This window comes from Malus sylvestris, chromosome 10 (assembly GCF_916048215.2).
Source record: "Malus sylvestris chromosome 10, drMalSylv7.2, whole genome shotgun sequence".
NCBI lineage: Eukaryota > Viridiplantae > Streptophyta > Magnoliopsida > Rosales > Rosaceae > Malus > Malus sylvestris.
Window position 1 is genome coordinate 28,407,033 of NC_062269.1, and position 144,179 is coordinate 28,551,211.

General features: G+C 37.6%; 6 protein-coding genes, 3 long non-coding RNA genes and 2 pseudogenes across 14 annotated transcripts; 2 read left to right on the forward strand and 9 right to left on the reverse strand.

Annotated features, from left to right (window-relative positions):
* Positions 1 to 3,716: 3,716 nt before the first annotated feature.
* On the reverse strand, positions 3,717 to 71,339 carry LOC126584220 (uncharacterized). Its single transcript, XR_007610016.1, has 2 exons — positions 71,069 to 71,339; positions 3,717 to 6,498 (listed from the first exon to the last, which is right to left on the reverse strand). It is a non-coding gene; the product is annotated as an uncharacterized LOC126584220 (long non-coding RNA).
* LOC126584218 (uncharacterized) lies at positions 21,642 to 22,294 on the reverse strand. Its single transcript, XR_007610015.1, has 2 exons — positions 22,157 to 22,294; positions 21,642 to 22,077 (listed from the first exon to the last, which is right to left on the reverse strand). It is a non-coding gene; the product is annotated as an uncharacterized LOC126584218 (long non-coding RNA).
* Positions 27,598 to 28,877, forward strand: LOC126584214 (F-box protein At1g55000-like). Its single transcript, XM_050248674.1, has 2 exons — positions 27,598 to 28,231; positions 28,567 to 28,877. The coding sequence occupies exons 1-2, from the start codon at positions 27,935 to 27,937 to the stop codon at positions 28,621 to 28,623; spliced, it is 354 nt and encodes a 117-aa protein (XP_050104631.1). The 5' UTR covers positions 27,598 to 27,934; the 3' UTR covers positions 28,624 to 28,877.
* On the reverse strand, positions 31,634 to 40,365 carry LOC126584212 (3-ketoacyl CoA thiolase 1, peroxisomal-like). Of its 3 annotated transcripts, none has more exons than XR_007610010.1 (11): positions 40,048 to 40,365; positions 39,174 to 39,452; positions 38,518 to 39,006; positions 37,923 to 38,423; positions 37,667 to 37,763; positions 37,331 to 37,454; positions 37,132 to 37,237; positions 36,889 to 36,972; positions 36,644 to 36,781; positions 35,769 to 35,968; positions 31,634 to 35,442 (listed from the first exon to the last, which is right to left on the reverse strand). XR_007610010.1 is itself a non-coding variant. In XM_050248671.1 (9 exons), the coding sequence occupies exons 4-9, from the start codon at positions 37,978 to 37,980 to the stop codon at positions 36,705 to 36,707; spliced, it is 546 nt and encodes a 181-aa protein (XP_050104628.1). In that variant the 5' UTR covers positions 37,981 to 38,423; positions 38,518 to 39,006; positions 39,174 to 39,452; positions 40,048 to 40,364; the 3' UTR covers positions 36,598 to 36,704. The 3 variants fall into 3 exon arrangements, 1 of the variants encoding a protein (XP_050104628.1); XR_007610011.1 differs by having other exon boundaries at positions 35,769 to 35,974; XM_050248671.1 differs by lacking the exons at positions 31,634 to 35,442; positions 35,769 to 35,968 and having other exon boundaries at positions 36,598 to 36,781; positions 40,048 to 40,364.
* Positions 39,192 to 46,427, reverse strand: LOC126584215 (uncharacterized). The gene is made up of 3 exons (XM_050248675.1): positions 46,196 to 46,427; positions 45,909 to 46,013; positions 39,192 to 40,163 (listed from the first exon to the last, which is right to left on the reverse strand). Exons 1-3 carry the CDS (start codon positions 46,361 to 46,363, stop codon positions 40,125 to 40,127), a joined length of 312 nt encoding a protein of 103 aa, XP_050104632.1. The 5' UTR covers positions 46,364 to 46,427; the 3' UTR covers positions 39,192 to 40,124.
* Positions 47,603 to 47,993, forward strand: LOC126584216 (uncharacterized; annotated as a pseudogene).
* Positions 71,340 to 83,476: 12,137 nt separating the features above from the next.
* LOC126584217 (uncharacterized) lies at positions 83,477 to 84,577 on the reverse strand. Of its 2 annotated transcripts, XR_007610014.1 has the most exons (4): positions 84,430 to 84,577; positions 83,965 to 84,128; positions 83,734 to 83,881; positions 83,477 to 83,619 (listed from the first exon to the last, which is right to left on the reverse strand). It is a non-coding gene; the product is annotated as an uncharacterized LOC126584217 (long non-coding RNA). The 2 variants fall into 2 exon arrangements; XR_007610013.1 differs by having other exon boundaries at positions 83,477 to 83,881; positions 84,430 to 84,576.
* Positions 84,578 to 84,594: 17 nt separating this feature from the next.
* LOC126584213 (mitochondrial Rho GTPase 2-like) lies at positions 84,595 to 95,302 on the reverse strand. 2 transcript variants are annotated; one of them, XM_050248673.1, is made up of 6 exons: positions 94,986 to 95,302; positions 94,800 to 94,881; positions 89,823 to 89,941; positions 85,988 to 86,076; positions 85,792 to 85,873; positions 84,595 to 85,615 (listed from the first exon to the last, which is right to left on the reverse strand). In XM_050248673.1, exons 3-6 carry the CDS (start codon positions 89,868 to 89,870, stop codon positions 85,373 to 85,375), a joined length of 462 nt encoding a protein of 153 aa, XP_050104630.1. In that variant the 5' UTR covers positions 89,871 to 89,941; positions 94,800 to 94,881; positions 94,986 to 95,302; the 3' UTR covers positions 84,595 to 85,372. The 2 variants fall into 2 exon arrangements, 1 of the variants encoding a protein (XP_050104630.1); XR_007610012.1 differs by lacking the exons at positions 84,595 to 85,615; positions 85,792 to 85,873; positions 85,988 to 86,076 and adding an exon at positions 89,552 to 89,720 and having other exon boundaries at positions 94,986 to 95,262.
* A 15,709-nt stretch (positions 95,303 to 111,011) lies between these two features.
* Positions 111,012 to 115,632, reverse strand: LOC126584211 (3-ketoacyl-CoA thiolase 2, peroxisomal-like; annotated as a pseudogene).
* Positions 115,633 to 119,497: 3,865 nt separating this feature from the next.
* Positions 119,498 to 125,185, reverse strand: LOC126584210 (3-ketoacyl CoA thiolase 1, peroxisomal-like). The gene is made up of 15 exons (XM_050248670.1): positions 124,975 to 125,185; positions 123,118 to 123,292; positions 122,913 to 122,989; positions 122,693 to 122,777; positions 122,368 to 122,494; positions 122,171 to 122,269; positions 122,020 to 122,087; positions 121,823 to 121,930; positions 121,654 to 121,731; positions 121,425 to 121,557; positions 120,568 to 120,664; positions 120,231 to 120,355; positions 120,029 to 120,136; positions 119,788 to 119,871; positions 119,498 to 119,680 (listed from the first exon to the last, which is right to left on the reverse strand). The coding sequence occupies exons 2-15, from the start codon at positions 123,211 to 123,213 to the stop codon at positions 119,604 to 119,606; spliced, it is 1,362 nt and encodes a 453-aa protein (XP_050104627.1). The 5' UTR covers positions 123,214 to 123,292; positions 124,975 to 125,185; the 3' UTR covers positions 119,498 to 119,603.
* A 6,428-nt stretch (positions 125,186 to 131,613) lies between these two features.
* Positions 131,614 to 138,681, reverse strand: LOC126584208 (uncharacterized). 2 transcript variants are annotated; one of them, XM_050248669.1, is made up of 9 exons: positions 138,465 to 138,681; positions 134,923 to 137,969; positions 134,741 to 134,827; positions 133,852 to 134,004; positions 133,387 to 133,550; positions 133,157 to 133,304; positions 132,690 to 132,812; positions 132,486 to 132,573; positions 131,614 to 132,252 (listed from the first exon to the last, which is right to left on the reverse strand). In XM_050248669.1, the coding sequence occupies exons 2-9, from the start codon at positions 137,782 to 137,784 to the stop codon at positions 132,047 to 132,049; spliced, it is 3,831 nt and encodes a 1,276-aa protein (XP_050104626.1). In that variant the 5' UTR covers positions 137,785 to 137,969; positions 138,465 to 138,681; the 3' UTR covers positions 131,614 to 132,046. The 2 variants fall into 2 exon arrangements, with proteins under 2 accessions (XP_050104626.1, XP_050104625.1); XM_050248668.1 differs by having other exon boundaries at positions 134,923 to 138,229.
* Between the last annotated feature and the right edge of the window lie 5,498 nt (positions 138,682 to 144,179).

The following is a 144,179-nucleotide window of genomic DNA, read 5'->3' on the forward strand; positions in this document are numbered from 1 at the left end:
TCTTACAAATTTGTTTCATTTTGATCTTCAGGCCAAAATGATAAGCACTCGAAACTTCAGGCTCAAGATTTACATAATTAATGAGGAATGCGATTGTCCCGCACCACTCTCATTGAAACAATATAGCATAGGATGGGCGATTATACCACACCACTCAAGAGCAGGAAAATTAAATATACAGAGTAGGGTGGGCGATTATACCGCACCACTTGAAAATGCAGTTAAGATTAAATATGTAGTTCAAGATAGGGGATTGTTATATTGAGAACTAGGAATAGGTACAGTGCTAGCAGATATTGGAGAAGGTACATCAAGTAGGTGAGGCAGGGGAGGAAGAAGAACAATCAAATCCTTGGAGGAAGCTTTTTTTTTTTTTTAGGCAAAGGGAAATGAGAACTGGTTAGGGTTATAGAGTCGTGCTGATAATGTGTTATAAATAGGCAAAAGTTAGAGAGGTAACCTTTACTAGGGATAGGAGCGAAGCAGTGCAATTTATCATACTGTTTAGTTTCATAACTCTAACACAAAAAGATTGCAGATAAATAGAGGAAGAGAGGGATACTGATATTATTGTTTTCACTTCTTTTCTTTTGCTGTGTATTGTGATTACACATGGAGTGCTCTTTATATAGAGCCACATCTGTGAAGGTTTACAAAAATTGAAATGATTGTCTTTTGAAAAACCTCACATATCAACAACAACACAACTATTCTCAAGCCTTCTTGACTATTAGCTAAAGCATGTGGGCATACATTCCCACAATTTTTACAACAATTTGAAAACAATATGGGAAAAAAAGATTCGTAAATAGGGTTTTTGAACTTGAAGAATATTAAAATTTAATAAAAATTTAGATTATATATTGATTTTAATTATTTAATGCATACTTAATTCAAATTTATATTATATTTTGTTTTAATATTTAATAGATATCTTATTGAATGTCTCCATGTTAATTTTAAATTTATTATTATACACATTTTATTTCATTAATTTTATTTAACTTCCTCTAATTAGTGTACTTAAACTTCCATAACATAATATATTTTACTAAACTAATGTACCAAAATATCTATGCCTAAATATAGAGTAATAAATTAGTGGCACATAAGAAAATATATGCAAAAAAATAAGTGCACCAAAAAGTTTGTACCTAAACATATTATACTAAACTTGTGTATTGAAATGTCCGCATCTAAATATATTATACTAAACTAGTGTACCGAAATGTCTGTACCTGATCATATTACTAAACTAGTGTATCGAAATGTCTGCACGTAAATATATTGTAATGTATTAGTGGCACATAAGAAAATATGCAAAAACATAAGTGTATCGAAAAGCCTCTACCAAAATATTTTCTTATATAACATATTTACCATAAATTGGTGATGGAAAATGTTCACAAATAAAAGCTAATTCATTGGAATTTCAAACGAGTATTAAAAATTACAATCTTTTTCCTAAAATTTAATTCATGGACACTATAAAAATTTTAAATAAAAAAAACAACACATTGAATACGCATGGTGACATTAAATAGAGTCTACAGACTAAAATCAATTTTTAATCTTGTATAAGACATTTGTCTAAACTTCATTTTACGTAACAATTAAAATCTAGTTTTCTATTCGTGAAATTGCTACTAAGAAGATAGAAACACCTTTCGTTAGTAGAATTTTTTTTTATTTTCTAGTTTATAACAATTTTGTAGGTTTGATTTTATGGTGCTCTTCCAATTTTTTGTTTTCCACTCTTTATAAATGATTCAATGAGCATCCAATTATTATAGGGTTTTAGTGGTGAAAGCTAGAAGCTAGAATTCTAAATTTGTTATTTATTTAAATAGGTCCCACGTTGCCCAGGACTAAGGCTAGGGCTAATGGAAGGAGACGGCGCACAGAAATCACGCGATCTAGTAGAAGGTGTTGCATGGAGATGATGCGATTTGGTAGAAGGAGGCTTCGCAAAGAAGATGACTAAGATCTTGGTGAAAGGTCTTAAATGGGACTAAAGCCCAAAACTACATATAGCCCATCAAATCTACACCACTACCACGACCATGAGCATCCTTTCTTTTTGAAAGTTTTTTTTTTTTTTTTTTTTTTTTTTTTTTTTTTTACAACTTCTTTTGGAGAGTTTGAATTATATAAATTTAAATTTGGGTAATTAATTTTATATTGTTCTTTAAAAAATATATTTTAAATATGTATTTCATATAAATTTCCGTATTGTGTCTTTGTTTTTAGAAATTTGACGTATCCACGTATCGTGTCCTGTCGTATACATGTGTCCATGTTCGTTCGTTGTAGGTGGAAAATAATGAAACATGAAATGCATATGATTAATTGGAAAATGGATTGGATGCTCTTAAGAAAAATAAGGATTTTCACACTTCAAATTTTCTATGTTTGGAACTTACTAACAATTTTTTTTTTTATTCTCGTTTTATTTAGTTGATTGAAAAAGAGTGCAAATAACATTTTTTTTTTTTTTTTTGCTCTCACTATTTTGTTTCTAGTTAGATTTTCAAGTTTAGATTGAGGACGGTCCTAATTGGCTTTCTGAGATGTTTTTGTCTGAGGGTATTGACGCTTGAGTTTGTGATCATGACGTGCTAACGTACGGTACATTTTCCCTTGTACATATTTCATTCATGTTATTAGTTATTACTCGGATCCTTCATAATGCAGTATATACCCTTTCTAGTTTCTTATTGATGATTTTTTTTTTTTTTTTTTTGGTCAAACTATAAATTTTATCATATTAGATGTTAGATTAGTCGCAAGCAAAGTTTGAACTTACGATGTCATGCAATGACTCAACATCTTTCCACTACTATGGTAAAGGGTCACTTGCATTCTTATTGATGATTTTCATAAAGGAGTTTTGAAAGACTAGTTTCTTTTTCGATCGTGCCATTTTGTCTGGATTTGTGAATAAAAAGTTACATATGGTTATAAACCAAATGATATGGTAATTAATCGTTAGACTGCAGAGATGTAGACCGGAAAAAAGGTAAGGCTACAACAACAACAACAACAACAAAGCCTTTTCCCACTAAGTGGGGTCGGCTATATGAATCCTAGAACGCCATTGCGCTCGGTTTTGTGTCATGCCCTCCGTTAGATCCAAGTACTCTAAGTCTTTTCTTAGAGTCTCTTCCAAGGTTTTCCTAGGTTTTCCTCTACCCCTTCGGCCCTGAACCTCTGTCCCGTAGTCACATCTTCGAACCGGAGCGTCAGTCGGCCTTCTTTGCACATGTCCAAATCACCAGAGCCGATTTTCTCTCATCTTTCCTACAATTTCGGCTACTCCTACTTTACCTCGGATATCCTCATTCCCAATCTTATCCTTTCTCGTGTGCCCACACATCCCACGAAGCATCCTCATCTCCGCTACACCCATTTTGTGTACGTGTTGATGCTTCACCACCCAACATTCTCTGCCATACAACATCGCTGGCCTTATTGCCGTCCTATAAAATTTTCCCTTGAGCTTCAGTGGCCTACGACGGTCACACAACACGCCGGATGCACTCTTTCCATCCAGCTCGTATTCTATGGTTGAGATCTCCATCTAATTCTCCGTTCTCTTGCAAGATAGATCCTAGGTAACGAAAACGGTCGCTTTTTGTGATCTTCGCTAGATTGCTCCGGTCATTAGTGTGGATAAGTATATAAATGGATAGAGATAGGAAAGCAAACACAAGATGTACGTGGTTCACCCAGATTGGCTGCGTCCACGGAATAGAAGAGTTCTCATTAATTGTGAAGGGTTTACACAAGTACATAGGTTCAAGCTCTCCTTTAGTGAGTACGAGTGAATGATTTAGTACAAATGACATTAGGAAATATTATGGGAGAATGATCTCGTAATCACGAAACTTCTAAGTATCGGAGTGTGGTGTCGTCTTGACTTGCCTTATCTGTCTCATAGGTAGATGTGGCATCTTCTCTGGAAGTACTCTTCCTCCATCCAGGGGTGGTATCTTTAACTGGTGGAGATGCACAAGGTAATGTATCAATTTCACTTGAAGCTTACTTGTAGTTTCAGGCTTGGTCAAGCGCGATACAAACCATGTAGTAGGAGTCCCCCAAGTCGCCGAGCTAGGGGGTCTGCTGAAAGCGTTGACAGACAAGGTAAGCAATCAGAGCTCCGACTGATTGTTCACCTTCTCCCCATCTTGCAGCAGCATGAAGGATAAAGAGAAGAAAAATGAGAAGAGATGATATGAGATACTTTTGCTTTTGAAGAAGTAACTTTCCACAGGCTTATTCTTGAACTGAGCTGGAGGGTTTTCTGGTTTCCTCCAGAGTATAAGGCCGACTGAAGAATTTGAGGGTCAAAACAAGTCCATCAAATCTAGAGTACGTTCCACCCTGCTGATATGGGATACTTTTGCTTTTGACAGAGTAATGGATGTATCGGCACGTGTGCTGTTACGCTTGTCTCCACATGCTTCCTTGTATCCTTCGCACTTGCCCTATCTGTTCCTCAAGCAGATGCGGAATCTTCCCTGGAAACATAAGATGATGAAGATGAGTACTCGAGAGCAATGCCAGGTAAGTAATCAGGTAAGGGGTTCCAGGCAGTCAGTTCCTGGCTGGAAGCTTGATTCCAAGTGCTGACTGATTGCTCTCTTTCTCCTTGTCTTGCAGGTAAAAACAAGGCCAAAAGAAAAAACAGGGAAAAAGCATGATATGGGATACTCTTGCTTTTAACCCTGATGATATGAGATATTCTTGCTCTAGTATAGCTTGTTTGCAGAGGTATTATCGGGGGGAAAGAAAGCTGAATATTTCGAAAGGCTTTGTTGGGAGTGCCCTCTCAGATATGATGAAGGGTTGAGCATTTTTGCAGGTCTGCCTGTCCGTTGGGGATGGAGGTCGACATATATAGGCGTCTCCCTAACAACAAGTAGTAATGCTATTCCTTTACCCTGCTTGGTCATAGCACGGTAGTGGGAGCTGCCAGTTTCACATGTTTTAACTCTGTCAGAGCACTTTGAAAAAGTGGTCTGTGGTATCTGGCTCTCGAGATTCGGAGAACGATGCCCTCTTCGATTTTTGAGAAAGCAATCATGCTGGGGGTCTGACTCTCGAGATTCGGAGAGCAGTGTCTCTTCGATTTTTAAGGAAGTAATCATGTTGGGAGTCTGGCTCTCGAGATTCGGAATACGGTGCCTCTTCGATTTTGGAGCAAGCAATCTTGTTGGGAGTGTTGTCTCGAATGTGAGTAAAGGTTGGACATGTTTGCTAGTCTACCTTGCCACGAAGCACAAAGGTTGACACACAGGGACTTTCCAATTATCCAGCAATGGTACTGTTCCTTTACCCTCTCTTCGATTTTGAGAAAGTAGTCATGTTGGGAGTCTGGCTCTCGAGATTCGGAGGACGGTGCCTCTTCGATTTTGGAGCAAGCAATCTTGTTGGGACTGTTTTCTCGAATGTGAGTAAAGGTTGGGCATGTTTGCTAGTCTACCTTGCCACGAAGCACAGAGGTTGACACACAGGGACTTTCCAATTATCCAGCAGTGGTACTGTTCCTTTACCCTTGTGGGTAATAATATGGTAGCTAGACCTTCAAAATTTATGTGTCTAAACTTTGTTAGTGCTGTTTCTTTGCTATTCTTTTACCTTTCTTGGTCAGAGCGATGTAGTGGGAGCTGCAAGCTTCACGTGCTCAACTTTGGCAGAGAACTTTGGCAAAGTGATCTGTGGTACCCATGAGTTATTGTTGCGTGTGGGAAGTGGGTGATTGAACAGTAAGATTCATGTGCTTTCTACTTCACCAGAAGTCTTCGACAGAATGCCCATAATTTCTGCAAAGCTGAGTGTGCATGTGACAGGTGCTGACAAGGCTAGAAAAGTAGGTGCCTCTTCGATTTCTGAGATCGACCCTCGTGGTCTCTGAGCAGCCCAGCTTTTGAGAAAGCGAGCGCCTCTTCGATTGATTCGGAGAACGGTGCCTCACCGATTTTTGAGAAAGCAATCATGCTGGGGGTCTGGCTCTCGAGATTCGGGGAGCAGTGTCTCTTCGATTTTTGAGAAAGTAATCATGTTGGGAGAGTGGCTCTCGAGATTCGGAGGGCGGTGCCTCTTCGATTTTGGAGCAAGCAATCTTGTTGGGAGTGTTTTCTCGAATGTGAGTAAAGGTTGGGCATGTTTGCTAGTCTACCTTGCCACGAAGCACAGAGGTTGACACACAGGGACTTTCCAATTATCCAGCAATGGTACTGTTCCTTTACCCTCTCTTCGATTTTTAAGAAAGTAGTCATGTTGGGAGTCTGGCTCTTTAGATTCGGAGGACGGTGCCTCTTCGATTTTGGAGCAAGCAATCTTATTGGGAGTGTTTTCTCGAATGTGAGTAAAGGTTGGGCATGTTTGCTAGTCTACCTTGCCACGAAGCACAGAGGTTGACATACATGGACTTTCCAATTATCCAGCAGTGGTACTGTTCCTTTACCCTTGTGGGTAATAATATGGTAGCTAGACCTTCAAAATTTATGGGTCTAAACTTTGTTAGTGCTGTTTCTTTGCTATTCTTTTACCCTTCTTGGTCAGAGCGATGTAGTGGGAGCTGCAAGCTTCACGTGCTCAACTTTGGCAGAGAACTTTGGCAAAGTTATCTGTGGTACCCATGAGCTTATTGTTGCGTGTGGGAAGTGGGTGATTGAACAGTAAGATTCATGTGTTTTCTACTTCCCCAGAAGTCTTTGACAGAATGCCCATAATTTCCGCAAAGCTGAGTGTGCGTGTGACAGGTGCTGACAAGGCTGGAAAAGTAGGTGCCTCTTCGATTTCTGAGATCGGCCCTCGTGGTCTCTAGGGAGCCCAGCTTTTGAGAAAGCGAGCGCCTCTTCGATTTCTGAGATCGGCCTTCGTGGTCTTTGAGCAGCCCAACTTTTGAGAAAGCAAACGGCTCTTCGATTTCTGAGATCAACCCTCGTGATCTCTAAGCAGCCCAACTTTTGAGAAAGCAAACGCCTCTTCGATTTCTGAGCAGGCGCCTCTTTGATTTCTGAAGCTCCGTCGAGTGCAGATTTTTATAGAGGCTGGCATTAAGTTCCAAAGCACACTTGAATCTCCACCAGTAGAAGCTTCATTCTTGCACTTCTAAGATCTTGATTTGTCCGACCTCTTCTCTCTTCAACACCTTTGAAAATGTCTGGCCCCTCCGACCGTCGTTTTGACTTGAACCTTGTTGAAGAGGCAGCCCCGCCTTCTCCAGACAACATATGGCGCCCATCCTTTGTCTCCCCAACTGGTCCTCTTACCGTTGGGGATTCCGTGATGAAGAATGATATGACCGCTGCGGTGGTGGCCAGGAACCTTCTCACTCCCAAAGATAACAGACTACTTTCCAAACGGTCTGATGAGTTAGCTGTTAAGGATTCGCTGGCTCTCAGTGTTCAGTGTGCAGGTTCTGTGTCTAATATGGCCCAACGCCTATTTGCTCGAACCCGCCAAGTTGAATCATTGGCGGCTGAAGTGATGAGTCTCAAACAGGAGATTAGAGGGCTCAAGCATGAGAATAAACAGTTGCACCGGCTCGCACATGACTATGCTACAAACATGAAGAGGAAGCTTGACCAGATGAAGGAAACTGATGGTCAGGTTTTACTTGATCATCAGAGATTTGTGGGTTTGTTCCAAAGGCATTTATTGCCTTCGTCTTCTGGGGCTGTACCGCATAATGAAGCTCCAAATGATCAACCTCTGATGCCTCCTCCTTCTAGGGTTTTGTCCAGTACTGAGGCTCCAAATGATCCCCCTCCGGTGCCTTCTCTTTCTGGGGCTCTACCGACTGCTGAGACTTCTCCTAAGCAACCTTTGTGAAGGCTCCCTCTTGTGTGTTTATTTTGACTCATGTATATGTACATATTTGTAGCTTATCGGGGATATCAATAAATAAGCTTTCCTTCATTTCAACTAAATTTGTAAATCCAATTTTGTAAACCAAATGATATGGTAATTAATCGTTGGATTATTACTTAAGTGTTGATCAATTTGTTTAGTTCTTATTGGTGACACATCATTTCATTTACAAATTTAGTTTTTCTAATATTACTCAGTACTTAAATTGTGTACTTCAATTTATATATGCATAACCAACTAACAAAAGATAGTGATTTTGTGCAGATTTGGTGGTGCCGACCCTAGCTTTGGCTGAGGTTGGTTAGTCGTTCTCCCTTCCATCTCTATATCCCCTCTTCCTTCCTTTGGCTGCGTTTTCCCCTGCACTCCATATCGATTTGCCCTTTTCTTCTTATCCCACCGGCATCCCTCTTCCTTGTTCATCCATACTCCAATCTGCATCCATGGTTCACTGAGATGTTGTGTAGAGCTTCAATACTTGCACATGCTTAGGTGTTCCCAACACCACCTCTTTATCTTTGTCTGTCGTTGCTGGCAATGTTGCTCGTGAGTTTCCACAGGCTTCTTTATTCTGGTAGCTGGATTTCTTCAATTGTGGCTGCATAGCAAGTAGTGCTCGGGGTTGGATGCTACGATCGGCAAGTCGACGTGAGGTTGGAGGTGTGAAATTGGGCGGATTGAGATGTACAGTTGAATCTGCGGCTACAGTTGACTTCTTGGCTTTCTTTAGTTTTTTCTGTTTTGGGCCCAAGGTGTTGATTGGGCTTCGCTTTGTTTGTTTTGCTGGTCCATTTTTCTTGTTTATGTATTTTTTGTCGTTGGAGCTTTGGTTATAAAGTTTGTAAGTTTGCTTGTTACTAGTGGTAGTATTTTACCTTTTTACCAAAAAAATAAAAAATTGTTTGTGATTTTGTTTCTTTGCACTTCCCGTTTTACTTTATGATGTGCATATGGGGTGGGATCGATCCTGCACATTTTTTCAATGGAGAGAACAGAGAAAGTATGTTACGACAAATAATTACTTTATGCATGTGCATATGGGTAGGGACCCGGAACATTTTTTCTAGGTAGAGAACAGAGAAAGTATGTTATAACAACGTACGCGAGCACACGGTTTCGTTCATGGTCGCTGTCAATTGACTCCCCAATTATTATTATTTTTTTTTAAACAATATGAAGGAACAAGATTCATGAAATTGCTACTAAGAAGATGGAAACGCCTTAAATAGTAGAATTCTCTTTATTTTCTAGCTTGACATCTCTAAAAGTTTAATAGGTTAACTTTTTTCTGGCTTGTATACATTTGAACCATTCCAATTGTATGATGATGCTCTTCCAATTTTTAGTATTGTCTTCCACTCTTTACAAATGACTCAATAAGCATCCAATTACATAATTACTATAAAGTTTTAAATGGAGAAGAAATTTCATACAACAGAGATTTTATTTTGTATCCCGAATAATCACATATAAAAAGATCAAAAAGAGATCAATCACAGCATTATATGACTTGAAAGTCATTGAAATTATAACACACGTCACCAAGAACTCACGGGCAGAAATACAAAACATTTGCACTAATTGGGTCATTGGCTCATATGCTATATGGTGGGCTAGGGTAAACGTGGCTGCTGACGATCTTCTTGGCATTTGAGGTTTCAGAGGCTCCAACACCAGCACAAGTGTCTGCAACAGACCAAAAACATTGCACAATTTGATCAAGCATCATTCTTTTTACTAACCTTTTCTTCACAGGGAAAACGCTCCCGGCTTTCGGTTTGAACATCCACGGTCCGGCCTTGTTGAATTCCATCATTTCTTCTTGAGAAGGGTTATTCATTTCCATGTCTTTTTTTTTTTAGAAAACTTCATTTTAATCCCTAAATAAGATTGCTTTTTCAATAATACCGTATGTAAGATTAAAAACTAAAAATAGTCCTCCATGTCAGATTATAGTATTCCATGTCACATTTAATCATTTTTTAATAAATTTATTGCATTTTTATGAGGATTGAAGAATTGAAACCCTTTTCAAGTTTAAATAGGCAAAATGAACAGAAAAGGCCAAAGAGGGTTGATGGCCGAAACGTTTATTCATGGACCATGTGACATCACTCCGTGTCACTTTTTTCCTAAGGGTGACAATTTGTAAACTTCGTCAAATTCGGCACCATAATGTGTTCAATAATGTTGTTCATACCATATTATTATACCACATTATGTGATAGCTTAAGTGTACAACTTAGTTGTAATATTTTTCCTATTAAGCTTTATGTTCATTTTTTGCTTAAATCTCAATAATTTTAATCCTTCCCTGTCATCTACCTTTCATCCCGGCCTCCACAGTCCCACGAAAGATTGACAAAAGAGGCTGTCATCATCCATGATTGGTACTTGTATCCAATCTTCCTCCTTTTGTAATATTCCAGAAGCAGAAGAGAATAGAAGAGAAAATATCGTATCCAATCATTTTCCCTATCTTCAATGCCGATGTGATTAAAAACGCAGTGAAATCCAAAGTTTGGCTGAAAGGCGTAAAAACTTGGATTTAGAGACAAAATATAACAATCATAATCAATCGCCGGCAGAGGGGGAGGGCACAATCAGTCGCCAGAAAAGAAAGGTCACTGTGGAGGGAGGAGAGGGAAGAGGAGGCAAAGGCGAGGATAGAAAGCATGAACATTACGGTTTTATTCATTTCTTAAAAAACCTATCAAGAAAAATTAATTTTTTCTTAATTAATGTGATTATCTACTTTAGTTGCCACAAGATCTTTTTTAGACTGACATGTCTATCTATTTTAATTGTCTCATAAGATGGCATGAAATTATGAAATATTTAGATGAAAAGAATAGAATTACTCTATTGGGTTACTTATTTAAAAAAATTTAGTTCTTTTACGACATAAAAATAATTCAAGAAACTTTGGCCTTTTTTATGTAGCTCGTTATTCAAACTACTTGAAGGCAACATCAACAAGTGGATGCTTGGAGCTAGTTTCCAATAGTTTGATGCCATCAGGTTGAAGGGAAAGGGCATCAAAGTGTAATTAGGATCTATATAATTCTTATATTTTATTTGACTTTATCGTTTATTACTATATGATCCAAACTCTTCAAAAGAACCAATCTGCGTTTCCATTAATTTGGGACATGATAAATAAATAAACATGCGAGCCTTAGAAAAAGGTCTCCTACGTACGTCTAACAAGACGTGTGGGACAGGGCCACTGTATGCATCCTTTCTCTCCCTTGTGAGAGTGAGGGTTTTTCTCAAGTGTTTGTTTGAGAGCAATTCCACACCTAAAGATTTTGCGCCAATACTCAGCGTATTTATCCACTCAAATGAACAGTAATAGACCCAAGTGAACAGTAATAGGCCATAACATCTCCACCCCTAAAAAAATGCGCTGGCACCCAGTCTAAAAATGCATTGGCACAAACGATCTCCACCCCTACAAAATGTGCTGGCATCCAGCCCATTTAAAATTTTTTATAAAAGAATAAATAAATAAAATAGTTTTAATTTCGGATAAGATTTTTAACCAATCACATCATGCCACGTGTCATTATCCAAACGTACTATTTTGTGAATAGATTTCCGCTAAGATTTGCAACCAATCCCGATGTGCCACGTGTCACTATTTGTTTACAATAATTTAGCCAAAATTACGATAAGATTTTCAACCAATCCCAACGTGCCACGTGGCATTGTCCAGAACCTCATGCTTTCTTTTTTTTGTCCATATAAACCCTACATCTCTACATCCATCCTCACACCAAACTCAATCCTTCTTTTTAGCTCAGAATCCTTCTTCATCGTTTTCAAATCTTGAGTTTTTTTTTTTTACAATGTCTTCTTCAAGAATAGTGCGTAAACAATTTGTGGAACAACAGAAAAGATTGTTGGCACAATAAGAAGAATTGATCAATCTCGAGGAAGGTGGAGGTGGAGATGAGGCTTTCGCAATGGAGGAGGACTCAGATGATGACCATAGAAGGCAGAGGGCCTCATATTCCCGCCGTGTCATGGAAGTTGTGGGTCAGATAGCCAAACCCAGACGTGCCGTAAACTTCGATAGAAAAAGGGAAAGACAAGGTAAAGATCTCTTGGAAGATTATTTTATTCCCAACATCGTATTCCTTGATCATGTCTTTAGACGTCGTTTTAGAATGCAACGAAGTTTGTTCAATAAAATCATGAGTGCTATTTGCAACCATGATCCATATTTTGTGCAAAAAGAGGATGTTTTTCGTGTTCTAGGTCTTCTTCCAGAGCAAAAAATTATGGTTGCCTTGCGAATGCTTGCATATGGAGCATCTACAAATCAAGTGGATAAGATCGTGAGGATGGGAAAAACAACTGTTCTGGAGTCTCTAATGCGGTTTTGCTCTACAATTGAAGCCCTGTACACCAATCAGTACCTCCGGAAACCCACGCCAAGGGACATGCGAAGGCTTCTGAGGAAGGGTGAGATGCGAGGCTTCCCTGGCATGATTGGAAGCATCGACTGCATGCACTGGACTTGGAAAAATTGTCCAAGTGTGTGGCAATGAGCTTATGGTGACAAAAAATGAGCCAAAAATATCATTTTGGAAGCGGTGGCTTCATTTGATACATGGATTTGGCATGCTTTTTTTGGTGTTCCAGGAGCTCAGAATGACCTAAATGTCCTTGCTCAGTCTCCAGTGTTCGACGATCTACTGCAAGGAAAATCGCTGAAATGCACATATTAGGTTAATGGCACTAAATACGACGGACCATACTACCTTGCAGACCGCATTTACCCAAGGTAGGGTACGTTTGTCAAAACAGTGCCACATCCACAGACTGAAAAAGAAAAACACTTCGCAAAATGTCAAGAGAGGTGTACGAAGGATGTGGAACATTGTTTTGGCATCCTGCAAGCTCGTTCGGCGATTGTCAGGGCTGTAGCTAGAATGTTTGATGTCGAGGCTCTTCGATCCATCATGATGACGTGTATTATTCTCCACAATTGATGTGAAAGAGTCATACTGGCACGTAACCCGCCAGAATAACTTGATTGAGCACCAGCGAGGATTGCATGAAGGCAAAGATAATTAAAATGAGACTTGTGGTTGAAGAATAAAGTGTATTTTCTTTTTTAAGTAATCTTATTTAGTGTGTTTTTTTTTTTAAGTTTATATGGTGAGGTTATGTAATTTTATTTGGTGTTTTTTTTTTTTAAGTTTATTTGGTGAGTTTAATGTAATCTTATTTGGTGAGTTTGTGTAATCTTATTTGATGTGTTTAAATAAAGTACAAAAAATAAATTTGAAATTGCATAAAGTTCTAAAAATAAATAAGAAATTACATAAGAAATTAAATAAAGTTCTAAAAATAAATAAGAAATTAAATAAAGTACTACAAATAAATACGAAATTATACAAAGTCTGTGGAGTTATGATATGTGGTGCTAGGATCTTCGTTGCTAGGATTTCTGTAGCTAGAACCCCCTCGACTTGTTTCGGCATCTCTTGCACGCGTCCTTCACACAACCTCTTTTTTTTCCAATGTCCAAAAATATTTTGAATTCAGAGACAGTCCTACTAGAGGCTTGTTCATAATAATGTCATGATTTGCTTGAGCCATCATTTCTTCTCTAAGCATCTCATTTTCTCGATGAGTGCTTCTCTAATCATTTCATTCTCTCGATTAACTATTTCTCTTTGTCTCTCAGCCGCCGCATCATGGGCCTTAGTAGTTGCTATTATTGTTGCCATAGCAACAGCTTTTTCCTCATCTCTAGCCTTTTCTTGTGCTATGTTCAGTTCACCTTAGCAAGCAAGTTCTTCCATATATTTAGTGTAGTCATTTTTGGAAGAATTACCTTTTTTCTTTGATGCCTTTTTACCTTGAGGTCTGAGGGACTAACGAGTCAGTTGGGTCTCCAGCACTTACTCAGGCGTCCCTTCCGTGTCTTCAAATGTGTTGGCTTTTTGTTCGGCTGTGTCTGCTTCTGGCGAACTGTGTAGACCCATGCCGTGCATGACAACTTCTGGACCAGTTGCCACAATTTTGTATCTAGGGCAATCTTTGACAATTTGCCAACATTCCCATTTGTTGAATGATTTGTTTTGGTTCTTTGCATTGTAGAATGCTTGTGCTTGTAGTGTTTATAAAAATGTGGGACATCTTCAATGAGCTTCCACGAAGTCATTTTTTTCTCTCAAAGTGTACAAAATATTGAAATGAAGAAAGTGTAGAAAGTGTACAAAATATTGAAATGTGATGTAAGAAAGTAAAAGATGAAGGTTAGGTATTTATAGAAAAAAAAATTAAAATTTTTTAAATCTTTCTGTATTTTTATGTATTTTTTAAATAAATTTTAATGTTGTTAATTAATCTGGACCGTTGGATTTGAAAAATATTCCAATCCAACAGCCAACAAGCTGCCACGTGGCCAACAGTAATAATTATGACCGTTGGGCCTTTTTTTTGGGAAAAAACGTGGACCGTTGATCTATGATTGGACGGTCCAGTTTAAAAATGAAATTCAAATTTTTTTTACCGTTGGAAATCCAACGGTCTAGAAAAACTAGCCGTTGGAAATCCAACAGCAAAGAGAGGGCCACGTCGCCATGATCCAGATGATGGGTGAGTGCGCTGACAGCGGGCCCCACCGCTTTCATTCTTGTCTCCTACTCACGCCCACTCGCAAGTGAAAGCAACGCGCCAGCCAAATAGGTCGGTCCCGGGGTCATTTAAAAATGGGCTAGTCTATTGCCTGGCTTAGGCTGGGCACCATGCTAGTTTGTGGGCTGTAGTGGATTCATTGACCCCAGCTTGGTTTTTTTACTGGGTGCTGGCACATTGCACCTCCGGTGGAAGTGCTCTAAAGGTTTCAATTTTGTGCAGATCTGAGGGTGCCAACTCTAGCTTCGGCTGGGGTTGGTTAGCCGATCCTTCATTTCTTTGTCTCCTCTTCCCACCTTCGGCAACGTTTTCCCCTACTATCTTTTTCGTTTTGCCCTTTTCTTCTTCTCCTATTGGCGTCCCTCCTCCTTTTTCTTCCGTACTCCAATCTGCAGTCATGTTCTCCTGAGATGGTGTGTATTGCACATGCTCGGATATTCCCAACACCACCTTCTGTCTGCCTTTGATGGCAATGTTGCTCGTGGATTTTCACGGGCTTCTTTCTTCTGGTAGCCGAAATTCTTTTTCCAGTTGCTTGATTTCTTCGATGGTGGCTGTGTACCAGGTGGTACGAGTTGACATGTGAGTAGAGGTGTGGAATTAGGCGAATCTGGAAATACTGTTGCGGCGGTGGCTGCTGCTGAATTCTCGGCTTTCTTTTGTTTTTCTATTTTAGGCCAACGATGTTGGTTGGGCTCTGCTTTGGTGTGTTTGGTTGGTCCATTTTGCCAAAAAAAAAACTAGACGTGTGGGACACGCATGTTGTGAGTACCAAAAATGGGAATCTCCTCAACTTGTTTGCGACCAGCCTTCTATTTGAGAAAAAGGGTGTGCTATCCACACACTCCTTTTTACTTCTCTCATACCTTTTGTTAATTTATGTCCTTTAATCTTCTTCAATTCATTCGATCCGACAACCGAAAATTATAAGCGTGTGAAAGAAGTAAAAATGGGTGTGTGGATATCACACCTCTTGAGAAAATCTAGTGACTTAATATCAGGCCATTTATACATTTATTTTTACTTTTAACATATTTTTTGTTAATTTATATATATATATTTCAATTTAATTTAACGGTAAAAAAGTAAGAGAAATGTGTAAAAGATAAAAATTAAAAAAAAATTAAAAAAAAAACTGTGTAAATAACACCACTTATCATAAATTGATATAATTTTAATATTTTATATTGTAAGTTAAAAATTAAAACATCGTAACCCCTTTGAAAATCACCCTAGAGTGTGAAATATAGTTAACCTTGAATTAAATCAATTCTGTTCTTCTATTAAATCTCCTCTGCCCATGACATCTCTCCAATTTCAGCCATGGAATTTGTGTTCGTTAATAATGTGACAATCAGTCATCAATTTTGATGTTTGAAAACCCAGGTCTAAAATATTGATATTATCCTGATATTTTTATCGAAATTTCCGTGTTTTTGGACTACTGATATTTCCGATATCATCGATATTTTAGATCTTAATAGGAACTCTATATGGTACTAAGTCACTCATGTATCTTACCATGCAATGTATAAAGTGTAAAATATTGTACTAATTCATTATATATAAATGATTATGGTGTGTTTAAACTTATTTCATTAATTACTACATATTTTCTACACTCACAATGTTTGCCAGCTCGCTATATAATCAACTTAAATCAGTTAAATATCATACAATACATTTCCTTCCAATTTTTTGTGATAAACTAATAGATAATTGACTAAATAAACATCGTGCAAAGTTTCAATAAAAATTTCCAAGTTTTTCTTACAATTTTCGTGGTTTTTATTCAATTTTTATCGATATCGATAATATCCCGATATTTCTATCGAAATTTTCATGTTTTTAGACTGCTGATATTTCTGATATTATCGATATTTTATACTGAAAACTAATATGATTCTAACAGTGAGTATAATACAATATGCTGAATAAAGGACTTTATGAAAGTGACGACGGAAAGGACTAAATTAACCTGCAACATATAGTCAAGTTAAAGGACGTATATTTATGAGTCACATATAAGTCCAAAAACCATCGTTTCAAACTATCTTTCTACAAATTAAGACTTGCACAAGTTGGTAGTCCTATGATAAATTAGATTAATATGTTTAACAAAAGAAGTATTATCTGATTTTACCAATCTGAACGGATACTAATTAGGATCATAGTTTAAAATATTTATAATATCCTAATATTTTCATCGAAATTTCTTTTTTTTTGGACTACCGATATTTCCGATATCATCGATATTTTAGACCTTGTTAAGTCACTCATGTATCTTACCATGCAATGTATAAAGTGTAAAATATTGTACTAATTCATTATATATAAATGATTATGGTATGTTTAAACTTCTTTCATTAATTACTACATATTTTCTACACTCACAACGTTTGCCAGCTCGCTATATAATCAACTTAAATCAGTTATATCTATCATGCAATGCATTTCCTTCCAATTTTTTGTGATAAACTAATAGATAATTGACTAAATAAACATCATGCAAAGTTTCAATAAAAATTTCCAAGTTTTTCTTACAATTTCCGTGGGTTTTATTCAATTTTTATCGATATCGATAATATCCCAATATTTTCATCGAAATTTCCGTGTTTTTGGACTACCGATATTTCTGATATCATCGATATTTTATACCTTAATTAGGATGCAAATGCGATAGACAAAGAGAGAGGGAGGATGGGGGAGAAAAAAAAAAGGAAAACTAATGAAAATGGCTTGAAAACTTTAAGTTTTAATGATAAGGACAAAATAAAGGGTAAAGTGAATAGTACCATGATTGACTTTTTAGTGTAAAAATATGGTTTTTCGTTAAAGTAAACAGTACCAGATGCTTTTCATTAAAGTTCCCAATTAAAAAAGATAAGGGAAAAAAGAAAGATAACGGGGCTTTGAAAGAGTATGTGCATGTAACGTATAAAAAACTTCATGAGAGCAAAAGCCCAAAGTGTTCACACATAAATAGACCACGGTCAAGAGTCAAGAGTGCCATGTAAGCACATCACGCAACGTTCACAGTGTGAACATGAAACCATTAGATTAAAACAACAGTAAGTAAACCACACAAAATTAGAAGGGAACAAATTGACAAGGCCCTACAACTCAATTGCATACGCAAATGAAAGTGACTAAACAATTTCACGTTGCAATTTTTTTTTGATGGAAAAGATAATCAAAGATAATCCTTGAGTAAAAACAATTTGAGGCAATAACCATATCTAGTATAATGAAAATTTTGTACATGGTGACATGAGAAATTTTGAAAAGTAGTCAAATTGTGGGCACGCAGAAGGTTTTTAGACCAATGATCAAATTTTTAGAATTTAACCACGCGAAGGGGATTCGAAGTGAGTTCGAGCATATGTCCGAGGAGGCCTCCAGCGGTTATATTTCTAAATCTTGACAGTAATAGCAAATTAAACTATGTCTATATGTATGTTGAAGGGCCCGTGCATGAGTGTCAACTGTCGAGCGGCAACAAACAAGGCAGACTGTCTAATTTTAAGAAAGCTAGACATGTCACTCACCTTAGATAGCTGTAGTAATTGCAGACTTTGATCAACATCTAGCATAATAATCCAACTGATGAAGCAGGTCTTGCATTTGGCAATTCAGAATTCATATAAGATCGAACTCCTTATTTATTTGTTTTTTTTAAGTGTTTTTCTCGACCTAAACATGATAAATTTTACTAAATTCATGGTTTTTCCAAACTTGGGTTTCTGGGTTGTTTTAGTTCTAATATATCAGAACTTTTCTCTCATTTCCTCATATATTTTTTTTCTTTAAATTGTGTATATGGACCCTGTGAATCTCTTAGATTTTTGTTTTAAGGAAGAATCTCTCTTAAGATTTTTTATGCACATTTTATTAACCAAATCCGAATCAGCGACACAAAAGCCAAAGTGCGCACACTCATTCATTCTATGAAAAAACAGTAACATTGATACATTAAATTAAAACCAGATAAGCAAACCGCATGTATAATTTACAAAGGAAAAAAAGAAGCGAAATACACAGAATTAAGTACTTTTGGGAGGACTAGAAAAGCTGCTAAATCATACGCATTACAATGGTGTTTGATGTATAAGGTGATGAGAAGCGAGAATTAGAGAGCTATTAGGATTTTGGGGATTGGGATGCCAAAGCTGATGTGGAAGGAGGAGGATGAAAAAAGTGAACTTTAACAAAAACTCTCAGTATTATTTACTTTAACGAAAAATTATATTTTTACACTAAAAAGTTAATCATGTTACTATTCACTTTTCCTTTTATTCTGTTAAACTCAAAATTTTCAAACAATTTTCACGAGAACTTCCCAGTAGGTCACCCATCCTGGGATTGCTCTCGTGCGAACTCATTTAACTTCAGAGTTCCAATGAAACCCGAAGCCAATGAGCTCCCAAAAAAGCTGATGCTAGGTAGAGATGGGAATATACATATAAGGCTTACAGGATCCACTCCCTTCGGCAATGTGGGATGTTACAATCCACCCCCCTTAGGGACCCGACGTTCTCGTCGGCACACTATAGGCCAAAGATTGGCTCTTATACCAAATTGTCATATCCTAGCCCGGGCCCCCACCACATCCCATGCTCGACTCCACTGTAGCACGATATTGTCTGTTTTGGGCCCCGACCACGCCCTCACGGTTTTATTTTTGAGAACTCACACAAGAACTTCCCAGTGGGTCACCTATCCTAGGATTGCTCTCGCGCGAACTCACTTAACTTTAGAGTTCTGATGGAACCCGAAGCCAGTGAGCTCCCAAAAAGCCTCGTGCTAGGTAGAGATGGAATATACATATAAGGCTTACAGGATCCACTCCCCTGAGCGGTGTGGGATATTACAATCCACCCCCTTAAGGGCCTGACGTCCTCGTCAGCACACTCCTGACTAGGGATTGGCTCTCATACCAAATTGTCTCATCCTGGTTCGGGCCCTCACTGCATCCCGGGCTCGATTCTACCGTAGCACGATATTGTCCGCTTTGGGCCCTGACCACGCTCTCAGGTTTTGTGTCTGGGAACTCACAAGAGAACTTCCTAGTGGGTCACCTATCCTGGGATTGTTCTCTCGTGAACTCGCTTAACTTCAAAGTTCCGATGGAACCCGAAGCCAGTGAGCTCCCAAAAGGCCTCGTGCTAAGTAGAGATGAGAATATACATATAAAGCTTATAGGATCCACTCCCTTGGGCAATGTGGGATGTTACAATCCACCCCCTTAGGGGCCCAACATCATCGTCGGCACACTACCGGCCAGGGATTAGCTCTGATACCAAATTGTCACATCTCGGCCCAGGCCCCCACCACATCCCGGGCTCGACTCCACCGTAACACGATATTATTCGCTTTGGGCCCTGACCACACCCTCACGGTTTTGTTTCTAGGAACTCACACGAGAACTTCCCAGTGGGTCACCCATCCTAGGATTGCTCTCGCGCGAACTCGCTTAACTTTAGAGTTCTGATGGAACCCGAAGCCAGTGAACTCCCAAAAGGCCTCGTGTTAGGTAGAGATGTGAATATACATATAAGGCTTACAGGATCCACTCCCCTAGGCGATGTGGGATGTTACAATCCACCCCCCTTAGGGGTCCAACGTCCTCATCGACACACTACCGGTCAGGGATTGGCTCTGATACCAAATTGTCACCTCTCGGCCTAGACCCCCACCACATCCCGGGCTCGACTCCACTGTAGCACGATATTGTCTGCTTTGGGCCCTGACCACGCCCTCAAGGTTTTGTTTCTAAGAACTCACACGAGAACTTCTCAATGGGTCACCCATCCTGGGATTACTCTCGCACGAACTCGCTTAACTTCAGAGTTCTGATGGAATCCGAAGCCAGTGAGCTCCCAAAAGGCATCATGTTAGGTAGAGATGAGAATATACATATAAGACTTACATGATCCATTCCCCTGGGTGATGTGGGATGTTACAACTTACACTTTCTCTTGAGCCTCTGCAATATTTGCCCTCATTGCCATCTCTCTCTTTCTCTCTCTCTCTCTCGATGTGTTGTGGGTTTCTTGCTCTAAGAAGATGGGGTTTAAATAACGAAAAAGAACTATGAATGATGAGATGACTAGATGAAGGAAAACCCAAAAATCAATTCAAGAAAGAACAACATGCATGAGGAAGATACCAGACTTAGATCCTCTTTGGATCCGTACACTGGGGATCCCATGGATCAATTAATAACAACTGTTCATCAAATATCGTGCGACCACAATTGAATGCTTTTTATATTTTCAACAATAAAGTAGTCTCATTTTACGTGAAAAATATAAAATAAAAAAAATGGCCACACGATTTTTGATGCATGGTTGTTATTTATTTCCAGTGAGAAGATATGGAGAGGATCTAATTCCGGAAGGGACAACAAGATCACCTTCAAATGTATAATGAACCCTTCCAAATGTATAATGGTACTCTTCCAATTTTTTGTTTTGTCTTCCACTCTTTATAAATGACTCAATGAGCATCAATTATTATAGAGTTTTAGATGAAGAAGAATTTTCATGCAACAAAGATTTTATGTTGTATCCTGAATCATCGCATATCACTAACGTACGCCTCCAATGACTTCCCATAGGTTTTCGTTCTCCACCATGTAAGAGAGAAGGGAAAAGCGTACAAATTAAGGGGATATTTTTTTTTGGATTATAGCTAACAAATACGAATTCTCCCATCTCAAAGCATATATAATGTGTTGGGCAAGGGTTGGAAGGTAAGAGTATCTAGTTAGCCCTTCAAAACGAAGATATAGATTACCAATATGTTTTTTGGTTCACTTAGGATTCTAAATTTATTATTTATTTAAATAGGTCTCACGTTAAAGGCTTGCGTTGGGGTTAGTTTGGCCTTGAAAGGTGTCTAAGTTTCAATTTGACTTGGCAAATTTTGTTGGACTAGGAGTTGTTTTTCAATTTAAGGCACAATTATCAATTTACCCAGGCCATAAGACTCCCATTAATTAGTATCCCCTAAAACAGTTCCAACCACTCTAAATCGTTAGTATATATTATAACTTACAAATTAATCGCAAAAGAGTAGTAACATGTATGTAAAACTTCAGATTAATCATGAATTGCCAAACCCAAGTTATAGAATTTATAAAGTTGATTAAAAACAGATAGAAAGATCAAAAAGAGATCAATCACAGCATTATATGACTTGAATGTCATTGAAATTACAACACACGCATCACCAAGAACTCACTAGCAGAATACAAAACATTTGCACTAATTGGGTGGCTCATATGCTATATGGTGGCCATGGTAAACGTGGCTGCTGACGATCTTCTTGGCATTTGAGGTTTCAGAGGGTCCAACTCCAGCAGAAGTGTCTGCAAGAGATAAAAAAACATTGCACAATTTGATCAAGCATCATTCTTTTTACTAACCTTTTCTTCACAGGGAAAACGCTTCCGGTTTTCGGTTTGAACGTCCATGGCTCAGCCTTGTGGGATTCCATCATTTCTTGTTGAGACGGGTTATCCATGTCTTTTTTTTTCTGTGTTTTTTGAGTGTGTATTATGAATATTTATGAGAAACATTGCACAATTTGATCAAGCATCATTCTTTTTACTAACCTTTTCTTCACAGGGAAAACGCTTCCGGTTTTCGGTTTGAACGTCCATGGCTCAGCCTTGTGGGATACCATCATTTCTTCTTGAGACGGGTTATCCATGTCTTTTTTTTTTTTTTTCTGTGTTTTTTGAGTGTGTATTATTGAATATTTATGAGGATTGAAGAATAGAAGCCCTTTTCAAGTTTAAATAGGCAAAAAGAACAGAAAAGGCCAAAGCGGGTGGTGACCGGTACGTGGAGGGAAGCAGCATATTCCTGGACCATGTGACCATCACTCCCATGTCACTGTTTTCCTGAGAGTGACAATTCGTAAATTTCATCAAATTCAACACCAAAATGCGTTACTTATTTAGGAAAATTTAATCCCTTTTACACCGTAAAAATAATTCATGAGAGAAACTTCAGCGATTTTGATGTAGCTCGTTATTCAAATTACTTGAAGGCAAAAGAGATTGTGAATTAAATTTACACCAGCATAATAATTCATGAGAAAATAGCAGTTAACTCATTTAGCAAGTAATTTGAGAAAAAGGTTAATAATGGGTTGTGAGAAAGAACAAACAAAAGTCCAAGATTAACCCAGTTTGATGATCTTACGTCCATTTTCTGTATAGTTTTGGTGAGTGCGATCATCGCCTTACTAACAAACAGAAATTCCAAATGCATGCAATTCCTTCAACATCAACAAGTGGATGCTTGGAGTTGGAGTTAGTTTTCAATAGTTTGATGTCATCAGATTGAATGGAAAAGACATCAAAGGGTAATTGGGATCTATATAATTGTTTTTTGTTTTATTTTTACTTTATCGCTTATTCCTGGCTGTATGATACCAATCTTCAAATTAACCAACCAATCTACGTTTCCATTAACATGGGACATAATAATCATGCGAGCCTTAGAAAAAGGTCTCTCACGTACGTCAATAGACGTGTGGGACATGCATGCAGTGAGTGCAAAAAGAGGCAATCTCCTCAACTTGTTTCCAACCAGCTGCGCGCCTACCATTTGAGAAAATCTGGGGAATCGAATGACTGAAATTGATATGATTCTTAGTCTCTGACAGTGAATCCAAATTATCCTTTTATTTCGAAAATGTGAGGCGAGATCCTAACTTGAACCCAAGATTGAGTTATGAAAGTGACTTAAAGGACGAACATGCAACATATGATCAAGTTGAAGGACTTAAATATAAGTCACAAATAAATTTCAGAACCATCGCTCCAAATTACCCTTCTACAAATTAAGGCGCGTCTAAGTTGGTAGTCTTTGATAAATTTGATTAATATATGTTCAATAAAAAAATTTATTATCTGATTTTACCAACTTGAATGGGGGAGGAAAAGACAGATCTGGAGACCATGAAAGAGTGCGTGTGTGTAATGTGTCATGTATCAATAAAATCCCATGAACGCAAAAGCCCAAGTGTTCTCACACAGAAATAGACCACATTCCAAGAGTCAAGAGTGCATGCAATTAAGAAAATTACACCACATTCACAGTGTGAACATGAAACCACTTCCAAGAGTAACTATCAAACATCATGGTGGTGAACAAGAGTAAGTAAACCACACAAAATTAGAAGAGAAAAAGTTGACAAGGCCCTAGAACTCAATTGCGTGTGCAAATGAAACTGACTAAGTAATTTCACGATACAATTTTTTTTTTAATGGAAATGATAAAAATCCTCAAGTAAAAACAAATTCAGGCAATAACCATACCTAGTATAATGATAAATTTGTATATGGTGACATGGGAAGTTTTGAAAAATAGTCAAATTGTGGGCACACTAAAGGTTTTTAGACCAATTATTCAAACTTTCAGAATTTAACCATGCGAATGGGAGGAGGTGGTTATATTTCTAAATTTTAAAAATAATAGCTAATTATATGTATGTATGTATGTCTGTCTGTCTGTCTGTCTGCCTGCATGCTGAAGGGTCCATGCATGAGTGGCAGCTATCGAGCAGCAACAAACAAGGCAGACTGTCTAATTTTAAGAAATATAGACATGTCACTTTGTATAGCTGTAGTAATTGCAGACTTTGATCAACATCTATAGCACAACAAAAGCAGGTCATGCATTTGGCAATTCAGAATTCAGATAAGACCAAACTCTGCCTATTTATTTGTTTTCTTTAATGCTTTTGTCGACCTAAACAAGATAAATTTTACAAATTTCATAGTTTTTCAAAACTTGGATTTCTTGGTTGTTTTAGTTCTAATATATCAGAACTTTTCTCCCTTTTATTTCCTCTTATATTTTTTTTCTTTAAATTGCGTATGGACCCTGTGAATCTCTTTGATTTTTTTTAAGGAAGAATCTCTTAGATTTTTTTATGCACATTTTGTTAACCCAATCCGAATCAGCGACACAAAAGCCAAAAGTGTGCACACATGAATCATTCATTCTATGAAAAGGCAGAAACATTGAAACATTGAATTAAAGCCAGATAAGCAAACTACATATATAATAAAAAAAAAGTGAAATACACAGAATTAAGTACTTTTGGGAGGAGTAGAAAGGCTGCTGAATCATATGGATTACAATGGTATTTGATGTTTAAGGTGATGAGAAGTGAGAATTAGAGAGCTATTAGGATTTTGGGGATTGGGATGCCAAAGCTGATGTGGAAGGAGGATAAGAAAATGAGCCAAAGTAGAGAACTAAACTATCAAACATCATGCGTTTCACTGATTTTCTCTTGGCGGGAAACACACTTCCAACTTTTGGTTTGAAGCATGAGTAGTATTGCGTCTCCTGCAGAACCATCATCTTCATTTCCCGATCATCTGGGTTCTTCTGTTTCTTCATCCCTTTCTCTTCAGCCTCTGCAATATTTGCCCCCACTGCCATCTCTCTCTCTCGCGTGCTGTGTTGTGGGTTTCTTGCTCTAAGAAGATGGGGTTTAAATAATGAAAAAGAACAATGAATGATGAATGATGAGATGACTAGATGAAGGAAAACCCAAAAATCAACTCAAGAAAGAACAACATGCATGAGGAAGAGACAACAACATCACTTTCAAAAATAAAAGTGGGATGCCTGAACAAATGACACGTGGCCTTGGTGGCTCACTTCCCATATTTTCATAAGATTTTCTGGCACTGCCAACTTGCAGGAACGTTTTATTTTGGAAAGATTGATTAGTATTTTCAAGCCAACCAACAACTAGAAAAACATGTTATAAAGAATATACGGAAGAAAGTGATCGAGTTTGAGGAAAATGTACCATAATTAAAGATATTTATATATATATATATATATATATATATATATATATATATATATATATATATATATATATATATATATATTAGAGTGTTTATAAATCATTTTCACTAAAGGAGACTCAAAGATTTAATCCAAATTGTGCACGATAGAATTCCAAGTTTTTTTGCGTATCCAAGACATTTGACATTGATCAAGACAAATTATTGACATACAATTTCAAATACATATAAGCAAGCAAACATTTCAATAGACTGGCTAGCAAACTTAGGACATAGATACGATCAGCACACTTGTATTTGGTTCTATAATTTTTTTTTTTTTTTAAGAAATTATACCCAAGCTAGCTAAACTATAATATTAAGGTTTAAAGATCCGTAATCGATCCTCTCTGTAATCTCTTTTGTAAAGTTCATCATAATTGGAATCGATATAAAAGTACTTGAAGAATTTGAATTAAAAAAAAAAAAGAGGTAAAACACATAGACAAGATGAGATAATTAAAAATAGAGACCAACTGAAAGTTGGATAGTTTACAATGCATAACATGAAACGATACGCATTATAAACAAAAATACATGTACAGATAGTTTGTAGAGACTGGAATAAATACGTTTCATTATGAGGAATCCATATTCTACCATCAAGTTAGGAAAAAACATTGCTCAACATGAAATGGTATTATTAAAGGAAAATTAATGAAAATAGCTTGAAAACTTTGAGTTTTAACGATAATGACAAAATAAAGGGTAAAATGAATAGTACCAGGTTTGACTTTTTAGTGTAAAAATGTGATTTTTTGTTAAAATGAGCAATATCGTGAGTTTTTCGTTAAAACTTTCCATCATTTATTAGCATCATCAAACCCAATAAAGTCATTGAAGATATTCAAGTGTGAATAGCTTCACAAGCACAATATCTCAACATTAGGAAAATGGGATGCTCTAGTTATTTTTGTTTTCATTCCACTTCTTGACGACATCGGTTTATTAAACATAAGATATTGTGTGTGCGTGTGCGTGTGTAAATTAATATTATATAGAAACAACTTCCAAGAAGTTTGATTCATTAGCTTGCTATATTATTCCTTGCCGTACTTGTTGATAACAAGCATGCAAAATCTTTGGTAAAAGGATTCTACGCCATCAGACTCATGATCACCACACATCTCGGATATATATAAAAATCCAAATCTAATCAACTTGTTTCAACGTCACCTACCATGATGAGTCACTAACGGTCCACCAACCCACCACTTCACCAATCTTATTTGCTTTTGCTTGCAACGAGTAAACCACACTAAGGTATGGTTTGGCATTGAGGTACTTAAAAAAAAAAGTTGTTTATTTTCAAAATTTTTATGTTGAAGGTGTTTGGTAAATTAAAAAAAAAAAGGAATTATTTTGGAAGCTGTTGTGAGAATAAGTTGAAATCATCAGAAAAGCTGAAGCAGCTAAATGCTGCTTTGGAAAACTGGTTTTTTTTTTCTAAAGTCCAATAACACCCTCTATCTCATTGTAGCTCTGTTCCCTGGCATCAACTGTATGCCTAACCTGATTGTTTGACATCTCCAGACGGGTGATCTCAGTCGTCAAATCATCAATCTGCTTCTGCTTCTTCATCCTCGAACGCCTCACAGATTCGCGGTTGGACAACATCATCTTCCTCTTCTTCTCGTCCACCGTCGCGGACCCATCGGATCCTGAGCTTGATTGGTGCTGAACCGAAGACATTTCTTCCTTTCTTCGGGTAATTTACCCAAGAATTGCAAAAATTAGGAATTGATGTTTGTTACCTAAATTAGAATAGGGTTGAAAGAATTGGGGCGAAAATAAAATTAGGATTGGGATTCGAATTGATGTGATTAATTCACGAGAAAACGTAGAACCAGTAGAGGAAGACAATGGAGAACGAGTGGAGCAGACGGATACGAAACATAATGTCATAGAAAGACTAGACCCATTGATTTAGACTTTTACGAACTAGGGATGGGCAAAATACCCATGGGTATGGGTAACCGCGGTTACCCGCCCATTTAAAGTTGATGGTTATGGTTATGGGTAACCGTTTAAACAAATAAACGGTTATGGGTATAACCGTTTATCCATGAAATTTAAATGGGCGGTTATGGATATTATCCGCGGTTATAACGGGTATCCATCGGTTATGGTTAATATTCATGGTTATAACGGGTATCCATTTACCCATTTAATTTAATATATGTAAAATTAAAAAAAAATTAAAAACCATCAGAGTTACAACTCTGTCACTCTCTTTCTCCGCCTTTCAACTTCGTCACTCTCTCTCCGTCCGTCGCTCTATCTGTCGTTCTCTCTCTCCATCACTCTCTCTCTCCATCGCTCTCTCTTTGCACCTTTCTCTCCGTCGCTCTCTTTTTGTGAGCAGCCTGGTTCACTTGCTGTACGGGTTTTACATCTTCAGCACCGCCGTGGCCGACGATCTGTCATAGGAGTTGAGTCAACCTTCTTTACGCCGACGCCGCCGCCCCAACCCTCGGCGACTCCTCCGACTCCACCACCACGATATCCCCTATGAACTCTCACTTCTCGGCCTTGACTTGCCGCGACACCCTCCGCCTCATCTTCGAGAAGCTCCCGATTCCCGACCTCGCTCGCTCCAGCTGCGTCTGCCGAGTCTGGAGCTCCTTCGCCTCCGATCAAGAGATCTTCGCCAAAGCCTTCAAAGTTCCTTGGAATCTGAAGGAGGTGATCGGAAAGCCGGCGTCTTCAAGCTTCTGGAGGGACAATTCGATCGGAAAATTCGCCATCTCGCACCAGATTGTCCGCCAGGACACCGTCGCCAGCCTCGCCGTCAAGTATTCCGTTCAGGTACGCAAGCATTTTGGTTCTTAATTCTTATCATCTGTTTGGTTGCCTAGAAAAATGAAAATGGAAAACACTTTTAGGCCAGTCTGGGACTCCTTAGGTAGAAAACACTACATATAAATGCTTTTTTTTTGGGTCAATTACATAGAAGTGCTTTTATTAAAGAACAAAAGTCGATTGATCAGAAACTCAAAAAATAAAGAACAAAAGTCGAAATTTTTATTGAAAATGCTTCTTGGAAAAGAAGTTGGAAGTGCTTTGAAGCACATAAGTACTTCTATACAGATAAGCAATTTTAAGTTTCCGGCCAAACATGGTCTTAATTCAATTTCTTTCAGGTGATGGACATAAAACGATTGAACAACATGATGAGCGAGCACGGAATATACTCTTAGGAGAGATTAAGTGGGAGACCAACACCCACCTCGGCTTTGCTTAGGGCTGGTTCGGGACTGCTTGTGTCATAAGCGCTTCTGCCAGTAGCGCTTTCGCCAAGTGAATTTCAACTTGTAATGATTGTTCTATCAGGCAATGAATCAACTTCAAATGTGTATAAGTGCTGTGATTTGTAATTGTATCCACATTGTCAAAGTGTTGTTATTGATAGAAAGCTTCTTGATTTGAATAGAGAATAGTGTTCCGCTTTTCATTTTTTGATTAACTATCGTTAAAAAAATAATGTAGACGGGAGAAAAAAAAGGAAAATGGGTAAAAAAAGGATAAACGGGTGAAAAAATGGGTAAACGGGTAAATGGTTATGGTTATGGTTAAATGGGTAAATGGTTATGGGTAAATGGGTACACGGTTATGGTTATGGATAACCGTTTATAAACGGTTATGGTTATGGGTATAACTATTTATGTAATTACCCAACGGGTAAACAGTTATGCGGGTATGAACATAAACGGTTATGGGTAAAATAACCGCGGTTACCCGCCCGCATAACCATTGCCCATCCCTACTATGAACCCAGAATTTCCAGGCCCCCAAATCAAATCCGATCGTATTGGATTTTCAAGAACCTCAAAAAAAACACCAAATTAAGTTGAAGGAGGACTTATCTAAAAGAAAAACTAATGAAAATGGCTTGAAAACTTTGAGTTTTAATGATAAGGACAAAATAAAGGGTAAAGTGAATAGTACCAGGATTGACTTTTTAGTGTAAAAATGTGGTTTTTCGTTAAAGTGAACAGTACCGGGTACTTTTCATTAAAGTTCCCTTATCTAAAAGGCAAAGGCACAGTGGAGAAAGATAGGCGAATTGAGACAGAAGGAGAAAGAAGGTTAATAAAAGAGGAGACTTCTAGAGAGACTATTAATAAATAGAAGACATGGATTATTAATAAATTAAAATGGATAAAAGAAAGATAGGGCTCATTTATTATTTTACATTTAACATTATACTCATTTTATATCATTTTTTGTCATTTCACACAGTCACTGTTGTTTTACATAAAAGTTTACCAAACACTATCATACAGTTTTTTTTTTTTTTTTCCAAAAGCACTTTTACAAAAAAAAATTACTAAACACTCTGCTGCTTTATTTCGCAGCTGCTTATTCTCACAACACAGCATAAGAAGCTTTTTTTTCAAAGCACATCAATATCAAACTAGCGCTAAATTTCGATCATCAAATTTGTTCATCAAACAATGTGTTAGTATTGTAACCCGAATAAAATTGTACTTATTTTTATCAAGTAAACTATAATAAACACAGCAAGCACAAACGAAAACTGACCCCTTCAATCTCCTAGTTTTAATCTTCTGAAAATAAAATATTGAGGATGTGTAATTTGTAAATGCTGAATTGGACAAATGGTGGTTTTGACCAAGACGGTTGTGATCCTCCTCCTTCCCTAGTTTATAATCCCTCTTTAGATGTTATCGGCACTTCACTATTATAATACCATATCTAATAAGTAAATTTAATAATTCTAATTGACCAAGGACTTGCTTAGTTTGCTTAATTTGTAACTAATCTGTTGAATCTATGCTAGGAAAACGTATCAGTGCATATTCCAATTAGAAGGTTTAATACAAATTTATGAGTATAAGTAGGATAAAGAGAGTAGTAGCTTCGGGGAAAAGGTGGAGGTCTCTCCCATACCTAGAAAGCCTAGAATCCTTTTTTCTATTTGTTGGTGCCATCTCATTCGGATTGTGACTAATAACAGATTTGTTGTTTAGCCCACAAACGATAACAAGAGGATACAAATAATCAAATTAATTAATACGCAGGCCGCAAAGGGATTGGGACTTGGACATGTACTTCAATTTGAATAATAAGGCCACAAGGTATTGGTGAATTTTCGTCACATTTCGAGAGGTGGATTAGCCTGAAAAGTCACACCCCACCAGTAGAGAAAAAGGCACATGTTCTTGTTTGTAGGGTCAGTTTCTACGTATTTTAAAAGGAAAACTAATAAAATTGATTTAAAAACTTTGAGTTTTAACGATAATGACAAAATAAAAGGTAAAGTGATTTTTCGTTAAAGTGAACAGTACCTGAAACTTTTTGTTTCCTATTTTAAAAGGTAAAAGTAGGTATGAAAAACACATATAGAAAACATACATCAGGATCTAATTAACAAAGTGCACAACTTCTTTCCTAGGGACCTTGAGCTAGCTATCTTCTAAATCTTCTTAGCTAGAGTATTAGGTTGATCTTCGGTTGTGCAAAATATTGATTAACATACATCTTTAAAGTTTAGGCTGGGGTTTATTGTATTCAAATGGTTTTTTCATATTTTCTTTGAGCGTTATATGTGAAAGCGAATAAAATATGAAAGATTTCGTGAAGCAATATATCATTCTTTGTAATAATCCTGTATCACGTGGTACAAAATTTTTCCAACATCAATTTTACAATTAAATGGGGGAAGACCTTAAAACGCGCCTGCAATGTATCATTAAAATGCCTTTGAGAGCAAAATCACAAATGTTCACACATGAATTAGACCACAGTCAAAGAGTCCAAACTAACAAGCAAGATATATCACAAAACCACAGCCACACACGTGTTAACACGAAAGTAGTAATTAAATTGAAATTTACAGCGAGACGGACCACATATAAAGTTACAAACCTGGAAATTCCAGGATATCAAATTTGAGTCCATGTCATCCTTTCGTCATGCCATTCAAAAGCTTGGGCAACAAGTCTTCAATTGTACATATCAAAATGACTAGCCAATTTCATACAAGAGAAAAACAAATCTATAACAACGAGAAAATACTTGCATCCGAGAGGGAATTTCACCATTTGCAATAACGTATCTTAAACGTATAAATTTTATAATCAAAACCGTTTAATTGCTTAATCTTCATTTGAAACTCATTCTTACAAAAATCATTCAAAACGGAGATCGTTTAGACATCCATATGTATGGAACAAAACCACATAATAAATTAAGTGTTTATGCATTGAATTAAAATTAACCAGAGATCAACATATAACATTAAAAAGCCAAGTACACATCATAAATCAAGTGCTTCTGCAAAGAGTAAGGTGCTGAATGATAATTATACATGCGGGTTTGTTGGGGGTAATGGATATGGGGTGAATTCTATCTTCTGTCTTGGTGTTTAATTTGGTGGTGTTTCATGTGTTGTGATGAGAAGTGAGAGAGAAGATAGCTATACATTTTATTAGGGTTTGTGGAGATTAATTGGGAGGCCACACGCTCACAGCAGAGGAGCCAAAGTGCTTTAGTACAAAACGATCAAACATCATGCGTTTCACGGATTTTCTCCTGGCGGGAAACACACTTCCAGCTTTTGGCTTGAAGCATGAGCAGTTTGTCTCCCTCGGAACCATGATCTTCATCATCTCCTTTTCTGTTGAGTTCAGCTTCATCTTCATAGCTTTCTCTGCTTCTTTCCCGTCATTCACATCTGGATTCTTCTGCTGCTTCAGCCCCTTTTCTGCAGCTCCTCCAATATTTTGCCTCACTGCCATCTCTCTCTCTCGCTCTCTCTCCTGTGTGTGTGTGTGTGTGATGTTTTTGTGTTTGTTGGTCGCCTCGCTTTCTATATGTGGGGTATAAATAACGAAAAAGAACACGATGACCAGGATATGAAAGAACAGCAAACAATTCAAAGATGTTGAGACCGAAAAAAGGTTTTGGTGACCCACTTGCTTTAATCTTTTGACAGTTAGCGCGTTACCACTTGTGCCATTTTAGTTTTGGAAATATTCATTAGTATATATTCAAATCTAAATAAGAACAAAAGGAATTAGTGGTTGAAATGGTACCATAAATATGGTCTAACTTGTAGCATGTATATGTACTTTTTTCTCAAACTCAATCACTTGATTCCTTGTGTTCTTATTCACCATAGACATGCTCAGCTTTTTATAGAAACTTTGCCAAGACATATTGATACAGATTGGTCATGTCTAACTAACCTGTATTTTACTTAAAAAAAAACCTATACTTTGATTCTTAAAATCCTACTAGCAAAATATTTGTTAAACGAAGGTAAAATGGTAAACCAAGATGATAAAGTTGTAAACACAAAACATTAATGTTTTACTCGCTCAGAGTTCTAAGCAGCTGTCAATCTTAAATATAAATATATGTGCATGAACTTGAGGCAAGACACTAGGTGAAGTTTGAAAAACGTGAAAATAGGATTAAAAAAAAATAGAAAGTATGAAGTAAAAGTAGGAACAACTTGAAAGATGAATGGTCCCCGATCACTATTCTTATTACACATGATAATTTTGTAAGTTGGTTTTTAAGATTATTATAAACAGTCATCGAGTTAGATGAGAAATTTGGAAAAGTAACCATACTTTAGATCCCATATAGAATTATAGCCACCATTTTAGTTTTATGATAATTCTAACCAAAACTTAATGTAAAAATACTAATATACCCTAAATGACAAAATTCCCCATTGCTCTTAACCATGAAAAAACAACAATTAGTTGAGATCTTGAAACATAAAAGAGGTAGCCTCTTGAATACTACCCAGTACCCCTAATCTAGAACCCCTCCATTTCTTACACTTATTATTTTTTTCAATATATATATGTATATAGATATAGAGTAGATATAGATATTCAAATGTAATCAGATAACGTGAAAATTGAAGATAACCCAATAAACTAAACATAAAAATTAATCAGGAATTGAATCATTAAAGTTGTTGATTTGCTGAAGGATTCATAATATATTCACCTACATTGGAACATGAAAATCATTAAAGTTTTGACTAATGTCACATCCCTGCCCGAGTCCACCACATCCCAAGCTCGACTTCACCGTAGCACGATATTGTTCGTTTTAGGCCCTGACCGTGTCATCACGGTTTTGTTTTTGGGAACTCACGAGTAACTTCCTAGTAGGTCACACCCATCCTAGGAGTGCTCTGGCCCCATTTTCGCTTAACTTCAGAGTTCCTACGCAACCCGAAGCCAGTGAGCTCCCAAAAGGCCTCGTGCTAGGTAAAGATGTGAATATACATTTAAGGATCACTCCCCTAGGCAATGTTGGATGTTACAATCCACCCCCTTAGGGGCCCGACGTCCTCGTCGGCATACTTCCAGCCATCGATTGACTCTGATATTGTCACATCCCGGCCCGGGGCGGACCACTTCCCGGGCCCGCTCCATCACCGTAGCACGATATTGTCCGCTTTGGGCTTACCATTCCCTCATGATTTTATTTTTGGGAACTCACGAGCAACTTCCCAGTGGGTCACCCATTCTAAGAGTGCTATGGCCCCCTTCTCGCTTAACTTCGGAGTTCATACGAAACCCGAAGCTAGTGAGCTCCCAAAAGACCTCGTGCTAAGTAGGGATGTGAATATACATTTAAGAATCACTCATCTGAGCGATGTGGGATGTTACAAAAAAACCATGATATGAAATATCAAAAAGTTGATTTAGGAAATGGAAGCTACAATTGACCAATCATACCATTGTTTCTTGGACAATTTGAAAAGGCTGATGCATCCTGCTGCGTTTTATTTTTTTTGTCAGAACATCCCTACTGCTTAATTATGCAAAATCGGCAAAGAGTGCTCTTCTAGTTTAAGGTGAGAAACCAAAAGGTTGCGAGAGAGTTTGAAGGAGGTTTTGTTTTTGTTGTGAGAAACCCTAATATTAAGGGTATATTAGTATTTTACATAAAGTTTTGGTTAGAATTATCATAAAACTAAAATAGTGGCTATAATTCTATATAAGGTCTAAACAAGGTTCTAAAAAACGCTAGGCGCTAGTCGGGCGGTGGACAGGGGCCTAGCGTCTAGGCGGATTTATGTAAATTTATTATATATCTTGTAAATAAGTGTCTATTTACACCTAAAAACAAACCATACTTCTATGGATACTAACATAATCATAAAATGCAAAAATAAAAGTAAAAAAATACACAAAGTATATACATCCAAAATAACAGAACCCAAAAAGACCTTGTATATTTAGTTATTTACAAAGAAAACCCTAACCTAAAGATGATAAAAGATTTGACAAACTCCCAGATATTTTGTTTAATTTATTATATATTCTCAATCTATTATTTATTAAAAAGTAATTTCTTTCCAAAAAAAATAAAATAATAATTTCCTTTATTAATTGAATCATTTCTGATTCTGACACCCAAACCCATTAACACCCATTTACTTTTCTTTATGCGTCAATTCAAAAGTCCCATGCCTTCTCTTCACTTCTCCCTACCCAAATCCATTTACTCTCATCTCCTTTTTCTTTAAGCCGTCAATTCCAAAGTCTCCAATCTCCATCCCCTATCTTCGCTTCTCCCTAGTTTAAGCAAGCCTTGCCCAGTTACCCTCTCCCTGCAGTGTCGTCCTGTCATCGACCAAACAAGCCTTCATCTTCATCAAAACGCAAATCCCGACCAACCCAACTCAAAAATCAATTGAATTGTGTAGGTCAGTGTAGTGGTGATCCCCGACGTCGATGGTTTCAAGAAGTTCCAGACAACTCTCTCTCTTTTCTTTCAACAACAAAATTGCAGATCCCTCTCTCCTTCCTCAACAGATCACTCTATTGTCGTCAGTACAAAGAGTTTTTTTTTTTTTTAACAAAACAAAGAGGCCGCCTAGAACGCGTTGCCTGCCCAACGACCACGTTGCCCGCCCAGCGACTGCCTAGATACTGATTTATAGCCCTTCCGATTTGTTGAACGATTTCATAATAATTGCGGCGGAGGCCCGCCGTCCACTGCTTAGGTGGCCGCCTAGCCTGCGTTTTAGAACATTGGGTCTAAAATATGGCTACTTTAACAAATTTCCCAAGTTAGATTGAATATTGACATTCTATACCGTCACTTTATTTATAAAATATCTTTAATTGATATAAAATAATAGATTTGGAAACATCAACAATATATAATCAAAGGTTTAAGAATCTTATTGATGACTAGGTTGAATTGATTTAAAAACGTTCTTTTGACCAAAAGAGGGAACTGAAGAAGCTTCCTTGAAACTTCTTTACGAACATAAAGGAAATGATATTTCCATATGTAGATGAATAGCATTATCAAAATAAATTAAAAACTTCCAACTTACCTGAGCGCAGTGACACCCAACTTGGATGAGCAGTTGAGCAGTGAGCTTGAGAAATGACAAGGAAATTATCTCGCATTGTTCGGTTTGTGCCACTTTACAAGTCATCGCCTCATTGGATTTGGAGGTCGTCTTCTTCATCTTCTTCTCACTTACTTCTTGCGAACGGATAGTATTAAAATTTAAATGAAATTTGCATGTACCTGAAACTTCATCGAAGGTATGTCGATCGATATTTGCGTCAGGAGGGATATTCCCAAATGCTAATGAAAAATACTACAGATAGCATGCATGTAGAGGAAAGAGTGGATTTCAAGATGAACGAACCAGACCTAGCTAGATCAAAATAATAAAAAGCGAGAAAAAAAAAAAAACACTCAGGATTCTAGTTTGGAAGGTGAAGCATGTGTATTCTAGTTCGTTTTGAGTCCAGACTGCAAATATCTTGTTGGAAGGCTCCGGTAGTGTTGCAGTAGGCCACGACATCCCAGCCGTCTGCATAAGGATAAAGCACCAACAGAATGAATGCTTGAACGACATCCCAGTCGTCTCCATTGGCATTCAATTAGTCAAAACAAGTGTGGTTTTGATAGCTTGCGCTAACTTCTATCACCTATATGATCCCAGCACAATGAATGCTTGAACGACATCCCAGCCGTCTCCATTGGCATTCAATTAGTCAAAACAAGTGTGGTTTTGATGGCTTGCGCTAACTTCTATCACCTATATGATCCCAGCACAATGAATGCTTGAACGACGTTTTGTTTTGGAAAATTATCGGACAAGAAGTCCTTAAAAATCAAAGTAATTATAAAATGTGTGGCAAGGACAATTAACGAGACAAAGTCCATAATATAAAAAGCATAACAGGAAGAAACCTGCAAGATTGTTGCTTTAAACAAGTGTTTATTTAGCATCGTTTGACACAAGATTGTTGCTTTATACAGTTCTAGCGTTGCATAGCTCATCAACTGAATCCCCTCTTTCAAAAACTGCAGCAGCCTCCATACCTGAGCCTGCAACAAGGACACACGCTTAGTCGCGTTTCATATTCTCATATCAAGCTCTCAATATTCTGCCTTCCTTCATAAACAAATCAAGTGGAAGGGGTGCAAAACGATACCTATGCACATGGAGGTAACACCAAAGCTGTGATCCCTGCCACGACGCTTCATTTCATTCAGGAGAGTTGCTACACAACGAGCACCTAACACAAGAACAGATGCAGTATTCACGTTAAATCACACAGACCCTCACTTCCTCGTTGTTCAGTAAGACCAGGAAATAAACCAAATAATAGCACATTAGACACACGTGCACGCATGTTTATGTCATCACACATCAGCTTCAGCTTCACTTCATATACCAGTAGCGCCTAAATGGCCTAGAGCAATAGCGCCTCCATTAGCATTGACTTTTTCAGGATCAAGCTCCAATTTCTTGCAACAACAAACATATTGAGATGCAAATGCCTACAGAAAACAATTAAACTGCTCAGCCGAACATTCTTCCAAACTAAACTACATTTATCGTGAATGTTACACTTTTCGTTAGCAATGGACTACCTCATTTATCTCAAACAGATCAATATCATCAAGCTCAAGACCAGCAGATTTCACTGCTACAGGAATTGCAGCAGCTGGACCTACTCCCATGACAGCGGGATCCACACCAATGGCAGCAAAACTCCTGCACAGAGATCATAAAGTTGTATCGAAAGTATAAAGCAAGCTGTAGTTAGTTCTTGAACATATCCATCGCATGGAAATTAACAACAATTACCAACGAAAAGAGTTATTAAGAATTAAAATAACATAGCAGTATTACAGAGTCAACTCGAGAGCCCTCATATTTTTTCTACTTGAAGCAATTAGATTGAACAGAGTTAATCAACATCATACCCGAAAACACCAAGAATAGGAAGTCCCTTCTGCATAGTTAAACTTCTTTTCATGAGGAGGACTGCTCCAGCATCATCACTCACCTGGCTAGCATTTCCTGAAAGACAAAAGTAATGAACTGATTCACAATGATTCAAACAAGTTATACCAAAAAAAAAAAAAGACTTCTTACGTAAAGAAAGAGTTGTATAAAGTTAAACAAAGAAACTGTCGTGTAGCAGGCAGAATGCTTTATAAAAATCGAGTGATAAAATACCTGCAGTTGTAGAACCATCTCGTTTAAATGCAGGCTTTAGTTTTGCCAAATCGTTCATGTTTGTATTTGGTCGGATACCATTATCCACAGAAATTGTAACAGGCCTCTCCTCTCCGGTATTTGGGTACACAATCTGATGATACAAATAACCAATTACAAGAAAATAAATACAATTGTACTTATGCTAAGACTTTCCACAAACTAAACGGGGAACATTTTTATACTTATCTTAGTTGATACAGGGACAATTTCATCTTTGAATTTACCAGATGCGGAAGCTGCAGCAGCATGCCTATGTGATTCAACCTACTCACATAATTCATTAAATTACAGCTTCAGCATTACCGGTTTATCTAACAGTTAATAGATGTTATAACAGATAAAAAAACTCGCAGCAGCTCTGTCTTGCTCCTTCTGAGTCACACCATAACGTTGGGCAACATTTTCAGAAGTAATGGCCACAGCAAGAAGGCAGTTGTGGGCTTGTGCAAAGATATCCACCTAATGACAACATATACGATATATCAGTTCAAAAGAACATTCTTTTTCTTAATGTAAAACAAATATCTAGTAAACAAAGAGAGTTGGAATATACTTTAGGGTTAATTTTACGGAATCTGTCAAGTTTATCAACCGTCGTGGACTCCAATCCAGCAGCAATGCCCGTATTCAAAATAAAGATCAAGTCCACTGATGGAGAACACCTAGCAGCTAGAATAGATGGATAATCAAGAGTATTTTCTCACTGATATCATAATATCCTGCTTTTATAGAAGCAGCTACATCAGCAACTGCCTCAAGGCCTGATGAACATTGCCTGTTGACTGTTCTGATGGGAACCATAACACTATAAGCTAAAGTTAATACAAAAAAAGGCCTCCAAACATCAAACAAGACGATCCTCAACTGCCTCAAGAAATCCCTCACCGACAAAAAGGGAAAATGGCCAAATGAACTCCCCGGATGTTTATGGGCATATTGCACCACCAAAAGATGAGCGACCAATGAGACTCCTTTCTCTTTGGCATTTGGTTCGGAAGCAATCATTCCTCCCAACATCATCGTGCAAAGCATCAACACTCTACTGCCAAGCATTAAGCATAACAGTAAAGAGATGGCCACAAACTTGGAACTGGTAGAAGAGAGCCGAGTATAGGAAGATTACTCTACTTGCAATGATACATTCATAATTTGAAGAAACACATTCATTTCCCCTGGAATTGATATGGGAATTCAGGAATTGTATCAAACCTTTAAAACAGGTGCCAGTAAAGCATCAGGTAAAGTATCCTTAAAACCGCCTTGCTTTGCCTGGAAATGGCAGTTCGATACGCTCTATTTAACATGATTTTACAGCAAGATTTAATACAGAAAAGCTATAAAGTTATAAACTTTGCTATAAATTTTATACAAAGACACAAAAAGTAGCTAAAATTAAATAACTTTATCAGTCAGTTTGAATCACTCAAGCCACAATCACTACATCGTCTCCAAAAGCAGCTGTTCTATGGTAGGCAGCACTATCTCCAGCTGCACATATTGAAGCCCAACAAAACAATGAAGAAACAAATTAAGGGGTGTATTCAATTGGGAATTTGTGAGATTTTTATGGATTTATAAATTCATAGATTTTCATGGAGTTTAACTGATTTGTAGAGATTCTACGTAAAATTTTAATTCAATTCCATCGAAATCTCATGGAAAGATGTGAGATTTATGAATGCTTAAAATACACTACAAAATCTCTCTAATTCCCTCTAATTCCTCAACTTTTCCAAATTCTTTAAATTCTAATTCTAATTGAATACACCTAAAATGTTATAAATTTCTTTAAAATTCTAATTGAATACACCTAAAATGTTATAAATTTCTTTAAAATTCTAATTGAATATACCCGGATTTCTAAGGATTTTAATAAACTATCTTCAAATCTTGATTGAATACACGTTGAATTTCAGAGAATCATTTAAAATCCTAATTGAATACCCCTATATTCATTAAAAGAATTAAAATCTCTTAAAATCCCAATTGAATACACCCCCTAAAATAAAACTAAAAATAACATAAAACAAAAATATTACAAAAATGAAGAAGTCAACGGAAAAGAAAGTGGATATAAACTTACAGAAAGAGCAGCAGATTCATAACTGGAAGAAGAAACAGAAGAATTGGGTCTCAAATGCTGCAGAACCCTCTGTCTGTTCATTGCTTTATCCATCTCTCTCTCTCCTCTTTCTCTCTCTAGAAAATGGAATTTGCATAAAGCTCTTTGATCAATCACAAGTTGTGGAGAAGCAAAAACATATGCAATGGTATGTGGGATTTTATACGAATTATGGTTAATGAAGTCGACCTCTGAAATTTCCAGTAAAAATTTGACCAAGAGACCCAACCCACTTAAGTCAAGTTGTGAAATAAGGGCACTGATATTTGATATATTATACTCCACTGCAGAAGACCAGGAGAAGAACCAATCACAATAATATAAATATATCCATTTATTGTTGTTGGATCTCTTTTCGGAAAATAAGGAACCAACTCCCACGTTTTTTTATTTTGTTTGTTAAAAAATAGATTTTGTTAAATTATATGCTAGATTAGCCATTAACGAGTTTGAATCTACGTCGTCATGCAAAGCCTCAACTCTTTTCCATCACTGTGGTAAAAAGCCACTTGCAACTCCCACGTTTTTCACTGAAACCCATTATTGTTCTTTTCGGAAAGAGAAAATTGTAACAATGGTCCATCAACTAAAAATATATGATCATTAGTCATTTAACTCATCAAAACGTGTAGGTATAATCAATTTCCTCAACTCCATTAAAACTTCCGTCAAAATGAATCACATGCCATGCATGAGGGGCAAATATGGTCCTTCACCTTTAACCTAATTAGAGCAATAATCCTTGAAATTTAACCTAATTGTAGCAATAATTCTTCCAACACGACTCGTTTTGATGGAAGTTTTGACGGAGTTGACGAAAATGATCATAGCTGCATGTTTTGAGGAGTTAAGGGACCATTGGTCACAAATTTTTAGTTGATGGACAATTGCTCAAATTGGGTTAAAATTGATGGACCATTGATACAATTTCCTCTTTCGAAAATGATTTACACACATCTTTTTTTCTTTTTCCATACTTTTTAATTTTCAAAAAATAAAAACCTATGTAGAGAAATGTTAAGGAAACTCTCTCAAGGTGAGACTTTTCGTAGACTATTGCAAGTCAAGTAGCGCAAGCTTCCAAATAGACTTTCGAAAAATGTTGGATCTACGCTTTCTCCTTTGTCATGCTTGGTTCGTTTGACTCTGCACTCTACTGGCGTGCTTATGAGCTTGCAGTCGTCCATTTTGAACTTTTTCAGTATCTCTTTTGTGTAGCTTTCTTGGGAGATGAAAATGTCTTCTTCGTTCTGCTTGACTTCAATGCCTAGGTAGTATGCCATCAACCTGATGTCGGTCATCTCGAATATTTTGGTCATCACTCTCTTGAACTCTTCAAACATGTTTGGATTATTTCTTGTGAAGATTAGATCATCCACATATAAGCACATAATCAGAATATCTTCATCTTTGACTTTGATGTAGAGAGCATTTTCATGGGGGCACTTGATGAAGTTGTTCTCCTAAAAGTACTTGTCAATGTGACTATTCCATGCTCGTGGTGCTTGTTTTAACCCATAAAAGGCTTTTTTCAGCTTTAGAACTTTGTCTTCATGCCCTTTGATTTCATAGCCTGACGGGTTGAATGTAGACATCTTCTTCAAGGACTCCATTTAGGAAAGCGGACTTCACATCCATTTGTTGAATCTTCCATTTGTTTTGAGTTGCCAAAGGAATTAGTAATCATATAATTTCCAAGCGAGCAACGGGTGCAAATACCTCATCATAGTCGATTTCGGCTTTTTTACTATAGCCCTTCGCCACTAGTCTCGCCTTGTATCTTTCGACCTCTCTGTTGGCATTTTTCTTTGTCTTGTACACCCACTTGACTCTGATGGCTTTGTGGCATTTCAGAAGAATAGCGAGTTCCCATGTATCATTCTTCTGGATTGCTTCAATTTCTTCATCCATTGCTTTCCTCCGCTTAGTATCTTGTACTGCTTCTTGGAAGTCGACTGGTTCACAATAAGCAAAGAGACAGAAAAGTGTAGGATTATCAAGTCTTTCAACTACCTCATAGAGATCTCGTATACTTCTTGTGCGTGGTACTTCTCTTTCATTTAGACTCCTACTTGACGATGCTGATGTTGGTGAATTACCATGATTGGTTGATGTTGGTGAAGCAGGTGGAGTAGTGGATTCTTGTTGAACCTCTTTTACTTACTCCATCATCCCTTGTTCATTCTCTTCTTCAAACTGAGGAAAGAAGCTGAGATCACTTGCATGAGAGCCAAAATCCCATTCTCCTTCTTCGTCGAATGTCACGTCTCGACTGATCACCGTCTTCCCATTGTTCGGATTATACAAGTTATAGCCTTTTGAATTTGAGTCATAGTCGATGAAGATGAACTTCTCACTTTTATCGTCAATTTTGGTTCTCCTTTCGTCTGGTACATGTACGTGGGCTATGCTTCCAAAAACTCTTAGATGGGAAATACATGGTTTTCTTCCACTCTATGCTTCTTGCGGAGTCTTTCCCCACACACTTCTTGTTGGAAACCTATTGGATAGGTAGACAGCACATGCTACAGCTTCTGCCCACAACTCCTTAGGCAATCTCTTACTTTGAGCATGCTTCGAGCCATGTCGAGGATGGTTTGATTTTTTATTTCCGCCACACCATTTTGTTGAGGGGATCTTGGAACTATCAAAAGTTGACGAATTCCATTAGGTTCACAGAATTCTTGAAATTCCTTTAAAGTGAATTCTCCTCCTCGATCAGATCTCATGGCTTTGATCTTGCAACCACTTTCTTTTTCTACAGTGGCTTTGAACTTCTTGAATGCTCCAAATACCTTTGATTTCTACTTCAAGAAATAAACCCAGGTTTTCCTTGAAAAATCATCAATGAAGAGAAGGAAATAATTATTTTTACCCAAAGAGCTTGGTTTTATTGGAACGCACACATCGATGTGAATGAGCTCGAGTGGCTTCTGGGTTTTTAGGGTCGACTATTTTGGAAAGCTTTTTCTGAACTGTTTCCCAAGTAAACATCCTTTGCAAACTTGATCAGGGTGGCTGATGCACGGTAAGCCTCTCACCATCTCCTTCTTGGATAATAACTCCAGTCCCCCAAAGTTACGATGCCCAAAACGAAGATGCCAAAGCCAGGATGTGTCTTTGTAACATGTTTTGAGGCACTTTGCAACATCATTTTGAATATTCATAGGAAACATCCTATTCTTTGACATTTTCACCTTGGTAATTAATCTTCCTTTGTCATCTCTAAGAAAAAAGGCTATAATTTTTCATGTGAATATCATAACCTTTTTTTAAAAGTTGACCCAAACTCAAAATGTTGCTTTTCATATTGGGCACGTAGTAGACATTTGAAATTAATTGGTGACCGCCACTTTTCAGGAGAATTAGGATGTTACATTTTCCCTTGACGAGTATTTTGGATTCGTCTCCAAAAGAAACGTTGTCACTCACCGATTCATTGAGCTCTACGAACATGCTTCTTCTTCCGCACATGTGGTTGTTGGCGTCGTTGTCAAGGTACCATGTATAGTCTTGGTCTCCATCATTGTTCTTACATGCTAGTAGCACAACGCCATTATCTTCTCTCTCTTCTTTCACATAATTAACCTTTTCATCAGGTCTGTTACTTGAAGCTTTACATTCCCAAGCATAATGCCCAAACTTTTGACAATTGTAGCATTGAACTTGAGATTTTTCATACCTCAAGTTTGAGCTTCCTCTTCCACGACCTTTTGTTGAGCTTCCTCATCTTTCGTAGTTGCTATGGTTGTTGAAGTTCCAACCACGTCCACGTCCATGTCCATGTCCGCGACCTTGACCACGACTTCTTCCATACTGGCTTATCTCGTTGTCGAAGCTTTCTTCTTTCTTCTTTGGCTAGACATGCGTCTTGAGGAGCTGCTCATCATTCCCATGCCTCTTCTTATGTTTCTCTTCATATGCTTGTAGTGAACCCATTATTTGCTCTATACTAATTTCTTCCAAGTTTTTAGTTTCTTTAATCGTCACGACAATGTGCTCGAACTTGGGGTCCAACGAGCATAGTATCTTCTCCATAATTCTAACATCTTCTAACTTTTCTCCATTTCTTTTTAATTGATTGGAAACGGCTAAGACTTTTGAGAAATAATCAGAGATTGATTCAGACCCTTTCATTTGTAGAGATTCGAACTCACCTCTTAATACTTGAAGACGAACCTTTTTCACTTGTTCGGCTTCTTTGTAAGAGGTTTGAAGCTTCTCCCATGCTTGCTTGGCAGAGGTTGCACTCGAGACCTTCTCAAAGCCATTGTCATCTAATGCTTTGTAGATGAGGTAGCGAGCTTTCTTGTCTCTCTTTGTTGTCGAGCATTGGAACTTGGAAGGCTGCCATAACATTGCTAGCCATAGCTCTAGTACCGCTTTGTTGGGGCTTAAAAATACTTCACTACTTTGGAGTTGTTTATCTCACAAAGGAAAATGTAACGTAGCAGAATTGATAGGCAAGAGAAAGAAAGAATACTCAAAGTATTACACAAGATTTTTATTCACTCACAAGCTTAGTACAAGAGGAAACACTCAAACACTCTTAGAAGCTTTGTTGCTTCTTCTCACTTCTCACTTGGCATTCTCACTTCTCACTACTTGCTCTCTTGGATGTTACAAATGGTGTGGATGCCTTCTCCTTTTATAGGCATGGATGGAACCTTGGAGAAGCATGGAAGCATCTTGCTAAAGATATCTAGATAATTCCACTACCTTCCTAAGCTAGAATTATCTACACTAAACTTGTATGTTGATGGAATCCTCACCATTCTTCTAGACTCTTCCACCAACTTGAACTTTGCTAGAATTCTCTAAAATGTGCATGGATATTTCTTTGTGCGTGGGCTGGATCCATTATCTTTGGGTCAAGACAAAATTACAATTCAACACCATATGTACCAGATCCTAATTCCCGTAATTCTTCAAGATCAACATTTTTTATAATCTGGACCATAATTACAAGATCCAGTTGCATGAAGAAATTTAACTTTTATAATGCCACAAAAATGATCTATTCACGCTTAAAAAATCAGAGAGCATTTCAGTCATACTTGTATCTCAAGGAGCGACATAATACCTCCTAAAGCAATCAAAGACAATATGAAAAGTTTACACGCGCATGAGTGATTGTTGCCTCATATGTAAGCAAACTACACCGCACATCCCTTTGTTATCAGTGAATATAGTTCTCTCTAGACTACAGATCTACGCACATATATCAAGTCAGAATCTTGGAAAAAACTTTTATCATTGAAAAGTATTGAGCTTTGTATCCCTAATGAGAGTATACCAAGTGTCAAGTCTGTATACTCCAAATTAAGTGCTGAGAGGCAAGATGAGTATGAACCATCTCTTCTCATTGGGAAAAAATACAATCTTAGTGAATTAGGAGACATGAATTGAAATGGGAATCGTTGCATTTACCAAGAGACAATCCCATCATATGTAATCATCAAATGCTATACTTTTTTAAGAGAATTAAAAAAAAATAATAATAACTCTCCTCCATGTTCATCAACCCCAAGAACCCTCTTCAAGAAACTTTTTATATAGCATAAACTGGCAGCAACAAATGCTCTAGTCAACAGGTGTAAACTTGTGTACTATGACAACAAAAACATGTTCTAATCAAGAAGAAACTTAAGACATCAGCGGAATACTTGCAAGCCATAGATGCTGGTTTCCATTTCAGTGATCATTGCAATACTAAATGATTCATTTTTGTCTTGTTCATCGGCCTTATCATCCTACAAATATAGCTAACAGCAATCCCAAGTTCAAACCTCAAAGTATATGCATAACTTTATCAATTTTACCTCACATTTAGACTCTTGACTGATGCTCTCCACCTTTGTTGCAGTAGGAGATATGAGATCACCAATGGCTTCGTCCACAGCATATGGGGAAACTGGTGATGAAGACTGGATGCCAGAAGTAATACCGTTAGTACATCTTCCACAATTATCATCGACTCCAACTACTTTTTATCATTCCTCATTGTTGAGGGTTTTGTTTGTGCCAAGCTAACATCTTTGACATGTGAGCTCAACTTCTCAGCATTCTTATCAGGGCAATTTACAAAGTCATCATCAAGGAGAGAGACCTGTCTTTTAAACGTAGCGTCTTGGACTGGATTAAGCAACACCATGTGGTCACTCTTTTCCAGCACAGGATCATGAAGAACTGTCGTTGGGTGCATATTTGCAGATTTTATAGGCAGGGGTTCTTGGAAGCCCATATCCCTTATATGTCTGGCATAAAGAACTGCCATGATGAACTGTCAAGTGGCGATTATATCAAATAGGGCATTGGTGTTGATGAAGCTATAGAAAGTGTCTTCCTTAAAACTAAAAATATTTTATGTGTCTGGCATATTGAGAGAAATATTATTACAAATTCTAAGCCTCATTTTGAAGATGAGGATTGGATTACTTTTGATAGAGATATTATGTTTATGTCTGAGATTATGACACTTGGCAGAAGATTAGCTAGGTAGTTAGATTAGTTGCAATCTTGTGCTCTCTATAAATACTTGTATTGAGATGTCTTACTCACTAAGAAATAATATACCAAAGAAATATTTAGTCTCTCTTTCTCTTCTCTGTGAATCTCCTATTTCTCTCTCTATTCATATACGAAACATGTTTCTCTCTCTAGCTTAACATGGTATCAATAGTTCTTCAATCCTTCACAAGCTTCTGCTCTTCTCTCAGATTACTGCAAAGCTTTAAGTGCAATTGCTGGATTGTGATTTGTCTCTTCGATTTCTTCTTCTACAAGTTTCAAGATTCTAGGGACAATAAAAGCAATAAAGGGGTAGAATTGTAAATCACATTAAGAAAATTAAAATAGATAAATTAAAAATGTAGGAGTAAGAGGTTTTAAGTTCGAATCTCATAGATGGCGAATTCGATACCAAATTAGGCTATCCATTGTGTGGCTTAGCCGAACTCCCAATATTAGGAAAAAGTACTTGTGCGATAGAAATTTGCGCGGCAAAGCAAATTCCGTCGTGCATTGCTCCTTTGCGCAACGACAATCATATCTTCGTCGCGCAGTGGTGGTGAACTTTGCACGATAGAGATATTCGTTGTGCAAAAATGTTTGCATGACGACAAAAAGATGTTCGTCGGGCAAAGCCAATAAAAAACTCGGTTTTTTTTTTGTGGCGGGAAAAATAATGCGCGATAAAGATTTTCCCGCTGAACCTTTGCACGACAAAGGCTTCGTTGTGCAAATCTTGTTCAGTTTCTAGGTTAGAACATTCAACGCTTGGGAAACCGAGGAACACTTGCCCGACAATGGCTTTGTCACGTAAGTTACAGTCAGTTTCGGTCAGAGCATTCAGTGCATATGAATCAAGAGAATCTGCAATGTATTTAGTAAGGTCTTTGTGCGACAAAGCCTTCGTCGCACAAAGGCCCCAGCCTTCCTATAAATATGCGCTTCTGCTCTCATTTTTCTTCATAATTTTGTTCTCCTTATTCTTCACAATTTTGTTCGTGCTAAGATGGAGGATAAAAACAAGGACCAGAGCGTGACCGACGCCGACCTGAATGATTTGAGGTAGCATTTTCAGTTCGGGCATGCGATAGCTGTAGCCATGGCGAATAATTGTCCTACTGCTGAGTGGTGTTGGAAAGATGTGCCCAAGAATGCGAAGAAGGCGGTGATGGATGAATTATTAGTAAGTATCCTTTTGATGGATCAATAATTAATTTTGTGAAATTTTTTGTTATATGTTAGAATTAATTATTTGCATATATGTGTAACAGTGTAAGTATACTCTTGATGATGAGTCGAACAAACTGTTGATGAATTTGATCGAGGATGCATTGGAGGGAGGTTACAATAGGTGGCGTTATGATGTCTTGCAGAATGGACCAGGACTATCGAAATAGTATGTTTTGTATGACAATATTTAAATTTAAGGTTTTTTTTTATAAGTTATGAATTTGGACTTAATTATGTTTTAATTCATGTTTGGTTATTTAAATATTTGAATGGAATATAATATGAATTTATTTAAGGTATTAATTATTTAAAGTATTAATTGAATGGAATATAATATCAATTTATTTAAGGTAGTAATTATTTTTAGAATACATATTATAACTGAAAATTTGTTTATAATTATGAAGTTTACGTAAACATAGATATCTATGTTTACGTAAATTTCATAATTGTAATAGCTTCGTCGCTAAAGAGTTTGCGCAACGAAGGGCCGTTGTTCAAACCCTCGTGCAAGTGACGTTAAGTTCTAGTCAACGTATTTGGTGCAACTGAATCAAAGAAATAAATGCCGTATTTAGTACAGGGTTTGCGCGACAAAGCCTTCACCGCGCAAAGTCCCTAAGTTTCCTATAAATATGCGCTTCTGCCCCCCTCACACACTTTGTTTCGGAAAACGCCCTGAAACAACTTCTGACGATTATAATCAGTTCATTGTTTGAGTGTTGGTACAATGGCCGACAATGGTGCGCATTCATCAAAGACAATGGATGGCGAAGGTTCTAGAAAAGGTTTGCATTGAAATTTTTGCATTTTGTATAAAGTTTTTATTTATCTTTTTGTATTATGAAAATATTTTTTGTTGATAGACAAGAAGAAAAGAGTTGTGGTACGGGTCCGACAAACTTATGGTAGAAGCCATTACCGAATCACTAATGACGAAATAGTAAGGGTTGTGAAGTCAGAAAAGCGCGCTAGCTCTTTGGCTGACGTAGGAGCAATGGTGCGTACCAAATGTATGCGGATTGGGAGTCTTGGAGAGCCATCCCCGAGGAGTTGAAGATGCACATGATTGATGAGTTAGCTATATGTGTTAATTACATTATTTAAATAATAATTATGTTTGTTAAATATATTGGAATAGTGAGATTATAATTTATTAATTTTTACATGACAGCCGAATTGGAACATTGACAAAAGTGACCCAAATCTAATGAAGGCTATCGACAAGGTGTTCAAGTCGAGATTTCGGGAGTGGAAGTTTGATAATGAACATGCTGCAACACTACAGCAAGAACTAGAACTCCCTGCGGATGAATAGGGTTTATAATAGGGTTTCTTATTTTCATTTTATTACTTATTTAATAATTAGATATGAATTTTAAGTTTTTTTAGTATGAATTTTTTTTGATTAAATATGTACTTAATGTTTATTATGAATGAAATTAATGCATTTTAATAAATATGTATATTAATTAAATATGTACAAATCTTATTATTTATTAAATATGTTTGTGGGTTGAAAAAATTTGAAGAGCGAATGGAAAAATGTTGTAAATATGAAAATAAAACAAAATTGGGCGACAAACATTATTTTGTCGCGCAATGGGTTCAAAATAGCTCCCACAATGTGGAAGCACAAGCCAATGTCCAAAAAAACAATTTAAACACAAAAACAAAAAAAAAGCACGAGGATCTACTGTTCGTCGCGCAAGGGGTTTAAAAAATCCAGGAAAAGTACTCGTGTGGCTCCCAAAAAGTTGAAGGCCAAGGTTTTGCGCGACTCTTGACTTTAATGCACTTCACCAGATTGCAGGAAGGTAGAAGCTGCAAAGCAATTGCAGCAGGTGCCTTCCCTTGGTGCAATTTGCAACAGATTTGAGGTATAATTTTTCTTAACTAACTTGTTTAATTTCCATTCATTTAAATTGTATTATATGTAGTTTATAGGTGTTGTGAGTTTATGTTTTTGTATGCAATCATTTTTGTGTGGATGTACAAAAAATGGTTTGCAATGTTCATATGAGCTTAGTTTCTTGTTTGAGAATTAGTTGGATTTCGTGAATGGATACGAAAGCATGATTGTGGTCCAATTAGTTCTTGAATTGTCCTAAAATTTTGGACAGTTTGAGATTGCACATTTACATTGTAGTTTGTGGTTCACACATTAGAGTTTGAACGTGGAAAATATGGTAGTATCTCTTTGCGTTCTTTGGGTGCTTCATAGTTTTTTTTATCTACGTCATGAAGGGAGATGCTACCGAATTTTTCCCACGCTCGAACTTTAATGTGTTGGAACCGTAAATTACAACAAGTAACTGTGCATTCTCGAATGAGATATGACCCATACCGGAGGCATGAGGTGGCATGTCATAATTGAAGTTGTTGTAACCCTTGTAAATTAATTTTTTTTGTTTGCAGGTGAAATGGACAAACACTAGATACATAATCCTAATAGATGTGCTGATGATTATTTGGATGGAATAAATCAATTCATGGATTTTGCAATTGCAAACAAGCGCGGTTCAATTGAAATTCGATGTCCTTGTAGAAAGTGTAACAACGTAATGATTGAATATTTTAAAACTGTTCGATACCATTTAGTTAGAAATGGGATGATGGAAACCTATACTACGTGGAATCATCATGGAGAACAAATAGAAAATGCTTCATCCTCCCACATTACCCGAGCAGTGGATATAGTTGACTCTGTTGTCGATTTGAATGATCAAATTATGGACATTATCAATGATGTTTTTTCCAACCGCTAGTTCGAATACGAATGTGGAAGTAGAAGATGGCGTCCCTCCCACCATGGACAGTGAAACATTCGATAAATACGAAAAACTATTAAAAAGTGCCAAGCAAGAATTATACCCTGGTTGCGAAGGATTTTCGATGTTCATAGCCATTGTTGAGTTGATGCATGGAAAAACAAAGTTTTGTATGTCAATCCAATGTTTTGATTACTTTTTGGGGGTTTTCAAGAGGATGCTTCCAAAGGACAATTGCCTTCCTAAAGATCATAAAAGTGCAAAAAATGTGCTGAGTGGTCTTGAATTGGGATATGAAAAATTCACGCGTGTAAAAATAATTGCATTTTGTTCTACAAAGAGAATAAAGCGTTGGATAAATGTCCTGTATGTAATGAGTCGCGGTTTAAAATGACATCTCAGAATAAAAGAACGAAGATTCCACAAAAAGTTATGAGTTATCTCTCATTAAAGCCCAGGTTGCAACGATTGTATATGTCGACGCACACTGCAAGTGACATGAGATGGCATAAGGACAGACGGGTGGATGACGATGTTATGAGACATCCTGCAGATGGAGAGGCTTAGAAAGAGTTTGATCTACTGTACCCTGAATTTGCACGTGAGCCTTGGAATGTTAGATTAGGACTTGCGACGGACGGGTTTAATCCGTTTGGGGTTCTAAACTAATACCACAACACTTGGCCAATCTTCACTTTTTCGTATAATTTGCTGCCTTGAAATGACATGAAAAAATAATTTGTGATGATGATGTTGTTAATAACCGAAGATCCAGGCATGTGTATTGATGTGTGTTTACAACCGTTGGTCGATGAACTAAAAGAATTATGGGAAAACGGTGTTCCCACATATGATAAATCTACTAGGAAGATGTTCACTTTGAGAGCAGCCATGATGTAAACTATAAACGATTTTCCTACGTATGCTATGATGTCTAGGTAGAGCACTAAGGGTTACTATGCATGCCCAGTTTGCAAAGAGGACACGATGTCTAGTTAGCACGCAAGAAAAGTTTGTTACCGTGGGACCATGAGTGGCGTCAAAATGAGACAGCCTTCTTCAATGGCATAAAGCTTCGACCAAGACCCAGAGAATGATCCGGTGATGAAATTTCGACTCAGGTGAATCGGTTGGATTTTGCTTCGTTGGGCAAGTCCGTAAATAGGACAAGACCTAACACACATCTAAACTGGACATACAAGACGAGGTTGTTTGAGCTCCGTACTGGTCTAAATTAAAATTGAGACACAACATCGATGTAATGCATGTTCAAAAAAATGTGTTTGATACACTGGTCAGAACTATACACTGGTCGGAAAAACAAAGGACATAATAAAAGCTCAGATCGATCTGGAAAAAATGGATGACGAGGGATGGAGACATAGCTAGAAAGAAGCTTGCATCATTTTCGGTGAAACAGGATAAGAGGAAAGTGTTTTTGCAGTTTCTATCTTCTGTAAAGTTTCCAAATCGGTATTCTTCAAACATCAGCCATTGCGCAAACTTGGATGGAGGCAAATTTTTTGACCTCAAGAGTCATGATTCTTATGTCATACTTCAATGCCTTCTCCCGGTGGGAATTCGACACCTCTTGCCCGAAGACGTGGTGAAACCGATTATGTTGTTGGCGAGATATTTTTCTTAATTAACTGTATAAACTTTGCGAAAGTCCGATGTTAAACTGTTTTGTGACGATATTATTGAAGTACTATGCAAGTTTGAACAAATATTTCCTCCAGCTTTCTTCACAAGCATGACCAACGTGATGATTCGCTTGCTGGATGAGGCACTTCTAGTCGGACCCATCAACTATCGATGGATGTATCCAATTGAACGGTATATAATCGCCATAAATACTTTAGTTCATGATGTATGTATTAGTACACTAATTTTATATGATAATTTCTTTATTGATGCAATCTACTGGGTGAATTAAAAAAGAGTGTACGAAACAGGGCAAAGCTCGAATGATCAATCGTGGAAGCATGGGTCAGCTTTGAGTCCTTTACATTTTGTGTAATGTACCTACAAGACGTTGATGCTACGTTCAACTGACAACAGCTCAATAATGACAATGGTGTGAGAAGTGAAAAAATTTCTGCTTTTTTCCAAATTGCACGACCATTTGGCGAACCAATTAGAGGGGAGGTGTGTGACAAAATGACATAGAGGTAGGAAATTGGTTTGCACTTAACAATTGTGATGAGACAATTACATGAAAAGTTTATGAAGCGGGAACATCGTTCACATTTATATGCCAAAAAGCATCATGAATTGTTTCCTCGATGGTTTCGTGAAAATGTATGTTGTTTGTGTTTGGGTTTTTTGCATAATTTTAAATGTTAAACTAACACGACTTCTTTTTCTCTTTTATTTAGGTGAAGAAATTGAAGGAAATTAATTTGTCTGCTTACAGTAAAGAATTGTACAGCTTGGCAATTAAGCCCCTAAGCACATAATTGTACTTTGGTTGTTATATAAATGACATCAAGTTTTTGGCAACTGATTGTCATGACAAGCTTTGTACTCAAAATAGTGGGGTACATGTACTAGGTATGGGCGACATTGTAGACATTGATTTCTATGGAAAACTGACAAGTGTTGTGCAATTGCTTTACAAACCGGTGTTAAGTTATCCTCTTTAAGTGTTGCTGGTTTGATACAAACCCACGTCGGGTTGGAGGTGTTAAGTGAGACGATGGGTTAACACTAACAGATGTTGGTATAACAACAACCCATACATTTTGGCAACGATGGCTAAACAAATTTTCTATATAGATGACCCTAAGGCCGGGAGGGGATGAAAATTAGTTCAGAAGATTGAGCACAGAGGGGTGTATGATATTGCAGACCAAGATCATGCTGCCGATGACAATTATGGTAACATTGCTGACCAACAATTGGAGACTTCAACGACACTTGGTGCAGATACACTGCGAGATATAACTATTGTACAAGAACCGTATCAGGTAGCTGGATGTCCTGAAATTGAAATACTGATCAATTCCATTACGATTGACCTCGGGGATGTACCGCGATACAATGCACCCGAGTGCACGAACGATGATGTTGATGTGCCTACAGACGATGAGGAATGGGAGTCTGAATTTAACGATAGTGATGATCTTTATTCTAGTTCATACGAGGATTAATGAAAAATTATGATGTATATTAATTAAATGTATTGAATGGTATTTTAAAATGTTGTATACAAACAAAAGTTTCCTTTAAAATTTGTAAGAAAATTAAATTAAAAAAAAATATTTTTTATTTAAACAAAAAAAATAAAATAAATTTATAGTTATGCACAACGACGTTTTATAAATAGTTGTCATGCAAATATTAAAAAATTCATTTTTTTTAAACTGGTTGCGTAACGAATGCTAAAACATCTTTGTCGTGCAATCATATAAAAATTTGATTTTTTTTTCCCAAAATTGGGCGCGTTTGTAAGTCGGCTCATTCAATTCATTTGGCACAAATATTTGTCTTAGACTCAAGCTCCTCTCTCTCGTTTGTAATTTGAACTCCTCTCAAACCCAAGCTCTTCTCTCTCTCTCTCTCTCTTTCTCTCCCTCCATTCAGTTAACCTCATCACTCTATCTCTCTCTATCTCAAACTCAATCTCAGTGTCTCCCTCTCTCCCTCTCTCCCTCTCTCGCATTCCCTTGGTTTCTGTCTCTCTGTCACTCTCCCGTTCGAACCCACAACACTCTGACGCCACACCGCACACAACTTTACTAGGTAAGGACCCAGTCTCCCTTAATTCATCTCCTTAATTCAATTATTTATAAGTGCAATTTTCTGAATTTTGATCTTCAATTGTTTTAGTTACAACATTTAGGGATTTAGGGTTGGAATTGGGAAGCATGGGTTAGGGATTTAAGGTTGGAATTGGGAATCCTGTTTTAGGGATTTAGGGTTGGAATTGGGAATCGCAGTTGTGATGCAAAAATTAACTTAACACACAAATTAAACCCTCTTGTTGTCAAATTGTAGTAATAATGTAAGCAGGGATCATTCTAAACCGGGGATTAGGAGGGCTTGCTAAAATCTCTAAACTAACTCAAAAACATAAAAACAAAGTTAAAAACGTTTGAATAGACTTAAAGAACTCAAAACAGGTTCACAAGACTCAAAATAACTTAAAAACACTCAAAACTGCCTAAAAACACAAACTAGGCAGTTTCTGACTCTAGCACAACTTTGGACGAAATTTGGGTTTTGACTTGACTCAAAACACTCTAAAACACAAACAAAACAGATTTTAAACACTTTGAAACAAGAAAGTAAAAGGGGGATTTTAGTTTTGATGAATTTGAAACAAACAAACAAGTTATAAAACTAGGCAGATTGTAAAACGAATTTAAGAAATAAGATGATGGATGGATTAGTTAGAGGTCCGTTCTTCACACATGACACACTTGTATATGAATTGATTTCCAATTGCTTTTCAATAAACTATGATGCTCAACACCCCAGATTAATTAGGTACGCTTAAATTAATCCTCAAATTTTCCTAATTTCATTAAATTGGATGATTGCATACAACAACCCAAAGCATTCCCCACAAGTTCCCTACATGAATTGCATAATAGAGATACAAGCAAGAATCATTAAGTTCTATGAAAATCATAAGCATTGACGAAACACTTGTAACTATGAGTTGCATGAAACTTATGCCAAGAATTCAATTAACGCGATTATGATAAACAACCTTCACTACTCATGAATATAAACTTGTCACGATTAGGTGAAACTCATTTATATTCTAGCATCTAATTCATGCATGAAAACTAAGTATGCATCCTTAATAAACATACAAGAATCAATTATGAATAAAATAGATAATTGAATTGCAATCACAACTTATCAAATCACAATTGGAAGAAATCAATTTAAATCTCAAGCATGTTCATGGCTTCAAACTTCCCCCTAACTAAATAGGGGTTTAGCCACTCATAATTGCAAAGCAAAGATAAACAAATTTAGACATTGAAAACAAAAGAAAGAAAACACCTAAAAACGCTCCAACAATCCAACTTGAATAGCAAGCACGTCCAAGGGTCCTCCTTCTTCTCTTTGTTGCGGCACAAGATGTGGTTTGATGGATGAGTGGTAAATTATGGTGGTGGATGGATATAGGTGAGTTATGGTGAAGGGTGGATGGGTGGATTGTGTTCTCTTTGGTTTTCTTCCCTTTTGTTATGGTGAAGGGTGGATGTATTTATAAGCTAGGGAGAGGACCACCATCTAATTAAGGTGGTAGTGATGAGTGTTGTGGTAATGAGTGGATGTAATGGGTGTAGTGGATGAATGTTTGGTAATGAGTGGATGTAATGGGTGTAGTGGATAAATGTTTGGTAATGAGTAGATGTAATGGGTGTGGTGGATGAGTGTGTGATGTCCATGTTTCCCTTTACATTTGCACACACATGATCTCCATCATTTCAACCACAAATCAACCCATTTTCTACCCATGTGTGTGTGTTTCCTTTGCCCATGTGTGTGTGTTTCCTTTGCCCATGTATGTGTGTTTTTCCTTTGCATTTGCACACACATGTTCTTCATTATTTCAGCCAACAATCCACCCATTTTCTGCCCATGTCAAACTGTCCATGCCTTGCCTTTCTCTTTGTGTGTGTGCTGTCCATGTTTCTGAACCTTTCAGTGTTACAATGCCTATAACTTCTTCTAGGAAAATGATATTAACAATCCGTAAATTGCTACAGAAAATAGACATCCGTAGCTTTCCACTCATATAAGGCTCATTTTCTCATTCATTCTGAGCTGTTCGTAACATGCTTTCAAAGTCAGCTAATCTGCACAGGCAGTTTTGACTAATTTGTTACTTAATAATTCACTTGTGCTACTTTTCTTTTCTTTGCTTGATAAATCATACAAAACACAAAAACATAGTAAATAGCTCAAAAATATAAGGAACTAACTAAGAAAAGACAAGTGAATTTTATGTAAAATATATATAAATATGAGCTTATCAAGTTGCTCAGGTGTAGGGTTTTTGAATTAGGGTTCAAATTACAAATTTAAAAGTTGGGGAATTTTTTTTTTAACAAGCTAACAACTAATACTGCTTTTTTTTTTTTCTGTTGGATTGGTGAATGTTGGATTGCTGAATCGTACTATATATAGCCTTATGTTGTCATTGTCCTGCGAAAATTAAACTGAATTTAGTTGTGTTTAATTCCCCAATATAGTTGATAGGAGTCCAGGGAATTTCTTAACGGTTCAAATTATTCTTACCATTCGTTGTATATATACTAGTAATGTTTTTACAAAACATTCAACCCTGTGTAAAAGCAGAAATGAGGCAGATTTGCTAAAAAGGGAAACGAAAGTAGTTTAGTTCATAGATGATAACCTCTACAATACCACTTTAGATGTAAGTATTGCTTAACATATACATATGTGTGTGTGTGTGTGTGTGTGTAATTATTGCTTAACATATACATATACATATATATATATATATATATATATGTGTGTGTGTGTGTGTGTGTGTGTGTGTGTGTGTGTGTGCGTGTGCGTGTGTATGTGTGTGTGTGTGTAAGTATTGCTTAACATGTACATATACAAAATAAAAATTAGTTGCATGATCAATGATATTAAATACTAATCTTATAGTGATATTGCACAGTGTAGAAAAACAGGAATGATACGCTGTGTTGATGCACAAAACCGGAGGTCTTGGAACAACATAAATCCGACCGTGAATCTGCAAGAAATGTAAATAACACAAGATGTATCATGGTTCACCCCAATGTTTGGGCTACGTCCACACTGATTGTATTTCTCTGACTGTATGTATGGATTACAAGGATGAGGGGGAGTCCCCCAGAGAAAGAGAGTGCTGTTGTGTTTGTGAGGGTATTGCCCTCTATTGGGTTCCCAGAGTTTGATTTGTGAGGGGGGAGGAGTCCCCTTTTATAGAATAAGGGGCTCCTCCTTTTACATAATTATGGGCTGGGTAATGAGGCCCAATGTATCAAAGTCTAAGGCCCAATATGTGTGGTACCAACAGTAGTCCCTCAAGTCTTCAGTCAAGAGAGTCTTTTGGCTAGAGACTTCAAATCCAATCCATGTACGGGTCGAAGTGGCTAGATGTCTTAAACCAGTACTCAACCCAAGGCAATGCTCAACATAAAGCAATACTCGGCTAGAGGTATCACACGTTACGAGACTACTCGGCTGGAGGCGATGCTAGTTGCGAGGTTGCTCGGCTAGAGGCTATGCTCGCGGTGAGGCGTTTGCTCGGTTGGAGGCGATGCTCGTTGTGAAGCGGCTCGGCTAGAGGCTATGCTCGCTGTGAGGCGGCTCGGCTCGTGGTATTCCTCATTACAAGTATCTACTTTATGTTGACATGCACTCAATATGAGTTGATTCTCGACATAACTCGGGTTCGCTTGTCAGGTTTGCATATTGGGTCTATGTGTCAGATCTGCGGATCGGGTCTTTGAGTCGGGGCCATACGTAGAGTCATCGAGTTGGGGCTATCTGTAGGGTCATCGAGTTAGGTCCAGGCACATAGGTGTCCCAATAAGCGAATGTCCGAGCAAGTGGGTGTCCGGTCAAACAAGAGATCATCATGAGCACGTGACTCATCAGTCTATAGGTTGGTAGACTTCTTTAATCAGCAACAATGTTGATCAGTGAATCTAGTTGCTCAAAAATTCCTGACAATAAATAACAGTATAAGTACGACCGTATAATGAACAAATCAAATTGACAAAGTTTGTCAAGGCAAAATATTGTACTATGTGCCTTCTATAAATAAATAATTTATTCTGTTGTGTGATAAATTACATGTTGTATAAATGACATAGTTTAATGGTAGTCACAATACTCTAGGCCATGAATAAATATTGTATAAGTAATTGGACACTCACATATTAATAAATATTGTATAGTTATAAGGCAGTCACAATTCATGCACATATAACTATGCATATCAGTTTGTACTTGTCACTTGTATCAGTAACTGCATGACTCTATTTGTCATGTTGCACATACCATGTCATGAACTATTAATCAAATGCAAATAGTACTATCTAAATATCATGCTGACTGTCATTGCGACAAGATTGAAAAAAATGCATAAAGCAATTACTTATATATATAGTGGCACTTAATGTATAGTGGACAAAATAGGCAGTATGGCGTGTATGACACATATACAATAATTATGTATGAAAATAATATTTAAATAATAAATATAATCTTCATAATGATTAAAATTGTGTTATTTTAAAAGGGGAGGTGGCCGACATAAAAAAAAAAGCCATGAACCAAGTTGGGAACTATAAATAAGCATTTGAGTGCACAATTTAAAAAATAGCATATATATTTTTTTTAGGATATGTCGTCGAGATATTAATAAAGGGATAAAGAATTATTATCTTCTTCACAGTTGTCTCGGAATCTTATTGCCGGACTATACCGACTTGCCAGAGATCTGGCTTCCACTTGGTGACGATGTTCCTTCCCACTTTGGAAAGCAGCCAGCTCATCCACTTCTCGTTTGTAAAAGCAAGACGATATCATTTGTAAAAGCATCTTTTCCTTTTCCTTGGCCTCCTCGGGGTCTCTGTAGAAGGAAAGAGCAAACATGACATCTTCATCTTCCTTTAACCTTTGTTTCAATAACTGCAACAGTGGAGGTCATCTTGGAATTCTTCTTCTGTGGATCACGGCAGTGGTCCAATCATTATCAAAACCTCATGAGTTCAGAGCATTGGCTTTTGGTGTGACCATTTTCTCCGAAATGATCATATTTGTAGATAGACTTGTCAACACCATTAGTATTTCTTCATCTGTCCCGCTGTTTTTCAGAGGATCGGTTTTGACTAGACCCATTTTGGGCCATCATGGCTTAAGCTTCAGAATTTTCAGGCTCAGTGATCGATTTTAACTAGACCCATTTTAGGCTTCGTCAGCTTCCTATCACGGACCCGTTGGTAGCGGATTTGGACGGCATCATAGCTGTCGATGGCCTGGGTTTTTACCTGGGTGACGATGTTGCCCTCCTTGAAACCCACGACAGTAACTGGGACGACTTTTTCGATGGGCTCGAAGATACTCATCATGCCGAGCTTCGTGGCCATGACTCCGATGCCGGCCTCCATGCTCATGGTGACTCCCGCCGGTCGATTTTTTGTGGGATTTTACAACGGTGATTTGGAGTGGCGGGGTGAGGAATGGGGAGGAGAGCGGAGGAAGAAGAAGGTACAGAAATGGAAAGGATTGACATGGCTGTCTGGTTTCTGGGTTTTTGCAGATTCACAGTGGTGAGATGAAAAAATCAAAGAGAACCGACATAGCTTTTCGTGTCGTTTCCCACAGACGGCGCCAAATGTTGATGCACAAAACCAGAGGTCTTGGAACAACGTAAATCTGACCGTGAATTTGCAAGAAATGTAAATAACACAAGATGTATCGTGGTTCACCCCAATGTTTGGACTACGTCCACACTAATTGTATTTCTCTAACTGTATGTATGGATTACAAGGATGAAGGGGAGTCCCTCAAAGAAAGAGAGTGTTGTTGTGTTTGTGAGGGTATTGCCCTCTGTTGTGTTCCCAGAGTCTGATTTGTGAGGGGGGTAGGAGTCCTCTTTTATAGAATAAGGGGCTCCTCCTTCTACATAATTATAGGCTGGGTAATAGGCCCAATGTATCAAAGTCTGACGCCCAATATGTGTGGTACCAACACGCTGAGAAAATGAGTAGTGCTAACGTCTGATTAGGACATTCCCAATTGCATTATATTAGCTAGTCTATTTGTCACTGTCTTCCTCACAATGACATTGTCACTGTCTGTTTGTCATTGTCTTCCTCACATGAACAAAGCTCTCACTCACTTCCTCACAATGTCACTGTATGTTTGTCATTTTCCAGTCATATTTAGCAAGGACTTGTCAAAATTGCCTAAATTTCATTTAAGTATGAATAATTTTCAGGTAGCAGTTACCTTGATAAAACAATAAAAGGTTTTATCTTCCCCCTCCCATAATCTCCAACCTAATACATATTCTCTAGTTATCAACAGTGGAAACTTTTGTATTGTCCGACCAACTTCAACGCCATTGTTTTTGTCCATGTAGAAGTCTCTCAGCTTCTCAGGAGAGCAATTCTCAAATAGCGTCACACTCAAGTATGTCAAAGGACCATCCTGAATGCATTATATTAGCTAGTCTATTTGTCACTGTCTTCCTCACAATGACATTGTCATTGTCTGTTTGTCATTGTCTTCCTCACATGAACAAAGCTCTCACTCACTTCCTCACAATGTCACTGTATGTTTGTCATTTCCAGTCATATTTAGCAAGGACTTGTCAAAATTGCCTAGATTTCATTTAAGTATGAATAATTTTCAGGTAGCAGTTACCTTGATAAAACAATAAAAGGTTTTATCTTCCCCCTCCCATAATCTCCAACCTAATACATATTCTCTAGCTATCAACAGTGGAAACTTTTGTATTGTCCGACCAACTTCAACGCCATTGTTTTTGTCCATGTAGAAGTCTCTCAGCTTCTCAGGAGAGCAATTCTCAAATAGCGTCACACTCAAGTATGTCAAAGGACCATCCTGAATGCAGGAAAAAAGATACATAAACTCAATTCCATAGCCTTTATTTGCTAAAACCAGTAGAGTTAAACAAGGAATCAACGGATTCTAGAACAAGAATAAATGCCACTGGTAATTTTGGGGTACAGAAAGGATAAGTTAGCATATCATAATCAATTCAAAGACTAAGACAAGATGAATGACCTTAGGCTTGTACCACTTAGCATAGTAAAATAGAATATCATTTCCTTTGTCTATGACATTTTCCCATTTCACATTTTCGCCTGTCTTCTCCGCCAAGTTATCAATCAAAAACTTCAAATCTGCATCTGTCACCAGTTCTGAGGTGCTGCAGAAGTAAACATAATGAACACTTAAGTAACACATATCTAGTATAAATAGTGGTGAGAATATTCTTCATCTCATCTATAAGTGATCTTCTTCAGTGCAGAAAATTGTTGTATGCCCAAAAGTGTTTGAAGATTATTGATTTGATAATATGTTGGCTTTAACTTTGTAATGGCATGCATTTGAAGATAATTGTAGATGGGTAAATTTGTTTGTTTGTTTTCATGAAAAAACATGTTCCTTGCAATACTCAATTTTATTCCTATCTTATGTTTTCATTCACCTTATATATGTGAAGTGAAATGCATATAATAAGATGATATCTAAATAGATTCATGATTGTTTTTGTAGATGTCGAACTTAATATCAAATCGGCGGGTAGCTAGTAGGGGCAATCAAACACCTTCTTCAGGAGGTAATGTTGCTGCCACCTCCACATCTGATATGGCCACGACGGGTGTCCCTCCGGTCATGCCTTTGGGGCCAACGGTGTCTTCGCATCATGTCCTAAGCGCCCGACGAACTCATTGACGGCCCCGGACTTCTAAGGAGGCTCAGTCGTCTGGTGACGCTTCCTCTATCCATGGAGAGGGGTCCCAGACAAGTAAGCTTGCTCCCTCCCTCCCTCCTGCCTTCTCCTCTTCTTCTAGTGTATATTAGTGTAGATAGCTTATATGCAAACATATTTAACCAAAAATAAATAAATAGGGAACATATAATTATGGAGATGCTCATTTAAAATGATTATGTATCCTTGATTGTATACACCAGTTGAAGTACTTCAAGCACAATAATCTTTTTTATCTTGTTTCCAAAGAGCATCATAATTAAATACTATTCTTGATTTTTGAAGAAACTTGTATGATTCATAAGAGGTACACCTCCCATTATGAAATTTCATAATCTGCACCGATAGCCCAAAAGATTTCAAGATCTTCCTTGGATTACTATTCTCCTTCATATCTGGTGTCCTCTTTATCTAGAAATGGCATAAATTTAGGGTATAGTTGTTTGTGGTTGTTTAACTCCATATTATAGGTATCACTTTTGCAAAACTGTGACCACTCAAACTTAATCAGCTACGTACCTGAATTACAGATTTTGATGGATCAAAGTTAAACAGTTATTGTTTAGACAAGCATTACGTCGCTTAAAAAAATTTCATATACCTTTCTTTTCTTCATTTTGAGTGAGGTCTCTAGCTTGGCATGATAGAGAAAATAAATTTCTTAGTAAAGGGTCCTCGTTTTTGGCTCATTTGATGAGTGGCTCATTTCTAAAGTGACTTCCCAAACTCGAAAAACCGCAGCATGCCTGTTTTAGATTTACATTTTCCTGTATTTCCCAAACTCTAAAATCTTTAAAATTTTAACACAACTTCGTTTTAGGTCTCTACTTTGAATCTAAAAATTTTCATACTTTTTGGTTAAATGAAGTATTATCGGTGAATTTTACAGTACAGGTCGTTTCTGCAGTTTGTATTACCACAATAAGTCTTTAACTTTATTTCTTTGAGTTACGTTTGTAGTTTGGCATAATGTCATTGTTGAGTTTAAATCTTCATTGACATAATCTTAAGCTATTATTTGTTTTACACCCTTAAACAACCTTTTTATTCTATTTATTTCTCTTAAGCTCACACCTTGAGTTTTAGGGTGTGACAATTTTGCTCTTACCAACTAGAGGCATAAAGTGCAAATTTACTGCATTATTAGTTGCAGATAATCAAACTTCCACTTAAAAGATGGATATTCAAAATCCCACCATTTCCCTTCTAGTATAGAATGTGAACTTATCTTGTGTAATTGAAATGTGAACCATAATATAATTAAGGAATCTTATCCTCGCTAATAAGTAAGCAGCAGAGTAAAAATATTTGATGCAAATCGAACTGATCTTTTAATTTATGCAAAGAATAACATGCATGCTAGCTAGTTATTTTGAATTGTGATTTTGACATGTATTAATGATTGTTAAGTAGCACTAAGAAGTCATATCAACAAGATGTAACTTTTGTTTTAACGTCCCCAGTTGGTATAAACTATTTGAATTGTTGGGTGGATGTGTTGTTTATGTTGTTATATTGTGTGCAGGTTTTAGGAAATTTTATAGTTTTAAAGCAGTTTCTTCCGAATTTTCAGTAGAAAATAGAAATTGTCTAATGTTTACTTTGTTTATTTGGTAGGTCAAAAAAAAAAAAAACTAGGGGCCCTTGCAGACAACAAAAGACTTCTCAGACCACTCGCACCACGGCCTAGAAGATCACCATTACGTAGGATCCTCGACATCGTGCGGCTACAATAAAGGAGCAGGACAGTGCATTGGCCACCGACATTATCAGGAGCCATTGCCCCCTCAGGTGGGAGTCATGAAGAGTTGTGCCACAAAGAAACCAAGGGTGCCGTGCTTTATGAATTATCAATAAGTATTTTCAATCTCAAATGCTACATTTTTATTAAAGTATAGAAAGATTATAAATTTTAACTATTATTTATTTTTTTTAGTTTTGCAGCATCAATATGAGCTCTCCAACCTCGATTCCAACCAAATGGAGTACATCAACGACCTTTGCTCCAGTAGGTTCACTCAATGGAAGAGCGGCCTCCACAAGCATTATGAGCTATATGATGGTCCGGAGGTCGCTCTAAAAGTTGGGTGCCCTATGGAGTTGATGGACCGTCGGGATGAATGGGAGTGGCTCTGTGGCCATTTTCAAGACGAGAAATACTTAGTACGTAGAATTTATATTTCAATAATATATTAATAAAAAAATTTACAATTTAAAATAAACATTTCATTTTTTCATTCATTTGTTATAAATATCTAAACTAATATGTTTTTTTTAATTCAACAGAAAAAAGTGAAGGCAAACTCGATTAATTGGTCGAAGAAGAAACTTCTTCACCGATTCAGGTCACGATGCTTCTCTTATAGGTTGGAGGAGCGACGTAAGGTAACTGTATATTTATTTTAAGTTTTCAATCTTTTTACTCTTTATTACGCAATTGGTAATCTATGTTAACACTTTTTAAAAAATTTCAGGGGGGGTCAAAGTTTCCTAAAATTAACATGTTCAAGGAGGTGTACGTTCGGCCCGGGGATGAGCTGACGGAATAGCTTCATGTAAGTTTTTTCACATTTATAATATTCAATTTGTATTAATATTAATTACATGTATATTCAAATTAATTTGTTTTTTTTTTCTTTTTTTCTAGTCCACCATGGTGGAGAAGGGCCAGACAGCTCTGGAGGAGGTGGCTTCCTAGCTTCTCCTAAAGACCCTGATCAAGGAGGTGTTTCCTCCTGAGGATGCTGGGTTTCAGATTATAACCGACACACTTGATCAGACCCTCGGTCGTTGGAGTGAAATGTTCATCGAGGGCTTAGGAAAGCCCGCCTTCAGGACTCGTCTACCTCATCCTTCAGGCAAAGAACTCAACAGGTCGATACGCTGATATCTGAAGTGGTGGGCTTGATTGAGCAGATAGCGGCCCAGCAATCTCAGATTGTGGCCCAAAACAATTTGATGAACCAAATATGTCAAGCACTTTAGATCTCTGGCATTCAATTTCCCGATGTTGAACTACCTCCATAAACAACCTCCCAACCCCCCGCTACAGCAGCTCCTACCTCCCAGCCCCCCGCCGCAACAACTCCGACACCATCAGCCGGCGATTGTGACGTCGGGGACTTCTTTTTTTAGTTTTTTTTTTAAATTGGTTTCGAATTTAAAAATACTTCTTTCCATTGTATGTACATTTATAATAATTTTTCAATTCAATATTCCTCTTTACATTTTCTATTTTTATTTTCATTAAATTCACTTATAAACGAAAAAAAATAAATAAAAAATAAATTATTTATAAAACTAATTTACAAATAAATAATAAATAAATAAAATATTATTTAAAGAAACTAATTTTAAAATTTTATTGCGACGGCCTCTATATCCGTCATGTAGGAGTTTATGGGTCGAACCTACATGTCCGTCACGCAACAGTTTGTGGGTCGAACTTCAACATTCGTCGCGCAAGACTTTGAGGGTAAAACCTATGTCACCGTCGCGCAATAGTTTGAGGGTTGAAACCCAGCTTCATCGCTTGGTACGCGCAACTACTACGACTTCCGTCGCACAATGCCTGACGTAACGAGCTTTGCGTGATGGAGTCTTTGCCGCCCAATGTTTCTGACGACAATTTTTCCCTTTGCGCGACAATTTCCCCTTCGTCACCCAAGATCTTATTCCTAGTAATGTCCCCTTCCTCTAAATGTAAAAATATCGATGTACTAAAAAAATGTAGGAGGAGTTTGCAGATTGAGATTTTGGGATTGCTAATAACAGCTCCCTTTCTACATTCCTAATATAAAAATAAAATAAAAAAGACACATTAAAGCATACATTGTTAGTTGTGCTTACGATTATGTTGTGTCTGCATGTGGTTCAATATCCTAGTTAATAGGATGTTGGGTGTGTGAAATCCCGTCTCCGGATTTCACTATTTAAAATTACGTATTTTGTATTCTTAGTTTCGATGTGTTTAAAATTACGGCGTACAGTTTTTTTTCGATAATCAGATCCCCCTTTGACCTGTTTTCCTGTGTGACAAACCCTGTTCTGGGTAGCCAATTCGGACGATTTTCGTCGATTTTTCCGGTGAGGTACACTGACCCACCACCTGTAAATGGATCCCCGACCTCCCTTCTCCCATTTCCATAAAAAAAATCCTAGAGTTTTTTTCCTCAGTTTAGCGAGAATTATACTGATGGCATTGTGGGGTGCATGGTAGCGATCCAATATATCTAAAGGTAATTCCTTCGATCACCACCACCAAAAGACTTCTCTTGAGACTAGGAACAAAGTCCAAACAAGTTTGGGGGTGGCAAAGTTACAGATTTGATGAATTGAAGAACATCCAATTCTAGGGTTTTCGACGGATTGAAGGTGATTTCAGGTGTTTCCCGGCCAAATTGGACTTCCCAGGTATGAAAAATGTTTCTCTCATTGAGCTCTACATGTCTATAAAATTTGGTGAATTGTGGAGTTGGTTAGAATTTGTGGTTTCTGTTCACCGGAAACCACCACCTGTAGTGGTATGTGGCCAGTGGGCTGACGATGCCTTTTTAAGTTAAATTAGATGTCTTAATTTCATATTTGACATCCGTTTGATGTGATTTGATTGTTTGAACCTAGTTTCATTACGGTACGCCACTTGATCATTATATGAATCGACGATCTGACCGTTGGATCGACATCAAACTTTAGTATAGACTTTGATCCAAATGTTTGTAACCATCCTTAAGTTCTAAAATTAGTATTACTAGACACTCATTGAGGCTTTACAGGCCTACTTGGTGAGTAACTTTAATATATGTGATATGGTTATTACCCTGATTTCGTATTTAATATCCTTTATGGATATGACTTGGTTTTATAAATGTGATTTCTATTGAAATGTGATTTTTAATAATTAGCCATCGAACTATTATTATGAAATGTAATTTGACTTGTGCATTAGGAATATTTGTGAAATGTGATTTGAAATGCATGTTGGATTGTTTGTTAAATGTGAGGACTAGCAGTGGACCGTTAACCCATTGTCATAAGGACTCGTTGCTTCAATATTGTTTCATTTCTTGCTTCGTTGATCCGTTCTAAATTTAGTACTTGTTCTTGTTTCATTTCATTGAGCCTTCGTGAATTGAGTAACTTGATTCATGTCTTGTTTCTTCGATCCGTTGTTATGTTTCTTGGACTTCCACTCGGTTCCGTTAAGTGGTCCGAAACTGGGTTCCGCTAGGGTTTCGTTAAGTGGTCAAGTTCCTTGCACCATCTGGATTTTGTTGAGTGGTCCAGAATTCCTCGTGTTTCGTGATTCCATTGATTGGTCTGGAATCATATCCTACTTTGGATTTCATTGAGTGGTCTGATATCGATTGTACTCCGTAATTTCGTTGAGTGATCCAGAATCATATCCACTCGGATTCCATTAAGAGGTCCATAATCCCTTCTACTCCGTGATTCATTTAAGTGGTCCGGAATCGTATCCTAGTTTGGATTATGTTGAGTGGTCCGGAATCCCACTTGGTATTTTGGTTCCGTTGAGTGGTCCGCAACCTGATATTGTTGAATTTCGTTGAGTGGTCCGAAATCACATCCTTAACTTTGTTGATTCATTGGATTCGGTCTAAATTCAGAAAGCTTCAAAGATGTAGGCTTCGGCCGAACTGTGTCGCTCTAGCCCTACATTAGTTATTAATTGATGTGATTGTTTAATGGTGTTGGAAAGTATATGTGTGTGTGAAAGGCAAGATGACAACTCTTGTTTGGCTTATGGTTGACGTGTAGTGTGGTACTTTATGTTTTCTGCTAGGAAGTGTTTTACGAAAAGTTCAAAGTTTAACAAATGGTGAACTATGAATGGCTTGATCTCGTCTGAAGGTACGTAGGTAGTCTAACGAGAAGGTTAGATGCAGCCATAAAGTATATGAAGATCACTACGCAATTCAAAGCTTCAATTGTGCTTTGTCCGTATCCCGAAGGCGGGGTATGTTAGATATACAGGTACTTGGTGACGTTGTGTATCAATCATGTATGTATGTCGTGATCGGGCTGTGACATGGTGTTTATCCATGCATCTTAGGTTCGAAACTATCTCTTCTCCTACATTATTGTAACGGTTCCTAATCCTCCACTCCCTTTAATAATATTAAAAAAAATTAAGAAAAATGTTGGGTCTGGAGAGTTGGAAGGGTCCAAACATGAGTGTCAACTGTCAAGAATCAACTACAACAACAACAACAACAAAGCCTTTTCCCACTAAGTGGGGTCGGCTATATGAATCCTAGAATGCCATTGCGCTCGGTTTTGTGTCATGTCCTCCGTTAGATCCAAGTACTCTAAGTCTTTTCTTAGGGTCTCTTCCAAAGTTTTCCTAGGTCTTCATCTACCCCTTCGGCCCTGAACCTCTATCCCGTAGTCACATCTTCGAACTGAAGCGTCAGTAGGCCTTCTTTGCACATGTCCAAACCACCGTAACCGATTTTCTCTCATCTTTCCTTCAATTTTGGCTACTCTTACTTGACCTCGGATATCCTCATTCCTAATCTTATCCTTTCTCGTGTGCCCACACATCCAACGAAGCATCCTCATCTCTGCTACACCCATTTTGTGTACGTGTTGATGCTTCACCGCCCAACATTCTGTGCCATACAGCATCGCCGGCCTTATTGCCGTCCTATAAAATTTTCCCTTGAGCTTCAGTGGCCTACGACGGTCACACAACACGCCGGATGCACTCTTCCACTTCATCCATCTAGCTTGTATTCTATGGTTGAGATCTCCATCTAATTCTCCGTTCTTTTGCAAGATAGATCCTAGGTAGCGAAAACAGTCGCTCTTTGGTATTTCCTGATCTCCGATCCTCACCCCTAATTCATTTTGGCCTCCATTTGCATTGAACTTGCACTCCATATATTCTGTCTTTGATCGGCTTAGGCGAAGACCTTTAGATTCCAACACTTCTCTCCACAAGTGAAGCTTCGCATTTACCCCTTCCTAAGTTTCATCTATCAACACTATATCGTTTGCGAAAAGCATAAACCAAGGAATATCATCTTGAATATGTCTTGTTAACTCATCCATTACCAACGCAAAAAGGTAAGGACTTAAGGATTGTTGATGCACAAAATCAGTGAGGACTTTTTTTTTTTTTTTTTTTGGCGAACATCAGTGAGGACTTTGGTACAACAGAAAGTATTAAGTTTGTGATCTTCGCTAGATTGCTCCGGTCATTAGTGTGGATAAGTATGTAAATGGATAGGGACAGGAAAGCAAACACAAGATGTACGTGGTTCACCCAGATTGGCTACGTCCATGGAATAGAGGAGTTTTCATTAATTGTGAAGGGTTTACACAAGTACATAAATTCAAGCTCTCATTTAATGAGTACAAGTGAATGATTTAGTACAAATGACATTAGGAAATATTGTGGGAGAATGATCTCGTAATCACGAAACTTCTAAGTACCGAAGTGTGGTATCGTCTTCACTTGCCTTATCTGTCTCATAGGTATATGTGGCATCTTCTCTGGAAGTACTCTTCCTCCATCCAGAGGTGGTATCTTTAACTGGTGGAGATGCACAAGGTAATGTATCAATTTCACTTGAAGCTTACTTATAGTTTCAGGCTTGGTCAAGCGCGTTACAAACCATGTAGTAGGAGTCCCCCAAGTTGCCGAGCTAGGGGACATGCTGAAAGAGGTGACAGACGAGGTAAACAATCAAAGCTCCAAGCAATCAGTCCCAGATCAGAAGTTTGATTTCGAGTTCCGACTGATTGTTCTCATTCTTCCTATCCTGCAGGCAGCATGAAGGATAAAGAGAAGAAAAATGAGAAGAGATGATATGAGATATTTTTGCTTTTGAAGAAGTAACTTTCCACAGGCTTATTCTTGAACTGGGCGCGAGGGTTTTCTGGTTTCTTCCAGAGTATAAGGCCGACTGAAGAATTTGAAGATCAAAACAAGTCCATCAAATCTAGAGTACGTTCGACCCTGCTGATATGGGATACTTTTTCTGTTGACAAAGTAGTGGATGTATCGGCACGTGTTCTATTACGCTTGTCTCCACATGCATCCTTGTATCCTTCTCACTTTCCCTATCTGTTCCTCAGGCAGATGTGGTATTTTCTCTGGAAGCATAAGATGTTGAAGATGAGTACTCGAGAGCAATGCCAGGTAAGTAATCAGGTAAGGGGTTCCAGGCAGTCAGTTCCTGACTGGATGCTTGATTACAAGTGCTGACTAATTGCTCTCTTTCTCCTTGTTTGCATAGGTATTATCGGGGGGAAAGAAAGCTGAGTATTTCGAGAGGCTTTGTTGGGAATGCCCTCTCAGATATGAGGAAGGGTTGAGCATTTTTGCAGGTCTGCCTGTCCGTTGAGGATGGAGGTCGACATATATAGAAGTCTCCCTAACAACAAGTAGTAATGATATTCCTTTACCTGCTTGGTCATAGCACGGTAGTGAGAGCTGCCAGCTTCACGTGTTTTAACTCTGTTATAGCACTTTGAAAAAGTGGTCTGTTGTATCTAGAAAGCTGATGTTGCGTGTGAAGATTACAGACAAGCTTTATCCAATGAGATATAGCTCTCAAAGTTGAGAAAGTGGTGCCTCTTCGGTTTTCGAACAAGTAATCCTGTAGGGGATCTGGCTCTCGAGATTCGGATAACGGTGCCTCTTCGATTTTTTAGAAGGCAATCCTACTAGGAGTCTGGCTCTCGAGATTCGAAGAGCGGTGTCTCTTCGATTTTTGAGAAAGTAATTATGTTGGGAGTCTGGCTCTCGAGATTCGAAGGGCGGTGCCTCTTCGATTTTGGAGCAAACAATCTTGTTGGGAGTGTTTTCTTGAATGTGAGTAAAGGTTGGGCATGTTTGCTAGTCTACCTTGCTACGGAGCACAGAGGTTGACACACAGGGGCTTTCCAATTTTCCAGCAGTGGTGCTGTTCTTTTACCCTTGTGGGTAATATGGTAGCTAGACCTTCAAAATTTATGTGTCTAAAACTTTGTTAGTGCTGTTTCTTTGCTAATTTTTTACCCTTCTTGGTCATAGCGATGTAGTGGAAGCTGCAAGCTTCACGTGTCTAAACTTTGTCAGAGATCTTTGGCAAAGTTATCTGGGGTACCCATGAGCTAATGTTACGTGTGGAAATTGGATGATTGAACAGTAAGGTTCACGTGCTTTCTACTTCACCAGAAATCTTCGACAGAATGTCCGTAATTTTTGCAAAGCTGAGTGCATGTGACAGATGCTGACAAAGAGCTCAACTTTTGAGAAAACAAACGCATCGGCCATCGTGGTCTTTGAGCAGCCCAGCTTTTGAGAAAGCAAACAGCTCTGCTTCACGTGTTTTGACTCTGTCAAAGCATTTTGAAAAAGTGGTCTGTGGTATCTGGAAAGCTGATGTTGCGTGTGAATATTACAGACAAGCTTTATCCAATGAGATCTGGCTCTCAAAGTTGAGAAAGTGGTGCCTCTTCGATTTTCGAACAAGCAATCCTGTCGGGGATCTGGCTCTCGAGATTCGGAGAACGGTGCCTCTTCGATTTTTGAGAAGGCAATCCTGCTGGGAGTCTGGCTCTCGAGATTCGGAGAGCGGTGTCTCTTCGATTTTTAAGAAAGTAATCATGTTGGGAGTCTGGCTCTCGAGATTCGAAAGGCGGTGCCTCTTCGATTTTGGAGCAAGCAATCTTGTTGGAAGTGTTTTCTCGAATATGAGTAAAGGTTGGGCATGTTTGCTAGTCTACCTTGCTACGGAGCACAGAGGTTGACACATAGGGGCTTTCCAATTTTCCAGCAGTGGTGATGTTCCTGTTCCTTTACCCTTGTGGGTAATAATATGGTAGCTAGACCTTCAAAATTTATGTGTCTAAAACTTTGTTAGTGCTGTTTCTTTGCTATTCTTTTACCCTTCTTGGTCATAGTGATGTAGTGGAAGCTGCAAGCTTCATGTGTCTAAACTTTGTCAGAGATCTTTGGCAAAGTTATCTGTGGTACCCATGAGCTAATGTTGCGTGTGGAAAGTGGATGATTGAAAAGTAAGATTCACGTGTTTTCTACTTCACCAGAAATCTTTGACAGAATGCCCGTAATTTCCGTAAAGCTAAGTGGATGTGACAGGTGTTGACAAGGAGCCCAACTTTTGAGAAAGCAAGTGCATCGGCCGTCGTGGTCTTTGAGCAGCCCAGCTTTTGAGAAAGCAAACGGCTCTTCGATTTCTGAGATTGGCCCTCGTGGCCTCTGAGCAGCCCAGCTTTTGAGAAAGCAAACGCCTCTTCGATTTCTGAGCAGGCACCTCTTTGATTTCTGGAGCTCCGTCGAGTGCAGATTTTTATAGAGGCTGGCATTAAGTTCCAAAGCACACTTGAATCTCCACCAGTAGAAGCTCCCTTCTTGCACTTCTAAGATCTTGATTTGTCCGACCTCTTCTCTCTTCAACACCTTTGAAAATGTCTGGCCCCTCCGACCGTCGTTTTGACTTGAACCTTGTTGAAGAGGCAGCCACGCCTTCTCCAGACAACATATGGCGCTCATCCTTCGTATCTCCTACTGGTCCTCTTACCGTTGGGAATTCCGTGATGAAGAATGATATGACGGCTGCGGTGGTGGCCAGGAACCTTCTCACTCCCAAAGATAACAGACTATTTTCCAAACGGTCTGATGAGTTAGCTGTTAAGGATTATCTGGCTCTCAGTGTTCAGTGTGCAGGTTCTGTGTCTAATATGGCCCAACGCCTATTTGCTCGAACCCGCCAAGTTGAATCATTGGCGGTTGAGGTGATGAGTCTTAAACATGAGATTAGAGGGCTCAAGCATGAGAATAAACAGTTGCACCGGCTCGCACATGACTATGCTATAAACATGAAGAGGAAGCTTGACCAGATGAAGGAATCTGATGGTCAGATTTTACTTGATCATCAGAGGTTTGTGGGTTTGTTCCAAAGGCATTTCTTGCCTTCATCTTCTAGGGCTGTACCGCGTAATGAAGCTCCAAATGATCAACCTCCGATGCCTCTTCCTTCTAGGGTTCTGTCCAGTACTGAGGTTCCGAATGATCCCCCTCCGGTACCTTCTCTTTCTGGGGCTCTACCGACTGCTGAGACTTCTCCTAAGCAACCTTTGTGAAGGCTCCATCTTGTTTGTTTATTTGACTCATGTATATGTACATATTTTTAACTTATCGGAGATATCAATAAATAAGCTTTGCTTCATTTCAACGTATTGTGTTAAATACACCAAAGCCTTCTTCACTAAGTTCTTTGAATTTTTCTTTTGTTGAAGCTTGTATGTTGAGGCTTTGTGAATGGAGCATGTAGGTTGAGATAGTGTTCCCTTAATTTCCCGAGTGAGGAAAACTTCTCGGTTGGAGATTTGAAAAATCCAAGTCACTGAGTGGGGTCGGCTATATGAATCTTAGAACGCCATTGTGCTCGGTCTTGTGTCATGTCATCCGTTAGATCCAAGTACTCTAAGTCTTTTCTTAGAGTCTCTTCCAAAGTTTTCCTAGGTCTTCCTCTACCCCTTCGGCCCTGAACCTCTGTCCCGTAGTCGCATCTTCTAACCGGAGCGTCAGTAGGCCTTCTTTGCACATGTCCAAACCACCGTAACCGATTTTCTCTCAGATTTCCTTCAATTTCGACTACTCCTACTTTACCTCGGATATCCTCATTCCTAATCTTATCCTTTCTCGTATGCCCACACATCCAACGAAGCATCCTCATCTCCGCTACACCCATTTTGTGTACGTGTTGATGCTTAACCGCCCAACATTCTGTGCCATACAGCATCGCCGGCCTTATTGCCGTCCTATAAAATTTTCACTTGAGCTTCGGTGGCATACGGCGGTCACACAACACGCCGGATGCACTCTTCAACTTCATCCATCCAGCTTGTATTCTATGGTTGAGATCTCCATCTAATTCTCCGTTCTTTTGCAAGATAGATCCTAGGTAGCGAAAACGGTCGCTCTTTGGTATTTCCTGATCTCCGATCCTCACCCTTAACTCATTTTGGCCTCCATTTTCACTGAACTTGCACTCCATATATTCTGTCTTTGATCGGCTTAGGCGAAGACCTTTAGATTCCAACACTTCTCTCCAAAGGTTAAGCTTCACATTTACCTCTTCCTGAGTTTCATCTATCAACATTATATCGTCTGTGAAAAGCATACACCAAGGAATATCATCTTGAATATGTCATGTTAACTCATCCATTACCAACGCAAAAAGGTAAGGACTTAACGATGAGCCTTGATGTAATCCTACAGTTATGGGGAAGCTTTCGGTTTGTCCTTCATGAGTTCTTACGGCAGTCTTTGCTCCTTCATACATATCTTTTATAGCTTGGATATATGCTACTCGTACTCCTTTCTTCTCTAAAATCCTCCAAAGAATGTCTCTTGGGACCCTATCATACGCTTTTTCCAAATCTATAAAGACCATGTGTAAATCCTTTTTCCCATCTCTATATCTTTCCATCAATCTTCGTAAGAGATAGATTGCCTCCATGGTTGAGCGCGCTGGCATAAACCCGAATTGGTTGTCCGAAACCCGTGTCTCTTGCCTCAATCTATGCTCAATGACTCTCTCACAGAGCTTTATTGTATGACTCATTAGCTTAATACCCTTATAGTTCATGCAATTTTGTACGTCGCCCTTATTCTTGTAGATAGGCACCAAAGTGCTCTTTCGCCACTCATTTGGCATCTTCTTCGTTTTCAAAATCCTATTAAAAAGGTCAGTGAGCCATGCTATACCTGTCTCTCCCAAAACTTTCCACATTTCGATCGGTATATCGTCTGGGCCCACTGCTTTTCTATGCTTCATCTTCTTCAAAGCTATAACCACTTCTTCCTTCCTGATTCGACGATAAAAGGAGTAGTTTCTACACTCTTCTGAGTTACTCAACTCCCCTAAAGAAGTACTCCTTTCATGTCCTTCATTGAAAAGATTATGAAAATAACCTCTTCATCTGTCTTTGACCGCGTTCTCTGTAGCAAGAACCTTTCCATCCTCATCCTTGATGCACCTCACTTGGTTTAGGTCCCTTGTCTTCTTTTCCCTTGCTCTAGCTAGTTTATAGATATCCAACTCCCCTTCTTTGGTATCTAGTCGCTTATACATATCGTCATAAGCCGCTAACTTAACTTCTCTCACTGCTTTCTTCGCCTCTTGCTTCGCTCTTCTATACCTTTCACCATTTTCATCGGTCTTATCCTTGTATAAGGCTTTACAACATTCATTCTTAGCCTTCACCTTTGTTTGTACCTCCTCATTCCACCACCAAGATTCCTTTTGGTGTGGAGCAAAGTCCTTGGACTCTCCTAATACCTCTTTTGCTACTTTTCAGATACAACTAGCCATGGAATCCCACCTTTGGCTAGCTTCCCCCTCGCTATCCCACACACACTGGGTGATTACTTTCTCTTTGAAAATGACTTGTTTTTCTCCTTTTAGATTCCACCATCTAGTCCTTGGGCACTTCCAAATCTTGTTCTTTTTTCTCACTCTTTTGATATGTACATCCATCACCAACAAGCGATGTTGATTAGCCAAGCTCTCTCCCGGTATAACTTTGCAATCCTTACAAGTTATACGATCCCCTTTCCTCATTAGAAGAAAATCTATTTGTGTTTTTTACGACCCACTATTGTAGGTAATCACATGTTCTTCTCTCTTCTTAAAGAAGGTGTTGGCTAAGAAGAGATCATATGCCATTGCAAAATCCAAGATAGCTTCCCCATCCTCGTTTCTCTCCCCAAAACCATGGCCACCATGAAAACCTCCATAGTTGCCTCCATAAGCCAAACAAGAGTTGTCATCTTGCCATTCACACACACATATACTTTCCAACACCATTAAACAATCACATCAATTAATAACTAACGTAGGGCTAGAACGACACAGTTCGGCCGAAGCCTACATCTTTGAAGCTTTCTGAATTTAGACCGAATCCAATGAATCAACAAAGTTAAGGATGTGATTTCGGACCACTCAACGAAATTCAACAATATTAGGTTGCGGACCACTCAACGGAACCAAAATACCAAGTGGGATTCCGGACCACTCAACATAATCCAAACTAGGATACGATTCCAGACCACTTAAAGGAATCACGGAGTAGAAGGGATTATGGACCTCTTAATGGAATCCGAGTGGATAAGATTCTGGATCACTCAACGAAATTGCAGAGTACAATGGATATCAGACCACTTAATGAAATCCAAAGCAGGATATGATTCCAGACCAATCAACGGAATCACGAAACACGAGGAATTCTGGACCACTCAACAAAATCCAGATGGTGCAAGGAACTTGACCACTTAACGAAACCCTAGCAGAACCCAGTTTCGGACCACTTAACGGAACCGAGTGGAAGTCCAAGAAACATAACAACGGATCGAAGAAACAAGACATGAATCAAGTTACTCAATTCACGAAGGCTCAATGAAATGAAACAAGAACAAGTACTAAATTTAGAACGGATCAACAAAGCAAGAAATGAAACAATATTGAAGCAACGAGTCCTTATGACAATGGGTTAACGGTCCACTGCTAGCCCTCACACTTAACAAACAATCCAACATGCATTTCAAATCACATTTATATTCCTAATGCACAAGTCAAATTACATTTCATAATAATAGTTCGATGGCTAATTATTAAAAATCACATTTCAATAGAAATCACATTTATAAAACCAAGTCATATCCATAAAGGATAACCAAGTGAGGTGCATCAAGGATGAGGATGGAAAGGTTCTTGCTACAGAGAACGCGGTCAAAGACAGATGGAGAGGTTATTTTCATAATCTTTTGTCTTCTTTTCCTTGCTCTAGCTAGTTTATAGATATCCAACTCCCCTTCTTTGGTATCTAGTCGCTTATACATATCGTCATAAGCCGCTAACTTAGCTTCTCTCACAGCTTTCTTCGCCTCTTGCTTCGCTCTTCTATACCTTTCACCATTTTCATCGGTCCTATCCTTGTATAAGGCTTTACAACATTCCTTCTTAGCCTTCACCTTTGTTTGTACCTCCTCATTCCACCACATGGATTGTTGAGAACTTTTTGTAAGGCTTGAATATTTGGGGTAAGCAATATTTTGCATCTTTCCTTTTTCGTGTGTTTGATATGGACCCTGTGAATCTCTTAGAAAATTATTGATGCTTATTTTATTCTACAAATCAATGAATCCCCATGAAATCAAAATCCAAAAGTGCACATGGGGCACATATGAATCATTAAAAACAAAAAATTGGAACCGCAGCCATAGTACTATGAAAAACATTATCCTTAAATTAAAACTAACCAGAGATCGACATAACATTAACAATTAATCCAACTGATGAAGCAGATAGAGCTAAGTCATGGTTTGGAAATACAGCTTAGATTAAACCTAAAACTCTGTGATTATTTTTGTCAGTTTTTATTTGACCAAATTAAGATGAATTTCACAATAGCTTTTTCAAAACTTGGGTTTCTGGATTGTTGAGAACTTTTTGTAAGGCTTGAATATTTGGGGTAAGCAATATTTTGCATCTTTCCTTTTTCGTGTGTTCGATATGGACCCTGTGAATCTCTTAGAAAATTATTGATGCTTATTTTATTCTACAAATCAATGAATCCCCATGAAATCAAAATCCAAAAGTGCACATGGGGCACATATGAATCATTAAAAACAAAAAATTGGAACCGCAGCCATAGTACTATGAAAAAGATTATCCTTAAATTAAAACTAACCAGAGATCGACATAACATTAAAAAGCCAAATACACATATAAAAAGTGTTTGTTGGGTAATGGGTATGGGGTGAATTCTATCTTCTGTCTTGGTGTTTCATGTGTTGTGTGATGAGAATTGAGAAGTGAGAGAGAAGATAGCTATACATTTTATTAGGGTTTGTGGGGACTGGGGGGGCATGGGCTCACAAAACAGGAACCAAAGTACTTGAGTACAAAACGATCAAGCATCATGCGTTTCACGGATTTTCTCCTGGTGGGGAACACACTTCCAGCTTTTGGCTTGAAGCATGAGCAGTTTGTCTCCCTCAGAACCATGATCTTCATCATCTCCTCTTCTGTTGAGTTCATCTTCATCTTCGTAGCTTTCTCTGCTTCTTTCGTCGCATCTGGGTTCTTCTTATTCTTCAGCCCCTTTTCTGCAGCTCCTTCAACATTTTCCCTCACTGCCATCTCTCCCTCCCTCTCTCCCTCTCTCCCTCCCTCTCTCTCCTGGGTTGTGATGTTTTTGTGTTTGTGGGTCGCTTCTCTCTCTGTGTAGGGGTTTAAATAAGAGAGAGAACACGATGGCCAGGATATGAAAGAACAACAAACAATACAAAGATGTTGAGACAAAAAAAAATAAGATTCCCTTTAATGCTACACTTATCACCTTTATCATCTCTCTAATAGAGGTAGGGTTGGCCAATGCATATAGGTCTTATCTCTATTAGAGGGATGATACAAATATTTTGTAAGAGTAGCATTTTTGTTCTTTTTCCTCTTTTTTTCTGAGTAATGTTACACTTGCCACCTATTTGTACAATCTTTCTAGAGAGAAGTAGGGTATTTCAACGTATGTGAGTCCTATCTCTATTAGAGATATTGTACAAATATGTGGTAAGAGTAGCATTTTTTTTTTCCTCTACTTTCCTCCCCTCTTATATGAACGGTCACAACATCATTATCTCAATCACAATTAAGTTACGTCAATATCTTGTGTTGACTTCTTTATAGAGAAAGAAAGACAAAGTAGAAAGTGTGACAAGAGGGGAGAGGAGGAGAGAGAAATTGGAAGATAAAGAATAATACTCCAAAAAATGGTTTTCGTGACACCACTGCCTTCATCTTTTGAGAGTTATAGCTCGTGCACAACCACTTGTCCCAGTTTAGTTTTGGAAAGATTGATTAGCATTGTCAAATCTAAATAAGAACAAAAGGAATTTAGTGATTGAAATGGTACCATAACAATCCAATCGTTGTTAGAGAGATCAAATTTTAAATTAAATTTACAATTCAAATAATGTGTTACCAATACAAAATAAGCACGTTAATCAATACTTAATAATTCAATCATCAACAACCACATTATTTGGTTTACAAAATTTGGTTCTCTAACATTACCCTAACAATAATGCAATTTTTACCATCTATCTGTATCACAATTATATACCACCCTAAATAGTATCTGAGACCGATTATGAAAGCAATCATCGTCAATCTCCCAGGCTTGCTTGTTTGTTCGGCGAGTCAAGGGTAACACAAACATTTCCTATGAATCAGATTAATAGTTTGAAAATTTCCAAATGTATTTCCTTAAATTTCTAGAAGAATCAATGGAGCACGAGGTGAGAACAATTAGGTGACCATGGTGAGGGAAGAGGGAGGAAGCGTATGGGAGAAACTAGAAACCCTAAAATCATGGTTTGATTAAATTTTGAAATAAAAATAATAATAAAAAAAATAAAAAATAAAACACTCAAATTGTGAGGCTAAACTCATCCCTCTCTCTTTAGTTAATAATATCGTTGGTTCAAAAACTTAGTGAGAAGAAAAATAGAAGTATTTGTTGGAAGATTACTCACACTTGAAGTAAGATTGATACTTATTAAAGATGTCTTATCTTCTCTTCCTGTTCAAGTACTAGCAACATGTTCTCCTTCAAAGGGGGTCATGACTAGAAACTCCTTTTGATCGATGTCTAACTTTGTCACATCCCGGCCCGGGGCAGACCACTTCCCGGGTCCGCTCCACCACCGTAGCACGATATTGTCCGCTTTGGGCTTACCATTCCCTCACGGTTTTGTTTTTGGGAACTCACGAGCAACTTCCCAGTGGGTCACCCATCCTGGGAGTGCTCTGGCCTCCTTCTCGCTTAACTTTGGAGTTCCTACGGAACCCGAAGCCAGTGAGCTCCCAAAAGGCCTCGTGCTAGGTAAGGATGTGAATATACATTTAAGGATCACTCCCCTGGGCGATGTGGGATGTTACAATCCACCCCCCTTAGGGGCCCGACGTCCTCGTCGGCACACTTCCGGCCAGAGATTGGCTCTGATACCATTTGTCACATCCGGGCCGGGGAAGTGATCTGCCCCGAGCCGGGATGTGACAAACTTTCTCTTTTTAAAAAAAAATTAAAACACTACAATTTTTTATTTTTGTAATATATGTGATTATCCACCTTGATCAATCACCACAAAGATCATTTTTAATTGATGTAGCTTTCCACCTCAATTGACACATTAAATGGTATGAAGTTGTGGTATTTTAAATGGTAAAAATAACATTACTCGTGCCATAAAGTATATGGTCTAACTTGTAGATGTATATATAGTCAAACTTGTAAAAACAACAGTCATCTTTTCTTCGCTCAAAGTTCTAAGCAGCTGTAATCGCAAATATAAATAAATATAATTGTGAAAAATCAATTAACACGCACGTAAGTTCGAGGTAAGAGACTAGGTGAAGAACGTGAAAAGAGAATAAAAGAAAGACATAGAAAATATGGAAGTGAAAATAGGAACAAATTGAAAGATGGATGGTTCACAATCACTAAACGTATTATACACACCTTAATGTGAAAAAAGGTTAGATTCAATTCAACACTAATCATTTTAAGCCCTCGCTTTATTTTTATCTTTGATAGATTAATAATAGATTTGGAAACTTCAACCGTGTGTAAATCAAAGCTTTGCTTACCAAAAAGGACTGAGAAGCTTCCTCGAAACTTCTAAGAACATGAAGGAAGTGAGATTTCCATATATAATGAAAGATTGAAGCGTCCAACTTATTTGAGAGCAATGACACCCAACTTGCATGCGCATTGAGCTTGAGAAATGAAAAGGAAATTATCTCGCATCGTTTGGTTGGGAGAGATTTTTCAGTGTGATTGGAACATGAGTGGTACATCATGTGTCATTATACCAATAGTAGAATATGTGTGCTAAAAAATTAATAACTTAACAAATACAATTTTCCACTACTTATATAAAAATATGTGATATACCACCCATATTCTCATCACAATAAAAAAATTCTTGTGTGGTTGGAGGATTGCACTTTACAAGTCATCTTCCTCATTGGATTTGGAGGTCGTCATCTTCATCTTCTTCTGACTTTTAAAATTTAAATGAAGATAATCAAATTAACGGACCGCAAAGGTCGTCACATTTCAAGGGATTGATTAGCCGGAAAAGTTACACACCAGTAGAAAAAGGCACATGTATCTTCGAAAAGAAAAAAGAAAAAAGGCACATGTACATATATGTAGGGTCAATTTTTGCAGATTTTAAAATTTAAAATACGATCAGGATCCCTTGAGCTATCTTGTAAATCTTCATAGAGTATTAGGTTAATCTTCGGTTGTGCAAAATATTGATTAACATACATCTTTAAACTTTAGGCGGAGGTTCATTGTATGCCAATGGTTTTTTTCTTTCACATTTTCATTCTTTGTTGGGGTTTGGAAGCGAATAAAATATGAAAGATTTCCTGAAGCAATATATCATCCTTCATAATAACCACGCGCGATGCAATTTTTTTCTACATCAATTTTGCATTAAAAAAAAATCCAACATCATTTTACAATAAATGGGGGAAGACCTTAAAAGAGTATGTGCCTGCATCGTATTACTAAAATGCCCATGAGAGCAAAAATCACAAGGAATTAGACCACGGTCAGAGAGCAAGACTGACAAGCAAGAGACATAACAAAACCACAGCCACGCGTGTTAACATGAAAGTGTTAAATTGAAATTTAAAGTAAGACCACGAAAAGTTAGAGACCTTGAAATTCCAGGAGATTTCATGCCAAGCTTGGGCAACGAGCCTTCAATTGTATATGTGAAAGTGAATAGCCAATTTCATACAAGATAAAAACGAATCTATGTATTCTTCTTTGCTTAGAAGTGAGAGGTTTTAAGTTTGAATCTCGTAAATGACGAATTTAATACCAAATTAAATTGCCCATTGTGTGGTTTAGCCGAATTCTCCCACCTCTTAATGTAAAAATACCAATGTACTCAAAACAATGAGAAAATTTAGGCAATAATCATAAAATAATACTTGCATCCCCCATAAAGGAAATGTACATTTTCCACCATTTTCTAACATATCTTAAACGTATAAATTTCATAATAAAAATCGTTTAATTATTTAATATTTATTTTAAAATCATTTCTAAAAAATTCATTCGAATCGGAGATTATTTATGCATCTAAATATATGGAACAAATCAACAGTGTGAGTCCTAAGTGACATAATTGTGATGAATCATCCATGTATTTAATACATTTAGTTAACTAATCAAACAATATCCGATTCAAATGATTTTTTTGTAAGAACAATCTTCAAATGAAAATTAACAAATTAAACGTGTTAGAAGTTACGTTATCTGCAAATGGGTTCCCTCATGGGAAATTCAAGTATTACATAATTAGTATATCATTGTTAATCGTCAGTTATGAGGACCTGTGAGGCCTTTTTCTATAAGTCTTTAGATTAATTTAATGGTAAATTAACATATATATTCAACTACCTCTTATACCTAATCAAAATTCTAACCTGCAAATCTAAAAATTAAAATGAAAATAAGAAATCATTTAGTACTACAGTTTAATAGTTTAATAGTATTCATCCTCATTAGTAAATAAGAAATTTTAGGTTCGACTCTTGCCAAAGGTGAATTTCAACCACATTATTACTAGCTAGTCTTAGCCAACTCTTCCACCCTAGTCTAAATAATATTGTTTGTTTAAAAAAATAAAAAAATAAAAAAAAAAAGTTCAAGCGTGAGAAACTTCCAACGGCAGGCTTTTTCCATGGGTGATAAACTTTGCACGTCACAAAATCAAGATCATATTTAGGAATGGACAAAATATCCACGGTTATGAGTAACTGCGATTATCCGTCAATTTAAATTCACGGTTACGTTATTTAGATAAATAAATAATTATGGATATAACCGTTTGGGTGATTATGGATATTAACCGCGATTATAAACAAGTACCGTTTACCTGTTTATTTTAATATATATATATAATTATGGATATAACCGTTTGGGTTATTATGGATATTAACCGCGATTATAAACAGGTATCGTTTACCTGTTTATTTTAATATATATATATATATATCTCTCCTATTTTTATGCGTTGGTGATGTCTGGATTCAATCTTTTAGGATATTGTATTAATTTTTAATCAGAATTGGTGATTGACAAACATTATGATTGCAAATGAAATGAAGGAATACTCCCTGCAAATTCCTCCTTTCTTCTTCTTCCTCCTCCCAAACCCTTCGATTCTCGGCATAAAGGTGTAAATAGTTTTTGTTAAGATTTTATTATTCTTGGTCAGAGCTGCAGACTCACATTCTGATAAAATAAAGAAACATTTTGATATGGGGCTAAAATTTCACATAAAAGGTTCCTTTACAAACATCACATTCTGACTTCTACCCTCCATATAAGAGAAATTTCCCATTGGATCTACCCAATTCCATCAGCCGGGAAACTTTTGGCACAGTAATAGTGTACCTAGTTTTAACAAATTTTCCAATTATGCATTAAAGACTACAAAGGAAAATGCTTTCTAGTAATGTGCTTTTACGTGGATCCCTGAACATGTAACTTGGTTCCAGACTAACTTACCTTGCATATAGGTCGTTGATGATCCCTCAAGTTGACTAGCAGATTGTCACACTTCAAATCAAACTGAACAATATTCTTTCAATGCAATTATTCCATGCCAAAAGCAGCATCCATGGCAATTATAAGCTTTCTACGACGGTCAAGTGATCTGCATAAGGAATGCCACGTTCCAAGATAGGCATAACAAAACTGTTAAGATGCAAAAAAGAAAAGAAATTATAGAAAAATTACCTATTCTTTTTAAGTAGGGCATGCCTAAGTGATCCGTTCACCATGTACTCAGTTACAGTTGCCAACGTTCCTCCAGCTCCATCAGGTACTACCCCATATAATGCAACCACATTTGGATGATGGAGAGCTGAAAGGATTTGCGCCTCTCTCCAGAAGTCCTTTGTCTGATACAGCCACATGAACAATCAACTTCACATGCATGTCAAATGAAAATTACAAATTTTCACAAGAAATTTAAAGATTGTCCATAAGGTACCAAGATATTCCAGATAAAAATGACACCTTTGTTTTAAGGCAGACGGTGTATGTCATGATAGATGCCAGAAGCCAATGAAAATCATATTACTCTAACATTTAATGTCACGGATTATTGTCATAAAACAACTAAAGATGTTAACTTTCTTCAACACCTACTGTGCAGGTGATGGGAAAAAATAACAAAACAAATTTGTTCAGGAAACCCACCAGTCGGTCTTGCTCTGATGATCTTCCTGCAAAACAGCTCTTTTTTATTCGCTTTATAGCAACATCTGTTCCCCGCCATTTTCCATGATAAACAGTTCCATATGTACCAGATCATAATTCCCGTAATTATTCAAGATCTGCATTTTTTATAATCTGGACCACATTTAAAAGATTCACTTGCATGAACAACTTAAATTTTATAAATACCCACAAAGGAAAAATGCTGCAAAAATGATCTATTCACAAATCAGAGAGCATTTCAGTCATATTATTATCTCAAGGAGCGACATAATTACCACCTAAAGCAATCAATGACAATATGAGAAGTATACACAAGAATGAGTGATTGTTGTCTCATACGTCCCTACACATCCATTTGTTATCAGTGAATATAGCTCTCTCTATAGGCTACATATCTACGCACATATATCAAGTCAGAATCTTGACAAAAACTTTTATCATTCGAAAGTATTGAGCTTTGTATCCCTATTCTAATGAGAATATAACAGGAGTCAAAACTGCATACTCCAAATTAAGTGTTTAGAGGCAAGAGGAGTATGAATCTCTTCTCATCAGGCAAAAATACAATCTTAGGGATTTAGGAGACATGAGAAATTGAAAGGGGAATCGTTGCACTTACCAAGAGACAATCCCATCATATGTAATCATCAGATGCTATACTTTTTTAAGATGGAAGATAGATCAGAGTCAAACAGGAAAGGGATAGCAGACACGGTGAGCTCTGTCTCAGTTTGAAAAGAAAAAAGAAAAGAAAATTGGGTAGTTTTAGGAGCAAAATAGTTCATTTGTGTAGAACTATAACAGCATCTGAGAGCTAGGAAGTTATCACCCAATAAATTTTGTTATACCAAAGATTCAGAAAATGGGATTAGGTATGGTGGTACCCTTTCTCTTCACATTTATAATATACGGAACTAATTAACTATGTTGAGTACAGTGAAGGGGGAAAGCCATACCTTCCTATGAATGAATTTAAAAGAGGGGATTTTCCTGCATTTTTAGGACCAAAAATGAAGCAGCTAACATTTCTTTCCGTTTTTTTCCTTTTACGATCTACTGATCTTCTTCTAGTAACATGGATAGCTGAAGCAGGACTGCCATTGTATCCAACATATATCAAATTCGCCAAACTTCGGTTTGGATTTAAAAGTGTCATGAGGGCCCACTGGAATCACAAAAAAACAAAGATATAGTTACAATTTACAATTGGCTTAAGGAGATTATTTAAACAAAGAAAAAAGGGAAACATGTATATCATCCAAAATAAATGGGAAAAAAAAAAAATTCATGAAGAGCATATGTAAACTAATTTAAACAGGGTAGCAACGAAAACGAAGATACCTCAGATAAAAATGCATTAAGAGGTAAATTCCCAGATGCCGTTCTCTCTGCAGCATCCTTATAAGGAGCTTCACTCAAAGGACTGAAATTTCAGTAAACTGCATATTAAAAATCTATTTTTGGAGAATAAAAAGAAACCATGATAGGAACATACATAATTTTATCCACAAATAACAAAAGGGTAAAAGGAACATACATTATTTTACCCTCACCAGTCATTTCCAAGTCAATCCATACCAGTGCCATTTTGTACTCTTCTGGAGGTATCTCCGTAATTTGCTTACTCTGCTTCTCATTTACCAGCTATAACTCATTTCCACATAAAGATACAAAATCTAGATAACAATAACTAATGCCAAACCACCCAACCAGTGGCGGATCCACAGTGGGGTCGTCGGGGTCGCACGACCCCTTGGAAACCATGGAAACAACCTTGAAGCTCCCATATGCGACCTCTTGGAGCTGGGGTCGTCGGGGTCGGACTCGCACGCCAACTGTTCGACAAAAAGCCTGAACGAAGACTCGGCAGGAAGAGGAAGAAGAAGCAGCGCTTGCGCGCGCTTCTTTTTTTTCAAAACAGACGGGCAAAACGGCGTCGTTTTGGCCCAGGAAATTTTTTTAAATGACCTGGCCAAAACGGCGTCGTTTTGGGCCAGGCCGATCAAAAAAAAAAAAAAATTCCCACCGTGTCCCCCCCCCCCAGTCCCAGCCTTCCTACCCGACTCCTATACAATCAAAAGCCCCAATTTCTTTTGTTTTCTCATCCTCCAACCCTAACTCAATCCCCCCAAACCCTCAACTCCTCTCCTCCCTTGCTGTTGCTGCCCCCAAACCCTCAACTCCATCTCCTCCCTTGCTGCTCCCCTGCTGGCAGCTCCAACTCCATCTCCTCCCTTTGTTTATATTGTGAGTATTTATTTTGAATATTTTGTATATGTAGAATATATTTAATTAATTGAAATTCAATTCATATTTATTTTGTGAGTTTTTATTGTGAGTTTTTATTGATGGTTTGTTTATATTGTGATTTTTTATTTTCATTATTTTGTATATGTAGAATGCAAGATGAGATATTTAATTTAATTGAAATCCAATTCATATTTATTTTGATTATGTTTATGGTTTGTTTATATTGTGAGTATTTATTTTGAATATTTTGTATATGTAGAATATATTTAATTTAATTGAAATTCAATTCATATTTATTTTGATTAAATTGATGGTTTGTTTATATTGTGAGTTTTTATTTTCATTATTTTGTATATGTAGAATGCAAGATGAGATATTTAATTTAATTGAAATCCAATTCATATTTATTTTGATTATGTTTATGGTTTGTTTATATTGTGAGTATTTATTTTGAATATTTTGTATATGTAGCATTATTATGGAACGGTTTTTTAAGAGAAAGTCATCATCGGGTTCGGGTAGTTCGAATAATGTTGATAGTTCAAATACTGTTGGTAGTTCAAGAACTCTAAGTTCAAGACAAAGTCATTTAGATGATGTTTTGGGTAATCTTCAAGCGGATCCTGGATTAAGAACTCGAATAATAGATTATGACGCTAATATGAGAGATGAGGTCCGAAGATTATATCTACAAAAAGGACCTTGTCAACCTAGAGGTCATAATTTCCCAATAACTAATATGTCGGGAATTAATCGACGCTTCATTCCCCAATGGTTTGATGAGTTTGATTGGTTGGAGTATAGTGTATCTAAAGATGCGGCATTTTGTCTCTATTGCTATCTCTTTAAAACCAATTTTGAACAAGTGGGTAGTGAAGCTTTCACTGGAGATGGATTTAAGAATTGGAAGAAAGGGAGAGAAAGATTTAAGATGCATGTTGGACCGGTTGGGAGTGTTCATAATAAGGCTAGAGAAGCTGCTACAAATTTGATGAATCAAGCTACACATATTGAAACGGCAGTGAGCAAACACTCTGACCAAGCTCGTAAGGCTTATCGCACATGCTTGATTGCTTCAATCAAGTGCACTAAGTTTTTATTGCGACAAGGTCTTCCTTTTCGTGGCCATGATGAAAGTGCCACTTCAAGCAATAGGGGAAATTACTTGGAGTTATTGCAATTCCTTGCAGATAATAATGATAAAGTTAGAGAAGTTGTGATGGAAAATGCTCCGAGGAATCTCAAATTACTAGCTCCTTCCATTCAAAAAGAAATTGTGAATTCATGTGCCCTTGAAACACTTGATGCTATCATGGATGGTCTAAAAGATAGATTCTTTTCAATATTGGTGGATGAAGCACGTGATGTGTCTGTGAAAGAGCAAATGGCTATGGTGTTGCGTTATGTGGATGACAACGGGCATGTAATTGAAAGATTTGTGGGTATCCAACATGTTACCCACACTACTTCAAGTTCACTAAAGGATGTTATTGACACATTGTTTTCTCGCAACGGTTTGAGCATTTCCAAGCTACGAGGACAAGGTTATGATGGTGCTAGCAATATGAGAGGTGAGTTGAATGGCCTTAAAACAAAGATATTGAGAGAACAACCTTGTGCATATTATGTTCATTGCTTTGCTCATCAACTTCAACTAGCTCTTGTTGCCGTAGCAAAGATGAATATAGACATTGCCTCTTTTTTTGCAACGGCTAATAGTGTGGTTAATCATGTTGGAGCATCTTGTAAGCGGCGTGATTCACTTAGAGGGCAACTTCAAGAAGAGCTTGTGATAACTTTTGAAAATGATTGTCTTATAACGGGGCGAGGCTTAAATCAAGAAACAAGTCTCAAACGTGCCGGTGACACACGATGGAACTCACACTATGGTACCTTGATTAGCATCATTTCTATGTTTTCATCCGTGGTTCATGTGCTTCAAATGGTTATTGATGATAATCCCAATGAAAGTGCGGGTGAAGCAAATAAGTTAATGAGAATGATACTTACTTTTGAGTTTGTGTTTCACCTTTTCTTGATGAAAGTCATATTGGGACTCACAAATGATTTGTCACAAGCATTGCAAAGGAAAGATCAAGAAATAGTGAATGCAATGGCTTTAGTGAAATCATGCAAGGAAAAGCTATATTGGATGAGGAATAATGGGTTCGATGCATTGGTTGATGAAGTATCTTCTTTTTGTGAAAAACATCATATTGATGTTCCTAACATGGAAGAGGCATTTATACTTCCAGGGAGGTCAAGGCGTTATGCTCCAATAAAGACAAATCGTCATCATTATCGTGTGGAGCTCTTTATTTATGTCATTGATGAGCAAATTACGGAGTTAGATGATCGCTTTAATGAGGTAAATACCGAGTTGCTTATTTGTATGGCATGTTTGAGTCCGAAAGATTCATTTGTAGCTTTTGATAAACCAAAGTTACTTCGTCTTGCTCAATCTTATCCTCAAGACTTTTCGGATGAAGATTATTTGGCACTTGAAGATCAACTTGAGATTTATATTCATTATGTGTGTTCCAGTAGTGATTTCTCTCAATTGGAAGGGATTGGTGATCTTGCAAAAAAAATGGTGGAGACAAGGATGCATCAAGTATTCAATTATGTATATTTGCTCATTACATTGTCTTTAGTTTTACCAGTTGCAACTGCTTCAGTGGAGAGAGCATTTTCTGTCATGAATATTGTTAAGGGTTCACTTAGGAACAAAATGGGTGATCAATGGTTGAGTGATAGCTTGCTTGTTTATATTGAGAGAGATATTTTTTCTTGTATTGAAAATGAAGCTATAATGCTTCGTTTTCAAAATATGAAACCTCGTCGTGGACAATTATAGTTTGTAATATTGTTTCCATTATGAATTATGAATGAAAGTACTATGATTTCATTTTCAATATGTTTTTCCATCCTAAATTTTTATTTGAACTTTTACACTGCGACCCCTTGGGGTAAGATTCCTGGATCCGCCACTGCACCCAACTGTCCTTTTACAAACAGAACTGTTTACAATAAGCATATATAACATGATTTGGTCTGCAGTGCTTTCACCAATAGTTATAAAAACAAAGATTCTAAAGATATGCATGCAAAATGACTATTACCTCCAAGTAAGCAGTTGCACGGATGCAATCATAAGTTGCACACATCATGTTCAATCTGATAGCTTCAGTATAGCACTTGACAACATTATTTCAGGCTTTTCCTTAAATGCAGTATTTCCCTGGGAAAAGATGAGTAAACATAGAAATTGAAACAATACTCATTAGTACATTGGTATCACAGTTCTTTTGCTGATAGAAAATGAAATTAAACAGATATAAGCATAATATTTGACAAACAAAGCAATGGGAAAGTAATTTTCTGATATTTCATTTAATTAAGGGGATGGAGAAATCTAATTTCAATTTTGAAGGAGAACACTATGTACTTCATTCATATCAAAGAATAGCACGATTCTAATTTCAATTTTTAACATAATAAAATATATGGCATTCACATATTACTTAAACTTCTTTCAAATTTACTTTTGTATTTAAAGATTGTATATTTTAATGAGTTTAAATTGACTTTATATATAAATTATACCATTTTATATTTCAATAATAATGTACATTGTATAATTACAGTTGTCAAAATAAACAAACAAGAGGGAGCCTTCACAAAGGTTGCTTAGGAGAAGTCTCAGCAGTCGGTAGAGCCCCAGAAAGAGAAGGCACCGAAGGGGGATCATTTGGAGCCTCAGTACTGGACAGAACCCTAGAAAGAGGAGGCATCGGAGGTTGATCATTTGGAGCTTCATTACGCGGTACAGCCCCAGAAGACGAAGGCAATAAATGCCTTTGGAACAAACCCACAAACCTCTGATGATCAAGTAAAATCTGACCATCAGATTCCTTCATCTGGTCAAGCTTCCTCTTCATATTTGTAGCATAGTCATGTGCGATCCGGTGCAACTGTTTATTCTCATGCTTGAGCCCTCTAATCTCCGGTTTGAGACTCATCACTTCAGCCGCCAATGATTCAACTTGGCGGGTTCGAGCAAATAGGCGTTGGGCCATATTAGACACAGAACATGCACATTAAACACTGAGAGCTAGAGAATCCTTAACAGCCAACTCATCAGACCGTTTGGAAAGTAGTCTGTTATCTTTGGGAGTGAGAAGGTTCCTGGCCACCACCGCAGCGGTCATATCATTCTTCATCACGGAATCCCCAACGGTAAGAGGACCAGTAGGAGATAAGAAGGATGGGTGCCATATGTTGTCTGGAGAAGGCGTGGCTGCCTCTTCAACAAGGTTCAAGTCAAAACGACGGTCAGAGGGGCCAGACATTTTCAAAGGTGTTGAAGAGAGAAGAGGTCGGACAAATCAAGATCTTAGAAATGCAATGGTGGAGATTCAAGTGTGCTTTGGAACTTAATGTCAGCCTCTATAAAAACCTGCACTCGACGGAGCTTCAGAAATCGAAGAGGCGCCTACTCAGAAATCGAAGAGGCGTTTGCTTTCTCAAAAGCTGGGCTGCTCAGAGACCACGAGGGTCAATCTCAGAAATTGAAGAGGCGTTTGCTTTCTTAAAAGCTGGGCTGCTCAAAGACCACGAAGGTCGATCTCAGAAATCTAAGAGGCGCTTGCTTTCTCAAAAGCTGGGCTGCTCAGAGACGACGAGGGCCGATCTCAGAAATCGGAGAGCCACCTGCTTTTTCAGCCTTGTCAGCACCTGTCACATGCACAGTCACCTTTGCGGAAATTACGGGCATTCTGTCGAAGATTTCTGGTGAAGTAGAAAGCACGTGAATTCAATCACCCACTTTCCACACGCACCATCAGCTCATGGGTACCACAGATAACTTTGTCAAAAATCTCTGACAAAGTTTAGACACGTGAAGCTTGCAGCTCCCACTACATCACTATGACCAAGAAAGGTAAAAGAATAGCAAAGAAACAGCACTAACAAAGTTTAGACACAAATTTTGAAGGTCTAGCTACCATATTATTACCCATAAGGGTAAAGGAACAGCACCACTGCTGGATAATTACAAAGTCCCTGTGTGTCAACCTCTGTGCTCTGTGGCAAGGTAGACTAGCAAACATGCCCAACCTTTACTCACATTCGAGAAAACACTCCCAACAAGATTGATTGCTCCAAAATCGAAGAGGCACCGTCCTCCGAATCTCGGGAGCCAGACTCCCAACATGATTACTTTCTCAAAAATCGAAGAGAGACTGCTCTCCAAATCTCAAGAGCCAGACTCCCAGCAGGATTGCTTTCTCAAAAATCGAAGAGGCACCGTTCTTCGAATTTCGAGAGCCAGATCCCCGATAGGATTGCTTGTTCGAAAACCGAAGAGGCACCGCTTTCTCAACTTCGAGAGCCAAATCTCCTTGGATAAAGCTTGTCTGTAATCTTCACACGCAACATCAACTTTCCAAATACCACAGACCGCTTTTTCAAAGTGCTCTAACAGAGTTAAAACACGTGAAGCTGGCAGCTCCCATTACCGTGCTATGACCAAGCAGGGTAAAGGAATATCATTACTACTTGTTGTTCGGGAGACTCCTATATATGTCGACCTCCATCCTCAACGGACAGGCAGACCTGCAAAAATGCTCAACCCTTCCTCATATCTAAGAGGGCACTTCCAACAAAGCCTCTTGAAATACTCAGCTTTCTTTCCCCCCGATAATACCTCTGCAAACAAGCTACACCAGAGCAAGAATATCTCATATCATTAGGGTTAAAAGCAAGAGTATCCCATATCATGCTTTTCCCCTATCTTTTCATTTGGCCTTGTTCTTACCTGCAAGACAAGGAGAAAGAAAGCAATCAGTCAGCACTTGGAATCAAGCTTCCAGTCAGGAACCGACTGCCTGGAACCCCTTACCTGATTACTTACCTGGCATTGCTCTCGAGTACTCATCTTCAACATCTTATACTTCCAGAGAAGATACCACATCTGCCTGAGGAACAGATAGGGAAAGTGAGAAGGATACAAGGAAGCATGTGGAGACAAGCATAACAGAACACGTGCCGATACATCCATTACTTTGTCAACAGCAAAAGTATCCCATATCAGCAGGGTCGAACGTACTCAAGATTTGATGGACTTGTTTTGACCCTCAAATTCTTCATTCGGCCTTATACTCTGGAGGAAACCAGAAAACCCTCCAGCCCAGTTCAAGAATAAGCATGTGGAAAGTTACTTCTTCAAAAGCAAAAGTATCTCATATCATCTCTTCTCCTTTTTCTTCTCTTTATCCTTCATGCTGCCTGCAAGATAGGGAGAATGAGAACAATCAGTCGGAACTCGAAATCAAATTTATGATATGGGACTGATTGCTTGGAGCTCTGATTGCTTACCTTGTCTGTCACCTCTTTCAGCAGATCCCCTAGCTCGGTGACTTAGGGGACTCCTACTTCATGGTTTGTATCACGTTTGACCAAGCCTGAAACTACAAGTAAGCTTCAAGTGAAATTGATACATTACCTTGTGCATCTCCACCAGTTAAAGATATCACCCCTGGATGGAGGAAGAGTATTTCCAGAAAAGATGCCACATCTACCTATGAGACAGATAAGGCAAGTGAAGACGATACCACACTTCGGTACTTAGAAGTTTCGTGATTACGAGATCATTCTCCCACAATATTTCCTAATGTCATTTGTACTAAATCATTCATTTGTACTCACTAAAGGAGAGCTTGAACCTATGTACTTGTGTAAACCCTTCACAATTAATGAGAACTCTACTCCGTGGACGTAGCCAATCTGAGTGAACCACATACATCTTGTGTTTGCTTTCCTGTCTCTATCCATTTACATACTTATCCACACTAATGACTGGAACAATCTAGCGAAGACCACAAACTTAATATTTTCTGTTGTACCAAAGTCCTCACTGATTTTGTGCATCAACAATCTTTAAGTCCTTACCTTTTTGCGTTGGTAATGGATGAGTCAACATGACATATTCAAGATGAGATTCCTTGGTGTATGCTTTTCACAAACGATATAGTGTTAATAGATGAAACTCAGGAAGAGGTAAATGCGAAGCTTAACCTTTGGAGAGAAGTGTTGGAATCTAAAGGTCTTCACCTAAGCCGATCAAGACAGAATATATGGAGTGCAAGTTTAGTGCAAATGGAGGCCACAATGAGTTAGGCGTGAGGATCGGAGATCAGGAAATACCAAAGAGCGACCGTTTTCGCTACCTAGGATCTATCTTGCAAAAGAACGAAAAATTAGATGGAGATCTCAACCATAGAATACAAGCTGGATAGATCAAGCGGAAGAGTGCATCCGGCGTGTTGTGTGACCGTCGTAGGCCACTGAAGGCGGTGAAGCATCAACACGTACACAAAATGGGTGTAGTGGAGATGAGGATGCTTCGTTGGATGTGTGGGCACACGAGAAAGGATAAGATTAGGAATATGGATATCCGAGGTAAAGTAGGAGTAGCCGAAATTGAAGGAAAGATGAGAGAAAATCGATTACGGTGGTTTGGACATGCGCAAAGAAGGCCTACTGACGCTCCGGGCCGAAGGGGTAGAGGAAGACCTAGGAAAACTTTGGAAGATACCCTAAGAAAAGACTTAGAGTACTTAGATCTAACGGAGGACATGACACAAAACCGAGCGCAATGGCGTTCTAGGATTCATATAGCCGACCCCACTTAGTGGGAAAAGGCTTTGTTGTTGTTGTTGTTGTTGTTGTATTGTATAATTACAGTTATAGTCCATGAATACAATTAAAGGCCTTTGAATTTCTTTGCAAGAGAAGATTTATACGGAAAAAGCAACTGCAAATATACAGAATGAGGGAATTTAAGGTTTGTAGTTCACCTACACAACAATTTCTTACTATATAGATACAACTTAGTAGTAAGAGAGCTTTAGATAACACTATTCAAGTCCACAGGTAATTATAAACTATAATCATATAATAATATCTCACAATAAAAATCAATGTGACTAAAAACAAATGATATATATCAACTTTTGATGATTTCTCTTATTTTCCCTCTCTTTCTCAGCAACCAAACAGCAATCGAAAATTACCAAAAACTGAAAAGATTGAAGTACCTGGGCAAGTTGGAATGCCTGGGTTGCCATTTGCACTTGGTGTAAAAAAATCAGGGTGGGCATCTTCAAGAGCACCTAAACCCTTCATCCATAAACGTATGTATAAAAATCAACAAAATAATCTTGTGATTGCATTAATCCGTAGAAAAAAAATATGCTAAAATTCAAAGTTAGGGTGCAAAGAACCTAATTTTCAGCAATCAAGAGTCGCAGATCCGAGGCATTCAAGCACACAACAGAGAAGAGAGTATATTTTTTTAGGCACAAACCGAGTCTTTACGTTTCCTTCTTGTGGATCTGGGAATTGGATCAATGTTTAGCTCAGAAATTGAAGGATCGAACATGGATCTGCGAGTTTGACCGAAAGATCATCCATGGGTTGCCGATTGAATTCTCCCTTTCTCTCTCTCTCCGTGCAACCAACACGTAATCCATGGGTTGCCGATCAATTCAACCTTTTCAGAACAATGCCACAATTTGGTTCTTATACAACCATCCTTCTCACAATGCCAGCTGGCCATTAACAATAACAACATTTAGCTAAATAATATTCCACTATTATTCTAACCACTATTATAATCATAACATTACCCCTCCCTTACAAAATAAACCTTGTCCTCAAGGTTAGAATTAAAGACTGAAATCGAGAAATTTGGCAGTAAACTCATCATAATCCTCCCATGTAGTTTCGTCCTCTTTGTTGTTCTTCCACTAGATTAACAGCTGAACTCCAACAGATTGGCCCTTCTTGTAGACCCTCTTTTGTAGCACCTTGAGTGGTTCAAGTGGTAGCAACCCATCATCAGTGACAGTAGGCAAGAATGGAGTTGCAGTGACCTTGTCTCCCAAGTGCTTCTTCAACCAACTAACATGAAAGACTGGATGAATTTTTTAATTCTCAGGCAGTTTCAACCGGTAGGCAACCTTCCTAATCTTTTCCAAAACCTCATAAGGACCATAGTACCGGGGATGAAGCTTACGGTAAGCATGAGATGACAAAGATTGCAATTAATAGGGAATTAATTTCAAATACACCAAATCTCCTTCCTCGAAAACCCTTTCACTCTGATGCTTATCCACTTGTGTTTTCATCCGGCTCTGAGATACTTGCAAATTGGTCTTGAGCATTGCTAATAGTTTGTCCGTAGTTAGCAACCCCTGCTCCACGATATCCAACTTAGTAGTGCCAAGCTCATAAGACGCGATGTGTGGTGGTGGATAACCATAGACCACTTTGAAAGGGGTGAACTTTGAGGAAGTGTGGTAGGAAGTGTTATAGCTCCATTCTGCCCTTAGAACATAGTGGAGCCACTTCTTAGGTTGACAGCTAGTGAAGCATCGCAAGTAAGTTTCAAGGCACCGATTCACAACCTCGGTCTGTCCATCACTCTGTGGATGGTAACCTGAGCTCATAACAACTTAGAACCTTGCAACTTAAAAAATTCTTTCCAAAAAACACTCATGAAAATGGTGTCTCTGTCACTCACAATGGTAGAGGGCATCACATGGAGTTTAAACACATTATCAACAAATTCCTGAGCTACCATGCTTGCCGTATACGAATGTGCTAAGGGAATGAAATGAGCATACTTGGACAACCTGTCTACTGTTACCAGGATCACTGATTTACCTTTGCACAGAGGTAAACCAATGATGAAATCCATGCTTATGTCCTTCCATACATGTGTAGGAATCGGCAGAGGTTGAAGCAATCCAGGAGGGGAGATGGTTTCATACTTATTTTGCTGGCATTCTCGACATTCAGCCACCCATGACCTGAGATCTTTCTTCATTCCTACCCAATAGAATCCCCTTTTCAATCTCTGATAAGTCTTTAGAACCCCTTCATGGCCTGCACTTGGAGAGGAGTGATGTTCCTCAATGACCTTCATTTTCCAACTTGAATCTGGGCTAAGCACGATCCGCCCCTTGTATTTGAGGAAACCGTTGTCTAAATGGTACTTGGACAGATTGGGGTCAATTGCAGCAGCTTGAGAATATGCTAGCACCTCCTGCACATTGCTTTGTATCCAACTATCTTGTTCTAACCCTCTTCGAAGTTCATCCTGCCACCCGAAGTAGGGGTATGTTATAGCTTTGCACTACAATAAGTCACGGAGAGGTTCCTCTTGTAATTGAGACGATCCAACTACTCGAGAAAAGGCATCAGCCACTATGTTGTTATGGCCTTGCCTATATTGTATCTCATAATCAAATACCAACAATTTGGCCACCCATTTCTGTTGGAACGGGGTATTAGTTCTTTGACTCAGAAATTATTTCAAGCTGCTATGATCTTTCTTTATGATGAAGTGGTGCCCTTGAAGATAGTTTTGCCATTTTTTGACAGCACTAACGATGGCAATAAACTCTCTTTCGTATGTAGACAATGCTTGATTCCGTGGTCCCAATGCTTGACTTATGAAAGCTATAGGTCTGCCATTCTGTTGCAACACAGCCCTTATTCCATTGCCAGATGCATCATATTCCAAAGTGAAGGGAATAGAAAAATTGGGTAAGGCTAATAGCTGCGGAGAAGTTATGGTTCTTTTTAATGCTTGGAAAGCTGCCGTGGCTTCAGGGGACCAAATGAAACCATCCTTTTTAGTTAGTTGATACAAGGGTTGGCACACCTTGCCATAACCGAGGATGAATTTTCTGTAATACCCCGAGAGCCCGAGAAATCCCCTCAACTCTTTGATATTTTTTGGTATAGGCCAATCTATAATTGCTTAAATCTTAGTAGGATCTGCAGCCACCCTATCACGAGATACGATGTGCCCCAAGTATTCCACCCGTGATTGTCCAAAAGAGCATTTCGATTTCTTCACTGCTAATTGGTGTTTCTGTAGTAACTCCAAAGTTTGGTGCAGGTGTGAAAGATGGTTCTCCCAGGTCTTGCTGTACACCAAAATGTCATCAAAGAACACCAATATGAACTTCAAGAGGTAAGGCTTAAAAATGTCATTCATAAGGGCTTGGAAAGTGGCAGGAGCATTTGTAAGACCAAGGGGCATGACTAAGAATTCATAATGCCCTTGGTGAGTTCGGTTCCACATCGGAATGATGCATACGGATCTGATGATATCTAGACCTAAGATCAAGCTTAGAAAAATACTGAGCGCCATGCAATTCATCTAACAAATCATCCACTAATGGAATAGGATATTTATCTTTAATGGTAATGTTGTTCAATTCACGATAGTCCATGCAAAGCCTCCAAATGCCCTCCTTCTTCTTGACCAAGAGAACTGGAAATGAAAAAGGGCTATGACTTGGCTGGATGAATCCAGCATCTAAAAGTTCTTGCACAGCTCATTCAATCTCAGTTTTTTGCATAGGACCATAATGGTATGGTTTAATATTTTGGGGCTTGGAACCAGGAAGCAATGGAATTTGGTGATCATGAGCCCGTAGAGGTGATAAGGTAGTAGGAGTTTTAAAAACCGCTTCAAACTGCTTGAGCATATCATGTAACTCGAGGAGTTGCTGGGGATTCAAATTGGATGCCTCCAACTGATTAGTTTCCATTGAATACAATAGGACTCCCTAATTAGAGTGTTTAAACTCTTTTTCAAGCTGTTGACAAGCAGTATCATGTACCAAGTACGTTGGAACAGTGGAATGAACAAGCTTATAGTGGTCTTTCCCTACAGAAAAGTCCATGGTTAAGTTTTGAAAGTCCCACAAGATTGGACTCACATAGGAGAGCCATTTCACACCTAATACAACATCGCAACCCCCTAGAGGAAGTGCGTAGAGGTCAGTGTGGTAGCGATATGCGCCCAATTCCAAGGGAATTGGTTGGCAACAGCCTTGACTTCGGACTCTACCCTCATTAGCAATCATGACATCGAAGGGTTTGATGGTGTGACATGGCCATCCGAGCTGCTTAAGCAACCTAGAATCCACAAAATTGTGGGTGCTACCGGAGTTAAGGAGTATGTTGACAAGTAAAGTGTGAAGCACACCAGCCACTTTCATGGTTTGTACCGTGAAGGGCTCAGTAGTTCCATAGAAAACACAAGCACTTAACTCCATGCTTGAGATGGAAGGATCAATAGGCTCCAACAATTCACACTCTGTAGGCTCCATCAATTCACACTCGGTAGGCTCCAACCCATTACAGACATCAAGCATAAGGAGTTGTTTATTATGGACATATTTGTGCCCTCGAACCCACTTTTCATCACAGAACCAACATTTGCCCCTGTCCTTCTTCCGTTGAACTTCCTCGGGGGTGAGTTTCTTATAAGGGAGGGTTTGAGGATGAGGCCTGGTAAGGGAAGGTAGAGGTAAGGCGAGAGGAGGTTTGGGTGGGGGAAGAGGTTTTGGGGGAGAGGGTTTAGCATCTAATTGGGCAGCAAAGGAAATGGTCTCATGAACTGAGGAAAGGCGAAGCAATTTAACATCGTAACGCAATTCCTTTTTTAGACCCCCCAGAAAGCAACTCTTAAAGAGAATAGGGCCAACATCAGCGGTTCGAGTGGCAAGGCCCCTGAATTCCACAATATAATCACGAAGATGACTGGTTTGGCGGAGTTTGAATAGCGACTCAGTGCAGTCCTCAAATTCTGGTGGACCAAATTCCTGGCACAAAACAATCGTGAATTCACCCCAGGTGGGAGTGGAATGGACATAATCGGGCCAACGAAACCATTGCAGTAGCTCATTCTCAAAGTGGAATGAGGCAGTCAGCACCTTCTGATTCTCCGAAGTGTGGTAATAAGCAAAATACTGTTCAGCTTTATAGATCCACATTGAGGGATCATCGCCGTCGAAGAAACGGGGAAAATCCAGACAATGTGACCACTGCAGGCGAAGAGTAAAACCTCCGCCTTTAAAAGAATCACGGCGCTAAAACCGGGGAGTGTCGAGACAGCGAAAATCTCCATCATCAGTCACAATTGGAGGAGGAATATGTGGATCTGGCACTAGAAGAGGTGGTGCGGTCGAAGAGCCAGCAACGCCTTGAGAACCAGGGTCGCGATGGAGATGCTCCAGGAGAAGGGTGAATTTTGTTTCGAGGGCGGTGAAGCGGGCGTCGAAATTGGCGTTGGAAGTCTAGATCATCTGAGGAATGGCTCCTAGAGGCTGATACCAATTGTTAGGTTACAACTCCCAAATTCCCTTTCTCGACCTGCTAGTAGCAGATAGCAATGGCGGTGAGTGGGAAAGAAGATAGAGAGAGATAGAACGTTTTCTTGTAATATTGTTTTTCTAATTCAATTCAACCTTTTCAGAACAATGCCACAATTTGGTTCTTATACAACCATCCTTCTCACAATGGCAGCTGGCCACTAACAATAACAACATTTAGCTAAATAATATTCCACTATTATTCTAACCACTATTATAATCATAACACCGTCGAATCGCTATCTCCCTGTCACTAGAACCCATTCCCTCAGAAACCTAACCCCCGAATCGAGCATGACCGCTCACTACTTGGTTTGTGGGCTTTACGGCGAGAGGTATGGGGAGCGGAGAGAAAGGAAGAGCAACAACTACCCTCTCCCACATCGATATGACAATGGATGCAATCGGAGCTTCGGGTCTCTCTCCCTCTCTCAGTATATTAAGGTTTCTTTTCCTTTTAATATAAAAACATCTGACTGAAAACAGTTTTCTGTCATGGGACAAAAATCCGGTCCAAGGATTAAGGAACTTGAAACGAATATTTTTGTCGGAATATTTATGCAGTCCGATTTAATAATTCTGAGATGGATCTGAGATACATGTACTCTCTCGCAAAACATAAAATATGACTAAAAGCACCAGCTGTACATTTGGTTAAATCCCGAACATGTCAGTATATAATCTTTACATCTAATGGAGGTCCCTATATTATTCTTTTTCCAAGAAAGATCAATATAATTTTTTCTAGAAAATAAAAGTATAATCTTTGCTGTTGTTTAAGATTTTTATAAGGTGTTTATATGTGTAGGCAGTTGGATTAGTGTTTTGATTAGATTTTTAATTTTGGAGAGTGTGTGAAAATTATGCATGTAGAAATTTGTGGCTTAATTCTTACAACTATGAGAGAAGAAGCATTTAGTCTATGGAATTCTTCATAAAACGTTATGGGTAGAAGAGGATATGGTAAAAACATCTGATGTCAAATAAAATTTGCCAATTATGTTCTCTGTTCATCTTTCTTCATGTGTGTCTTTCTATATACATTTATGTATAGCTATGTATTCATATATACATGTGCATGCAGTATGCACACACACACTTGCCTCCTTAGACCATCTTCAACCCCTAGGTTAAAACTTAACATTTATAGCCTAGAAAATTTAGGTTTTAGCCCAGAAACAATTTTTCTCCTTCAACTCTTCTGATCTAAATTTTTTAGTCTGAGATTATTAAAGAATAAATTTAGGCTAATTTTTTCTTTAAAAGTAATTTAAAAAAAAATTATGTACACTAGCATAATTTAATTTTATGAACATTTTAATCTAAAAATATTTAAATTCCGATAAATATTGAAAAATCACTAAAGTTGGGTGAATTTTGAGTTAAATAAATTTTTTTAATTATTTTAGCCGTTAGATTTAAATTTGGGCCGTTAGATCTTTTTTTGCCTTTAGATTTGATTATATTCGATCTCAGCCATTAAATTTAATAAATCTTGGGAGACATGCCCATGTTGATGGGGTCTCGCAGGTGGTGCCCACACCATTTTCTAGGCTAAGGGGTGGTTTGGGAGCGAGGTGCTTAAAAAAAACACCCATGAAAAAACGTTATGAGGGTTTTAGGTGTTTGGTAAACTGAAAAAAAAAAAAAAAAAACTTTTTTTGAAAGCTGCTGTGAGAATATGCTGAAATCAAAGGAAAAAGCTATTTGCAGCTTTGGAAAACTAGTTTTTTTTCAAAGCACACGGAGCTACAGTACTCCTTTAATGAAAAGATACACTATCAGACTCTTTTTTTTTTTTTTCCAAAAGCACTTTTACAAAAAAAGTTTACCAAACACTCTGTTGATTTATTTCACAGCCGCTTATTCTCACAGCAGCTTTTTTTCAAAGCACAGCAATACCAAACCAGCCCTAAATCCTGAGAGATATTTGACTTTTGTTTGGCTTTTAGCTTTTAGCTTTTAACTCACACATCTAGCATGAACTTGGTTGGATCTAGGGGGAATAAAACCTAAAAAATAGCAATTAATCCAGGATTGGGTTTGGTCTTATAGGAGATGAGGTCTCCTCTTGAAAGTCATGGGGAAGAAGCAGCAAAATAAAACAAAATAATTAAAATTATACTAAATATTGAATAGGAAGCTTATATCTAAATATTGCTGACCAAAATGATGGAGCCGTTACTTTGGACCTATTAAACACAGTAAAAGGTATCATTTTTATTATTTTTTTATAGTAAGCGTGATTCTATTAAACGGCATTTAATTATATATTGTAGTTGGGTGTGTTGGATTAGCATGCGTGTTTCTCTCTATCAATTTGTATTGGTTTTCTGTTTTGTTTTAATTTAGTTAATGGGAGTTGTTTTTGTTTCAGATTAATTTGGTTCATGTTTAACTAATCGACCATTAAAAGCTTAGAACCAGTGGTCTTTCAAAGATGTTGGTTGTTCAATGTCTTCATTTGTGTCTTTTTAGTTGTATGAATGGACTTCCTTTGATATAAATGAAACTAAATTGAATAGCTTTTTTTTTGTTTCTGCATTGTGTGTGTGTTGTGATACCGGATGATTCAATGTTTTCTATTTGTATATTACATGTATTCATCCAAATTAGATTCATGATAAAGTTATAGACACGTCGACAAAACCGAAAATCTTTCGATTATGATTTTATTGAGGGGGGCAATATAATTTTTTATTTTTTATTTTTTACGATTTCTAGTGTCACTTGGAGCCTTATACTATCCTTCCTCGCCTAGGCTGCTTCCTCAACAATCAATAGTACTGCAGAAAACCTTTTAGCCTTGCAGTAAACAACTTTTCTCATATTTTGTCATTCTAGATAAAACAATACAACTTCTGCAACTTTTGGTGCGTCTGCTGCATATATATAAAATCTTCCATATGTAAAAATATTCCTTTCTTTTTCAATGTAAATAGTATTAATCTTTTATCTCATAGTCCTTACATCTTTCAAACATAATATTTCTTATAAGTTTTAATCCCGCAGCAACGCGCAGACATAACTTTCTAGTATATACTACAAGAGAAAATTGCCTAAAATAGTGTTCATTCTATGGTGTGATTCCATCTTTAGCCCTGCTTTAGTCTTTGGGCTTTTACTTCATTTCTGGATTTTTCCTTTCCACATCGTTTCAGTCTTTCAACTCACCTTTTCTCTGGATGTTTCCACACCGTTTCAGACTCTCGACCCACCTTTTCTCTGCCTGCCTCCTGCTCTCCCCATCTCCCTCCTCGCCTCATCTCCCAATCTCCCAACTTATTTTCGGTTTACACATCTGATATGAATCTCCTTGGTCTCAAAGGTCTCCTCTCCTCTAAACCCAAAAAAGCTTTAGCCTTCCGACAACGCCGGCTGCCATAATCTAAACAGGAACAAATGGCCATAACCAGAGTTTTGACTACAAAAATTGAATATTCACAAAAAGGAACTGAAAAATAGAAGCTAAAATTCAACAAGTACTAAACTATATACCATTTCAGAATAACTTAAATCATAGAGATTCTCATCATGTGTCCAATCTTCCATGTTCAATTCCGGAAATGAACAGCATCCATTAGAATAAAGCCATTGACCTTTCTTGATTTTCCGACAATTAGGGCCAGTGGCGGATCCAGGAATCTTACCCCAAGGGGTCGCAGTGTAAAAGTTCAAATAAAAATTTAGGATGGAAAAACATATTGAAAATGAAATCATAGTACTTTCATTCATAATTCATAATGGAAACAGTATTACAAACTATAATTGTCCACGACGAGGTTTCATATTTTGAAAACGAAGCATTATAGCTTCATTTTCAATACAAGCAAAAATATCTCTCTCAATATAAACAAGCAAGCTATCACTCAACCATTGATCTCCCATTTTGTTCCTAAGTGGACCCTTAACAATATTCATGATAGAAAATGCTCTCTCCACTGATGCAGTTACAACTTGTAAAACTAAAGACAATTTAATGAGCAAATATACATAATTGAATACTTGATGCATCCTTGTCTCCACCATTTTTTTTGCAAGATCACCAATCCCTTCCAATTGAGAGAAATCACTACTGGAACACACATAATGAATATAAATCTCAAGTTGATCTTCAAGTGCCAAACAATCTTCATCCGAAAAGTCTTGAGGATAAAATTGAGCAAGACGAAGTAACTTTGGTTTATCAAAAGCTACAAATGAATCTTTCGGACTCAAACATGCCATACAAATAAGCAACTCGGTATTTACCTCATTAAAGCGATCCTCTAACTCCGTAATTTGCTCATCAATGACATAAATAAAGAGCTTCACACGATAATGATGACAATTTGTCTTTATTGGAGCATAACGCCTTGACCTCCCTGGAAATATAAATGCCTCTTCCATGTTAGGAACATCAATATGATGTTTTTCACAAAAAGAAGATACTTCATCAACCAATGCATCGAACCCATTATTCCTCATCCAATATAGCTTTTCCTTGCATGATTTCACTAAAGCCATTGCATTCACAATTTCTTGATCTTTCCTTTGCAATGCTTGTGACAAATCATTTGTGAGTCCCAATATGACTTTCATCAAGAAAAGGTGAAACACAAACTCAAAAGTAAGTATCACTCTCATTAACTTATTTGCTTCACCTGCACTTTCATTGGGATTATCATCAATAACCATTTGAAGAACATGAACCACGAATGAAAACATAGAAATGATGCTAATCAAGGTACCATAGTGTGAGTTCCATCGTGTGTCACCGGCACGTTTGAGACTTGTTTCTTGATTTAAGCCTCGCCCCGTTATAAGACAATCATTTTCAAAAGCTATCACAAGCTCTTCTTGAAGTTGCCCTCTAAGTGAATCACGCCGCTTACAAGATGCTCCAACATGATTAACCACACTATTAGCCGTTGCAAAAAAAGAGGCAATGTCTATATTCTTCTTTGCTACGGCAACAAGAGCTAGTTGAAGTTGATGAGCCCCAATGAACATAATATGCACAAGGTTGTTCTCTCAATATCTTTGTTTTAAGGCCATTCAACTCACCTCTCATATTGCTAGCACCATCATAACCTTGTCCTCGTAGCTTGGAAATGCTCAAACCGTTGCGAGAAGACAATGTGTCAATAGCATCATTTAGTGAACTTGAAGTAGTGTCGGTAACATGTTGGATACCCACAAATCTTTCAATTACATGCACGTTGTCATCCACATAACACAACACCATAGCCATTTGCTCTTTCACAGACACATCACGTGCTTCATCCACCAATATTGAAAAGAATCTATCTTTTAGACCATCCATGATAGCATCAAGTGTTTCAAGGGCACATGAATTCACAATTTCTTTTTGAATGGAATGAGCTAGTAATTTGAGATTCCCCGGAGCATTTTCCATCACAACTTCTCTAACTTTATCATTATTATCTGCAAGGAATTGCAATAACTCCAAGTAATTTCCCCTATTGCTTGAAGTGGCACTTTCATCATGGCCACGAAAAGGAAGACCTTGTCGCAATAAAAACTTAGTGCACTTGATTGAAGCAATCAAGCATGTGCGATAAGCCTTACGAGCTTGGTCAGAGTGTTTGCTCACTGCCGTTTCAATATGTGTAGCTTGATTCATCAAATTTGTAGCAGCTTCTCTAGCCTTATTATGAACACTCCCAACCGGTCCAACATGCATCTTAAATCTTTCTCTCCCTTTCTTCCAATTCTTAAATCCATCTCCAATGAAAGCTTCACTACCCACTTGTTCAAAATTGGTTTTAAAGAGATAACAATAGAGATAAAATGCCGCATCTTTAGATACACTATACTCCAACCAATCAAACTCATCAAACCATTGGGGAATGAAGCGTCGATTAATTCCCGACATATTAGTTATTGGGAAATTACGACCTCTAGGTTGACAAGGTCCTTTTTGTAGATATAATCTTCGGACCTCATCTCTCATATTAGCGTCATAATCTATTATTCGAGTTCTTAATCCAGGATCCGCTTGAAGATTACCCAAAACATCATCTAACTGACTTTGTCTTGAACTTGGAGTTCTTGAACTACCAACAGTATTTGAACTATCAACATTATTCGAACTACCCGAACCCGATGATGATTTTCTCTTAAAAAACCGTTCCATAATAATGCTACATATACAAAATATTCAAAATAAATACTCACAATATAAACAAACCATAAACATGATCAAAATAAATATGAATTGGATTTCAATTAAATTAAATATCTCATCTTGCATTCTACATATACAAAATAATGAAAATAAAAACTCACAATATAAACAAACCATCAATATAATCAAAATAAATATGAATTGAATTTCAATTAAATTAAATATATTCTACATATACAAAATATTCAAAATAAATACTCACAATATAAACAAACCATAAACATAATCAAAATAAATATGAATTGGATTTCAATTAAATTAAATATCTCATCTTGCATTCTACATATACAAAATAATGAAAATAAAAAATCACAATATAAACAAACCATCAATATAAACAAACCATCAATAAAAACAAACCAATAAAAACTCACAATATAAACAAACCATCAATAAAAACTCACAAAATAAATATGCATTGAATTTCAATTAATTAAATATATTCTACATATACAAAATATTCAAAATAAATACTCACAATATAAACAAAGGGAGGAGATGGAGTTGGAGCCGCCAGCAGGGGAGCAGCAAGAGAGGAGATGGAGTTGAGGGTTTGGGGGCAGCAGCAGCAAGGGAGGAGAGGAGTTGAGGGTTTGGGGGGATTGAGTTAGGGTTGGAGGATGAGAAAACAAAAGAAATTGGGGCTTTTGATTGTATAGGAGTCGGGTAGGAAGGCTGGGATTTGGGGGGGGGACACGGTGGGAATTTCTTTTTTTTTTTTTTTTTGTTCGGCCTGGCCCAAAACGACGCCGTTTTGGCCAGGTCATTTAAAAAACTTTCCTAGGCCAAAACGACGCCGTTTTGCTCGTCTGTTTTGAAAAAAAAGAAGTGCGCGCGAGCGCTGCTTCTTCTTCTTCTTCCTGCCGAGTCTTCGTTCAGGCTTTTTGTCGAACAGTTGGCGTGCGAGTCCGACCCCGACGACCCCGACAACCCCAACTCCAAGAGGTCGCATATGGGAGCTTCAAGGTTGTTTCCATGGTTTCCAAAGGGTCGTGCGACCCCGACGACCCCACTGTGGATCCGCCACTGATTAAGGCATTGCATTGCCCCCTTTATATTGAAGGCTGAACCAATGCAATCTGAAAGAATGAAAACAAAAATATAACGGAACATGAAAGCTCGGTATCATCCTTAGTGAAAAGGCATAACTAAACTTATGTCCTTATAAGAAGTATATAACTATGCCTCAGTAAACATGCAACTCCATTTACTGATATGAGATGATTTAAAAATCAAATAATACTATATTCGGAATAATATACCGACGACAAATTTTATCAAAGTAATCTGAACAATGATACACTGAACCTTGACTAAATTTAGACCTTATAGGGTCTCAATGTTGTACAACTTCGGAATAATATATCCGTGTTCTTGAATTGTTCATCGTGTCTGGCTCTGGCTCATATTCATCAACTGCATCATAATCGAACTCATCTTCCACAATCATGTTGTGAAGAATGACGCACGTCATCATGATGGATCGAAGTGACTCTACATCGAACATTCTAGCAGCACCCCTGACGATCGCCCAACAAGCTTGAAGGATACCAAAACAACGCTCCACATCCTTCCTACACCCCTCTTGACAGCTTGCAAAGTGTTTTTCCTTTGCACTTCGCAGAAGTGGCACTGTTTTGACAAATGTTTCCCACCGTGGGTAAATGCCATCATCTAGGTAGTATGGCCCGTCGTACCTACGTCTGTTGACGACGTACGTGACTTTTGGTGCCTTTCCTTGCAGGACGTCGTTGAACACAGGGGATTGGGTAAGGATGTTGAGATCATTTTGAGCTCCCGGAACCCCGAAAAAGGCGTGCCATATCCATGTATCAAAAGATGCCACTGCCTCCAAAATGATAGATTTTGCTCCTTTTCTGTCCCTATATGCGCCTTGCCATGCACTTGGACAGTTTTTCCACGTCCAGTGCATACAATCGATGCTTCCTATCATCCTAGGAAAACCTCGCATCTCGCCCTTCTTCAGAAGCCTTTGCAAGTCCATGTGAGTAGGTTGTCGGAGGTACTCAGCGGTGTACAAAGATTCAACTGCTCCGCAAAACCTCATCAGGACCTCAAGAATGGTTGATTTCCCCATCCTCGTTATCTCATCCACTTGGTCTGTAGATGCTCCATGCGCAAGCATCCGCAACGCAGCAGTGATTTTTTGCTCAGGCAAAAGACCCATAACACCACAAGCATCCTTCTTTTGCACAAAGTAAGAATCACAGTTGCAAACATCAGTCATGATTTTGTTGAACAAATGTCGTTCCATTCTAAAACGTCGTCTGAAGTACGTATCAGAAAATGCACTGTTATGGACAAAGTAATCGTCCAATAGCTCTTCACCCCGTCGTTGCTTGCTTCTATCAAGGTTTCTTGAACGGCTGGGCCTGCCATTCTTGTTTCGTCATCTCTCCTTCTACGCTCCTCATCCTCTTCCATCTCATTTTCGGCTATCTGAAGGTTGAACATTCCTTCAGATTGGTTAAACAATTCTTCCTCTTGCTGATCGATTTCCCACATCATCCTTGATGAAGAAGAAGACATTGTAAGGATGGATGGTGAAGAAGAAGCAGAAACTATGAATAATGAGATAGAGATGTTGAGAAAATTGGTGTGAGATTTGTGAGGATGGATGGTGGATTATATGGACGATTAAGAAAAGATCAGATTGTAGATGAGGCCACGTGGCATGACGTCATTCATTAAAAATCTGATCGAAATCTATCCTCAAAGATTCTGAAAAGATAATGACACGTGACACGATCGTATTGGATAAAAATCTTATCGAAATCGATCTCTAATAATTATCTTTTCGGATAATGACACGTGGCACAATTTTGAACGAGTTAAAATATGATCAAAATATATCGTCAAAGATTCTCAAAAGATAACGACACGTGGCACGATGATATTGGATAAAAATCTTATCGAACTCCATCGCTAAATAATTTTTTTTTTTTATAAAATGACACGTGGCGCAACGAGAACGATTTAAAAAATCTTATCCGAAATTACAAATAATTTTATTTTGTATTATTTAAACAAACAAAAAAAACTAATATTTTATTGCCTATTGCAAGGGGGAGGACTCCAAGGGGGAGGACTCTAAGGGTGGAGATGCAAATGGCAATTACTGTTCATTAATGGTAGTTACTATTTATTAAAGGCAGTTACTGTTCAATAGGGTGGATTCAATAGTGGATTGTCAGGGGGAAGGCTCCATGGGTGGAGTTGCTCTTAGTCTATGGAATTCTTCATAAAACGTTATGGGTAGAAGAGGATATGGTAAAAACATCTGATGTCAAATAAAATTTGCCAATTATGTTCTCTGTTCATCTTTCTTCATGTCTGTCTCTCTATATACATTTATGTATAGCTATGTATTCATATATACATGTGCATGCAGTATGCACACACACACTTGCCTCCTTAGACCATCTTCAACCCCTAGGTTAAAACTTAAAATTTATAGCCTAGAAAATTTAGGTTTTAGCCTAGAAACAGTTTTTCTCCTTCAACTCTTCTGATCTAAATTTTTTCGTCTGAGATTATTAAAGAATAAATTTAGGCTAATTTTTTCTTTAAAAGTAATTTTAAAAAAAAATTATGTAAACTGTCATAATTTAATTTTATGAACATTTTAACCTAAAAATATTTAAATTCCGATAAATATTGAAAAATCACTAAAGTAGGATGAATTTTGAGTTAAATAAATTTTTTTAATTATTTTAGCCGTTAGATTTAAATTTGGGCCGTTAGATCTTTTTTGCCTTTAAATTTGATTATATTCGATCTCAGCCATTAAATTCAATAAATCTTGGGAGACATGCCCATGTTGATGGGTCCCGCTAGTGGTGCCCACACCATTTTCTGGGCTAAATCCTGGGAGATATTTGGTTTTTGTTTGGCTTTTAGCTTTTAACTCACACATCTAGCATGAGCTTGGTTGGATCTAGGAGGAATAAAACCTAAAAAATAGCATTTAATCCAGGATTGGGTTTGGTCTTATAGAAGATGAGATCTCCTCCTGAAAGTCATGGGGAAGAAGCAGCAAAATAAAAGAAAATAATTAAAATTATACTAAATATTGAATAGGAAGCTTATATCTAAATATTGCTGACCAAAATGATGGAGCCTTTACTTTGGACCTATTAAACACAGTAAAAGGTATCATTTTTATTATTTTTTTATAGTAAGCGTGATTCTATTAAACGGCATTTAATTATATATTGTAGTTGGGTGTGTTGGATTAGTATGCGTGTTTCTCTCTATCAATTTGTATTGGTTTTCTGTTTTGTTTTAATTTAGCTAATGGGAGTTGTTTTTGTTTCAGATTAATTTGGTTCATGTTTAACTAATCGACCATTAAAAGCTTAGAACCAGTGGTCTTTCAAAGATGTTGGTTGTTCAATGTCTTCATTTGTGTCTTTTTAGTTGTATGAATGGACTTCCTTTGATATAAATGAAACTAAATTGAATAGCTTTTTTTTTGTTTCTGCATTGTGTGTGTGTTGTGATACTGGATGATTCAATGTTTTCTATTTGTATATTACATGTATTCATCCAAATTAGATTCATGATAAAGTTATAGACACGTCGACAAAACCGAAAATCTTTCGATTATGATTTTATTAAGGGGGGCAATATAATTTTTTATTTTTTATTTTTTACGATTTCTAGTGTCACTTGGAGCCTTATACTATCCTTCCTCGCCTAGGCTGCTTCCTCAACAATCAATAGTACTGCAGAAAACCTTTTAGCCTTGCAGTAAACAACTTTTCTCATATTTTGTCATTCTAGATAAAACAATACAACTTCTGCAACTTTTGGTGCGTCTGCTGCATATATATAAAATCTTCCATATGTAAAAATATTCCTTTCTTTTTCAATGTAAATAGTATTAATCTTTTATCTCATAGTCCTTACATCTTTCAAACATAATATTTCTTATAAGTTTTAATCCCGCAGCAACGCGCAGACATAACTTTCTAGTATATACTACAAGAGAAAATTGCCTAAAACAGTGTTCATTCTACAGTGTGATTCCATCTTTAGCCCTGCTTTAGTCTTTGGGCTTTTACTTCATTTCTGGATTTTTCCTTTCCACACCGTTTCAGTCTTTCAACCCACCTTTTCTCTGGATGTTTCCACACCGTTTCGGACTCTCGACCCACCTTTTCTCTGCCTGCCTCCTGCTCTCCCCATCTCCCTCCTCGCCTCATCTCCCAATCTCCCAACTTATTTTCGGTTTACACATCTGATATGAATCTCCTTGGTCTCAAAGGTCTCCTCTCCTCTGAACCCAAAAAAGCTTTAGCCTTCCGACAACGCGGCTGCCATAATCTAAACAGGAACAAATGACCATAACCAGAGTTTTGACTACAAAAATTGAATATTCACAAAAAGGAACTGAAAAATAGAAGCTAAAATTCAACAAGTACTAAACTATATACCATTTCAGAATAACTTAAATCATAGAGATCCTCATCATGTGTCCAGTCTTCCATGTTCAATTCCGGAAATGAACAGCATCCATTAGAATAAAGCCATTGACCTTTCTTGATTTTCCGACAATTAGGGCATTGCATTGCCCCCTTTATATTGAAGGCTGAACCAATGCAATCTGAAAGAATGAAAACAAAAATATAACGGAACATGAAAGCTCGGTATCATCCTTCGTGAAAAGGCATAACTAAACTTATGTCCTTATAAGAAGTATATAACTATGCCTCAGTAAACATGCAACTCCATTTACTGATATGAGATGATTTAAAAATCAAATAATACTATATTCGGAATAATATACCGACGACAAATTTTATCAAAGTAATCTGAACAATGATACACTGAACCTTGACTAAATTTAGACCTTATAGGGTCTCAATGCTGTACAACTTCGGGTTGTCAACACCACACTTTCGACATTGATGACTCACAGAGATTCCAAATCTCCAAAAGTATTCACTTTCAATGCCGTCCTCCCGTTTTGAGGAAATAAAATGATTCAAGAAACCCTCGTGCACAGCTATTCTTCATTTTCATTGATGGGTTCTATCAAATTTCGCATCTTCCAGTACAAATTATGGTTCTATCCATTGAATCAAACAGCCACAACAAAGCGAAATGTAGAAATCCAACTACATGAAAGATCTAATTATCATATCTTGCATAACCAACAGATTATGAAAGAACCATGTGTGTGTGTGTCTATATATATATATATGTATGTATGTATGTATGTATGTATATGTAAGTCTAGAACAATGACAACCCAACAAAACCAAAGCTTTAATTAAATGAAGCATAATTCAGTTTAAATTTCGTAATTTATATTTCTTCAATTTCTCATCTTTCTTACAATTGTCTTGACCAATCAAACAACCCATCACCAGAAAATCAAAATCCAACAGAATTGCGAAATCAGAAACCAAATTTGAACCCGGACCTTTGAAAATTGCAGTCGAGAAAAAATTGAAACTTCCAACCCAAATTAGATTCAATTTTGACTCACCTAGATGAGATTCATGCCCGCATTGCAGCTTGGCCCAAGATTTATCCCCATTATCGGCCACGATTTCAAGGCAAATCGAGCAGAAGACAGAACCTCCGTACGATTTGCCACAACAACCACCGCCACTGCCAACACCATCGCTTTCTTCAACCACAACCTCTTCATCGCTGTGCGGTGGCCAGCCGCCAGGATTTACTCTTAATCGGGAGAAACATCGGGGAAGGAATTAGGCGGGCGCCGAGGCGGCTTGGGCGGACCTTGGGCGTCCTAGGCGGCCGACTGGTTGGCCTAGGCAGTCTGGAATTTCAAATTTTTTTCTGTTTTCAAACTTGAGAAAGGATTAGTGCAGTGTGTTCTGGAATTTCTAAGGTTGCAGCTTCTGTTCTTACGAAGACGAAAGGAGGAAGAAGACGAGAAAATGAGTTTCTCTCTCATCCTTTCATTCTCACAGACCACCCTCAAACTTTCCCATTTAATATATTTTTTAATTTCACAGTTAGCAGCATTAAGTTGACCTTGCCAATAAAGAAAAATAGGTTACTGGATAAAAAAGAATAAAATTTGTTTGTGAGTGTCTGATGTGAGTGATGGGAACTACGAACATCCATATGTATGGAACAAAACCACGTAATAAATAATTGACCAAAAAACAAAACATCCATATGCGTGGAACAAAAACACATAATAAATACTTGACCAAAAAAAAACACATAATAAATTAAGTGTTTATGCGTTGAATTAAATTAACCAGAGATCAACATATAACATTAAAAAGCCAAGTACACATCGTAAATCAAGTGCTTCTGTAAATCAAGTGCTTCTGCAAAGAGTTTGTTGGGGGTAATGGGCGTGAGGTGAATTCTATCTTCTGTCTTGGTGTGTAATTTTGTGGTGTTTCATGTGTTGTGATGAGAAGTGAGAGAGAAGATAGCTCTACATTTTATTAGGGTTTGTGGGGATTGGGAGGCCACACGCTCACGGCAGAGGAGCCAAAGTGCTTGAGTACAAAACGATCAAACATCATGCGTTTCACGGATTTTCTCTTGGCGGGAAACACACTTCCAGCTTTTGGCTTGAAGCATGAGCAGTTTGTCTCCCTCGGAACCATGATCTTCATCATCACCTCTTCTGTTGAGTTCGGCTTCATCTTCATAGCTTTCTCTTCTTCTTTCCCGTCATTCACATCTGGGTTCTTCTGCTGCTTCAGCCCCTTTTCTGCAGCTCCTCCAATATTTTCCCTCGCTGCCATCTCTCTCTCTCTCTCTCTCTCTCTCGTGTGTGCGTGTGTGTGTGTCTGTGTGTGTGTTTGTGGCTCGCCTCGCTTTCTCTGTGTGGCGTATAAATAATGAAAAGCGAACACATTGAGACCGGAATGCGACCCCACGGCCTTTTGAGGGTTAGCGCGTTATTTTAGTTTTGGAAATGTTCATTAGCATATATTCAAATCTAAATAAGAACAAGGGGAATTAGTGATTGAAATGGTTACGGTCTAACTTGTAGCATGCACATGTACGTTTTTTTCTCATACTCAATCACTTGATTCCTTGTGCTCTTATTCACCATAGACATGCTTAGCGTTTTAGAGAGACTTTGACAAGACATATTGATACAGATTGGTAATGTCTAACTAACTTGTATTTTACTTTAAAAAAAAAACCTGTACTTTGATTCTTAAAATCCTACTAGAAAAATAATTTTTAACAAAGGTAAAATGGTAAACCAAGGTAACCAAGGAGATTAAGTTGTAAACACAAAACGTTATTGTTGTTCTCGTTCAGAGTTATAAGTAGTTGCCCATCTTAAATATAAATATATGTGCATGAAGCTAAGGCAAGACATTAGGTGAAGTTTGAAAAACGTGAAAAGAGGATAATTTTGCAAGTTGGCTTTGGAAACATCAACAGTATATAATCAAACGTTTAAGAATCTTATTGACAACGTACGTAGGTTGAATTAGGAAGCTTCCGTGAAACTTACCCGACAAACCATAACACTAAGCTAAAATTAATACCCAAAAAGAGGCCTCCAACTTCAAATGTGGTTGAAAACTTACCGGGGAAGCCAGCGTAAAACGCTGCCATCCTGCACTCAGTGGCTCTAAGTGAGCCAGGTGCCCTAACTGTACCAACAACTATATCCCCCACCTCACTTGGGTTCAAATTTGTTCTCTCTATTACTTCCTGCATAAAAAGTACACCATATGTCAATATCTTATCCTTTTTTTTTCTTTTCTAACTGTGATATTCTACTTTAAACTAATATAAACTGGACTGACAAAGATTCAAACTCGGCTTCATAGATACAAACATAATTAAAGAAAAACATTCATTCCTCCGGAATTGAGTTGGGAATTCAGGAACTGTAACAAACATTTAAAACAGGTGCCAGTAAATCATCAGGTAGAGTGTCCTTAAAACCGCCTCGCTTTGCCTTGCAAATGGCAGTCCGATATGCTCTATTTAACATGATTTTCGCAGCAAGATTTAATACAGAAAAGGTATAAAGTTACAAACTTTGCTATAAATTTTATACAAAGACACAAAAAGTAGTAAAAATTAAGTAACTTTATCGGTTAGTTTAAATCACTCACGCCACAACCACTACATCGTCTCCAAAAGCAGCAGTTCTATATGGTAGGCAGCACTATCTCCAGCTGCACATATTGAAGCCTAACAAAACAATTCAGAAGAAAATAAATTAAAATCTAAAAAAAAATAATAATAATATAAAACAAATATTTACAAAAATGAAGAAGTCAACAGAAAAGAAAGTGGATATAAACTTACAGAAAGAGGAGCAAATTCATAATTGAAAGTAGAAACAGAAGAATTGGGTCTCAAATGCTGCAGCAGAACCCTCTGTCTGTTCATTGCTTTATCCATCTCTCTCTCTCTCTCTAGAAAATGGAATTTGCAGAAAGCTCTTTGATCAATTAAATTTGTGGAGCAGCAAAAACATATGCAATGGTTTGTGGGAACAGTTGATTTTATCCACACTGAGCTGTCCCCCAACAACTACTTTTTGTTTTTTGTTTATTGTTTTTTGTTTTTTGTTTTTTTGAATAAAATGATATTATTTACAATAAGGAAGAGGGTGTAAACTTAATCTCAAAATTGGCTAACAATAATATAGGTCGAATTCGCTTTTGGTGAGAATAGAACAAAAAACTTCTCACTTATCAATGAAAAAAAAATATCACTAAGCAACTATATTTATTTTTTTTTTTTGTGGTTTACCAAAAACTCAATTTGGAAACCAATATGAATTCCCACTTGAGGCCAATTTTAAAAAACATTTGGTAGGTGTGAATCATTTTACCATGGGCTTGAAGGAGACCAAAATCATTAACTGATAGCTGCGGTGCAATTTTGTTTTTCATACTTTTTTATTTTCGAAAAATATAAACGTATGTTGTCAGACCCTAACTCTGGTCGTGGTGTGCCAACGAGGTCGTCGAGCCCCTTAAAGGGGGTGGATTATAAGATCCCACATCGTCCAAGGAAGTGATCCTTATATGTATCTTCTCATCCCTACCTAGCACGAGGCCTTTTGGGAGCTCACTGACTTCGGGTTCCATCGAAACTCCAAAGTTAAGCGAGTTCGTGCAAGAGCAATCCCAGGATGGGTGACCCACTGGGAAGTTCTCATGTGAGTTCCCAAAAACAAAACTGTAAGGGCGTAATCGGGGCCCAAAACGGATAATATCATGTGAGTTCCCAAAAACAAAACCGTGAGGGCATGGTCGGGGTCCAAAGCAGACAATATCATGCTATGGTGAAGTCGAGCATGGGATGTGATGGGGGCCCTGGCCGGGATGTGACGATTTGGTACCAGAGCCAATCCCTAGCCGAAAGTGTGCTGACGAGGGCGTCGGGCCCCTTAAGGGGGGTGGATTGTAAGATCCTACATCGCCCAGGGGAGTGGCCCTTATATGTATATTCACATCCCTACCTAGCACGAGGCCTTTGGAGAGCTCGCTGGTTTCGAGTTCCATCAGAACTCGGAAGTTAAGCGAGTAGCGCCCGAGAGCAATCCCATGATGGGTGACCCACTAGGAAGTTCTCGTGTGAGTTTCCAGAAACAAAACCATGAAGGCGTGGTCGAGGCCCAAAGCAAATAATATCGTGCTACGGTGGAGTCAAATCGGGGATGTGGTGGGGCCCGAGCCCACATCGCCCAGGGGAGTGATCCTTATATGTATATTCACATCCCTACCTAGCACGAGGCCTTTTGGGAGCTCACTGGCTTCGGGTTCTGTAGGAACTTCGAAGTTAAGCGAGTTTGCGTGAGAGCAATCCCATTATGGGTGACCCACTAGGAAGTTCTCGTGTGAGTTCCCAAAAACAAAACTGTGAGGGCGTAGTCGGGGCCCAGAGCAAACAATATCATGCTACGGTGGTGGAGCGGGCCCGGGATGTGGTGGACCCCGGGCGGGGATGTGACAAATTGGTATCAAAGCTTAACCCTAGTCGTGGTGTGCCGACAGGGTCGTAGGGCCCCTTAAGGGGGGTGGATTGTAAGATCCCACATCGCTTAGGGGAGTGATCCTTATATGTATATTCTCATCTCTACCTAGCACGAGGCCTTTTGGGAGCTCACTGGCTTCGGATTCCGTAGGAACTCCGAAGTTAAGCGAGTTTGTGCGAGAACAATCCCATGATGGGTGACCCATTGGGAAGTTCTCGTGTGAGTTCCCAAAAACAAAACCGTGAGGGCGTGGTCGGGGCCCAAAGCGGACAATATCGTGTTACGGTGAAGTTGAGCCCGAGATGTGACATATATAGAGAATCTGTGCCATTGAAATTTGATTTAATGGCTACAAATAGGAGCTCATTTTAAAAATTATAATAATTTCATTCGTTAAATCAAATTTAAACAGCACGGATCCCCTGATTTGATGGATTAAGAGGAAAGGATCCGAAGAGGATCCCTTTTCTTTTACTATGGGCTTGACGGAGACCAAAATCATTGACTGATGGTTGTGGTGCAATTTCGTTTTCCATACTTTTTTTTTTTTTTAAATATAGACACCTATAGAAAAATGTTAAGGAGACTTGACTTTAATATTATAAAACATTGTACTAAAATATGAGCTAACATTCATGGAGAGTCTCACTTCTAAGAAAGTTTCCTTAGCATTTCTCACATATGTATAACTGATTACACGCTTTTAATCAAAAATCGAAACTAGGGCACAATAAATAGACGACAAGTCTAGCACGGTTAAGTACTCATTTATTGTCTATTCAGTATCAGTTTTATTTGTACACATATCCTAGATGAAGAGCCATCATCATCAAAGGTTGGTGAACGCGCATTTTACAGATCAAGAAAAGAAAATGGACAAGGTAAACCAAACAAAGCTCTATGATTTCTGTGTGTATATATATACATATGGAGAATCGTTTCTTCGGCAAAAATACATGGACACCAAACTTAGCAGAAAAACTGTAGATCGTCTCTTGCTCCCATGCTAGTATGACCCGGGCTTGTTTTACAAAAGAATCAAAAAAAAATTATGTAGCCTTTTTATCAATAGACCGTTCAGGAATAGGAGGTCGAAGAATGTTCTTCACAATTCCCACCTTCGTTCACAAGTTTCCAAATCAGTAGAAAAAAATGATATAAAGATACAAAGTGTCCAATCTACTTCAAAGCAAGGGAAAGATGCTCAAAACAGATACAAGGATATTTTTCGTCAACAAAATTTTTTTTATAGGTGGACTTTCATAAGCAGCTGTCAATTTTAAATATAAATATATGTGCATGAACCCGAGGCAAGACACTAGGTGAAGTTCGAAAAACGTGAAAAGAGGATAATTTTGCAAGTTGGCTTTGGAAACATCAACAGTATCTAATCAAATGTCTAAGAATCTTATTACACATGATAACTTTGCAAGTTGGCTTTGGAAACATCAACAGTATCTAATCAAAGGATTAAGAATCTTATTGACAACGTACGTAGGTTGAATTGAATTAAAAACATTCTTTTGACCAAGGAGGGAACTGAGGAAGCTTCCTTGAAACTTCTTTACGAACATAAAGGAAGTGATATAAATGAAAGATGAATAGCATTATCAAAATAAATTCAAAACTTCCAACTTATCTGAGCGCAGTGACGCTCAACTTGGATGAGCAGTTGAGCAGTGAGCTTGAGAAATGACAAGGAAATTATCTCGCATTGTTTGGTTGGTGCCACTTTACAAGTCATCGCCTCATTGGATTTGGAGGTCGTCTTCTTCATCTTCTTCTCACTTACTTTCTTGCGATCGGATAGTAATAAAATTAACATGTACCTGAAACTTCATCGGAGGTATATGAATGGCAATGTCGATCGATATTCGCGTCAGGAGAGATATTCCCAAATGCCAATCAAAAATACTAAAGAAAGCATGCGTGTAGAGGAAAGAGTGGATTTCAAGATGAACGAACCAGACCTAGCTGGATCAAAATAATAAAAAGAGAGAAAAAAAACTCAGGATTCTAGCTTGGAAGGTGAAGCATGTATATTCTAGTTCGTTTTGAGTCCAGACTGCAAATATCTTGTTGGAAGGCTCCATTAGTGTTGCAGTAGGCCGCGACATCCCAGCCGTCTGCAAAAGGATAAAGCACCAACACAGATGGAAGAAAGGCAATGTCGCTACTACACTGAGATTGTATTGTGTTTGCTCTCTGCACCGATCCATCGGCATTCAATTAGTCAAAACAAGTGTGGTTTTGATAGCTTGTGCTAACTTCTATACCTATATGATCCCAGCACAATGAATGCTTGAACGACGTTTTGTTTTGGAAAATTATCGGACAAGAAGTCCTTAAAAATCAAAGTAATTATAAAACGTGTGGCAAGGACAATTAACGGACAAAGTCCATAATATAAAAAGCATAACAGGAAGAAACCTGCAAGATTGTTGCTTTAAATAATTGTTTATTTAGCATCGTTTGACACAAGATTGTTGCTTTATACAGTTCTAGCGTTGCATAGCTCATCAACTGAATCCCCTCTTTCAAAAACTGCAGCAGCCCCTATACCTGAGCCTGCAACAAGGACACACTCTTAGTCGCGTTTCATATTCTCATATGAAGCTCTCAATATTCTGCCTTCCTTCATAAACAAATCAAGTGGAAGGGGTGCAAAACGATACCTATGCACATGGAGATAACACCAAAGCGGTGATCCCTGCCACGACGCTTCATTTCATTCAGGAGAGTTGCTACACAACGAGCACCTAACACAAGAACAGATACAGTATTCACGTTAAATCACAGACCCTCACTTCTTCGTTGTTCAGTAAGACCAGGAAATAAACCAAATAATAGCACATTAGACACACGTGCACGCATGTTTATGTCATCACACATCAGCTTCAGCTTCACTTCATATACCTGTAGCGCCTAAAGGATGGCCTAGAGCAATAGCGCCTCCATTAACATTGACTTTTTCAGGATCAAGCTCCAATTTCTTGCAACAATAAACATATTGAGATGCAAATGCATACAGAAAACCAATTAAACTGCTCAGCTGAACATTCTTCCAAACTAAACTACATTTATCGTGAATGTTACAGTTTTCATTAGCAATGGACTACCTCATTTATCTCAAACAGATCAATATCATCAAGCTCAAGACCAGCAGATTTCACTGCTACTGGAATTGCAGCAGCTGGACCTACTCCCATGACAGTGGGATCCACACCAACCGCAGCAAAACTCCTGCACAGAGATCATAAAGTTGTATCGAAAGTACAAAGCAAGCTGTAGTTAGTTCTTGAACATATCCATCTCATGGAAATTAACTACATTTCGCAACCAAAAGAATTATTAAGAATTAATATAACATAACAGTATTGCAGAGTCAACTCGAGAGCCCTCATATTTTTTCTACTTGAAGCAATTAGATTGAACAGATTTAATCAACATCATACCTGAAAACACCAAGAGTAGGAAGTCCCTTCTGCATAGCTAAACTTCTTTTCATGAGGAGGACTGCTCCAGCACCATCACTCACCTGGCTAGCATTTCCTGAAAGACAAAAGTAATGAACTGATTCACAATGATTGAAACAAGATAAACAAAAATCAATGTTTTAAAAAGCGCGCCCAAAGCTCACCTCAGGGCGCGCCTAGGCGTGAGGGTTGCCGCCTCTGTTTTGAGGGAATGGGCGGAAGACGTCGTTGGAGCAGCCTAGACGGCGGCGCACCTCAGGGCATCCAGGCGTCTCTGTTTGGCTGCTTTTTTCTTTCTTTTTTTTTTTGACTCCCAAACCCAAATTTTGGGTAGGGCTTTAACTGCCTCATACCTCTTTCTTGCACTATCTTCTCTCTACCTTTTTTTTTCTGATTTTTATTTTTTTATATAATGGATGTGTGTGCTGTCTGCGTGCATTGTTATATGTGCGCTCATGGTGTTTTTCATCTTCTATTATATATATATATATATATATATATATATATATATAACATATGTATATATATTTATAATATATGTGTGTGCTCAGGATGATTATTGATTAATAATCTTCCTCTTTTTAATATAATATAATATATGTGTATGTTCAGCGTATATATTAAAAAATTTAGGTCCCGTGAAGCTTCGCCTCATGCCTCACGCCTAGGCAGGGCTATCCCTCAGACGTCTCACCCACACCTCGACCTTTTAATACACTGACAAAAATATAAAAAAAAAATAATTCTTACGTAAAGAAAGAGTTGTATAAAATTAAACGAAGAAACTGTCATGTGTAGCAGGCAGAATGCCTAATAAAAATCGAGTGAGAAAATACCTGCAGTTGTAGAACCATCTGGTTTAAATGCAGGCCTTAGCTTTGCCAAATCGTTCATGTTTGTATTTGGTCGGATACCATCATCCACAGAAATTGTAACAGGCCTCTCCTCCCCGGTTTTTGGGTCCACAATCTGATGATACAAATGACCTATTACAAGAAAATAAAATACAATTGTACTTATGCTAAGGCATTTTGCGAACTGAACAGAGAACATTTTTATATTTACCTTAGTTGATACAGGGACAATTTCATCTTTAAATTTACCAGATGCTGTGGCTACAGCAGCACGCCTATGTGATTCAACCTATTTACATGAATTCATTAAATTACAGCTTCAGCATTACCAGTTTATCTAACGGTTAATGGATGTTATAACAGATAAAAAAAACACTCACAGCAGCTGTGTCTTGCTCCTCCCGAGTCACACCATAACGTTGTGCAACATTTTCAGAAGTAATACCCATAGGAAGAAGGCAGTTGCGCGCTTGTGCAAAGATATCCACCTATTGACAAGATATATCAGTACGAAAAAAACCTTCCTTTTCTTTATGTTAAACAATATATCTAGTAAACAAAGAGAGTTGGAATATACTTTAGGGTTAATTTTACGGGATCTGCCAAGTTTATCAACTGTCATGGATTCCAATCCTGCAGCAATGCCTGTATTCAAAACAAAGATCAAGTCCACTGGTGGAGAACACCTGGTGTCTAGAATAGATGCATAATCAAGAGTATTTTCTCACCGATGTCATAATATCCTGCTTTTATAGAAGCAGCTACATCAGCAACTGCCTGAAGGCCAGATGAACATTGCCTGTTGACAGTTCTGATGGGAACCGTATCTAGACAAAACCGACAAACCATAACACTAAGCTAAAATTAATACAAAAAAAAAAAAAAAAAAAAGGCCTCCAAACTTCAAATATGGTTGAAAACTTACCGGGGAAGCCAGCGTAAAACGCTGCCATCCTGCACTCAGTGGCTCTAAGTGAGCCAGGTGCCCTAACTGTACCAACAACTATATCCCCCACCTCACTTGGGTTCAAATTTGTTCTCTCTATTACTTCCTGCATAAAAAGTACACCATATGTCAATATCTTATCCCTTTTTTTTTTCTTTTCTAAATGCGATATTCTACTTTAAACTAATATAAACTGCACGGACAAATATTCAAACTCGGCTTCATAGGGGCAGATACAAACATAATTAAAGAAAAACATTCATTCCTCCGGAATTGAGTTGGGAATTCAGGAACTGTAACAAACCTTTAAAACAGGTGCCAGTAAATCATCAGGTAGAGTGTCCTTAAAACCGCCTCGCTTTGCCTTGCAAATGGCAGTCCGATACGCTCTATTTAACACGATTTTCGCAGAAAGATTTAATACAGAAAAGGTATAAAGTTACAAACTTTGCTATAAATTTTATACAAAGACAAAAAATGTAGTAAAAATTAAGTAACTTTATCAGTCAGTTTAAATCACTCACGCCACAATCACTACATCGTCTCCAAAAGCAGCTGTTCTATGGTAGGCAGCACTATTTCCAGCTGCACATATTGAAGCCTAACAAAAAAAATTCAGAAGAAAATAAATTAAAATTAAAAAAAAAAAAAAAAAAACTAAATAACATGAACAAAAAATATTTACAAAAATGAAGCAGTCAACAGAAAAGAAAGTGGATATAAACTTACAGAGAGAGCAACAGATTCAAAATTGGAAGAGGAAACAGAAGAATTGGGTCTCAAGTGCTGCAGCAGAACCCTCTGTCTGTTCATTGCTTTATCCATCTCTCTCTAGAAAATGGAATTTGAAGAAGGCTCTTTGATCAATTAAAATTTGTGGAGCAGCAAAAACATATGCAATGGTCTGTGGGATTTTATAGGAATTATGATTAATGACGTCGACCTCTAAAATTTCCAACTCCAAGTAAAATTTGACAACAGAGACCAACCCACTTAGTCAAGTTGTGAAATAAAGGCACTGATATTAATATATATTAAACTCCATTGCAGAAGACCACGAGGAGAACCAATCACAATTTTATATCACAATAATAATATTATTGTTGTTGGATCTCTTTTCGGAATATACAAGGAACCAACTGCAACGTTGTTCACTGAAACCAATTATTGTTCTTTTCGAAAATGACTAGCAAAAGTTGCCCGCGCCGGATTTTAAAACCTTATAAAATATATTGAAAGTTTTAAATATATACCGATAGACAATACTATTTACATACATGTGGAAATATATTTACAATAACAAAAAAAATAGGTGTCCAAAAGTGGGGGTTCATAACATTTTGCAAGTTTAGAGCACTGTTGAACTGCTTATTTTTCCAAAATAATCTAGGTACATATAAACTGATCAGCAGTGAACTTTCTTCTTTACTAATCGACACTTCAGAACTTTCTTCTTCTGTTTTCATTTCGTTGTTACAAATCGGAAAAATGAAACTTGTTAATGTAAATAAATGGTAGTTTTAATGAAAATGAGAGAACAAAATATATGTGGTGTGCATTGCGGATGATAACAATGAAAATAAGTTGGAAGAGTATTGCCTTATCAAAGCAAAAAAAGCCCTAAACCTTAAATCCTATATGAATCCAAGTTTTCAAAACCATTCATACTCAAACCAATCAATTCAATCATGCTCAAACCAATTCAGTCTAATATGTAAGGAAATTGCAATTCAAAACCATTCATACCATCTATTTGAATTTTACTCCTCGAGATTTATTTGGCCGTCTAATTCTCACATGCTAACCCGTTTTAAGTAAAATAAGCCATTTTGGTATTTCAGTTTGTAGTTTCTAAACCTTCTATATATTTAGGTCTCTTCCTTCTCATTTAAAAATTATGAATGAATATACAAATGTCTTAATTTTATCTTCCTTTCTCCTTTTCTCTCTGTTTCTCCCCTTTTTTCATTTATGTACCATAAATATGTCAGATATAAGAACTTGATATATTGACACAGTTTCTTCAAACACACTAATACAATCACACAAAAAGGCAATATTTATGGTGAAAAGCCCGAGTTCCCGCCAATTTGTCCTCCACACTCTACCCTAATCTTCTAAGGTTTTTAGTTAAACAACTGGCTGCTGTAACAACTATATTAAAGCACAAATATTCATGAAAAATCATCATCAACTGCAAAAAGGAACAAAGTATATTACAGAATTCTAAAGATCCCTTAATTGCCTCAAACCCAGGTTTGTCCTCTTTGCCTTCCCCTTTCACTTCGATTTTTTTTCTGATGTTGGAATTTTTATTTATGGAAATTTAAGGCTTTGAAATATAGTATTGATTTCAGAGCCTTTGGCAATTTACTTGTAAATTGTTAGACTATTGTACAAAGATTCATACAGAGAGTTAATGTAAATTGATCAGATATTGAACTATACATTGACAGAAGTGCATAACGTTCCATACATCGGCATGATTCGAATTCGATTTCCTTGCCCTCACCCAAAAAGCAGAAGCTTAAAGACAAAAATAGAAAAAAAAATGGCATTCGGAAAGAGAAAGTCGTTGACTTTTACCTGAGGAAGAAGAGAAGGTGGTGTTATTCGCTTGTCGATGTCTATACGGAGGCTTTGCCGGAATCTAGTTTTTCAAATTGAGCTTCAATCTCCTTCAAACCTTTTCAAACCTTCACCTAATCGTACATGCAAGGTATGAATCTTGATGTAGGAAGTGAGACTGGTGGTGGTTTGGGGTGTTTATGGGTTCGTTTGGAGGGGGTTTCGACTTGTGCAGTCTACAATAATAAATATTGATCATATCGAAAATATCGGTAGTCCAAAAATATGGAAATATTGATGGGAATATCGGGATATTATCGATATCGATAAAAATAATATGGAAACCATGAAAATTGTAAGAAAAACTTGGAAATTTTTATTGAAACTTTGCAGGATGTTTATTTAGTCAATTATCTATTAGTTTATCACAAAAAATTAGAAGGAAATGCATTGCATGATGGATTTAACTGATTTAAGTTGATTATATAGCGAACTGGCAAATTTTTCACTCTTTGAGGTTCAAATTTTTCACTCTTTCCTTGAAATTATATATTTTCACTCTTTCCCTGAAATTGAGTCATTTATCCTAATCTAATCTACACCCCTAAATTAATTTATATTTTCACTCTTTCCCTAAAATTATATAAATTGTGAAATTGAGTCCTTTATCCTAATCTAATATGGACCCTCCATCTTGGTTCTCACTCTCCGTCACACTGCCACATGGCAGCCCACTAACCCTCACCCTATCTCTCTCTCTCTCTTTTCCCGAGTCTCTCTCGGACCCCTTACTCTCTCTCAGTTCTCAACTCTATCTCTTTGTCGAACTCTCGTTCTCTCACTCCATTTCCCCGATCGCACCCACACCTAGGGACACCCAAATTCGTCCACCCTGATGCCAGCGCAGCATCTCCACCACCCTCTCCTCCGTCTCTGGGAAGCACGGCGACGCGCAGAGGACTCCATTTCCCCGATCGCACCCACACACAGGCACACCCAAATTCGTCCACCCCGATGCCAGCGCAGCATCTCCACCACCCTCCTGAACTCTCCCTCCCTCTCCTCCATCTCTGGGAAGCACAGCGACGCGTAGAGGAACCTCGATGACCCCAAGGACACCCAACCCATATTTCGGCCACCTCCGGAGAAAAGGGATTGCTCATTTTGATGGGTCTGAGCGTGGCTTGCAGAGAGGGGTGCAGATCTTAGCACCTGCGACGACGGAGCCTCGGCGATATTATCGCTAATATCGCGATATTATCGATAATATGGGAATATTTTGACGAAAACCCATTGGATACCTATTAAAATATCTGTATCGGCGATATGGATACCTATTAAAATATCGGTAACGTGAAAAACCGATAATATCGGCGAAATATCGCCGATATGATCGGCATTTCGGACATTATTCCAGAAAGAGGGAGCGATGTCGAGCAGAAAGTGACATTGAGAGAGAGCACAACGTTGAGTGTTCAGCGGAGAGAGGAGAGAGGAGCGAAGATGAAATGGACGGACTGAGCATAGTGTCTATAAAAATGGACGACCGAGATTCAAAGTGGACTGTCAAAACAAAATTGAAATTACACCATTAAAGTGGGGGCATTTTCGGAAGTACACTGTGCTTATGAACAGTATTTCAATTGATTTTCAGTTTTAGTATATATTAAATTTACACACATATTTTCTTGTTTTGGTTTATTCACTTCATATACTAAAATCAAACATGAGTTTGCAAAGAAAACAAAAATAAGCCTGTGAAAATTACTTTCTACAATACAACTCAGTTGAAGCTCCCTCTCCCCCAAAAACTACTTTTTGTGTTTTTTTTTTTTTTGAACAAATGATGTTATCTACACTAAGGAGGAAGGTGTGGACTGAGGGTTAACAATAATATTGTTCAAATTCGCATTTGCGAGAATCAGACCTAAAATCTCTCACTTACAAATGAAGAGAATATCACTCGACCGTAATAATAAACGACTACGTTTTCTGTGTTTTACCAAAAGTCAATTTGGAAACCAATATGAATTCCCACTTGAGACCAATGTTAAAAACATTTGGTAGGTGTGAATCATTTTACTATTGGCTTGAGAGCAATTCCACCATAGAAAAGGCTCCCCAGGCTATTCACTATTTAATTCATCTAATGAACAGTAACTGCCCTTAATGAACAGTAATTGCATTTTGCATCTCCACCCCTACACTGAATAGCCCTGGAAATAGGCAATAAAATATTAGTATATTTTTCTTTATAAAATAATACAAAATAATTTAATTTGTAATTTCGGATAAGATTTTTAATCTTTCTCGTTGCGCCACATGTCATTATCGGAAAAGATAATTATTGGTGATGGATTGCGATAAGATTTTTATCCAATGTCGTCATGCCACGTGTTGTTACCTTTTTAGAATCGTTAATGATAGATTTCCAATAAGATTTTTAACCAATCACGTCGTGACAAGTGTCACAATCTGTTTACAATCTTTGAGGATATATTTCGATCAGATTTTTAACAAATGACTGCATGCCACGTGACATTATCTACAACATAATCATTTCTGAATCCTCTATATAATCCACCATCAATTCTCAGAAATCTCACACCAATTTTATGAAGACGTCTATCATTATTCATAGTTTCTACTTCCTTCTTCACCAAAATCAAAATATGTAACATTATTCATAGTTTCTGCTTCCTTTTTACAATGTCTTCTTCTTCAAGGATGATGTGGGAAATCGATCAGTAAGAGGAAGAATTGTTTAACCATTCAAAAGGAATGGTCAATCTCCAGGTGGCCCAAAATGAAGGGGAAGAGGATAAGAAGCGTAGAAGGAGAGATGACGAAGTAAGAATGGGCAGAGCCTCACATTCCCGTCGAGTCATTCAAGTTGTGGGTCAGATCTACAGGCCCATCCGTTCAGGAAACCTTGATAGAAGCAGGTAACGACAAGGTATGGAACTCTTGGACAATTATTTTGTCCGTAATAGTGCATTCCCTGATACATACTTTAGACTCATTTTAGAATGGAACAACATTTGTTCAACAAAATCATGATTGTTGTTTGCAACCATGATTATTACTTTGTGCAAAAAAAATGATGCTTTTGGTGCTATGGTTCTCCTTGCTGAGCAAAAAATTATTGCTGCCTTGCGGATGCTTGCATATGGAGCATCTACAGACCAAGTGGATGAGATAGCGAGGATGAGAAAATTAACCATTCTTGAGTCCCTTATGAGGTTTTGTGGAGCAATCGAATCTATTTACACCGCAGAGTACCTCCAGAGACCTACTGACATGGACTTGCAAAGGCTTTTGAAGAAGGGCGAGATGTGAGGTTTTCCTAGGATAATTGGAAGCATCGATTGTATGCACTGGACCTAGAAAAATTGTCCAAATGCATGGCAAGGCGCTTATGGGGACAGAAAATAAGCAAAAAGTATCATTTTGGAGGCGGTGGCATCTTTTAATACATGGATTTGGCACGCATTGTTTTAGGTTTCGAGAGCTCAAAATAACCTTAATGTCCTTACCCAACCCCCAATGTTCAACAATGTCCTGCAAGGAAAGACACCAAGAGTCACGTATTGGGTCAACGGACATAAGTACAACGGGTCATACTACCTAGAAGACGACATTTACCCAAGGTGGTCATTACCCAAGGTGGTCATCGTTTGTCAAAACAGTGCCACGTCTACGAAGTGCAAAGGAAAAATACTTTGCAAGCTGTCAAAAGGGGTGCAGGAAGGATGTGGAGCGTTGTTTTGGTATCCTCCAAGCTCGATGGGCGATTGTCAGGGGTGCTGCCAGAATGTTTGATGTAGAGTCGCTTCGATCCATCATGATGACGTGCATCATTCTTCACAACATGATTGTGGAAGATGAGTACGATTATGATGCCGTTGATGAATATGAGCCAAACACGATGAACAATTCTAGAACACAAATATATTGTGCTCATGATACCACCGAAGAACCCCGTGCAACACGTGCCATTATAAAGGGATGGACGTTACAATGAAAGGCTCATTCAACAATATACTGCACTTCAAATGTCATATATGCACAATGCTCGGCAAATTGACTTGATAAAGCACCAGTGGGAATTGAAACAAGCTCAAGATACTTAAGTTCATTTAGTGTGTTTGTTTTTATTTGGTGTGTTTATTTAATTTTATTTGGTGTGTTTTTTTTAGTTCATTTAGTGAGTTTTTTTATTATTTGGTATGTTTATGTAATTTTATTTGGTGTGTTTTTTTTAGTTCATTTAGTGAGTTTTTTATTATTTGGCATGTTTATGTAATTTTATTTGGTGTGTTTATGTCATTTGAATAAAGATTCTCTTAGTATAAATAAATTACCAAATTAAATAAATTTACTCTCACTTTAAATAAAGTACTAAATTCAATAAATTGAAAACAACATAAAGTACTCTATTCAATAAATAATAAATTACAACCCAAGGTGATTGGAAAATTATGGGCTTCGATTACAAAAATTACTCTATTCATCATCACTTAACCCATTTGTGGTGCTAGGATGATCTTCTTTTGTCGTGCTAGGACCATCTTCACTTGCTTTTGCTTCTCTTGCACGCCTCATTTGCACCACGTCTGCTTTCTCCAACTTTCAAAAATATTTAGAATTTGGAGACTTCCCTTCTAAAGACGTGTTCATAATGTCATGATCTCGTTGAGCCATTCTTTCTTCTCTAACATGTTCCTTTTCTTGCCTATATAGCTCTCTTTCTCTCTCATTAGCTTGAAATGCTCTCTCAACACCTGCAGCTTTTGCCTCATCTCTAACCTTATCAGCCTCAAATTTCGCCATTTCCCGTGCCAAAGTCAATTCACCTTGACGAGCAAGTTCTTCCATATACTTTGTATAATCATTCTTGGAAGCACTCCATTTTCTCTTTGAAGCCTTCTTATCTTGAGGCCTAATTGGATAACGGGTCGACCCCGACACTTGTTTAGGGAGGGCGTTTCGGGCACTTCTTCTGCGTCATCTTCATGAGCATGTGAGGCATGATCGGGTGTAGAGTGTAGATAGGTGCTGTTCATGAAAACTTCTGGACCGACAGGCACAACTTTGAATTTAGGACAATCTTTGACAATATTCCAACATTCCCACCGGTTGAATGATTTGTTTTTGTTTTTGGTTTTGGCATTATACCAAGCTTGTGCTTGAAGTTCCTACACAATGCGGGAGAAGAAATAATTATAATGAAAGTAGGTAACAAATAAATAATATAAGAAATAATTATAATGAAAGTAGGCAACAAATAAATAATACAAACAAATAATTATAATGTAAGTAGGTAATAAATAAATAATACAAACAAATAATTATAATGTAAATTTGGGTATAGTACAAACAAATAAATAATATATTGTTACCTGATCCGCTAAATTTTCCCCACTTCGAAAATTACTACTAGCTTGTGTCAAGGCGTCTCTCCACGTACTAAACGATTGGCTAAGTAATTTCCAACGACTGGACATCGATTCTTTGGTTCTTTTCCCACCAATTTTCGTATGAATAAGACTCCACATTTCTCACAACTGCATCTCATTACCCATAAGAGGATCATGAGTAACTTCAACCCAGCTAATACACAACGCAACATCTTCAATAAGCGTCCAATTCGTACCTGCATCAGTATCATTTTGTTGGAAAAAAAAAATTGGATTGAAACTTTGAGAGAAAAATAGGAATGTGGTTGAAAGTAGTTGAGAAAAATGAAATTGTGGTGTAAGGTAGAACATAATGAGAAGGTATTTATAGAAAAGTAAAATCAATTTTTTTTTTTAATTTTTCAAATTTTTTTTTGGGTTTTTATTAATTTTCTACACTTTTTTTTTTAATTTTTATTCACCTAATTAATCTCTGCCATTGGATTAAAAAAAATTTGAATTCCAACACTCCAGATTGTGCCACGTGGCACAACGGTAAAATTTATGATTTTTAAACTTTTTTTTTTTAATTTATAAAGGTGAATAGCGTGGACCATTGATCTCAGATCCAACGGTTGAAATTAAATAAGGTTTTAAAATTATTATTACAGTTGGAAGTCCAACGGTATAAAACAAATAACCGTTGAGATCCAACGGACGTCGAGGTGCCACGTGGCCTCCAACGATCACTGACGAAGGCCTACGCACGCGGGCCCTAACAGCTAACGCAAAACATAAGCAAAACGTGGTTGACGTCAACCTTGCATCAAACCCACTCCGGGCTCTCGGGTTGGCAACTCTCCATATGCCTCTCCCTCGAGCCTGCTCGGGCTTGCTCACCAGCACACGCTAGGCTTCATCACTCGGGCTCTTTGGCCCTGTTCCTGCGCCTATCCCTCGAGCTGGAGCACACGGTGGAAGTGCTCTGAGGGAGACCAAAATCATTGATTGATGGCTCTGGTGCAATTTCGTTTTCCATACTTTTATAAATAAAAAAAATATATAGACGTATGTAGATAAATGTTAAGGAGACTTGACTTTAATATTATAAAATATTGTACTAAAACATAAGGAAACATAGAGTTCATGAAAAGTCTCACTTCTAAAAAAGTCTCCTTAGCGTTTCTCACTTATGTATAACTGATTACACGCTTTTAATAAAAATCGAAACTAGGGCACAATAAATAGACGACAAGTATAGCACGGTTAAGTACTTATTTATTGTCTCTTCAGTGTCGGTTTTATTTGTACACATATCCTAGACGAAGAGCCATCATCATCAAAGGTTGGTGAATGCACATTTTACAGATCAAGAAAAGAGAGTGACAAGGTAAACCAAACAAAGCTCTATTATTTCTGTGTATATATACATATGGAGAATCGTTTCTTCCGCAAAAATACATGGACACCAAACCTAGCGGAAAAACTGTAGATCGTCTCTTGCTCGCATGTAGTATGACCCGGGCTTGTTTTACAAAAGAATCAAAAAAATTATGTAGCCTTTCATCAACAGAAGAAAATCAATAGACCGTCAAATTGTGGGGACGAACTGATCGGCGTCAAAGTTTTGATCCTCAACCGAAAGGGTTTCCATTGGTGATGTTATATAATTATGGTACCTGACAAAAATGTCAAACGTTGGGCTTCCTCTGTCTCGTCTGATTGCTAGGTACCTTCATCTGAAGTGCATTGGACATAGCTCGCAACCTCTTAGTTATCTCGGTAAATGATGGACGGATGTCAGGATCAGGTGACCAGCACTGCTCCATCAGGTTCTTCCACCCGGAATCACACCGTTCAGGAATAGGAGGTCGAAGAATGTTCTTCACAATCCCACCTTTGTTCACAAGTTTCCAAATCAGTAGAAAAAAATGATATAAAGATACAAAGTGTCCCATACTAATCCTAATTCAAAGCAAGGGAAAGATGCTCAAAACAGATACAAAACATATTTTTCTTCAACAAAATTTCTTTTATAAAACTCATTTTATTTCCCCTTCAATCATCACATAGGTGGACCTTCATTCGCAATCAGTACTGATGATAACTAGGTCCACGACATAAACTTACCAATGATGGCACCACAATGCATATTGGCATATGGTTCCTCCCCGGTCAAGATCTCCCATAGTGAAATTCCAAATGAGAAAACATCAACCTGTCAAAGTTAATTCAATGACGTTAATTACTAAACAAACAATTCTAATTCAATAACGTTAATTACTAGACAAACAATTCCTTACATTGCTGACATATATATAAAGTCATACTTACCTTCTCAGAAACCCGGCTGCTGCTGCCATTTAACAGTTCTGGTGCCATCCAAGGAAGAGTTCCTCGCACACCACCAGATACCAAAGTATTGCGTTTGATTCTCGATAAACCAAAATCTCCAACCTAAAAGATCAATCCACAATCACCAGGTATTTAAAAAAAAAATCTTTCATCCAACTCCCCAAGGAAAAAAAATCAAATAAAGAAATATTTTGATATGGGGCTAAAATTTCACATAAAAGGTTCCTTTACAAACATCACATTCTGACTTCTACCCTCCATATAAGAGAAAATTCCCATTGGATCTACCCAATTCGATCAGCCGGGAAACTTTTGGCACAGTAATAGTGTACCTAGTTTTAACAAATTTTCCAATTTTGCATTAAAGACTACAAAGGAAAATGCTTTCTAATAATGTGCTTTTACGTCGATCCCTGAACATGTAACTTGGTTCCAGACTAACTTACCTTGCATATAGGTCGTTGAGGATCCCTCAAGTTGACTAGCAGATTGTCACACTTCAAATCAAAATGAACAATATTCTTTGAATGCAAGTATTCCATGCCAAAAGCAGCATCCATGGCAATTATAAGCTTTCTACGACGGTCAAGTGATCTGCATAAGGAATGCCACGTTCTAAGATATGCATAAAAAACTGTTAAGAAGCAAAAAAGAAAAGAAATGATAGAAAAATTACCTATTCTTTTTAAGTAGGGCATGCCTAAGTGATCCGTTCACCATGTACTCAGTTACAGTTGCCAACGTTCCTCCAGCTCCATCAGGTACTACCCCATATAATGCAACCACATTTGGATGATGGAGAGCTGAAAGGATTTGCGCCTCTCTCCAGAAGTCTTTTGTCTGATACAGCCATATGAACAATCAACTTCACATGCATGTCAAATGAAAATTACAAATTTTCGCAAGAAATTTAAAGATTGTCCATAAGGTACCAAGATATTCCAGATAAAAATGACACCTTTGTTTTAAGGCAGACGGTGTATGTCATAATAGATGCCAGAAGCCAAAGAAAATCATATTACTCTAACATTTAATGTCACGGATTATTGTCATAAAACAACTAAAGATGTTAACTTTCCTCAACACCAACTGTGCAGGTGATGGGAAAAAATAACAAAACAAATTTGTTCAGGAAACCCACCAGACGGTCTTGCTCTGATGATCTTCCTGCAAAACAGCTCTTTTTTATTCGCTTTATAGCAACATCTGTTCCCCGCCATTTTCCATGATAAACAGTTCCATATGTACCAGAACCTAATTCCCGTAATTCTTCAAGATCAGCATTTTTTATAATCTGGACCACATTTAGAAGATTCAGTTGCATGAACAAATTAAACTTTTATAAATACCCACAAAGGAAAAATGCTGCAAAAATGATCTATTCACAAATCAGAGAGCATTTCGGTCATACTATTATCTCAAGGAGCGACCTAATTACCACCTAAAGCAATCAAAGACAATATGAGAAGTTTACACAAGAATGAGTGATTGTTGTCTCATACGTCCCTACACATTCATTTGTTATCAGTGAATATAGTTCTCTCTATAGACCACATATCTACGCACATATATCAAGTCAGAATCTTGACAAAAGTTTTTATCATTCGAAAGTATTGAGCTTTGTATACCTATTCCCTAATGAGAATATAACAGGAGTCAAAACTGCATACTCCAAATTAAGTGTTTAGAGGCAAGAGGAGTATGAACCATCTCTTCTCATCAGGCAAAAATACAATCTTAGGGATTTAGGAGACATGAGAAATTGAAACGGGTATCGTTGCATTTACCAAGAGACAATTCCATCATATGTAATCATCAGATGCCAAACTTTTTTAAGAGAATTAAAAAAATAATGAACTCTCCTCAACATTCACCAACCCCAAGAAACCTCTTCAAGAAATTTTTTATATAGAATGTTGCAACATACGCTGGCAGCAGAAGAGGCTCCAGTCAGCAGATGTGAACTTGTGTACTATGATAAACAAAAACATGTTCTAATCAAGAAGAAACTCAAGACATCAGTGGAATACCTGCAAGCCATAGATGCTGGCTTCCATTTCAGCGATCATTGCATCACTAAATGTTTCATTTTTGTTGTCTTCATCAGCCTTATCATCCTACAAATAAAACAAACAGCAATCCAAAGTTCAAACCTCCAAGTATATACATAACTTTGAAATCTGATACTCTAAACAAACTTCATCAATTTTACCTCATACTCAGAATCTGGATTGATGCTCTCCACCTCTGTTGCAGTAGGAGATATGAGATCACCAATGGGTTCGTCGAAAGCATATGGGGAAACTGGTGATGAAGACTGGATGCCAGAAGTAACACCATTAGTTATGTCTTCCACATTTATCACCGACTCCAACTGCTTTTTATCATTCCTCATTGTTGGGGGTTTTGATTGTGCCAAACAAACATCTTCGACATGTGAGCTCAACTTCTCAACATTCTTATCAGGGTAATTTACAAAGTCATCATCGAGAAGAGAGACCTGTCTTTTAAACACAACATCTTGGGGTGGATTAGGCAACACCATGTGGTCACTCTTTTCCAGCACAGGATCACGAAGAACTGTCATTGGATGCATATTTGCAGAGTTTATAGGCAGGGGTTCTTGGAAACCCATATCCTTTTGACTTGCAACAAGTTGTGGTCGTGCAGGCTCATGGGAAACTGGGCCATTGGACAACCCTGAGATGAGATCAGCCAAAGAATTTTCACCACGAGAATGCTGTTTAGTGCTTGGAAATATGCCTGCAACTTCAGAATTCCTGGCCCCTGAAACATCATGTCCTTGTTCACAACTAGGCATCCCTGCCAAAGCACAGTCCTGATCACTGGCAGTTCTTTGACTCGTAACAAGAAGATCGGCAGGGGTTTTGTCGCACTGGAAGCTTTGTGAATCCTCCACCTTGTTGTTTACCAACGGTTTCAAATTAATTGCTGCAGGAACAACAACCCCAGAGGCAAAAGTAGATGATGGGTTGGGAATAATATTAGGAAATCCATTCCGATAATCAACTCCAGTGGCAGGTGATCTTGTCCCATAAAGGGTTTCATCTTGATGTAAGAAAGGATCCTTTTGATTGACCTTCTTCGTCAGATCCAAAGTCAGAGAATCTTTCTTTTTAGCTGTCCGGCATTTTTCATGGAAATCACCATTACATTTGGGAGTATGTTCATTCTTGCCCAGTGATTCTAAACATGGAGATGAGTTCGGCAAATCCAGTCTGCTCTGCAATCCTATTGACTCCATACCATGTAACTGGTTGTGTAACCGAGGATTCAAAGATTCAATATTGTCACACAGTAGGGTCGGCTTTTCTTGTGAAATACCTGAGTTCAGCAGCGATGACGATTGAGCCTTTGCAAAACTTAAGGGGGACGATGAGCTTATTCCTTCTTGTGAACAGTATACAGACCTCCCTCCATTCTCATGCAGTTTTGAATCGGAATATGCATGATGCATGCCACAATGACAATCAACATAATCATTAGATTCTGACAACATAATCTTTGAATCTTCTTGGTGTGAGATAGGCTCAGGAGGACATATTCTTTCCTCATGCATGGGCCTCTCATGGGAGAATCCATCAAAATCACCAACCTTTTGACCGACAGCTAAAGTAGACATGGGATCTTTGCTGGGATTGTGGTTGAGACTATGTCCTCCATGGTATTGGCCCGGTTGAGCATCATCAGCTTGCTTACGAGGGTGGTGATAGTCCATAACAGTTACTGCCCCCTGTGGATGAATTTTATAACCTTCCATGCTATTGCTGGAATTCTCTTGTGGTGGTTGAGCACTTATAAAAGAACTGCTACTCTCATTACTACCCTGGCATGAGTTTAGACCATATGATTGTAAATGAACACCCTTGGAACCTCCTCGCTGATGCAGAATTAGAGAAAAGGGAGATTGAATGGCAGACCGATTAATATTCTGGGGTTCACTTAAAATTTGATTGGGATGCAAAGCTTTAAGGTCACTCTTAATTTCCATAGAAAATAGGACAGTCTTGGTTCCTTGTTGACTTGCTTCAGTAGTCAAATTCTGCCCTCCACTGTTTTTCCTAGGACTAGGACCTATCATGCCATTTACAGCAGCAACATACTGGTAATCAGGGTTACATTGCTGTATGCTATCCGCCTCAAAGGAAGATGTGTTTTCAGATTCACCTAAAGGAATCAAAAAGATTCGAGGTCTCTGAGAACCCTCATGCCTTTCGAGCCCATGGTACTCCTCCATCATATTTTGAAGATCTTCATCAGAAGACATGGATATAAGAGAATCAAGATCCTCACTTGGGAGCTGGTACTTGATTGTATGAGGCTGGTTGCAAAAACTGGTAGTTTTCTTCACAAGCTCTTCCCATGAAATACTTTTCCTGAAGGAAATAATGCGCGTCTCTCCCCCAACATATCTGAGTTTTCCATCGCTAGGCCTGGGCAAGATTTTTCCACCAAAACTGCAAAGAAACTTCAGCTTCCCAGATTGAGAACTATCCACCGCTCCTGACCCATTGACAGTGTTGGAATGAGGGGACTCAGACATAAATATAGGTAAGGCAGTTGGTCCAAAACCAACTCTGTCAACATTCAGTTCTCCAATAGCCTTCCTTGATCCTTGTCCGCTATCAACCTCCTCCCTGTTGCATCTGCCTAACTTGTCAACACAAGCCTCGCTTTCAATATCTTTACACAACCCTTTTGCCGAGACAAACTCAGACATATCAGATGCACACTCATAATCCAGTCTTCTCAACCCCAGAAGACCAGTACAATCCTGATATCCCAGCTGCTTATTCTTATTATAATTCGACAAAACCCCATTTTCACAATTTTCAACCATATCTGACACAGCAGGAACTCTTCCTGCAGCAGATCGATCCTGAAGAAACTCCATGGAAAATTCCTCACCTGTCTGCACAGAGACATTCTTATGCACATTCTTTACTGTTTTTGGGACAACAAACTTCGCTTCTCTCTGGATCCATTGACCTGATGGGCCAGGCACCTCATTGGCCATGGTATCAAACAAGTGCTCGGACCTACTTAGCTGCATAAGAACAGTCACTCAACTACCTGATACCCTCTCCTTAAAATTGGAAACTTAAAGACCAGGCATACAAATCACTCTTCATATCACAAAAGTTCAACCCGAACACTTCTCTTCCACATACTGATCAAATAAATGTCTTTTTCCATTACAACAAAATTCTCGGCAGACCACAATCAATTTCAGAAACCCTGTACATTATCACCCTATACTTTCATAATCAAGAAGTAATATAGTATCTCTATGATCAAATCACAAAACTGAAACTGCGAAACTCCACCGGTCTATACAGAAAAAAGAATCCCGCTATCTATATATGTTTTATTCAATTTCACCATGTATAATGGCAAAATAATTAGCATTCACATACTGGACTAGAAGAAGCTGAGACCAGCCAACAAGAACAATTCAAAGTCCAAGAACCCAACTTCTCCTAAGAATCTATGATTTCCTGCACAGTCACAGATCCAAAACACAATTTCCCTAAGAACCGATCATTTAAAACAATCCCACATCATTCAAAACAGATAACATGTTGAAAGTAAAGCTAAGCATATAAAAAACAGCACAAAATCAAGAACAAATTCCAAGTGGGCATGCTTACAACTGAGATGGGTACCGATTAAATTCCAAAAAAAATCGAAAGAAATACAGAATTGCGGGGAAATTTTGACATTTTACGGTACCTGTGTGTTGCAGTTGGGTTTTGGGAGCTGGGAAGCTGTCATTTGTGTGAGGGGAGGGAAGGAGGAAGAAAAAATTGGTGGAATTCGGGAAAATTGAGGGAACTGGATTTTGGAGAGATGAAAGGGGAGCGTGGCTTACGCCCTACAGGTTCAATCTCGGGCGTCGGAAAGTGACATTGCCGAGAACTAAGCGGCATCGACCCACCCGAGGTATTGCCTTTTAACTGTATCAATAACAACATATGTAATGTTTATTTTACAAGCGATAAGATAATCTACATTAAAATATTAAAAATTACGGAAGATGAATTCGAACGCAGGACCTTGAATGCAAATGTTCTTAATTAAATGAGTTATAAATCACTTAATATGTATTGTTGTCACTCAGTATTACAGTCAGGTGATATTCTTCTTTATTTGGAATTCGATATTAAATTAGAATGCCCATTTGATAGCTTAACCGAACTCCTTCTCTTTGGTTTAAAAATATTGACGTATTATAAAATTAAAAAACATATGTATTGTTATTTCATTTATTCATTTATTTTATTTTGAATATTCACTTTAATCTTTACATGGAAATCTAATTTTTTATTTTTTTACAAAACGCTATATATTTTAAACTAGTGTAATGAATGGAAGAGATTTGAACTTTAGTGCAAAATAAACTTGCATCTTATCGAAATAAAACGACTACATTTACAGTTCGACTGCTACTAACTACTCTTTTATTGATGTAGATTACTTATAGTAAATGAGTTTGATCTATAGACATGAAAGTGAAACATGAACAAATACTTGGTTTTGAATGTTAATTTGTGAATGCACGATGTTAATTTGTAGCAGTAGCGCGTCTGCGTGCATGGCAACATTGACAAAGTTATAAAATAAGAGAAATTAGGTTCTCATCTCTCTTTTTTCAACTCCATTAATTGAAACCTTATTCATTTTCAATTTTTAATCAAGGTCCCTTGGTTTTAATAAACATCATTAATTGTTTCAGTAATAAAATATTTTTCATATCAAGATAATTAAATTAAATTTTATTTCTAAATTATTTATTTAGTGTTAGAAAAGTTACATTTGATATTTTTATATTTATGGCTAAATTTTGTATCATATATTTTTATTTTTAATTTGTACCCATTTTAATTTGCAACCTTTTTTTTAAATTGTGCCAATTTTCTATTCAGTTTTAGTTTGTACCCATATATTAATTTCTTTTTGTGTCCATATTTTTCAAACTTTTATTTTTACTCATATTTTTTTGACCTTTTATTTGTACTCATAATTTATTAATAATGTACTCATTTGTCTTTAAAAATGTACCAATTTGTTATATGTAAAATGTACCATTTTTCTTTTTTTGTAAGTACCATCTCTTTTGAGTAAAATGTACCCATTGTTTTTTTTTTTTATATGAAATGTACCCATTATATAAAACATATCACTTTTTTGTATAAAATATACCAACTTTTTGTATGTAAACTGTATCGTATAAAAATTACCAATTTTTTCATGTAAAATGTCATTAATATAAGTAATTACAAATCATGGGTTTTATTTAAGTATAGTTTTTTTTAATATTTTCAACAAATTATGGATTTTATTTAAAATCTCATTAATATAAATAACTACAAATATCAAATTTTAATTTAAAAATTATAATAACCTACATAGAAATGCATTATTGTATTAATTTCAGGAACTTCAATAAAAAACCTAAAACCAACAAGGTTTCAATCAAATAACGTTGAGAAATAGGGACTGCATCCAAAATCACTCTATAAAATAACAAACCAATATATGCATGTTGGGGGCTGTATCCGTTTGTTGTTTAAGTATGTGTTTAAGAACAATATATGGCTAGTCAAAAGATGAATATGAGTTGCTACTCAAAATTATTTATTACTGATTTATAGAATATCGTGTTTATAATCGGAAACGTTTATATTACAAATCACTCTAAAGACCACCTATGCAAAAATCAATTAAAACTAAGGTCATTTAGTTATCTAATTGTCAAAAACAAATGAACGGAATTAGTAAAAGTATTATGAAATGTTTATATATTTGCTATAATAAATTAACTAAATAATTTTACTTTTAATTCATTTTTTGTAGAAATAATTTTTACAACGTCATTCATCCTATGAATGATTTTGATAAATAGAAGTTAGCCAATTAATTAGCTAGGTTATTAGTGGCTTTTTGGCTGGCAAGATAGTCAGTGGCTCCACCTAGTCAAGGGAGTCAACACTCCAACACCGACTTGTTTTTTTTTTCTTTCTCGAAGTTTGACTTTGCTAACTTTGAGAATATTTGTGTCGACTTAACTGTTAGCCAGTTAGATGTTGCCTTGTCAAGCATGAGAATGGCTTATACCAATCGTGTGCACTGTTGTCATGTCATTGTGAATTAATAAAATTATGTTAATGCGTAAATTTACTATCACATAACATTATGTTACAGTTTAAATTTTGAGATTTGTGTATATTCACTACACATATCTCAAAATTTAAACCCATCCATTGATGATAAATAAGATAGTGAACATCACCATCACTTAATGGTGAGAAGCAAAAATATTTGCTTTAAATAATGGCCAATTACTTCGAGTTACTTGCATATGACTAAGTTAAAGCTGAGTAAGCAATTTGATCATGAACATTTTGTGGCATGTAAATCCCACCAACCACAAGTCAAAGTATTGGTAATAAGCACTAACAATACTGAGAATGATGATCTCTTACTATGTCAACTCCATGCCCTATCAAATGAATTGTTGGGTTTGTGACATATGTTATTTTAGTGGAACCTCTAGAATTTTCCTTTTGCATGAAAGATGAAGTCCGCACACTACTTTGGACAGTTTTTTTGGCTCCCTGTCATGCTTAACCTCTTTTGCATGAAAGACGAAGTCCGCACACTACGTTCAACTTCAATACCATGGATGAGAGTACTTTAATGGATCCCATGTGTGGAGTCTTATCTTAAAAAATCTTAGAGCAAAAGATATGTTGCCGCTTATTTTAAATTGTAGCTAGATTATTGTGTACTCCTCCAATGTAAGATCATGCATTTCATTCCTTCAACCTGCATTGTACCAAACTACGCCAACAAGAATATATTCATAAGTGCTATTTTTTGGAATAAAACTTGAAATTAGAGAGCAGAATATGGTATATGGGATTAGTGATAAAAATTCTTCTTGAGTGCAAGATGTTGCCCAAATCACTTCACTTTTTCCTTTCATACCAAGAACAACCTTCTATCCTTAATCTTATTAGAAGACTTTCTCAAGCAACTTTCCCCAATGACTAATTGTAGATGAAAGTTAATTTCGAACACCTATTTGTTGTTTTTTTATACACCCCTGTTTATTTTTTGCTTATGAATTGAAAAAATCAAAGGTTAATTAATTAGCATAAACAAACAAGGGCGTGCGTTAGAAAAAAAATGAGCATGTAGTCATTTCCCAAAGGTTTTTGAAATGTCATACGAACTTATAGACATTTTTCAGTTTGTCATATGAATTAAAATTTTAAGCGGTTTGCCATATCAATTTTCTGAATTAATTTGCCATCTCAGCTTAACTCTATTAAGTTTCCATCCAAAATAAGTTTGTGTTCAAGGTTATTTCAAAATTTTGATGCCACGCCCCAACCCGCGAATAAAGACTATTCACGAGTTAGGGTATGAGCTATATCTTAGCTATAGAAATAAATTCTACAACCAAGATATGGTGGAAAATAAAACTAAATTATAACGATTACACCATACATCAACAAAATCATGCATAAAATTTTTTGAATATGCAACGAAACAACAATAGGGCACAAATTAATTCACAACAAAAACTACTATAGTTAAATTGTAACAATTCTTTCAAATACATAAAATATATGCAAGTGAGATGCATGAATGTACTCACTCCCTTCTAATCCTGTCAACCCATACCTAAGGCACCCAAGCATGCACGTCCCATACCATGCTTATACCACTTGGCTTCGAATACCTTAGAATATGAGTTAACTCCCGTTCCCTTAAACCCACTTTTTGTAATTAAATTCTTAGTTTCCACTTTATTATACAGACACTTCCCTCGACGCCCAATTGTATATTCAAGCCCTTCCCCCGACGCTTGACATATACAAGATTTCATATTATTTTATAACCAACCGGTTGTATCTTAAGCCTTTCTCCTGATGCTTGACATATATGATAAGCTCATATTTATATATATTTTACATCAAATTCACTTGTATTTTCTTAGTTAGTTCCTTATATTTTTGAGCTATTTACTTTGTTTTTGTGTTTAGTAGGATTTGTCAAGCAAAGAAAAGAAAAATAGCACAAGTTGGATATTAAGTGACAAATTCGTCAAAACTGCCTGTGCAGGTCAGCTGACGTTGGAAGCAAGTTGCGAACAGCTCAGAATGAATTAGAGAATGAGCCTTATATGCTTAGAAAGCTACGGATGTCTATTTTCTGGAGCATTTCGTGGATTGTTAATAGCATTTTTGTAGAAGAAGTTATGGCCGTTTTAACACTGAAAGGTTTCCAAGACGCTGTGCAGTTTGTAACTGCATTGAAGGCAATAAATCCAATAAAACTTGCAGCCAAGAACAAGCCAGCTGACATCTCCTCAAATATCAGATGAAATGGAATTAAAGATGAGGATTAAGTGGGAGTAATTGGCATAAAGGTTGCCCAAAGAGTTACAATTGTTTTACAATTTCCTCTCACTTATTGTCATCACTAAATGGCTGTTAGTGGGGTGAGTTATGGAGCAGAAATGGGCAGCAAGCATGGGCATAAAGGCTGCAGGTTGCAGCAGCAAAGGAGAGTTCTTTAGAGAAAAAAAGATAGAAAAAAAAGGAAGGAAATGAAGGAAAAAAAAGCTAGGCTGCTGCGTTGAGAAAGGAAGGAAAGGAAGGAGGAAATCTTGGCATTCTCTTCTCTCGGTTTTATCTTCTCAAACTCATGTCTTTCTTTTGGTTTATTTTGAGAACTATGTGTAACTAATTTTTTAGAGGTTAAGGGCTGTTTTGAAGCCCCGAATATGATTGCAATTTTGTTATGACATTTCGTTAAATTATTTTTATGAATGGATGAAACTTGGTTCACTACTTGTCTCATTGATGAATTCTTTATTTGTTTTCTATGGATGCATACGTAGTAAGCATTTATAGGATTCTAATGCTATGAGTATGTGTGTGCCTGCCCTTGTCGAATGAGGACCTACATATGTTCTAAAGTAGTACTTGTTAATTGCGATTAACATGTGAACCAATTTCTAGGATAAGTAAGACAACGCCAGTACTTACGATGCTTTGTGATGACTCAAACTCTTTTCGTTCTTAATGATTTCTACTTGTTAAATCTATGAACATGTCATTCTAGATTGCATGCTAGGGACTAAGTTAAGTTGAAAACGTCATTCTCTTAACATACTACGTAAGAAAGAGTAATAGGTTGAGTTCTAACATTGAGCCAACTTGAGCATCTTCATCTGGAAATAAAAGGAATTTGAATGAAACATAACATGTTTGCATGATTATTTGGTGGTTGATAGCAATACCCCTAACTCGTTTTTCTTAATTTATGAATTACTTAATATCTGTTTCTGTCCTGTTTTTGTTCGATTTAATTTAAATAGCAAATCAACTCCAAAAATCCCAAAAATTTGTAGAAGTGTAGCTCTGTGTGTCT

What these genes read in the sequence shown, in the direction of transcription:
- LOC126584212 (XM_050248671.1), bottom strand. Translation starts at nt 37,980, where the DNA reads ATGAACGATTTGGCAAAACTAAAGCCTGCATTTAAACGAGATGGTTCT. An exon ending in AGGCCATTTAGGCGCTACTG is followed by an intron (nt 36,973 to 37,131) that starts GTATATGAAGTG and finishes TTCTTGTGTTAG; the next exon opens with GTGCTCGTTGTGTAGCAACT. An exon ending in TGTTACCTCCATGTGCATAG is followed by an intron (nt 36,782 to 36,888) that starts GTATCGTTTTGC and finishes TCCTTGTTGCAG; the next exon opens with GCTCAGGTATGGAGGCTGCT.
- LOC126584214 (XM_050248674.1), top strand. Translation starts at nt 27,935, where the DNA reads ATGAACTCTCACTTCTCGGCCTTGACTTGCCGCGACACCCTCCGCCTC. An exon ending in CCGTCAAGTATTCCGTTCAG is followed by an intron (nt 28,232 to 28,566) that starts GTACGCAAGCAT and finishes AATTTCTTTCAG; the next exon opens with GTGATGGACATAAAACGATT.
- LOC126584215 (XM_050248675.1), bottom strand. Translation starts at nt 46,363, where the DNA reads ATGGCAGTTCTTTATGCCAGACATATAAGGGATATGGGCTTCCAAGAA. An exon ending in ACGCTACGTTTAAAAGACAG is followed by an intron (nt 46,014 to 46,195) that starts GTCTCTCTCCTT and finishes TCTGGCATCCAG; the next exon opens with TCTTCATCACCAGTTTCCCC. An exon ending in GTCAAGAGTCTAAATGTGAG is followed by an intron (nt 40,164 to 45,908) that starts GTAAAATTGATA and finishes TCCATTTTCTAG; the next exon opens with AGAGAGAAAGAGGAGAGAGA.
- LOC126584210 (XM_050248670.1), bottom strand. Translation starts at nt 123,213, where the DNA reads ATGGATAAAGCAATGAACAGACAGAGGGTTCTGCTGCAGCACTTGAGA. An exon ending in AGCAGGATATTATGACATCG is followed by an intron (nt 122,088 to 122,170) that starts GTGAGAAAATAC and finishes TTTTGAATACAG; the next exon opens with GCATTGCTGCAGGATTGGAA. An exon ending in AGATGGTTCTACAACTGCAG is followed by an intron (nt 120,665 to 121,424) that starts GTATTTTCTCAC and finishes TTTGTCTTTCAG; the next exon opens with GAAATGCTAGCCAGGTGAGT.
- LOC126584213 (XM_050248673.1), bottom strand. Translation starts at nt 89,870, where the DNA reads ATGATGTGTGCAACTTATGATTGCATCCGTGCAACTGCTTACTTGGAG. An exon ending in ACTGGTGAGGGTAAAATAAT is followed by an intron (nt 85,874 to 85,987) that starts GTATGTTCCTTT and finishes CTGAAATTTCAG; the next exon opens with TCCTTTGAGTGAAGCTCCTT. An exon ending in TTAATGCATTTTTATCTGAG is followed by an intron (nt 85,616 to 85,791) that starts GTATCTTCGTTT and finishes TTGTGATTCCAG; the next exon opens with TGGGCCCTCATGACACTTTT.
- LOC126584208 (XM_050248669.1), bottom strand. Translation starts at nt 137,784, where the DNA reads ATGCAGCTAAGTAGGTCCGAGCACTTGTTTGATACCATGGCCAATGAG. An exon ending in ATCCAGATTCTGAGTATGAG is followed by an intron (nt 134,828 to 134,922) that starts GTAAAATTGATG and finishes TTTTATTTGTAG; the next exon opens with GATGATAAGGCTGATGAAGA. An exon ending in GCCCTACTTAAAAAGAATAG is followed by an intron (nt 133,305 to 133,386) that starts GTAATTTTTCTA and finishes TTCCTTATGCAG; the next exon opens with ATCACTTGACCGTCGTAGAA.